At 44.0% G+C, this 141,051-nt stretch overlaps 7 protein-coding genes and 1 long non-coding RNA gene across 9 annotated transcripts in view; 3 read left to right on the top strand and 5 right to left on the bottom strand.

Moving 5' to 3' along the window:
* Positions 1 to 865, bottom strand: part of LOC130114604 (mucin-2) — a 44,612-nt gene extending 43,747 nt beyond the window's left edge. The window contains exons 1-2 of the mRNA XM_056282466.1: positions 841 to 865; positions 468 to 729 (exon numbers count right to left, since the gene is read on the bottom strand). Of these exons, the coding sequence (XP_056138441.1) occupies positions 468 to 729; positions 841 to 865 (287 nt within the window). The remainder of the gene's footprint in view (positions 1 to 467; positions 730 to 840) is intronic.
* A 19,367-nt stretch (positions 866 to 20,232) lies between these two features.
* LOC130114603 (mucin-2-like) lies at positions 20,233 to 47,696 on the bottom strand. The gene is made up of 47 exons (XM_056282465.1): positions 47,619 to 47,696; positions 47,188 to 47,443; positions 46,954 to 47,068; positions 45,714 to 45,804; positions 45,454 to 45,587; positions 45,146 to 45,362; positions 44,825 to 44,950; positions 44,246 to 44,360; positions 43,926 to 44,064; positions 43,698 to 43,811; positions 43,541 to 43,610; positions 43,219 to 43,356; positions 42,833 to 42,997; positions 42,560 to 42,654; positions 42,347 to 42,473; positions 41,955 to 42,210; positions 38,374 to 38,426; positions 38,181 to 38,284; positions 37,802 to 37,953; positions 37,560 to 37,698; positions 35,568 to 35,678; positions 35,272 to 35,451; positions 34,555 to 34,794; positions 34,279 to 34,435; positions 32,975 to 33,112; positions 32,616 to 32,760; positions 28,394 to 28,808; positions 28,081 to 28,318; positions 26,185 to 26,481; positions 25,645 to 25,805; positions 25,324 to 25,498; positions 24,971 to 25,218; positions 24,605 to 24,788; positions 24,313 to 24,514; positions 23,977 to 24,152; positions 23,778 to 23,847; positions 23,493 to 23,593; positions 23,366 to 23,397; positions 23,066 to 23,243; positions 22,833 to 22,937; positions 22,690 to 22,730; positions 22,470 to 22,595; positions 22,246 to 22,341; positions 22,016 to 22,144; positions 21,352 to 21,391; positions 21,140 to 21,263; positions 20,233 to 20,576 (listed from the first exon to the last, which is right to left on the bottom strand). The coding sequence occupies exons 1-47, from the start codon at positions 47,683 to 47,685 to the stop codon at positions 20,366 to 20,368; spliced, it is 6,993 nt and encodes a 2,330-aa protein (XP_056138440.1). The 5' UTR covers positions 47,686 to 47,696; the 3' UTR covers positions 20,233 to 20,365.
* A 12,472-nt stretch (positions 47,697 to 60,168) lies between these two features.
* On the bottom strand, positions 60,169 to 66,658 carry LOC130114111 (intestinal mucin-like protein). The gene is made up of 19 exons (XM_056281875.1): positions 66,126 to 66,658; positions 65,587 to 65,747; positions 65,266 to 65,440; positions 64,913 to 65,160; positions 64,547 to 64,730; positions 64,255 to 64,456; positions 63,919 to 64,094; positions 63,720 to 63,789; positions 63,435 to 63,535; positions 63,308 to 63,339; positions 63,008 to 63,185; positions 62,775 to 62,879; positions 62,641 to 62,681; positions 62,421 to 62,546; positions 62,197 to 62,292; positions 61,967 to 62,095; positions 61,288 to 61,327; positions 61,076 to 61,199; positions 60,169 to 60,512 (listed from the first exon to the last, which is right to left on the bottom strand). Exons 1-19 carry the CDS (start codon positions 66,571 to 66,573, stop codon positions 60,302 to 60,304), a joined length of 2,847 nt encoding a protein of 948 aa, XP_056137850.1. The 5' UTR covers positions 66,574 to 66,658; the 3' UTR covers positions 60,169 to 60,301.
* Positions 66,659 to 68,677: 2,019 nt separating this feature from the next.
* On the bottom strand, positions 68,678 to 84,455 carry muc2.1 (mucin 2.1). Its single transcript, XM_056282464.1, has 27 exons — positions 84,392 to 84,455; positions 83,932 to 84,187; positions 83,698 to 83,812; positions 82,825 to 82,915; positions 82,565 to 82,698; positions 82,257 to 82,473; positions 81,936 to 82,061; positions 81,356 to 81,470; positions 81,036 to 81,174; positions 80,808 to 80,921; positions 80,659 to 80,728; positions 80,337 to 80,474; positions 79,951 to 80,115; positions 79,678 to 79,772; positions 79,465 to 79,591; positions 79,073 to 79,328; positions 77,221 to 77,359; positions 75,767 to 75,877; positions 75,471 to 75,650; positions 74,621 to 74,860; positions 74,347 to 74,503; positions 71,811 to 71,948; positions 71,429 to 71,573; positions 70,698 to 70,784; positions 70,455 to 70,541; positions 68,934 to 69,020; positions 68,678 to 68,777 (listed from the first exon to the last, which is right to left on the bottom strand). The coding sequence occupies exons 1-27, from the start codon at positions 84,453 to 84,455 to the stop codon at positions 68,678 to 68,680; spliced, it is 3,693 nt and encodes a 1,230-aa protein (XP_056138439.1).
* Positions 77,583 to 79,087, bottom strand: LOC130114113 (uncharacterized). The gene is made up of 4 exons (XR_008810380.1): positions 79,073 to 79,087; positions 78,017 to 78,069; positions 77,826 to 77,929; positions 77,583 to 77,612 (listed from the first exon to the last, which is right to left on the bottom strand). It is a non-coding gene; the product is annotated as an uncharacterized LOC130114113 (long non-coding RNA).
* A 21,305-nt stretch (positions 84,456 to 105,760) lies between the features above and the next one.
* On the top strand, positions 105,761 to 119,732 carry saal1 (serum amyloid A-like 1). 2 transcript variants are annotated; one of them, XM_056282072.1, is made up of 13 exons: positions 105,761 to 105,804; positions 106,825 to 107,018; positions 107,361 to 107,462; positions 111,166 to 111,249; positions 111,387 to 111,466; positions 111,569 to 111,628; positions 111,711 to 111,826; positions 112,049 to 112,211; positions 115,874 to 115,956; positions 116,098 to 116,283; positions 116,600 to 116,781; positions 116,917 to 117,009; positions 119,490 to 119,732. In XM_056282072.1, exons 1-13 carry the CDS (start codon positions 105,801 to 105,803, stop codon positions 119,565 to 119,567), a joined length of 1,425 nt encoding a protein of 474 aa, XP_056138047.1. In that variant the 5' UTR covers positions 105,761 to 105,800; the 3' UTR covers positions 119,568 to 119,732. The 2 variants fall into 2 exon arrangements, with proteins under 2 accessions (XP_056138047.1, XP_056138048.1); XM_056282073.1 differs by lacking the exon at positions 105,761 to 105,804 and adding an exon at positions 106,150 to 106,204.
* Positions 119,733 to 131,350: 11,618 nt separating this feature from the next.
* On the top strand, positions 131,351 to 138,383 carry tph1a (tryptophan hydroxylase 1 (tryptophan 5-monooxygenase) a). The gene is made up of 11 exons (XM_056281283.1): positions 131,351 to 131,440; positions 134,562 to 134,696; positions 135,505 to 135,688; positions 135,797 to 135,897; positions 136,010 to 136,077; positions 136,353 to 136,549; positions 136,691 to 136,826; positions 136,924 to 137,050; positions 137,166 to 137,261; positions 137,773 to 137,906; positions 138,090 to 138,383. The coding sequence occupies exons 1-11, from the start codon at positions 131,351 to 131,353 to the stop codon at positions 138,262 to 138,264; spliced, it is 1,443 nt and encodes a 480-aa protein (XP_056137258.1). The 3' UTR covers positions 138,265 to 138,383.
* A 2,336-nt stretch (positions 138,384 to 140,719) lies between these two features.
* The window catches only part of sergef (secretion regulating guanine nucleotide exchange factor), a 24,879-nt gene continuing 24,547 nt past the window's right edge, over positions 140,720 to 141,051 (top strand). Inside the window, exon 1 of the mRNA XM_056282104.1 lies at positions 140,720 to 140,854. The gene's annotated coding sequence lies outside the window, so the exon portion shown is untranslated. The remainder of the gene's footprint in view (positions 140,855 to 141,051) is intronic.

The following is a 141,051-nucleotide window of genomic DNA, read 5'->3' as shown; positions in this document are numbered from 1 at the left end:
ATTCTTTGACGAAAGCAAAGTTTGATGTAAAAAAAATCTTATTTCAAATACAAATCATTATTTCTAACCTTGTCAATGTCTTGACTCTATCTTCTATTCATTTCACAACATATGGTGGTGAATAAGTGTGACTTTTCATAGAAAACACGAAATTGTTTGGGTGATCCCAAACTTTTGAACGGTAGTGTACATGAACGAGTACATTTACGTATATGTCAGTGAGAGGAGTCCTTTGCCAGCAAGATTTGACACTATTCAAAATGGTTATGGACTAATTCAACAGACTACTAAAATACACGATTAAATAAACACTTAAACGCCCATAGCATAGACAAGTAAAATTTTATTTGTATAGCCCTGAATCACCGTTCAATCCCAGAGGGCTTTATAATCCTATTATATTCTCCAACAGCTGAAACTGAATAGATACAAAGTACTCCACCGAGCAACTTAATTCACAAACTTACGGTTTTTCGTTGACACTGATGGAAGAGTTGAATAACTCCACCAAGGACCCGTCCAGCTTTATAGTGACCTTCTTAATGGTGGGAATCTCATCTATTTCCTCTCGCTGCAACTGGACACTGAACTCTTCATAAGTGACCTTACAGTTGGAAGTTAAAACGTAGTTACAGGTGACGGGCAGCTGGAAGTACTCTCCATCGTAGGTCTTGAAGTGGTAGTTCCCCCATGTACTGCAGGAGTGCCCATTATGAGTGGCTCGGACTTCTGTTATGTGTTGAGAATAGTAATTGTTAGAGTTCAAAATGCACGATATTTAAAATGTGCTGTGGAAAGTAGTATTTTGTTTAAATTTGTTTGTTTTTTTGTTTTTTTTACCTGGGACCACTGGACTTTTGGCCATTGCTTGCATCATGGCTTGAAAAGAAAAACAATTTAATGCTCATTACATGCACACTTTTACTTTTAAAAGCAACTTCATTTAGTTTACAAATAACAACATGTGCGGAAATCATCAATGCAGTCAGCCTCCTCTGTACCAAATTTCTTCAAAATCCCAAGACGATCTCCTTGACTGACCCGTGCAGAACGTGACCTAAGAATGCTGTCGTGTTTCCATTGGAACATCCTTAAATGTATGAAACTATATATCCCAATAATGTGCGTATACAAACCAGTATGTGCTGCGGGTAGTCCAAAGCAGAGAGTGAGCCATGGCATCACCCACCCAAACGGCATCTTGGCCCGTCTCATGTTCCCCACTTACTCTGCGCAGGACTTTTGAAAACCTGCACACCCAGTGTCTTATAATATAGTTGATTTTATGTGTACATTAAGGTGGGGTAACTTGTTGAGTTCTGGGTGTTACCCCTTTTGTGCTTTTGTGATGTGATTAAAACCATTTTAACATTTCATTTGCTGTGAGGGCTCTGTTTGCAGATAGTTTAGTTTATTATTTTAGTTGTGTCAATATGCATGTCAGTAAGCATAACAGACCTTCTGACAGTACGCGTATGATGTGAAGCCTTTGTAAATGTAAACTTACATTTGTTTGAGCATGAACATTGTCTTTTTAAGTCAGTGCCATACATGTATGCTCTATGATATAGTGCCATGTATATGGTAAGATATTTTCTTCAAGCCCTGGGCATTGCTAGAAGAAGAGGCAAGGGTGCAACTTTACACAGCACTCATATACCTATTGTTTCTACCGACCTAAAATATTTAACGACAACTCGGGGCTGTTCCAACATTTTTGTTAACTGCTGGATGAATTTTTTTTTACATGAATGATGTTGGCATGTCATGTTTCTTGTAGAACGCTTGATTCATTGACCAAGTATTTGCCAAAGACAATAATTGCCAACCGATTACATTGGTGTTACAAGTCATCAACATCACCTGGACAACAATCATGTCTAGGTGTTACCACTCTGTGGTTTTCTACCACAGTAAGAGACGTAATGCCGTGCGTCGCTGTTCTAAAGCATCGTTTCTTAGTGTATGCCATCTGCTGAAACTTGTTTTCTGTGAGAGGTTTCACATTTACTAATACACACTGGCCGAGGCAACGCAATACCTAACCTGACACTTTCAAACAAGGGGTGAGGAACTTTGGATTTAATGTAGGAGCCTGCACCTTTGACATTAAAGTACACAATTTGGGATTCTTAAAGTACACGATTGGGATCATTAAGAGGAAATCCAACATTACGGGTTTCACAAAATGTTCATATATATACTATATAATATGTATAATAACCAGGCTGGCTTAGGCTGGCTTCTTATTTTAGTGTTTTAAAATTACTTGAAAGCAGCTTGCACCGTAAATGTCACATGTCGCATGTGTAAATCTCTCCTAGGTATTGCCATCTTGTGCACTCCCATTATGGATGGACTATTCTACTTTGCTGGCTCAAAGAGTAGTGACTGCAGAACTTTAGTAACACAAGCAACACATCTTCCCAGTCCCGTAAGCTTTCATGTATAAGGCCAGAGACCTTATACGTGAGACCTTAAACAGAGGCTGATAAGCATCCAGTTATGGTATCCACAGTAAAGGTGTTCCTTGCAACAATTTCTACCCGTCATGATGACAGTAGATGGACAAATGGGTTGTCAACCACTGCTCTGCGTTCTAAATTCATGAAAGGAGTATGAGGGACCAGCGCCCTGCTAAGGCTTCATCAGTGCCTAACTGGCAATTGGACGTGGTGTTAATAGCTCTTGCCCAGCCCCTCTTCCAACCCTTTCATCACAATGTCCAATAATTCCATGGCAGGAGCAAGAAAAATTAGGAATAACCTGATGTTGAGGATTTCTTCTCTCGTGAAAACCGTACTGTGGCCAAAACAACATTAAAATACAAAAGCATGCCATATGTGTGCCATCTTAATGGATCTGTGTGCGTACCTGGACAGCATGGATTGGCAGATGTTTAAACGGGCACCAACAGTCTGGATGAGTACACAGAGGCTGTGAAGTCAAACATCAGCTTCTGTGAAGACAGCTGTATACAAACCAGGGTGTGTTAATGACAAGCCCTAGTTCACAGCCAAACTCAGATGGCTTCATTTGGAAAAGGAGGAGGCATTTACGAGCAGGGACAAGGAAGGGTTAATAGTGACAAAATACACAATTGGCAAGGCAGTGAATGTTGCCAATTGGGAGTATTCAGAGAACATGTAACAGCACTTCTCAGCCAACAATTCTGCCTCAGTCTGGAAAGGACTGAAGAAGATCACCAATTACAAACATACACCTTCCCCCACGCTGAATGACTCCGGAATTGCTAATGAGCCCTATTTTTGAAAGACGTAAGCTGTGTTTCTCCCGAACGTACCTGGAACTTTTAGTCCCAAGGAATACTTTTCAAGAAACTAAAGGGTTCCTTCAGCCCAGTGTTGTTTGTGTTTCGATAGTGGGCTAAAGACCAGCAAAGATTAGGCAAATTGGTCTGCTGACATATGAAAATATGTCCCTAGGTGTGAATGTGTGTGTGTGTGTGTGTGTGTGTTGGCCCTGTGATAGCCTGTCCAGGGTGTCCCCCTGCCTGCTCCCCAGTGACTGCTGGGATAGGCTCCAGCATCCCCGTGACCCCGAGAGCAGGATAAGCAGTTTGGATAATGGATGGATGGATGGATGGACATATGGAAAAGTGACAGTTTTCTCTGTCTAGTAAGTCTGTTTCTTCTCCTATTCAAAAATATTTGAATAATTGTGTGAACAAAGAAATATGATATGGTGTGGTATTTCTGCAGAGCTGTAAAAGCTGTTTTATAGAGAGCATTATTAAGAAGTATTTTCGATGGAGTATAGTTTGTTTTTCCTTATGATGACAGGCATGAGACAAATGAAGTGAAAATATGTAATGTAAGCAGAGCAGCGCACCACAACACAAACGACCACACAGTATGTTGTACTTATTATCCATCCATCCATCCATTATCTGAACCATTTCTCCTGCTCTCAGGGTCACGGGGATGCTGGAGCCTATTCCAGCAGTCATTGGGCGGAAGGCAGGGAGACATCCTGGACAGGCCGCCAGGCCATCACAGGGCCAACACACACAAACATGGGCAGCACGGTGGCGCAGAGGTTAGTGCGGTCGCCTCACAGCAAGAAGGTCCTGGATTCGAGCCCCGGGGTAGTCCAATTTTGGTGGGTTGTCCTCTCTGTGGAGTTTGCATGTTCTCCCCGTGTCTGTGTGGGTTTCCTCTGGGGGCTCCGGTTTCCTCCCACAGCCCAAAGACATGTAGGTCAGGTGATTTGGCCATACTAAATTGTCCCTAGGTGTGTGTGTGTTGTACTTATTAATTTGAGAAGATAGGCTCAGTATAATAATATGCATTTATCACAAAAATGCATGCCGGTATTTGTTAGGTTCCTAGTTCTTGGGGCAGTTTCTTTGGTGGAAACACAGCTAAAGTCAGTTCGGACTGTATGTCTCAACCCCCCAGCCATCAGCCCCTGTACTCCAGCAACCCCCCCCTTCAAGGGCCCATTACCATTACCAATGACTTCCCCCCCAACTCCCAGCCTGAGCACACCCCTCCCCCCAATCACACCTTCTCTCTGTTCAGAAGATTTTCAACACCTCCCTGGAGGACTGCAGGATGCCAGCCTGCCTTAAATCCTCCACCATTATCCCTATCCCTAAGACCCCAAGGATCACAGGCCTAAATGACTACAGACCCCTCGCTCTGACCTCTGTAGTGATGGAGACTTTTGAACGTCTTGTGCTGTCCCACCTCAAGTCCATCACCACCCCTTTCCTGGATCCGTTACAGTTTGCATACAGAGCCAACAGGTCCACAGGTGATGCTGTCAACATGGATTTCCACTCCATTCTCCTTCACTTGGACTCTCCTGGTACCTACGCCAGGATCCTGTTTGTGGACTTCAGCTCCCCATTGAACACAATCAGCCCTGCTCTCCTCCAGGACAGACTCTCCCAGCTCCATGTGCCCCACTTCACCTGCAGGTGGATCACTGACTTCCTCACCAGCAGGAGTCAGTACGTGAAGATAGGGAGGCATGTCTTGGACCCTCGGTTCATCTTTACCAATGCCCCCCAAGGCTGGGTCCTGTCCCCGCTGCTCTTTTCCCTCTACATTAATGGCTGCACCTCCAGACACCAATCTGTCAAGCTTCTGATGTTTGTGGACGACACCACAGTCATCAGACTCATATCTGAAGGTGACAAGTGTGCTTACAGATGGGAGGTGGACCACCTGGCTTCCTGGTGCAGCCAGAACCTGGAGCTAAACCCCCTGAAGACAGTGAAGATGGTGGTGGAATTCAGAAGAACACAATCACCCATTTTCCTCTGTTTATGCCTTTTGTAGCATCTGGTCTGGGATATTGTGAGTGTTGCACAGGGCCTTGGTTCTCACATACAGCTCTGTGGCAAATGCATCTGTGCGTTTGCCTCTCAGTGTGTCACACAGCTTGTTTGCAGATGACAGCTTCAGTCAGATTCAAGTTCAAGTACTTTATTTATTTGTCACATGCACAGAAATACAAAGTAAAACATGCAGTGAAATGAAGGGGGGTACTCCGTCTGTCATTATGTGAAAAAAGACATAGGCCTAGATAAAAGACAAAAGATCAGTGCATTCTTAAGTCAAAATAAACAAATAATAAAAAAAACCCAGCTGTCTCAAGTATGTGAAAGGTCGTATATGTTGAGAGTTCTTATGGCCTGTTGATAGAAACTTCTCTTTAGTCTCTCTGTTTTGGCCCTAAGACTACAGAGGCACCTACCAGACCCCAATAGCCTGAACAGTCCGTTGTTAGGGTGAAAGTGTCACTCATGATCTTCTTGGCTCTTGTCCTCACCCTTCTCGTGTAAGTGTCTGGCAGGATGGGGAGGGATGTTCTGCGCATCACTCTCTGCAGGTCAACTCGGTCACGGGCAGAACAGTTTCCATACCAGGCGGTGATGCAACCTGTTAGGATGCTCTCCACAGCCGAGGAATAGCATGTCTTCAGGATGGAGGCGAGACCTTGAATTTCCTCAGCCTCTGGAGGAAGTAGAGCCTCTGTCTGGACTTCTTTAGAGTATGCTGAGTGTGAAGAGTCCAGGTGAGGTCCTCAGCAATGTGTACGCCGAGGTATTTAAAGCTGGAGACCCTCTCCACAGGTTCCCCGTTGATCTTTAGTGGGTTGTATCCTTTCCCCTGTTGTCTCCTGAAGTCCACAACCATTTCTTTGGTCTTGCTGATGTTCAGGGTCAGGTTGTTGGACTGGCACCACTGTGCCAGGTCATCTACTTGGTTCAGATAGGCCTGTTCATTGTTGTTGGAAATCAGGCCTATTACCACTGTGTCGTCTGCAAATTTGATGATGGAGGTGGAACTGTCTGTGGCTTTGCAGTCATGTGTGTAGATGTTGTACAGCAGAGGGCTCAGCACACAACCCTGAGGAGCACCTGTGTTGATGATCAATGTTCTGGAGGTTAGGCCGCCCACCCTAACCACCTGGGGCCGGTCAGTGAGAAAGTTGTACACCCAATTACACAACAGGGTGTTGATTCCTAGCGACCTCATCTTCGTGACTAGATTGAAGGGGACTATAGTATTAAACGCTGAACTGTAGTCAATGAACAGCATACATGCGCAGTTCCCTCTCCCACCCATCCAGGTGGGTTAAGGTGGTGTGCAAGAGGTTGGAGATGGCATCGTCTCTGCACCTGTTGTTTTTTTAGGCAAACTAGAGGGGGTCAAATGAGCTGACGTCAGGGCCACTGGTCGCTAGTCATTCAGGCATGATGGGCTGTTGTTCTTTGGCACAGGGACAATAATGGACCGCTTGAAGCATAAGGGGATGATGGCTTGGGCCAGGGATGTGTTAAAGATGTATGTAAACACTGGAGCTAGCTGGTTAGTGCAGGACCCGGCCAGGGATCTCGTCAGGCCCTGCAGCTTTCTTGCCATTTACCCCCCTAAGGACCCTCCTTGTTATGCTCGCGCACCAGAACCTGACCCGTGTGGCGAAACCCAAGACAGACAGACAGACACGAGATAACTTCCAAAGGGAGGTTTTATTGTGGGAGGGAAATGTATGGTGAAAAAAGGCGTTCTGTTAGTGGGATGTGTGAGTAAACTATGTGTGGTGTCCCGTGGTTTGCGTGAATAACTATGTGTGTGTTTTTAGCCAATGTGTGGTGCGGTATGTAAATGACCAGGAGGTGTTGAAAAAATGTGCGTGCACCTGGCGAGAAAGTCCAGTCCGTGATCCAAGGGGGGTTGTCCGAGAAAGTCCAGGTCCGAGATCCGGGAAGTCGAGTCCGAAAGGAGGGGTCCAGATAGAGGGACAAGGGGGGAGATCGCAGGAGAGCTCCGGGGAGAAACGTGAAGGTCGCTGGGGACGAGGGAGACGCGGAAATCGCGGAGGGAGAGTCTTGGGAGGAAACAGAGACACGAAGATAAGACACTGGGGAATAAACAGAATGCAAGGACCGCTGGAGGGCTTGTCAGAACTATACCGCAGGGTTCAGTACGTCGAAGCACTGAGAGACGTTCTGGGAGGCTTCTTGTAGAAGGCTGCCTGATTGCCACAGGTGTGCCTGATGGATGATGGCAAACACCTGGTGCAGTGCAGCGCTCGTCTCCTCAGAGCGCGAGCCGAGCGCTCGGATGTTTCCGGCACGTCCGAGCTGGGGGAGTGGCTTGAACGTGCCGGGGAGGCAGCTCGGGGCGGTGTAACCACAACACTCCTCACATCACTCTCAGTGAAGGTGAACAGGGGTTTCCCGCTGTCTACTGTGGCCATTTGGCTGTTGTTGGTGCCGTTAGCCTCGTAGCGTGCGTAAAACACATTCAGTTTGTCCGCCAGGGAGGAATCCACACTCATAACTGAGCAAGGCTTGTTTTTAAAATCCGTAATGATCCGTAGTCCATTCCACACGCGAGCGGGTCACCTTCATTAAAGCCAGCTTCCACTTTGTCCTTATAGCGCCACTTAGCCTCTGACTGTCTTCCGCAGGCCGCAAGACACTGCTTTATAATCATTCATGTCACCAGTAATCAGCCCTGCATTGTAGGTGGTGGTGCGAGCTGTTAACGCCGACCGAACTGCTCTATCGACCCATGATTTCTGGTTCGGGAAGATCTTCCCTTCATTGCTCTGGCTGACGCTTCGGAGAATCTCCGCTGGTAACCCTGTTGCGGTCCCAGGAAACTGATTTATAATCATATGCGACCATATTAAAGATAGATTCGGTGGTGATGAAACTCAGATATGTAGCCTCTTTGGAGTCGTTATCAGAGCTATTGATTTCAATGGCTCTTTTGTGTTCCGATGTTTAGCAACGACAGTCGTTGGAGGTGTTAGTTTCGACTTCGTTAGTGCTCCATTCAGTGGTCATGAGTCGTTGGAGCCGTTAGTGACCGACTGTTGTTCTTGGAGGCTAAGCTTTTGAGTCTCCTGGGTAGAGATGAAAGGATGGCATTGTACGTGGGTTAAATATCTGAGTTTCATCACAAGCCAGTCAGACTAGATTGGTCTAGTCAGAAAGGCACGAACTGATGAAGCCTCTTGGATGAGAGGCGAAACGTCTTCACGGATATATAACCAAGTCCAGTTGCACTTGATTCAATTCCTTTGGATAGAGGGTCATATCATATCAGTCAGTGAGCCCACGGATTGGATCAGCAATATGGCCATAGTCAAAAGACCAGAAAAGCTGCGTATATGTCTACAGCCGCACCATCTCAACCAGGCACTCAGACACTCGCATTACCTCATGCCCACACTGGAGGATGTGCTCTATAAGCTGCCTAAAGCCAAAGTCTTCACACTGGTCGACGCAAGAGATGCTTTTCTTCAGTGTAAACTGGATGAGGCTAGCAGCCTCATGACCACCTTTTGGACCCCCTGGGGTCCGGAAGAGATGGTTGAAACTTCCGTTTGGTGTGTCAGTAGCCCCAGAGGTCTACCAGAGGAAACAGCATGAGCTGTTGGAAGGGCTTGAGGGAGTGGAGCCTATAGCTGACGACATCCTCATCATTGGTTGTGGCGACAGCGAGGAAGAGGCAAACAAGGACCATGATGACAAGCTGGTAGCCCTTCTGGACCGCTGTCGACAAGTGAAACTGCGGCTCAGTGTCAAGAAGCTTCAGTTTAGAGTGTCTGAGGTGCGGTTCCATGGCCACATCCTGTCGGCTGCAGATCTAAAAGCTTTCTTTTAATTTCCCCCCCCTTTTCCTCCCCAATTGTACTCGTCCAATTACCCCACTCCTCCGAGACCGTCCCGGTCACTGCTTCACCCCCTCTGCCGATCCGCGGAGGGCTACAGACTACCACGTGCCACCTCCGATACATGTGGAGTCGCCAGCCGCTTCTTTTCACCTGACAGTGAGGAGTTTCACCAGTAGGGGTGCAACGAAGTATCGACGTAGTCGACAAAAATCGATGACCAAATTAGTTGCCAACGAATTTAATTGTCGGCGAGTTGGGTGACGTCATCGCGCGTGTTTTTTGCGCCGACTCAGAATGCTCTGACATGATGCAGGCATTACCGCTTACTGGACAAAATTGAACAATAGAGCAATGGCAACACCTTCGCGACCAAAAACATCCGAAGTGTGGGAGCATTTCACTCTCAACTCAGCCAAAAAGGTTGTAAACCGCAACATTTGCAAAGCTGACCTTGCCTGGCATGGGAGCACATCCGTTATGCTGGAGCATCTGAAGAGGAGGCACGTTGGCTCTCTGTGCGATGAAGACTCGTCTCGGTAAGTTAGTTGGCTAGTTAACTAGCTAGTTAATGTTAAAAGCCACGTTACTTCACGTTATGAGCTGTAACGTTTTCTATTTTAAAATACATTTTCTCTTGATCAATGAATTGCTAATGGCATTGAACAAACATAGTAGCTAGCAAATAATACCCCGTGTCGAATCCCGCACCGGGCAAGAAAATAACCGGTTACATTCACAACGATCCTGTTCACATTCCAAATGTGCCCTAACCATATTTAAGGGTAAAGACTCGCGCACTCGCTTAACGATGCTCCAAAAATATAACGGCAAGCTATTCAGTCATAAGCTCGGTTAACGTTTCGACCACACATGTTGATTGTTAAAAAGGTCGGATAGCCAATTGTGGTCGGAACCAAAGCCAACATACGCAGGGAGCCCCCAGGTCCGAGTCTGAGATCCACTGACTTAACGGGTCTTGTCGGTCTCTTAAATGCTAAAAACGTGTTCCTTCCTACATGCCAGTCTTACAATGGTTCGTCTCGTTAAATTCCGTGTGTGATTTCACCGCGTGTTGTATGTTATCCAGGAACAATGAAGTCGACACCCCCAACCACCGTCGCTGCTAAACAAATGCAAACCAACAGCTCCGATGGCGACGGGGCGCGGCCATAACATCGGAGCACAGGAGAGCCACGCATATCTATGGCTCTGGCAACGACTCCTAGAGGATAAATACTGAGTCTCATCACCGGCCAGTCAGACTAGCTTGGTCTAGGCAGAAAGGCACGAACTGAGGAAGCCTCTTGGATGAGAGGCGAAACGTCTTCACGGATATATACCAAGTCCAGCTGCACTTGATTCACCTCCTTTGGATGGTTATCCTGCTAATCTACTCCCATATTTTCGTAATGTGTGTGTGTGTGGTGTTAGTGTGTGTGTGTGTTAGTTAGGTGTAGATAGCGGGACCGAAAACTAAAGCATTTATGATCCTAATTCTTTTTGGAGGTGGTAGGTATTGTCTCAGAGAGTAAGGGAAAAATCCCAGAAAATTAAAATTATGCATAATTATGCATAAATATGCAAAATGTAACCCAGCCACTGAGGATGCACAAGCCAGTGCATCCTTAGTGCCGGTCCCAAGCCCGGACAAATGGGGAGGGTTGCGTCAGGAAGGGCATCCGGCGTAAAATCTATGCCAAATCAAATATGCGGATCATAAATAAGACTTACATACCGGATCGGTCGAGGCCCGGGTTACCAACGACCGCCACCGGTACTGTTAACCAGCAGGGTGTCAGTGGAAACTATGCTACTGTTGGGCGAAGGAGAAGGAGAGGGGGAAAGCATGTCCAGAGGCAGCTAGAGAGGAGGAAGGGTAGGCATGTGGAGGTGAGAGTTGGAACTTTGAATGTTGGCACTATGACTGGTAAAGGGAGAGAGCTGGCTGACATGATGGAAAGAAGAAAGGTAGGCATACTGTGTGTGCAAGAGACCAGGTGGAAGGGGAGTAAGGCCAGGAGTATCGGAGGTGGCTTCAAACTCTTCTACCATGGTGTGAATGGGAGGAGTAATGGGGTAGGGTTCATTCTGAAGGAAGAGTATGTCAAGAGCGTGTTGGAGGTGAAGAGAGTGTCAGACAGAGTGATGAGTATGAAGCTGGAAATGGAAGGTTTATTGCTGAATGTTATCAGCGCATATGCCCCGCAAGTTGGGTGTGAGATGGATGAAAAAGAAGAATTCTGGAGTGAGTTGGACGACATGGTGGAGAGGGTACCCAAGGAGGAGAGAGTGGTGATTGGAGCAGACTTCAATGGACATGTTGGTGAAGGGAACAGAGGTGATGAGGAGGTGATGGGAAGGTATGGAGTCAAGAAGAGAAATGTGGAAGGACAGATGGTGGTGGATTTTGCGAAAAGGATGGAAATGGCTGTGGTGAATACATATTTCAAGAAGAGGGAGGAACACAGGGTGACATACAAGAGTGGAGGAAAGTGCACACAGGTGGACTATATCTTATGTAGAAGGCACTATCTAAAAGGGATTGGAGACTGCAAGGTGGTGACAGGGGAGAACGTAGCTAGGCAGCATCGGATGGTGGTCTGTAGGATGACTTTGGAGACCAAGAAGAGGAAGCGAGTGAAGACACAGCCGAAGATCAAATGGTGGAAGTTGAAGAAGGAAGACTGGTGTGTGGAGTTCAGGCAGGAGTTAAGACAGGCACTGGGTGGTTGTGAAGAGTTGCCAGATGGCTGGACAACCACTGCAGAAATAGTGAGGGAGACAGCTAGGGAGGTACTTGGTGTGTCATCAGGAGGAGACAAGGAGACTTGGTGGTGGAATGAGGAAGTACAGCAAATTATACAGAGGAAAAGGTTGGCAAAGAAGAAGTGGGATAGTAAGAGAGATGAAGAAAGTAGACAGGATTACAAGGAGATTCAGCGTAAAGCAAAGAGAGAGGTGGCAAAGGCAAAGGAAAAGGCGTATGGTGAGTTGTATGAAGGTTAGACACTAAGGAAGGAGAAAAGGACTTGTACCGATTGGCTAGACAGAGGGACCAAGCTGCAAAGGATGTGGAAAGGGCTGTGGTGAATACATATTTCAAGAAGAGGGAGGAACACAGGGTGACATACAAGAGTGGAGGAAAGTGCACACAGGTGGACTATATCTTATGTAGAAGGCGCCATCTAAAAGGGATTGGAGACTGCAAGGTGGTGACAGGGGAGAACGTAGCTAGGCAGCATCGGATGGTGGTCTGTAGGATGACTTTGGAGACCAAGAAGAGGAAGCGAGTGAAGACACAGCCGAAGATCAAATGGTGGAAGTTTAAGAAGGAAGACTGGTTTGTGGAGTTCAGGCAGGAGTTAAGACAGGCACTGGGTGGTAATGAAGAGTTGCCAGATGGCTGGACAACCACTGCAGAAATAGTGAGGGAGACAGCTAGGAAGGTACTTGGTGTGTCATCAGGACAGAGGAAGGAAGACAAGGAGACTTGGTGGTGGAATGAGGAAGTACAGCAAATTATACAGAGGAAAAAATTTGGCAAAGAAGAAGTGGGATAGTAAGAGAGATGAAGAAAGTAGACAGGAGTACAAGGAGATGCAGCGTAAAGCAAAGAGAGAGGTGGTAAAGGCAAAGGAAAAGGCGTATGGTGAGTTGTATGACAGATTAGACACTAAGGAAGGAGAAAAGGACTTGTACCGATTGGCTAGACAGAGGGACTGAGCTGCAAAGGATGTGCAGCAAGTTAGGGCAATCAAGGATAGAGATGGAAATGTGCTGACAAGCGAGGAGAGTGTGCTAAGAAGGTGGAAGGAATACTTTGAGGGGCTGATGAATGAAGAAAATGAGAGAGAGAGAGAGAGAGAGAGAGAGAAGGTTGGATGATGTAGGGATAGTGAATCAGGAAGTTCAACGGATTAGCAAGGAGGAAGTGAGGGCAGCTATGAAGAGGATGAAGAGTGGAAAGGCAGTTGGTCCTGATGACATACCTGTGGAGGCATGGAGATGTTTAGGAGAGATGGCAGTGGAGTTTCTAACTAGATTGTTTAACACAATCCTGGAAAGTGAGAGGATGCCTGAGGAGTGGAGAAGAAGCATACTGATACCGATTTTCAAGAACAAGGGCGATGTGCAGAACTGTAACAACTACAGAGGTATAAAGTTGATCAGCCACAGCATGAAGATTTGGGAAAGAGTAATAGAAGCTAGGTTAAGAGGAGAGGTGACGATCAGCGAGCAGCAGTATGGTTTCATGCCACGAAAGAGCACCACAGATGCGATGTTTGCTTTGAGAATGTTGATTGAGAAGTATAGAGAAGGCCAGAAAGAGTTGCATTGTGTCTTTGTAGATTTAGAGAAAGCTTATGACAGAGTGCCGAGAGAGGAGGTGTGTTATTGTATGAGGAAGTCAGGAGTTGCAGAGAAGTATGTAGGAGTGGTGCAGGATACGTATGAGGGAAGTGTGACAATGGTGAGGTGTGTGGTTGGAATGACAGATGGGTTCAAGGTGGAGGTGGGATTACATCAAGGATCGGCTCTGAGCCCTTTCTTGTTTGCAATGGTGATGGACAGGTTGACGGACTAGATCAGACAGGAGTCTCCATGGACGATGATGTTCGCGGATGACATTGTGATCTGTAGTGAGAGTAGGGTGCAGGTTGAGGAGAGCCTGGAGAGGTGGAGGTATGCACTGGAGAGAAGAGGAATGAAAGTCAGTAGGAGCAAGACAGAATACCTATGCGTGAATGAGAGAGAGGACAGTGGAATGGTGAGGATGCAAGGAGTGGAGGTGACAAAGGCATTTGAGTTTAAATACTTGGGGTCAACTGTCCAAAGTAACGGGGAGTGCAGTAGAGAGGTGAAGAAGAGAGTGCAGGCAGGGTGGAGTGGGTGGAGAAGTGTGTCAGGAGTGATTTGCGACAGAAGGGTACCAGCAAGGGTTAAAGGGGAGGTTTACAAGATGGTTGTGAGACCAGCTATGTTATATGGTTTGGAGACAGTGGCACTGACGAAAAGACAGGAGGCGGAGCTGGAGGTGGCAGAGTTGAAGATGCTAAGATTTTCACTGGGAATAACGAAGAAGGACAGGATTAGGAACGATTATATTAGAGGGACCGCTCAGGTTGGACGGTTTGGAGACAAAGCAAGAGAGGCAAGATTGAGATGGCTTGGACATGTGTGGAGGAGAGATGCTGAGTATATTGGGAGAAGGATGCTGAATATGGAGCTGCCAGGGAAGAGGAGAAGAGGAAGGCCAAAGAGGAGGTTTATGGATGTGGTGAGGGAAGACATGCAGGTGGCTGGTGTGACAGAGGAAGACGCAGAAGACAGGAAGAAATGGAAACGGATGATCCGCTGTGGCGACCCCTAACGGGAGCAGCCGAAAGTAGTAGTAGTAGATGCATAAATATGCAAAATTTGCATTTTTCTAAAAATGGCTAAAAACCACTTTTCTCGGCATTTCAGATGATTCTGAGCATCTTTGATTTTTTCACCTATATAAAAAAAAATTTCTGGGACTTAGAAATGTTTTGGCATTATGCAAAATATATGCATTTTTGCAAAAATGCACTTATGATCCTAATTTTTTTTGGAGGTGGTAGGTATTGTTCCAGAGAGGACCAGAAAAATAGCGGGAAATTAAAATAATTATAATAATTATGCATAATTATGCAAAATATGCATTTTCTAAAAATGGCTAAAAACCACTTTTCTTGGCATTTCAGATGATTCCGAGCATTTGGGGGGAGGGAGTTGGAGTGGGGGGGGGGTTTAGGGGCAGGGGGAAGGCGGTTAGCTGGCAGGATGAGGAGGAGGGAGATTTAGACGGGTGGATAACCAAACCGCTACATTGTAGCGGGGTTCTTCTAGTTAAATCATAAACCTAAAGACTCTTAATTCGTTTCGTGCAACTGAAAATCCTGCCGTTTATCCCAAAATCGGGATTATAGTAGCTTTATCATATCCGTGATGAGGCATGGCCAAGGTAGACATTTACGCCCTCTTGTTTATTTCTTTTAAATTTAGATGGATTGTTTGATTTATTTGATTATGGGCAAACTGCCTTAGTTTTGTTATATTGTATTGCTGCTACTTTGCTTATCCTTGGTTTTAAATTTTGACAGAAAAAATTGATATTGGAAATGAATTTTTATTTATCTTTTGTATCAGCTGGAAAGTTCCAGCGAACCCAGCCACTGAGGATGCACAAGCCAGTGCATCCTTAGTGCCGGTCCCAAGCCCGGACAAATGGGGAGGGTTGCGTCAGGAAGGGCATCCGGCGTAAAATCTTTGCCAAATCAAATATGCGGATCATAAACAAGACTTACATACCGGATCGGTCGAGGCCCGGGTTACCAACGACCGCCACCGGTACTGTTAACCAGCAGGTTGTCGGTGGAAACTATGCTACTGTTGGGCGAAGGAGAAGGAGAGGGGGAAAGCATATCCAGAGGCAGCTAGAGAGGAGGAAGGGTAGGCATGTGGAGGTGAGAGTTGGAACTTTGAATGTTGGCACTATGACTGGTAAAGGGAGAGAGCTGGCTGACATGATGGGAAGAAGAAAGGTAGGCATACTGTGTGTGCAAGAGACCAGGTGGAAGGGGAGTAAGGCCAGGAGTATCGGAGGTGGCTTCAAACTCTTCTACCATGGTGTGAATGGGAGGAGTAATGGGGTAGGGGTCATTCTGAAGGAAGAGTATGTCAAGAGTGTGTTGGAGGTGAAGAGAGTGTCAGACAGAGTGATGAGTATGAAGCTGGAAATGGAAGGTTTATTGCTGAATGTTATCAGCGCATATGCCCCGCAAGTTGGGTGTGAGATGGATGAAAAAGAAGAATTCTGGAGTGAGTTGGACGACATGGTGGAGAGGGTACCCAAGGAGGAGAGAGTGGTGATTGGAGCAGACTTCAATGGACATGTTGGTGAAGGGAACAGAGGTGATGAGGAGGTGATGGGAAGGTATGGAGTCAAGAAGAGAAATGTGGAAGGACAGATGGTGGTGGATTTTGCGAAAAGGATGGAAATGGCTGTGGTGAATACATATTTCAAGAAGAGGGAGGAACACAGGGTGACATACAAGAGTGGAGGAAAGTGCACACAGGTGGACTATATCTTATGTAGAAGGCACCATCTAAAAGGGATTGGAGACTGCAAGGTGGTGACAGGGGAGAACGTAGCTAGGCAGCATCGGATGGTGGTCTGTAGGATGACTTTGGAGACCAAGAAGGGGAAGCGAGTGAAGACACAGCCGAAGATCAAATGGTGGAAGTTGAAGAAGGAAGACTGTTGTGTGGAGTTCAGGCAGGAGTTAAGACAGGCACTGGGTGGTAATGAAGAGTTGCCAGATGGCTGGACAACCACTGCAGAAATAGTGAGGGAGACAGCTAGGGAGGTACTTGGTGTGTCATCAGGACAGAGGAAGGAAGACAAGGAGACTTGGTGGTGGAATGAGGAAATACAGCAAATTATACAGAGGAAAAGGTTGGCAAAGAAGAAGTGGGATAGTCAGAGAGATGAAGAAAGTAGACAGGAGTACAAGGAGATTCAGCGTAAAGCAAAGAGAGAGGTGGCAAAGGCAAAGGAAAAGGCGTATGGTGAGTTGTATGACAGGTTAGACACTAAGGAAGGAGAAAAGGACTTGTACCGACTGGCTAGACAGAGGGACCAAGCTGCAAAGGATGTGCAGCAAGTTAGGGTGATCAAGGATAGAGATGGAAATGTGCTGACAAGCGAGGAGAGTGTGCTGAGAAGGTGGAAGGAGTACTTTGAGGGGCTGATGAATGAAGAAAATGAGAGAGAGGGAAGGTTGGATGATGTAGGGATAGTGAATCAGGAAGTTCAGCGGATTAGCAAGGAGGAAGTGAGGGCAGCTATGAAGAGGATGAAGAGTGGAAAGGCAGTTGGTCCTTATGACATACCTGTGGAGTCATGGAGGTGTTTAGGAGAGATGGCAGTGGAGTTTTTAACTAGATTGTTTAACACAATCCTGGAAAGTGAGAGGATGCCTGAGGAGTGGAGAAGAAGCATACTGGTACCGATTTTCAAGAATAAGGGCGATGTGCAGAACTGTAACAACTACAGAGGTATAAAGTTGATCAGCCACAGCATGAAGATTTGGGAAAGAGTAATAGAAGCTAGGTTAAGAGGCGAGCTGACGATTGGCGAGCAGCAGTATGGGTTCATGCCACGAAAGAGCACCACAGATGCGATGTTTGCTTTGAGAATGTTGACTGAGAAGTATAGAGAAGGCCAGAAAGAGTTGCATTGTGTCTTTGTAGATTTAGAGAAAGCTTATGACAGAGTGCCGAGAGAGGAGGTGTGGTATTGTATGAGGAAGTCAGGAGTTGCAGAGAAGTATGTAGGAGTGGTGCAGGATACGTATGAGGACAGTGTGACAGTGGTGAGGTGTGCGGTTGGAATGACAGATGGGTTCAAGGTGGAGGTGGGATTACATCAAGGATCAGCTCTGAGCCCTTTCTTGTTTGCAATGGTGATGGACAGGTTGACAGAGGATCAGACAGGAGTCTCCATGGACGATGATGTTCGCGGATGACATTGTGATCTGTAGTGAGAGTAGGGTGCAGGTTGAGGAGAGCCTGGAGAGGTGGAGGTATGCACTGGAGAGAAGAGGAATGAAAGTCAGTAGGAGCAAGACAGAATACCTATGCGTGAATGAGAGAGAGGACAGTGGAATGGTCAGGATGCAAGGAGTGGAGGTGACAAAGGCATTTGAGTTTAAATACTTGGGGTCAACTGTCCAAAGTAACGGGGAGTGCAGTAGAGAGGTGAAGAAGAGAGTGCAGGCAGGTTGGAGTGGGTGGAGAAGAGTGTCAGGAGTGATTTGCGACAGAAGGGTACCAGCAAGAGTTAAAGGGAAAGTTTACAAGATGGTTGTGAGACCAGCTATGTTATATGGTTTGGAGACAGTGGCACTGACGAAAAGACAGGAGGCGGAGCTGGAGGTGGCAGAGTTGAAGATGCTAAGATTTTCATTGGGAGTAACGAAGAAGGACAGGATTAGGAACGATTATATTAGAGGGACCGCTCAGGTTGGACGGTTTGGAGACAAAGCAAGAGAGGCAAGATTGAGATGGCTTGGACATGTGTGGAGGAGAGAGGCTGAGTATATTGGGAGAAGGATGCTGAATTTGGAGCTGCCAGGGAAGAGGAAAAGAGGAAGGCCAAAGAGGAGGTTTATGGATGTGGTGAGGGAAGACATGCAGGTGGCTGGTGTGACAGAGGAAGACGCAGAAGACAGGAAGAAATGGAAACGGATGATCCGCTGTGGCGCCCCCTAACGGGAGCAGCCGAAAGTAGTAGTAGTGTATCAGCTGGAAAGTTCATTAAAAGATTTATTTTTGAATGAAGTATTCATCTTTATTGTCTTTATTGTTAGTTATCACATGCCTAAAACAACCTCAAACTAAATTTAAAAGCTGATAGCTAAATAAGAGCCACTGAGTAATTGTGCGATTCATAATCAGAATAGTCGATTATTCGTTTCAATAATCGATAGATTATTCGACTATCGAAATAGTCGTTAGTTGCAGCCCTATTCACCAGGGGGGACGTAGCACGTGGGAGGATCACGCTATTCCCCCCAGTCCCGAACAGGCGCCCTGACCGACCAGAGGAGGCGCTAGTGCAGCGACCAGGACACTTACCCACATCCGGCTTCCCACCCGCAGACACAGCCAGTTGTGTCTGCAGGGACGCCCGATCAAGCCGGAGGTAACACGAGGATTCGAACCGATGATCCCCGTGTTGGCAGGCAATGGAATAGACCGCCACGCACCCGGACGCCCGAGAGAGGTTAGTTAAGTGTTGTGAAAGCATATGTGAAAGCTAATGAAAGTAACAGCACTCGCTATTGACAGAAAAGTCCACCACAAGACTTGGAAATCCCCCCCCCCATAATACCCCATTCAGTAAGGAACCCACTCTGCCAAATGATCTTGCCTATCCTGCGGTGGTGAGTCAGAAATGTACCGCTACCAGCAAGATGGTCTAGTAGAGCATCCAATTCAAAATAACCGCTTAGTTCCAGAAGTGTAAGAAGAGGCGTGTGTGTGTGTGTGTGTGTGTGTGTGTGTGTGTGTGTGTGTGTGTGTGTGTGTGTGTGTGTGTGTGTGTGTCAGACCAACTTTTGCACTTATAAAACTTGGAAAAAACTTTTTTTTTTTTTGTCATCCAGATCTGTGTTTGTCATTCAGGGCTTAGGATGAGGAAGATAGCTGTCATAAATGTAAATATTTATATAGCAATACTAACAGCTTAATCACTGGACCAGGGAGTATGACTGCCCAGATCCGGGTTGTTCCTGATCATTTTTCATGCCTTGCAAATGCGTTGTGTCAGTGTGTCTTCCAGTGAACTTCCTTCTGCTCAAGTTTACAATATTAAGACAACCAAAAGTACATGTTTCTCTAAAACGTGAGAGCCACGTTTCATTATGTTAAAATCACCGCCCAGCCCTCAATTTACTCCAGGTCACAACATCTCCTGCAGGCCTTAGTACTTTACTATTGAAGTCTCTTTGGCGTTAAATGAACTATATTAGAAAATAAAACATCTCAGTGATTGGATGATATGCCTGCCAATCAAGCATAACACCAGTTGCTGTGTTGCTATGATGTCTAGTCTATGGAGATATGTATTAGTGAGACAATTTCCTGTAAAAATTGATTCATTTCACTTTGGGAACTATGTTCTGTGAAGCACATATCATCATATGTTAATGGCAATGGCAAACCTGAAAACTGCTAGTCGCTCTATTCTATTCTGTTCTATTCTTTTTATATTCTTCCTTTGATACAGTTTGTAAATGGAACAAACAGAAAGCTTTTTTTATTTACATCTGGGGACCACAGATGAAATTGTACTCTTTGTCCAAACTCTGGTAGTATTACTGCATATCATATCATATCGAATGAATGAATACATAAATAAATAAAAATGAAACTGGGTAGCTGGGTAGGCGGGTGAAACAACCCAGCTAAATAAATGAAAATGAAACTGGGTAGGTGATATGGTTGAATCAGTAAAATAAAAGACACCAGAGACGGGGAGAGAGTTGCAGTTTTTATGACGCATTGTTTTTGCTGAAAATTGCTTTTAAAAGTTCAGCATAAAAGATAGGGGAAAAGCAAAAGCAGGTTAACTTCTCTATGTATCGAGAAATGGTGGCATGTAGCGTTTCCATTAAAACAATGTGAAGCTGCGTCTCTTGCGGGCAGGACGTTCAGCAGGTTGGGTGCAGTCTGTGTGGCTGCAGCCGCACTCCTCCACGTGCATGTATGCATGAGTTACTACACTGCCATTCTGACAATGCAACTCAATGGTGCGATTGCTGTATCGTGACTCCTTGCAGCAAGAGCAAGTGTGCTGCATCATGGCTGCCATTTCGGAGTACCTGAAGGGTGCAATTGAAAAACACAGACCTCTGGGTAAATGGCAAACTACATATTAACAGTTGAAATATAAATCTCCTCCCTTTTCCTCCCCAATTGTACTTGGCCAATTACCCCACTCTTCCGAGCCGTCCCGGTTGCTGCTCCACCCCCTCTGCCGATCCGGGGAGAGCTGCAGACTACCACATGCCACCTCCGATACATGTGGAGTCGCCAGCCGCTTCTTTTTACCTGACAGTGAGGAGTTTCACCAGGGGGAGGTAGCACGTGGGAGGGTCATGCTATTCCTCCTCCCCCCCGAACAGGCACCTCGACCGACCAGAGGAGGCGCTAGTGCAGCAACCAGGACACACACCCAAGTCCTGCTTCCCATCCGCAGACACAGCCAATTGTGTCTGTAGGGACGCCCGACCAAGCTGGAGGTAACGCAGGGATTCGAACAGGTGATCTCCGTGTTGGTAGGCAACGGAATAGACCGCCACGCCACTCGGACACCCTGACATTTAAAATACTTCTTTAATAGCTCCCCTGATCATTTCAAGATGTTGGTAATGTCATCACTTACTTGCTGAATGTGTTGCACTGTCCTTCACAATACGGCACGTCTACCTCCTCATTAGACTGGCAGCCATTGTGTTTAATGAAGGTCCTCATTGACCCTATCCTACACACCTTGTCTTTCTCAACACCTTTTTAGGAAGAGATATACCATTAGCTTGTTTTCATTCTAGAGTACATCATATCCAAAATAATCAAATAAAACATTGCGGCACTCACAAATTTCACAGCAGCCATTTGCAGCAGTCTGAATTGTGCCCTAAGGAGGCAAATGCAAACCATGTTTAAACACAATTAAAAGTGGCATTTGAGTTTGAATTTTGATGCAGAGTTCCAATTTGTTGTAATGATAGTGGTGTCAGCTTGAAATGTAACTCAATAAACTTTCTAGAGCATGTTCGGTTTTCCATCCATCCATTATCCAAACTGCTTATCCTGCTCCCAGGGTTGCTGGAGCCTATCCCAGCAGTCACTGGGAAAACACCCTGGACAGGCCACCACACACACACACACACACACACACACACACACACACACACACACACACACACACACACACACACACACACACACACACACACACACACACACACACATTCATACCTAGGGACAATTTAGTATGGCCGATTCAGCTGACCTACATGTCTTTGGACTGTGAGAAGACACCGGAGCCCCCGGAAGAAACCCACGCAGACACGGGGAGAACATGCAAACTCCACACAGAGGACGACCCAGGACGACCCCCAAGGTTGGACTACCCTGGGGCTCGAACCCAGGACCTTCTTGCTGTGAGGTGACCACGCTAACCACTGCGCCATGGTGCTGCCCATGTTCAGTTGTATTTCTGTTAGATTAATATTTGTTTGCTCTAAATGATACTTACAGGCTGGCAGTTGCTCTGCTGGAACAGTGGGCAGATAATGTCTGAAATAGTTGTAATCAAACTGTCACCACTTCTGGTGCATGAGGTTTGCTTGCATTTATTCTCAGGAGGTGACCAGGTTTCTCCTGACTGGAAAGACAGACAGGTGAATATATGCGTACACACACACAATGACACATCATGATCCAGCCAATATGATAATGTTGCTCAGCTGGTAATTTCCCTCTTACCTTCAAGAGCTTCTCAGTTCCACTGACATTGAGGACACAGTGGGTCTGTACACATCTCCCACAGCATTCGTCTGAATCAGTGACATACGTATATCCCTGCATGAAAGGGAAGACCTTATTGGCTAAAGCCTGTTCACGTTTACAGTATTGTGCCAGTTAAGCAAACAGTCAAAGTGTTTCCTATGTGTTTTAATATTATAACGGAAAATAATGATTACTCTTACCGGTTTGCATTTCTGGTCACACTGCTGAATCTGACAGACTACTTTCAAAAGACCATTGTTGGGGTCCAGCTCTTTGCTGCTGCAGACGCAGTCGTGACAGTCCAACACGTTGACTAAAGCACCAGGCTAGGGAAGCACATAGCAGAAGCCTGACCATACTGATCGGCATAACCTCACATTGTGGCAATACATTGAACGTGCAAAGACACACGTTACTTACCTGGTGTTCCACGCCATCATGAACACAAACTCTTTTACGGTCTAGGAAAGTATTAGACACACATGTCATCATTTTAAGAGTTGCAAGAAAAATTTTGCCATTGTCATTTTATTGTCAATCCAAACCCTAAACCCAAAGATTACCACAGGTGAGTTGTGGGCAGCACCCTCCACCGGGGATGGCGACTGATTGCATGTATCCAACTGGACATTTTGTTTTGATGGGTGGACAAGTCCTGCTGTCACATCCTACAGAGATGAAGATGGTTTAGTGGCGTTTTTATTGAATGACTGATTTTGAAGCAACTCCACTTAAGAAATAAACTTAAAGCAAAATACTTTAAAAAAAAAAGATGTGTGTGTGATGTGGATCTCACGGCAAACAGAAGAGGTGCAACAAGGGTCTTCCGGATTAGTTTGGTTGATAGGGATGTATCCTGGTTCCGTGCAATTGGCCACGGGCAGTGCTGAGCACACCTTCGGCTTACAAGTCACAGACTTGGTGGACTCCTCGCAAACACAGTTTTGGCAGTTTTGCTCAAAGCTCTCGTTAAACTGTAAGAAAGAGTTATGCGTACGAAGCACATTTAGTTCTCTCACTTTAAACACCACAGTGATTGAACAACTAAGAGGAAGAGAAATTTAAGCATGCATGAACAGCAGAAGACTCGGCTCACCTCACGTGGGACGTGGGCCACATCGAGACATCCTGTGTGATCACAAGCGCTATATTAGAGCTGGATTACTACAATGATGCAGTCGCCTTAATGATAACTCTGAGTTGAGAAAACAAGTCGTACTCACCACATTTATTAACACATATCCCGGACGCTTTGTTGAAGAGCGTCAAGCCATCAGGACAAAAGCAGCCCTCCATAGTGACATTCATAGTGGATGTTTCAGGTCTGCAATATTAAATCAAGTTAGGGCAACTAGATTTCCCGGTCCTACTTTATTCTCTTTGCTATCCACCACTGTAATCTTTGCATCTTGTGTGTGAAAAAATTAAACATACTGGTTGTCCTATGCGTTATTTGTCATGCAAAACATAGCGTATGGCCAACACATTTTGTTTTAGTGATAACTTACTCGTCTTCACAGGTTGGCTGCTCTACTGGACCACATGGCTTGTAAATTTTGTCTGACGGGCAGTTACTTGCTGTTAATGGAAAACAGAGATCAGTTAGTTGGATCCTTGTAACTTGTGAAAAAAATATTGTAAGGAAACATTTCTGTATTCATTCACAATAGGTGCACTGCCAGCAGTAAAATGAGTAGGCTGGCTTACCACAGAGTGTGGTGTGGTTCCTCCAGTGGACGCAAACCCCTGCCTCAGCACAGAGAGCAGCATACATTTGCAAGCTCGTGCACTGCATTTCTGCATTTGCAGTATGACAGCTATCAAAAGTGCAGCCCTGATAGAACGAGTCGGGAGAGATGAGTGGATGACATTCTTTAAACACCCTGTTGAAACAAAAGCCCGGATTTGAAGGAACTGCATTTAAATTGATATTTCAAATGTATTGCCAAAAAATTTTTGCTCAGTTTTCTACACAGTGAAGTAGGATAATCTAATATTATGTGCATATAAGGTAACCACTACTGCGAATCAGGATATGCGTACCCGCTTTTAAGCAGATCACATACAGAGCTTGATTTGCATGGTCTCTTTATTTCTGGAACCACAGTTGTGAGGATGGTTGGTATCTGGCAACTGGGCTGAGGAATGATTTTTGCCAGCCAGTAGTCTGCCATTACAGCACAACTTTCAACAAGTTGGCCATCCGGTAACATACAGTCATCAGCCTGGTTGTTGTTGCACGTTCCTGACAGAGCAGTCAAAAGAACAATCAATATTTCTCTTCAAATACATGCAATAATCTGCAGTTATGTCCCACAGCGTAAAGAATTCTTACCACAATGGCCCTGTGTGTTTTTGCCAAAGTATTTAAATGGAAGGTCGACACCAAATCCGGTCAATCCAAAAGCAACTACAACTTGGAATTCAGAGATTTCCAAAACCAGCGAAAGCCCCGTGTTTACAATCTTAATGCCTTGACTTGAAAAGGGTAATTTCAGACCAGTTCCATTAAGGACAGCCTAAACATAAGAAACACAAGTAAATATTCGACAAAATGAGAAAAATAACAGGTATTGATACATAGCACATACCTCCACATCAAAACAACAGCATTGAATTGATTACTGATCTTATAAATTTTATCCTAACTTAAAATAAGGCAGTGATATGACCTGAAAATAAGCATGGAAAGGTATTTTACCTCCATTTGAACTGCTCCAATGAGATTATGATTTATGAGTGTGATAACTTGTGACCGATAGGCTACAATGATTGATCGAGGACATGACACAGCTTCAGTGACATCACAGACAACATTGTCAATATAAATTGATAAGCCGTGTTTCGGGACAATTTCCTCCATTAAGACATAGGTACAGTTTCCTTGATAAGTGTAGTAAAGGCCATCAAATGTTTTATAATGGGGGTCTCCCCAACCTTCACATTTACCTGTAAAGACACAAAACATAAGGAGTTATTGTTTTGTACTAGTTTTATTCATCAAGTAAGAGTGAATGATGACTGCCTTGTATTACCTTAGCCATAAATACTCACAGTCACAAGCGTAATAGTCGCAGCAATTGGTTTCATTGTGCACAATAACCGGTTTCTTTCCATTAGCACAAGTGATTTCCTTAAGGGGTGGACACTCATATGAAATGATTTCAATTGTGTTGTTCTCAATGCATCTGGCCAGTGTGCAGTTGCAAATGAAAAATGTCTCATTTTGCTGATGTGAAGAGGAAGAGAATAGTGAAAATCATATAAATGCAATGTCCGATTTGGAAACTTGGCAATGATGTAACATACATACATTGACATATGATGTCAAATAACACACTTCTGTGGCAAGACAGAATATATGAGGTTTCTTACCCCTTTATCCCATTCAGGACAGGTGGGAACATAGGGTGTGGGAGCGGGTGCAGGCGTTGACGAACAAGGGCTAGTCTCATTGTGAATCTCGCAAACATCAGAGCATATCATTGTGAGACATATACCTGATCCAATGTGTTTCTTGTCAAATATTACCTCCCCTGAAATGAAAATGAAAATGAAACATCTTAGGGATGGACTTATCAGTGGTAAACCTTTTGAATGAGAAACCTCATTTGTCCTTTAACACTCCATCTAAGATATATTGGCAATGACAAAACCGATTAACTATGATGATCATTATCTAGTTTTTTTTTTTTGTCCAGTGTAATAAAGCTGAAAAATGAGAAGTAAATCAGTCCTATCACCCATGAGCATATATACACATGCTAATGCATTGAATGTCATGGTCACATACATACTAGTTGCAGCTAATAATTTACCTGATTAAAAAAAAAATCAAAACAAGAAAATCCATTCAGTTCTGAAAATAATTTCTTATATGAAATTGGAAAGATAAAAAAAGTGTTTCCCTCTTACCTGGCCGATAATGTTTGCCATCAACAATACAGAAGCATTCTGTCGTTCCTGATGTGAGAGGTGTGGTAGATTGTCCAGGTGCTGATGAAGTCTCAGTAGTGGATGTGTGTGGGGACGTAATACTAGATGATGAAGTTGTTGTCGTCACAACAGTGGGATGTGATGACACTTCAGTTGATGTAGGGGATGTGACTCTTGTTGTTAATGGTGTTGATGTAGGTTGTAAAGTAGTAGTGGTGACAACAAGAGGCGCTGGACGTACTGTGGACACTGTGGGCTCTTTGGGACCAGTGACAACTGAATGAAATGTTGTTGTTAAGGATGTGGAAACCGTGGTTGGCACACTTTTTTCTGTTGTTTGCAGTATTGTTGTGGACAAAAGAATGGTTGACGTCTCCTCCTTTGTACTAGTAGAGTATGCAGTTGGTTTGCTTGTAGAAGTAGTCGTGGGACTTTCTGTTGTAGATGTTTTGTTAGGTGGTGCCGTGGTTGTAGTGAGTACAACAGGAGTGGATGTTTCCTCAGGTGTAGCAGGGGGTTCAGTTGGCTTGCTTGTAGATGTAGTCACAGGACTTTCTGTTGTAGATGTTTTGTTAGGTGGTGACGTGGTTGTAGTGAGAACAACAGGAGTGGATGTTTCTTCAGGTGTAGTACGGGGTTGAGTTGGTTTGCTTGTAGATGTAGTTGTGGGGCTTTCTGTTGTAGATGTTGTTATATTAGGTGGTGATGTGGTTGTAGTGAGAACAACATGAGTGGATGTTTCCTCAGGTGTAGTAGGGGGTTCAGTTGGCTTGCTTGTAGATGTAGTTGTGAGGGTTTCCGTTGTAGATGTTGTTATATTAGGTGGTGATGTGGTTGTAGTGAGTGCAACAGGAGTGGATGTTTCCTCCGGTGTAGTAGGGGGTTCAGTTGGCTTGCTTGTAGATGTAGTCGTGGGACTTTCTGTTGTAGATGTTTTGTTAGGTGGTGAAGTGGTTGTAGTGAGAACAACAGGAGTGGATGTTTCCTCAGGTGTAGTAGGGGGTTCAGTTGGTTTGCTTGTAGATGTAGTTGTGGGGCTTTCTGTTGTAGATGTTGTTATATTAGGTGGTGAAGTGGTTGTATTGAGAACAACGGGAGTGGATGTTTCCTCAGGTGTAGTAAAGGGTTCAGTTGGTTTGCTTGTAGATGTAGTTGTGGGACTTTCTGTTGTAAACGTTGTTATATTAGGTGGTGATGTGGTTGTAGTGAGTACAACAGGAGTGGATGTTTCCTCAGGTGTAGTAGGGGGTTCAGTTGGCTTGCTTGTAGATGTAGTTGTGGTGCTTTCTGTTGTAGATGTTGTTATATTAGGTGGTGAAGTGGTTGTAGTGAGAACAACGGGAGTGGATGTTTCCTCAGGTGTAGTAAAGGGTTCAGTTGGTTTGCTTGTAGATGTAGTTGTGGGACTTTCTGTTGTAAATGTTGTTATATTAGGTGGTGATGTGGTTGTAGTGAGTACAACAGGAGTGGATGTTTCCTCAGGTGTAGTAGGGGGTTCAGTTGGCTTGCTTGTAGATGTAGTTGTGGGGCTTTCTGTTGTAGATGTTTTGTTAGGTGGTGATGTGGTTGTAGTGAGTACAACAGGAGTGGATGTTTCCTCAGGTGTAGTAGGGGGTTCAGTTGGCTTGCTTGTAGATGTAGTTGTGGGGCTTTCTGTTGTAGATGTTGTTATATTAGGTGGTGAAGTGGTTGTAGTGAGAACAACGGGAGTGGATGTTTCCTCAGGTGTAGTAAAGGGTTCAGTTGGTTTGCTTGTAGATGTAGTTGTGGGACTTTCTGTTGTAAATGTTGTTATATTAGGTGGTGATGTGGTTGTAGTGAGTACAACAGGAGTGGATGTTTCCTCAGGTGTAGTAGGGGGTTCAGTTGGCTTGCTTGTAGATGCAGTTGTGGGGCTTTCTGTTGTAGATGTTTTGTTAGGTGGTGATGTGGTTGTAGTGAGTACAACAGGAGTGGATGTTTCCTCAGGTGTAGTAGGGGGTTCAGTTGGTTTGCTTGTAGATGTAGTTGTGGAGCTTTCTGTTGTAGATGTTGTTATATTAGGTGGTGAAGTGGTTGTAGTGAGTACAACAGGAGTGGATGTTTCCTCAGGTGTAGTAGGGGGTTCAGTTGGCTTGCTTGTAGATGTAGTTGTGGGGCTTTCTGTTGTAGATGTTTTGTTAGGCAGTGACGTGGTTGTAGTGAGAACAACAGGAGTGGATGTTTCCTCAGGTGTAGTTGGGGGTTCAGTTGGTTTGCTTGTAGATGTAGTTGTGGGGCTTTCTGTTGTAAATGTTGTTATATTAGGTGGTGATGTGGTTGTAGTGAGTAAAACAGGAGTGGATGTTTCCTCAGGTGTAGTAGGGGGTTCAGTTGGCTTGCTTGTAGATGTAGTCGTGGGACTTTCTGTTGTAGATGTTTTGTTAGGTGGTGAAGTGGTTGTAGTGAGAACAACAGGAGTGGATGTTTCCTCAGGTGTAGTAGGGGGTTCAGTTGGTTTGCTTGTAGTTGTAGTTGTGGGGCTTTCTGTTGCAGATGTTGTTATATTAGGTGGTGAAGTGGTTGTAGTGAGAACAACGGGAGTGGATGTTTCCTCAGGTGTAGTAAAGGGTTCAGTTGGCTTGCTTGTAGATGTAGTTGTGGGGCTTTCTGTTGTAGATGTTTTGTTAGGTGGTGATGTGGTTGTAGTGAGTACAACAGGAGTGGATGTTTCCTCAGGTGTAGTAGGGGGTTCAGTTGGTTTGCTTGTGGATGTAGTTGTGGGACTTTCTGTTGTAGATGTTGTTATATTAGGTGGTGAAGTGGTTGTAGTGAGTACAACAGGAGTGGAAGTTTCCTCAGGTGTAGTAGGGGGTTCAGTTGGTTTGCTTGTAGATGTAGTTGTGGGGCTTTCTGTTGTAGATGTTTTGTTAGGCGGTGACGTGGTTGTAGTGAGAACAACAGGAGTGGATGTTTCCTCAGGTGTAGTAGGGGGTTCAGTTGGTTTGCTTGTAGATGTAGTTGTGGGACTTTCTGTTGTAGATGTTGTTATATTAGGTGGTGAAGTGGTTGTAGTGAGAACAACAGGAGTGGATGTTTCCTCAGGTGTAGTAAAGGGTTCAGTTGGTTTGCTTGTAGATGTAGTTGTGGGGCTTTCTGTTGTAGATGTTGTTATATTAGGTGGTGAAGTGGTTGTAGTGAGAACAACAGGAGTGGATGTTTCCTCAGGTGTAGTAGGGGGTTCAGTTGGCTTGCTTGTAGATGTAGTCGTGGGAAATTCTGTTGTAGATGTTTTGTTAGGTGGTGACGTGGTTGTAGTGAGAACAACAGGAGTGGATGTTTCCTCAGGTGTAGTAGGGGGTTCAGTTGGTTTGCTTGTAGATGTAGTTGTGGGGCTTTCTGTTGTAGATGTTGTTATATTAGGTGGTGAAGTGGTTGTAGTGAGAACAACAGGAGTGGATGTTTCTTCAGGTGTAGTAAAGGGTTCAGTTGGTTTGCTTGTAGATGTAGTTGTGGGACTTTCTGTTGTAAATGTTGTTATATTAGGTGGTGATGTGGTTGTAGTGAGTACAACAGGAGTGGATGTTTCCTCAGGTGTAGTAGGGGGTTCAGTTGGCTTGCTTGTAGATGTAGTCGTGGGACTTTCTGTTGTAGATGTTTTGTTAGGTGGTGACGTGGTTGTAGTGAGAACAACAGGAGTGGATGTTTCCTCAGGTGTAGTAAAGGGTTCAGTTGGTTTGCTTGTAGATGTAGTTGTGGGACTTTCTGTTGTAAATGTTGTTATATTAGGTGGTGATGTGGTTGTAGTGAGTACAGCAGGAGTGGATGTTTCCTCAGGTGTAGTAGGGGGTTCAGTTGGCTTGCTTGTAGATGTAGTCGTGGGACTTTCTGTTGTAGATGTTTTGTTAGGTGGTGACGTGGTTGTAGTGAGAACAACAGGAGTGGATGTTTCTTCAGGTGTAGTAGGGGGTTCAGTTGGCTTGCTTGTAGATGTAGTCGTGGGACTTTCTGTTGTAGATGTTTTGTTAGGTGGTGACGTGGTTGTAGTGAGAACAACAGGAGTGGATGTTTCCTCAAGTGTAGTAGGAGGTTCAGTTGGTTTGCTTGTAGATGTAGTTGTGAGGCTTTCTGTTGTAGATGTTGTTGTATTAGGTGGTGAAGTAGTTGTAGTGAGAACAACAGGAGTGGATGTTTCCTCAGGTGTAGTAGGGGGTTCAGTTGGTTTGCTTGTAGATGTAGTTGTTGGACTTTCTGTTGTAGATGTTGTTATATTAGGTGGTGATGTGGTTGTAGTGAGTACAACAGGAGTGGATGTTTCCTCAGGTGTAGTAGGGGGTTCAGTTGGCTTGCTTGTAGATGTAGTTGTGGGACTTTCTGTTGTAGATGTTTTGTTAGGTGGTGACGTGGTTGTAGTGAGAACAACAGGAGTGGATGTTTCTTCAGGTGTAGTAGGGGGTTGAGTTGGTTTGCTTGTAGATGTGGTTGTGGGGCTTTCTGTTGTAGATGTTGTTATATTAGGTGGTGACGTGGTTGTAGTGAGTACAACAGGAGTGGATGTTTCTTCAGGTGTAGTAGAGGGTTCAGTTGGTTTGCTTGTAGATGTAGTCCTCGGACTTTCTGTTGTAGACGTAACATTAGGTGGTGACGTGGTTGTAGTGAGAACAACAGGAGTGGATGTTTCCTCAGGTGTAGTAAAGGGTTCAGTTGGTTTGCTTGTAGATGTAGTTGTGGGACTTTCTGTTGTAAATGTTGCTATATTAGGTGGTGAAGTGGTTGTAGTGAGTACAACAGGAGTGGATGTTTCCTCCGGTGTAGTAGGGGGTTCAGTTGGCTTGCTTGTAGATGTAGTCGTGGGACTTTCTGTTGTAGATGTTGTTATATTAGGTGGTGATGTGGTTGTAGTGAGTACAGCAGGGGTGGATGTTTCCTCCGGTGTAGTAGGGGGTTCAGTTGGCTTGCTTGTAGATGTAGTTGTGGGGCTTTCTGTTGTAGATGTTGTTATATTAGGTGGTGAAGTGGTTGTAGTGAGTACAACAGGAGTGGATGTTTCCTCAGGTGTAGTAGGGGGTTCAGTTGGCTTGCTTGCAGATGTAGTCGTGGGACGTTCTGTGGTAGACGTTTTGTTAGGTGGTGACGTGGTTGTAGTGAGAACAACAGGAGTGGATGTTTTCTCAGGTGTAGTAGGGGGTTCAGTTGGCCTACTTGTAGATGTAGTTGTGGGACTTTCTGTTGTAGATGTTGTTATATTAGGTGGTGACGTGGTTGTAGTGAGAACAACAGGAGTGGATGTTTCCTCAGGTGTAGTAGGGGGTTCAGTTGGCTTGCTTGCAGATGTAGTCGTGGGACGTTCTGTGGTAGACGTTTTGTTAGGTGGTGACGCGGTTGTAGTGCGAACAACAGGAGTGGATGTTTCCTCAGGTGTAGTAGGGGGTTCAGTTGGTTTGCTTGTAGATGTAGTCGTCGGACTTTCTATTGTAGACGTAATATTAGGTGGTGACGTGGTTGTAGTGAGAACAAGAGTGGATGTTTCTTCAGATGTAGTAGGGGGTTCAGTTGGCTTGCTTGTAGATGTAGTTGTGGGGCTTTCTGTTGTAGATGTTGTTATATTAGGTGGTGATGTCGTTGTAGTGAGAACAACAGGAGTGGATGTTTCCTTAGGTGTAGTAGGGGGTTCAGTTGGCTTGCTTGTAGATGTAGTTGTGAGACTTTCTGTTGTAGATATTGCCATCGTTGGTGTTGTCGTTGTAGTCACAATAGGGGTTGGTTTTGTTTCTGCAGTTGTGGTAGTTGATGCAGGCTTAGTTGAAGTAACAACTATTGTGGTTGATGGTTTTTCTTCAGTTGTTGAAGAAGTCGTTGAAGGAGGTTCAGTTGAAGGAGATGGAGTGGTGGGACATTCAACACAACATTCTACCTTGATCTCATAGTCAAAACATTTAAACGGGGGTCGCTTCTGATTCCCCTTCCTACATATCAAACCAAATCTTACATCACAGGTAACTACTTGATGAGTTAAATCTACATAGTCTTCAAAACTCATATTTGGATAGTCAGATGCCCTGCAAATAATGTCATTTGGAGTTTCACACACTTGTTTGCCACTGTTTTTGATGTTCTCATATGTCTCCCAGTCACTGCCGTCATTTTTAGCGTCATGGACATTAAACCATTCTGACCACTCACAGGTTGGAATACAAGGAGTTGGGGCAGTGGTAATGGTTGTGGTTGTAATTTCAGCTGTAGTAACAGATGCAGTCGGTGTGGTTGTATAAGTAGTTGTTTTTGTAAGCAATGTAGTTGCAGTTGTGGGACTGCCTGTTGTCAGTGTTGTTTTTGTTTCAGGTGTTGAAGTGGTGGTTGTCACTGTTATAGGTGATGATGTGGATAAGATTGGGGGACATGGGTAATTTGTATGTATCACTGTTGCATTGATGCAAATTGCATAGTAGCACATTCCCAAATTGTCAGTCACATTGTATATAACTTCATTCTCCTCATATCGAGTCCCATTGTAAAAGCAGCCATCACACTTCTCAACACATTCCTGGTTTTTCTCATCAAATATGGGTTTGTCGTCTGGGCATACTGGATAACAACCTATGGAAACCACAGCACATCATATTAATCATTGACATACGGTATTTAATGATTGGAGGAACTACCTAATATTTATTCAAAATCAAGAGAATGTTGAACACTAACATCAGGCAGGTGGTGTGTCTTATTTCTTAAAAATTTAGGTCAACATTTATTTCATGATGACTAAACTGGGACAGGGTGAAAAAAATACATTGCTTAGTTGGTCTTTTACCTTCCAGGTTGGGTAAAGGGTTGCTACATATTCCTTGTGGATCCAAACAGGTCTTGTAACAAGGTGTATGACAAGGGTGGTAGTGCCAAAGGCATTCAGTAGCGTTGAATGGGCCATTGAAGTAATCACAGAAGACCGCTAAATGGAGGAGATGCAAGGGTTTATTTTTAGTCGGAGTGCGCTGAAAGTTGATTTAAAATAGCCAACATTATAGGTTATACAAATTGTGATCCGGTTGACCAGTCTTTTATTTCTGTGACTAAATGTTAGATTATTCATAATGATGCGATGTTTAATATTTCTGCTTTCTTGAAACACAATAGGACTAGCATTAGCAGGGGCTGCAGCATTCAATTGCTCATTGAAACAAATTGTCAACTTCTCCGATCAGGGCGGGTTGAGTGTTGCTGTTATTATTTGAAGGCCCTCTTCTATTATCTGATTTATAAATGGGGTGGCAAGACTGTGTCCCAGAGGTGGCAGCTGCCACCCCTTGCCACCCTGTAGATCCGCCCCTGGTGGAAGGTGAATACTCGCCTCACGAATATGTTGCTCAGCCAATACAGCTGTATTCCTTCGAGCCAAAAAGGTGCGTCTCCGCTTTTATAGCGTCCCGCTATGGACACGCCCTCTTTGCTAATCTTAATTCGTGACGTGGCAAGTTACCACATTTTCGCCAACCAGAAATCAGTTATTCGACCGCCGATATCTCTCGTCTGGCCATAAATGTGAGTTTTGGGCTACCATTTGTCTCATCGATCACATCCACACTCCTTACATCAATTAACAACAGGAAAAGTCAGATTTTGATGCAAGTACCTTTTTAATCTATTAATACCATCCCGTGAAATTTAAAATACTGCAAAACTTCAGGGGATAATCCTGTTAATTTCTGACTTTAACAGACTTTTGGGGAGTAACCATTTCAAAATGTTTTCTGGTTGTCCTCTCCTAATTGGCACCATAAGGTTAAAGTTCCTTTCACAGTGTAAACTAGTAATAAGACACGTTCGTCTCAAGCTAACGGGTTCGACCCTTTAGCCGAGCGGTTAGTGATGTCGCCTTGTGGTGCAGTACACCCCGTATCGAATCCCGCACCGGGCAAGAAAATAACCGGTTACAACAGTATTTATTGATGGTCAAAACTGACAAATGAGGGTGATATTAAACAAACTAAAAAATGTACTGTGGCAATTTTAAGAGCAGACGTGGTGCATCTGTATTACTAATCAAATAACTTTCTTTTACTGTCCTCTCGCTAATTGATACGGTCTAAAGCAAAAGCAAGATTACGGTTTACTTACGACAAATTTCCGGGGTTCTCCATGCAACACATACACCGGCCTCACTACAGGCTTGAGCATAAGCTGCTACTGCCGTGCAGAAACACACACAATCTCCTCCGGTATCACAGGCACAAGAGTCTTTGACGCAGTTGTCATAAAATTTAGTGTGGTCCACCTGTATGTATAGTCATTACACACGATAAGCTAATTATTATCAAAGGCTGTTCTATACTTGTCAAGTACTATTTAAAAAAAAATCATTCATTGAAACACAAACTTAACAATGCACTTTACCTTGTTGCGGCAATTTTTAAAAGTGTCTCCTTTTATGATGCTGCATTGTAATTTGGCCCAGTTTTGTCGATTGGGTCTCGCCTCACAGGGGTCAACATTTGCTACTGCGTCTGGGCAACTACTGGAGGCTTTCCAGCTGTTCGCAAACTCCAAGACACTGCTCACGACCAGCTGACCCTGGGTGGTGAAGTCATTCTGCCCATCTCCATCAAAATCTCCACACAGGCCACAAACCTGGTCCTTTAAACAGCAAAATAAATGGAGAAAATGTGTTAATCTAAATGATCACCATAGTTCAGTTGCCAGCTCATATCACAATAAAAGAGTTACAAGGTTTTCCTGCTAATGTCCTGCTTTGCATGGATAAACACAATATTCCACATTTTCTTTGGGATCTTACATGGCCCACATATTAAAAAAAAAACACCACCATAATGTTAAAAGCTGCTTTAACGTGATAAGTAACAAAGTTAAAATTGGCATATCCTAGTTATCTTACCATGATAAATCAATATTTTTATCTACTAGTGGGAAAAAAATTATTGATACTTGCAAAAACTTTAGTTATTTTTTTAGAATACACAGTAGTATGACTCGGAGTGATGCATACCAAGACTCGAGTGAAAATAAAGAAGATTCAGAGTATTCAATAAAGCTTTACGTGACTACCATCCATGCAGAAAATAATCTACAAAGACGGTTCAATACATAACTCACATTGTGTTGGGGTTGTAGGATGATTCGGATCATTGTTTGACGGTCCCACAGCACTGTCAGGCCGATGTCGGATTCAACCACGAAAAACAAGCCAACCTTCCTTATTTTGTACTTTATCTCAGTGCCATTATGCAGGTCTTCCTCCTGGTATTTGCCCTTTGCTAGTTTGATTTCAGTTCTCTGTGAAGAGGTGAAGAGAGCGTCAGTCATGTCACGATGCAACGTCAAACTTGTCATTTGAATTATTATCAGTTTAAAAGGCACAGACGAAGAACAATACTATCACAAGGTCCTACCCCCAGTTGAATTCTGATGGAATTGGAGCAGGTAGTTCCTGTAGTTCCACATGGTATATTTTCTGTTATAATTCGGAAGAAGTTTTCGGCTGTCCTGTTGCCACATTTGTTCTTAAAGACAAAAATGGAAACTTTATAACTTGGGCAATATTTATGTTTGTTTCATATGACATTGCGAGTCAGCTTTAATGGCGTATACAAGTTTACAATTTCCTCGGAGGGGTAAGAGCTACAGCAATGCTTTTTAATTTATTTCTGATTTTTCAAAAAACATTCAAAATTCTTAAAAAAAATAATACCAGAGTTCTCCAAGTTAATATTCATAATTATCCAAAGTGTAACTGTTAACAAGCCTATGTTGAAATTGTAATTAAAAAAGAAATCCTTTTTAAAAAGTTGTTAACATTCAATCAGCTTATATTATATTTTTACTAGCTTGCAGCACTTGTCACATTTACAAAAATATATCATTATTCTACAAATATCTGATCTATTACATCTGTGAATGCAATAAAAGTATGGTGAGTACAGCGAGAAATAGGTGAGCATCATTGGTTATTACAACAATACAACAAGAATAAGAATACAACAATAATAACAACAATAAATAAATACAATAATATAATAAATAAAATAAATAAATAATGCACAATTAAAATAAATAATAATAATAAAAATAAGAATAAAAACGAATAAGAATACAGCAAGACATGACGAAAGATGTAAAGAAGAAAGATGGAATACATATGAATGAGATGGAGGACAGTGGAATGGTCAGGATGCAAGGAGTAGAGATGACGAAGGCATATGAGTTTAAATACTTGGGGTCAACTGTACTGTTATGGCCACGGGTGTGTCCGTATAGTTTTGTGTTGCCTCCTGTATCACTCTGACTCTACATTCAGGTATCCGCCAGGTGCTCCTCATCACCTAATCAACCGGTCAACGAATCCAATCTTCATCAGCTGTTCAGTCTCCCATTTAAACCCCCACATGTCTTCAGCTCACCGGCCAGCTAGTTTAGTTTGTGTGATGTAGCTACTTTGTGTTTGTAACGTCTGGCCCGATTTTGGTTTAGTTTGCATTTTGACTATTTTGAGTTATGTTTAGTTGTTTAGCTCTTTTGGGCAAGGGGATCAAGGTAAGATGCCCATGGGCAAACACCCCATCACGTAGCTTACCTCTGTTAGACACACTAGGTTAGCAGCGGTTGCCACTTTTTGTCTTTAGGTTTGGTGCTTTTCAGCACTGTCAAGGATGGGTTACTTTTGTTAATAGTTTGTTTTGGCAACTGTTCGGTTCCCTTGTCCTGTCATTGTCAATAAATATATTTATTTTATTATATTTATACGTTTGTCTCACTGTGTTGCACCCTCACCTCACTGTTACTCAGTACACTAATAGTTGCACCCTCTCCAGACCGAGGGTCGTAACAGTACAAAGTAGGAGATAGGTGAGGAAGAGAGTGCAGGCAGAGTGGAGTGTCAGGAGGGATTTTCGACAGAAGGGTACCAGCAAGAGTTAAGGGGAAGGTTTACAAGATAGTTATGAGATCAGCTATGTTATATGGTTTGGAGACAGTGGCACTGATGAAAAGACAGGAGGAGGAGCTGGAGGTGGCAGAGTTGAAGATGTTAAGATTTTCATTGGGAGTGACGAAGAAGAACAGGATTAGGAACGAGTATATTAGAGGGACTGCTCAGGTTGGACGGTTTGGAGACAAAGCAAGAGAGGCAAGATTGAGATGGCTTGGACATGTGTGGAGGAGGGTTGCTGGGTATATTGGGAGAAGGATGCTGAATATGGAGGTGCCAGGGAAGAGGAAGGCCAAAGAGGAGGTTTATGGATGTTGTGAGAGAGGACATGCAGGTGGCTGGTGTGACAGAGGAAGATGCAGAGGACAGGAAATGATGGAAACGGATGATCTGCTGTGGTGACCCCAAACGGAAACAGCCGAAAGTAGTAGTAGATAAGACATCTAATACAACATACCTGGGCAGCAATGTAGGCACATTTTCCTTGAAATCCATATGTTTGCTGATCAAACGTATCATAATGGCCACTGCCATAAATGACACAGGTTCCTGTGCATTTTTTCTCTGTGCAATCCCATTTGCCCCTTTTGCAGATACTAGATGTGTAAGATCAGGGACAAAGATATTCCATTGAAAGTGTGTAGTGTTTTAATGGAGAGCAGTTTGGACTGAATGTAAAATATAAGCTCAAAAACATACCAGGTATTGCACCGATTTGTGATATTTCTTCCTGGGGCATAGAGGACACCATCGTGGTGGCACGGACATTCATGTTCTTTCACACAGAAACCTTTGCCATCATCAAGAAGACCACTGGGACACCGACAGCCAGATTTACACTCTGTAGAGTACTGGGATGGATAGAAAGAGAACGTCAAAAACAAAAAGGGCAAAAATAACTCATAAGTACAGTTTATATAAGTTTTTAAACTGAGCATAAATTCACTACAAAAATACACCAGAATCAGTGCATAACTCATTCGGAATTTACAAACTTTCCGCCAATGATTTCAACACATAAATGACTGCTTTTAGTCATTTATGAATGAGGTTGTTGCCAGAGGAGAATTCAGCTTACGCATTCGTCACTGTCCAGATTTCTACAACTTAGACCACACTGTGCTCCCTGCAGCCCAGCTTTTGCACTGGAGCAGTTGAAGTATTCTTTGGGGTGTGGACATGCTGCAACAGAAGTAGGGACCAGATTATTGAAAGGAACAACTTTCATGTAACCCAGGGAAAAAAAAAAAATCAAAGACAAAAAAACCTACTTAATGGGTGGCTTCCCCATGAATGGCAATGAAGCTGGCCATTGGTGCACACACTAGAAAGAGACATTGCCATATATAGTAAGGGTCAATATCAAGGGATTCAAAGCAAAGAAAACAACTTCCTTACACCATCTTATATATATATATACACACACACCCCACACACACAATCCAGTGATTTAAGTAAATTCTTTAATGGACAGTACAACCCTGTTTCATGCCATAAGCAATCATCAGCTCTCAATCAGCTGTCAGCCTATCAATCAAGAGTAAACTGGCTAGAGCTGAATGTAAAGTGCAGTCTGTTTATGTGAATAAAGACATAAGTAAGCAAGTTCCAAGTTCTTTAACCGTCCATTCTGTATAGTTTAAGAAGAACAGAACAGAATGAAACATGGTTTACTTGAATCACTGGATTATTTTGCTCCTTATCCAAAATAATCTGAGTCAAGTAAAGTCTTTATGAGATAGTGCAGGCCTGTTTCATGGCAGGCCTGCACTGTCTCATAAAGACTTTTCTTGACCCACTGGGTTTTTAATATATATATATATATATATATATATATATATATATATATATATATATACACTACCGTTCAAAAGTTTGGGATCACCCAAACAATTTTGTGTTTTCCATGAAAAGTCACACTTATTCACCACCATATGTTGTGAAATGAATAGAAAATAGAGTCAAGACATTGACAAGGTTTAGAAATAATGATTTGTATTTGAAATAAGATTTTTTTTACATCAAACTTTGCTTTCGTCAGAGAATCCTCCATTTGGAGCAATTACAGCATTGCAGACCTTTGGCATTCTAGCTGTTAATTTGTTGAGGTAATCTGGAGAAATTGCACCCCACGCTTCCAGAAGCAGCTCCCACAAGTTGGATTGGTTGGATGGGCACTTCTTTGAGCAGATTGAGTTTCTGGAGCATCACATTTGTGGGGTCAATTAAACGCTCAAAATGGCCAGAAAAAGAGAACTTTCATCTGAAACTCGACAGTCTATTCTTGTTCTTAGAAATGAAGGCTATTCCATGCGAGAAATTGCTAAGAAATTGAAGATTTCCTACACCGGTGTGTACTACTCCCTTCAGAGGACAGCACAAACAGGCTCTAACCAGAGTAGAAAAAGAAGTGGGAGGCCGCGTTGCACAACTGAGCAAGAAGATAAGTACATTAGAGTCTCTAGTTTGAGAAACAGACGCCTCACAGGTCCCCAACTGGCATCTTCATTAAATAGTACCTGTTAGAGCCTGTTTGTGCTGTCCTCTGAAGGGAGTAGTACACACCGGTGTAGGAAATCTTCAATTTCTTAGCAATTTCTCGCATGGAATAGCCTTCATTTCTAAGAACAAGAATAGACTGTCGAGTTTCAGATGAAAGTTCTCTTTTTCTGGCCATTTTGAGCGTTTAATTGACCCCACAAATGTGATGCTCCAGAAACTCAATCTGCTCAAAGAAGTGCCCATCCAACCAATCCAACTTGTGGGAGCTGCTTCTGGAAGCGTGGGGTGCAATTTCTCCAGATTACCTCAACAAATTAACAGCTAGAATGCCAAAGGTCTGCAATGCTGTAATTGCTGCAAATGGAGGATTCTTTGACGAAAGCAAAGTTTGATGTAAAAAAAAATCTTATTTCAAATACAAATCATTATTTCTAACCTTGTCAATGTCTTGACTCTATTTTCTATTCATTTCACAACATATGGTGGTGAATAAGTGTGACTTTTCATGGAAAACACAAAATTGTTTGGGTGATCCCAAACTTTTGAACGGTAGTGTATATATATATAAACTGTCTTGCCGTGCACATCACATGCACAATGTCCGATGGGGAAGGGGGAGGTGCCCACCATTGAGGGTTTCATTTAAGAAATATATATATATATATATATATATATATATATATATATATAGCGTTTTTTTCCGAAACCATCAATGGTGTTGAGTGCTCGACTAATGAGGAGCGGAATATCAACACGGATACAGGAAAAAAGTTATCAATGCATAGTAGTACAGGCCTGTTTTGTGCATCTCGCAGTCATCAGCTGCTAATGTTTTTTTCCACAAAGAATCATACAGTTAAGTTGCCCAGTGTCACGCCTCTAATCTCGGTTGGACAGCGACCAATCAGATGGGGAAACATTCAAATTATTGGAGGTGTTTGGTTGTGGTGAGGGGGTCTGTGCCTTGGCCACGATGCTTGTGTTGTGGGATGAAATAACCTGTTGAACATTTGGCATGGCCAAGGCACAGACCCCCTCACCATAATCAAACACCTCCAAGTGCAAATGCCATGTTAAGACATCGTGTCCTCTAGAAGGAAAATGCCAGATAGAGGGAGTCATCTACCAGGCATCGGTGACAAGAAAAGATAACTACAATGTGGACACTTACGTGAGATTAACAGAGGGCCCTTTTAAAATTAGGTTTAATGCCCATATGAGTAGCTTCAGAAATGAGCATGCGAAAAATGCAACAGCCTTAAGCCGCCACATTTGGTCATTGGTAGACAAGAGTATCAGTTATTCCGTCTCATGGGAAATCCTTGCAAAGAGTAGTGCATGTTCAGTTAGGGGTAAAAGTAACCTGTGCTTGGCAGAAAAATATTTTATTATTTGCAGACCTGATATGTCCACCTTGAATGATAGAAACGAATTGGCCACCAGTTGTAAACACCGAAAAAAAAATCTCCTTTGTAACTATAAGTAAAACGTCTTTATTATCCCCCCCCCCCATTAGATGATACACATATGACATTTATTAAGTTTTTTTAAATATTCTTTTTTTTATTATGCTATTTTAAATACGGGTCTTCCAAATATGTTTTTTTTAACTACCTGTCCTCCCAACTGTGCCCCAACGCCACCCATATACCTAATTCACATAAGTTACCTTGTTATATTTCTAATGTATGCCATTTTAACAGTGCCCTGGCCCCTAAATGCTTTTCAAACAAAACCCCAGTCCCACTGGTTGTAATGTTTTCTACCCCTCTATTGGTTGCTGTGCATCATACGTACCTACCCCATTGGCTGTTATAATTTGAATGTTTCCCCATCTGATTGGTCGCTGTCCAACCGAGATTAGGGGCGTGACGCTGGACAACGCAACTGTCTGATTCTTTGTGGAAAAAAACGAAACAGGCCTGTACTGCTATGCATTAAAATCTTTTTTCCTGTATCCGTGTTGAGATATATATATATAATCCAGTTAGTCAAGTAATAAATTCTCTATGAGACAGCACAAGCCTGTTTCATGCTATAAGCAATCATCAGCTGTCAAATGGATTGACATATGTGTATGTGTGTGTGTGTGTGTGTGTGTGTGTGTGTGTGTGTGTGTGTGTGTGTGTGTGTGTGTGTGTGTGTGTGTGTGTGTGTGTAACATGTCTTTATATCATCAAATCAATTAACAAAATGTTTTGAATCCTGCTCAATAATCCAGGTAAGGAAATTCCAGAAAGTTGAATCAGTTCATCTGGACAGTGGGAGAAACATTTCGTCCCTCAAGTGATTAAATAACGAAGTAATTAACAAAATGTTCAATGTCATTGAGATGGCATCAGTAACTAACCAGTGCTCCTCTTTGATTCTGATTGATTTTCCTGGCTTGATGAGCATTTCATCATGATAGCAGGGACATTTTGCCATGGGAACGCAGATGCCGTTGTCGTCCATGTAGAGTCCTTCAGGGCAGGAGCAACCGTCTACAGGCAGGAAGTCTGAAGTGCAGCTCTGCTGCTCTGAACCCAGGGATCTACACGCCTGCTGACATCTCTGAAGCTTGTAAGAGAAGGTCTGAGTCGCTGGGCAACTCCTCATATATTTATCTGTTGTTGTTTTTTAAGAGCATAATGAGGAGATGTTTCGTTAATGCGTCACTGACAAGTGTGGAAAAGGCAGGGGTAAGAAAAACAAAAACGAGAATAATTTCTTTTCAACCCTACCACATCTTCAAATCCTTACCACACACATGCTGTCTCCAGCCTGTTAAGAAGACTCTCTTTGACGCACAGGCTCGTGCATAGGAGGAGAACACGGCACACAGGCAGGCTTCACTCTTCTCACAGTTACAGCTAGAATAGACGCATCTCTGCAAACAAGCAATTTTCTTTAGAGGATTACACTTCCGACAGAGACGTAATGGGATGAAGCAGCGTCACAAAAGTTGCACCGTACCTTGTAGTATACATCAGGGTCAACTGTTGCATGACACTGGGCAAAAGTGCTGTTTGGATTCCTTAGTAAGGAGCACCAGTGTTCAGCGTACCTTTCTGAGAGCAGATTAACAGGGTTATTAGTTTTTCAGTATTGCGCTGAACTGTCTAAAAACGCCAATATAATATACACCGCAGACTCTGGATTAGTAAAGTTTCAAACGTAGAACCAAAGCGACATGCTTGACAAAAGAGAAACACACTACAGGAGAAACAGCCTAAAAGTGAAGTATACCATTTTCCACACTGAGGGAACAGGGATCATCTAGTCTCTCCTCCCTGTCTTGGCAGCTGGGGTTAGACTTCCAGGAGTTACCAAAAGAAGCTGCTGTGCCCTCCACTAACCCCTGAGGGGTCTTCATGTCATCAGACTGGACCCTATTGTAGTTCCCACACAAACCTAACGCAAACAAAAAGCACAGTCAGACTTTTAGCGGTTCATTTTGTCTGTCTCTCTAACACTACGGAACAACCGAGTCGGTGAATCCTAAAATATGCGAGTACTATACAGTATCTCATCCATCTGGTATGTTTTTTTATCTGACAGCCGACGTGATAAATTTCCAAACAGACTAAAACATTTTCTCGATAGTCATCATAATCAGCCAGAGGAAAACTTACCACGCGTCTTCGTCTTGTAGCTCGGGTCTAGCGACACATAAACTTGCATGATGGGGACATGCTGGATCTGGATTTGCAATCCAAAACTGGTCTGAAGCATGATGTGAAAGGATGAAGCCTGGAAAATGTTGATGTCCCCTATGAATGAGGAGAGACACCGAACAGCAACGTGTTAAACTAGGGCTGGACATACACAAGCACGTTTTTTGATGTTTAAGTCAAAGAAAAAGTGATATATATCTGTTTGAAATTTCAAATCCATCTCTTTATTCATTGCCATATTTAATATTGGAAATCAGTAAGATATGGCCTTACATCCTACCTGTGTGATATGGCAAATTGATGAACTGCGTATTGTGCCTTACTGTCCCTTTGGCAAGAAACTCTAAAACCTAAAAAAAAGAAAGAAAAAAAAAAGTTATTTCATCACCAATGATTGTCTTTAGGACTAAAATGAGCTTTGACAGGCTTCTACTTACATTGTTTCTGTCATTTCCAAGCAGGACCTTAAGAGCCTTAAGACAGGTGTCGAACTCACGGCTCACACATGGTGCCAGCTGGGCTAGGATGGTAAACTTTGGACTTGAACCATCCTAAAATAAACATGGTGTGAGCACATTATTTAGATCCCTGTCACTGATCATGTGTTGAACTGGTATTTGATGGGAGTCATGATTAAAAAAAAGCTAATTCACCTTGCTTTCCACCTTAGCTAGGGTGTAATAACAGCTTCCATGGAAGGTGTACCCCTTCCCATCAAAGGTAGTTATGTGTGAACCCTCTTCGATTGCACATGTAGCAGGGGTTTGTATGCTTTTGCAAGACCATCTACCAGCATAGCATGTGCTGAAACAAACCAATTGATTTGAGGTCGTTTAAACAAGCAGCTAAGCATAGAAGACAATGTATGCATGCATGTGTGTATGTACATGTGTAAGTACATAAGAATGTACATAGATATGTTGAGATAGTTTATAAAAACAATCAAGAAAACCAGTATCTATCTATCTATATCTATATGACTTACCACTCTTTGCTGTCTTGTTGATAAACCTCTCCTGTGTCGTAGACTTTGTCATGTTTGCACTGACATTCAGACTGAGGAATACATCCTCTCTCTGAAATATCATCCAACACCATGTCTGCAGAAGGCACATGCAAAATAGAATTTAAAAAAAACTTAGGAGACAAGAGTTAAATTTCAGACATAAAAAAATAAACAATGACATTCTCTTTTTTTCCTTTACTACTTTATTAATCCCCGTGGGGTAATTCTTTTTCTGCATTTAACCTATCCTAGCTAGGAGCAGTGGGCAGCCACCATGCAGCATCTGGGGACCAACTCTGGTTCATCTTGCCATGCCTCAGTCAGGGGCACAGACAGGAGTATTAAACTTAACATGCATGTCTTTATGATGGTGGGGGGGAAACTGGAGCACCCGGAGAAAACCCACCGCAGACATGGGGGAGAACATGTAAACTCCACACAGAAAACAACCTGGGATGACCTCCAAGGTTGGACAACCCCCGGGTTCGAACCCAGGACCTTGTTGCTGTAACTACTGGGCCACCATAAGAGATTTTTGAGGAAGTGAACATTACTAACCAGGAGGGCAGAAGCAGCCATCCATTTTGTGGTCTTCACACAGTGAGCTGGTGTCCGAGTGTCTACATGTATCAATGCAAGGTGAACCACTTTCCTCATGCACCATGTTGAATGGGCACTCCTTAGCTGTAACAGTAAAAACAATTAATGTGGTCTTTAATGTAATCTGTATTTTTTATCACAGGTCAATTCATTTCCTTTTTCTTCTTACACAGTACTCTTTCATGCTATCTGCTGAAGCAGTTAAAACATTTCTCTGCCAGTTTATTCAACTAGATGAACACGAGCAGAGAAGATGAGGGGGGGAAAAAAAAGCCATACTGCAGAACTGAGGTGTTCTCCAGTTGGGCGGCTTCCCTCCAGCGTGGGAACACTGACGAGAGTACTCTGACAGAGTACTGCAGACACACAAATCAGCTGTTATGTTGGCACAGCCACATACGTCCTGGATACAGGCCTGGATGTAGGGCTCAGGGTTCAGCAAAGAGGTGCAGGAGCTCCAGCCCTTGGAAAGCAGCAGTTGCTCACAGGTGCCGCGCTGAAATGTTTGAGAATGGAAGACGAAAGGTATCATGCAAGAACACACCACATTATCTCCACTAGTTGCGCCAGGCAGACTTTAAACTTACAAACTCTTTGCATGTGTCCACCACTGTCATTGCATCTTGCGACTGATCGTCCTCTTCATCGGGATCCTCACAATCAACATCAGGAAGATGGACTTTATATCTGTTGCCAAACTCAATGGGGCCGATTCTGCGATCTGTATATGTATATTTACAGCATCACTTTAGAAATGACAGACAACCAAATATGGACACAAAATACACTGTATAGTATGTATTCGTAAATATAATACATAAATAGAATAATGTAGATATTAACTGACCATCACTAATGAACTCATTGTAGATTGGAACGCCATTGAAATCTCCACAGAGTCCGCAAGTTCGATTGGCATAGTCATTATCCACTTCCACCTAATGTAGATTAAGCAATGGGCACGTTACAATTTCTTTATCACAATACAGGTAAGATCCTACATGAACTTTAATGCAAATGTGGACTATGCAATATTAAATGATATAATGCAATATTGTACATTGATTATATAGTGACGTATTTGTCATTGTCATGACCTATTTTCTTTCATATCGCTGCATTTGCATGGCCATTAGACAATTGTATTATGGATGCCATGTTATGGACATGAAATTAAGAATGAAAAGATGATAGCCCCCTTTTTTGAAAACCCAAGGACGTGACTGAGAAGCCATCCATTGTCAAATAATGATTGAGAATTTCAAGGCATAAAAAAAAAATCAAAAATTATTTTCTGCTTTAACAGAAAAATGGAAAACTCTCCCAATCTTTAACAAATAACCCCACATAAAAAATTACTTATACAGTCTCAACAAATTTTCTCAATTGCTTATTAGGTTTACTAGTAATTCTGTTGGAGGTATTGGAAATGTCCGTTGTTGATGTCTCACACATGATGTCTTATATGACATCTTGTATAATGATGCCTTATACAAGATACCCCTAGTTGCACTGTCAAAATGCTAATAATTTACTCACTATTAACTGTGTGCTAGCTGTAAAGTTCTTATGCTTATAAAATAAAGCTTAAACTTGAACTTTATGCTAGCTTCAGCTAGCTGTTTATTTTGTAACTCACGTTGTCTCGCTCTAGTGCTTCTTCTACTACCTGTAATCACGTTCAATCTCACAGAGGTCCCTTGAGGTGATACTGCCACCTATGGGTGACCGTCTGCTACCACATATCACTACACTAACTATTCTACCAGTCGAAGTATACCATAAATGAATAATGATCAATCATGTCAGTTTGAATAAGCTAGCGTGATGATATCGGTTTGTATAGATGATATGAATTCAAATATTACACTAGTTATGAACAAGATCTGTAATATATTGTAGCGAATTCGGGGGACAACGCAATCACAGAAACTGCCGCGGCCGGGAAGCGAACCCGTATCGCCCGCACCGCAGGAGACATCACTAACCGCTCGACTAAAGGGTCAGACTCGCCGACTAATGGCCAGCGTGTCTACTTATCCATGCACGTTACACTATTTTAGGTCAGTAGTTCATAGAAGCTTTACCATGACTGCATCATCTCCATTCCACATGACGACAATGCCAACTTTGGCTTGGAGCTTGGTGTAAACAGCATTTTGTTCCAGAGTCACTCCTGCATTATTGTATGGCAATTTGATGCTGGGAGAGAGATCACATCAATACATTTAAACTATGAGGGACAGAGAAGCCCAGTGGCTTGTAACACATTTTATGGTCAAAAGAAATCTGTATTGAATGTCAGTACAGTTATTACTTACAGCTCCCCATTCACAGTGACGCCGCTCTTAGTCAGGCGGAATAAGAGGTCATTGATGGTGACCGCTAAATATCTGATTGTTGGGTTTCCGTCCTTCTTGCTCCTCCTCATGTGCACTGAGAACTCCTGGTAAGCCTCATTGCAGTGCGAAACCAGGTTGTATTCACAGAGACCAGGGAACTGGTAGACGTCGCCATCAAAAGACTTGAAGTGTTCTCTGCCCCAAGTGCTGCAGATGCTGTTGACATGGCTTTGAACTGTAGAGGCAAAGAGAGAAAAATGAAGGCGTTGATTGTCCTCAACAATTATACCAGAAAATATAACAGCCAGTGCATGAAACCTGCATTTCTAAGTTTGTAAATCATTCAAGTTAAGTCACTGTTTGTTTGTTTTTCAGTTATACTTAAGAACCCAAAACACTCATAAGCTTACCCTGCCTGGCTTGGACACTTGTGGCACTGATAAGTGACAAAGCCAGGTAACATAACCACCTCATCATTACTGCTGTGGGCTCTCTGACCGCTGGGCAGGTAGTGTTCAGACTGCTCTTTGACAGCCCCTTATGTATGGATTACTCAATATTTCGTTCACACCCCTTTTCAATAGAAACAGTGCATTCATTATTTGGACATGGCAAACATGTTCAGAAAGGATATCAAGTGGGGCCCACAAATCTTGCTTTTGTACCTCCTACTCCTCCTTATCTCTTGATGACAAAATGGCTCAAGTCTCCTCATGTGTAAGGGAATTGATGGCAATAAAACTGTTATTCTTACAGTCTATTTCACACTTTTTATTACTTTTTTTTGCAAACTGAAATATGAAATTTCAGCATCGAGAAATATGTTTGGGTGGGTGAAATTTCTATTTTTAAAGTATATTTTAATAGCAACCTTTTATTTTCAGTGAGTAATCTTTTCCCCCAACCATATAGCATCCTCACACAAAGTTTAAGTATGTTAACATCCATCAGTCATCCATTATCCAAACCGCTCATCCTACCCAGGGTCGGGGGGATGCTGGAGCCTATCCCAGCAGTCATTGGGCGTTATGTTATGGTATGTTATGGGATATGTTAACATGGTATACGATAATCTACTGTATATGATGCCATAACAGCGCCTTTGATGATTTAGTCAATTTATTTCCAAAAGATAGTCACTAGTTATGAAGCCTCACATAAAGACCTGTTGTGGCTGAATAGAATAGTCAAGGCAATTTTATTTCTATAGCCCAAATATCACAAATTACAAATTTGTCTGAGTGGCAACACAACATCCTGTCATTAGACTCGAGTGTGTGTCCACCGCACGTGTCTGCCTAGTACACATAGGTGGTATCATCTAACAGATAATGTAAACACCAAGGGCTACGTGACGAGGATGTGACAAACCTTTCAGTATCTACCATCTCTCTGAAATTTGATCAGGTAAATGACTAACAGTAATGAAAAACTCCACCCTTACCAGAATGTGTTCACCAAATTCCTTTGTGGTTTTCAAATGAAAGTGTAAAAACCTTGATGACATAAATGGGTTATATTGTCTCACTGTAAAGCGTGCCTCTTCAAATTAACTAATGCGCTGCAGCTTACAATGCTTTTTAAGAAGTGGAAGGTTTCATTCAATAATGAATTTCAATTAAAGGAATTAGATTTGCCGTGAATAATTTCAAGTTAGGTTCTGTTACGACGTTTCTATGAGGTCTGCCCCACTGATCCTGGGGGAACACGCCTGCATTTACGAAGACCGCTTATAATAACATTTCATTTGCTGTGAGCGCTCTGATTGCAGATAGTTAATTATTTTAGCTGTGTCAATAAGCATGTCAGTAAGCATAACTGACCTGCAGACCTTCTGACAGTACGTGTATGATGTTAAGCCTTTGTAAATGTAAACTTATATTTGTTCAAGCATGAACATTGATTGTTTAAGTCAGTGCCATACATGTATGCTCTATGATATAGTGCCATGTATATGGTAAGATATTTTCTTCAAGCCCTGGGCATTGCTAGAAGAAGAGGCAAGGGTGCAAATTTACACAGCACTCATATACCTATTGTTTCTACCGACCTAAAATATTTAACGACAACTCGGGGCTGTTCCAACATTTTTGTTAACTGCTGGATGAATTTTTTTACATGAATGATGTTGGCGTGTCATGTTTCTTGTAGAACACTTGATTCATTGACCAAATATTTGCCAAAGACAATAATTGCCAACCGATTACATTGGTGTTACAAGTCATCAGCATCACCTGGACAACAATCATGTCTAGGTGTTACCACTCTGTGGTTTTCTACCACAGTAAGAGACGTAATGCCGTGCGTCGCTGTTCTAAGGCATTGTTTCTTAGTGTATGCCATCTGCTGAAACTTGTTTTCTGTGAGAGGTTTCACATTTACTAATACACACTGGCCGAGGCAACGCAATACCTAACCTGACACTTTCAAACAAGGGGTGAGGAACTTTGGATTTAATGTAGGAGCCTGCACCTTTGACATTAAAGTACACAATTTGGGATTCTTAAAGTACACGATTGGGATCATTAAGAGGAAATCCAACATTACGGGTTTCACAAAATGTTCATATATATACTATATAATATGTATAATAACCAGGCTGGCTTAGGCTGGCTTCTTATTTTAGTGTTTTAAAATTACTTGAAAGCAGCTTGCACTGTAAATGTCACATGTCGCATGTGTAAATCTCTCCTAGGTATTGCCATCTTGTGCACTCCCATTATGGATGGACTATTCTACTTTGCTGGCTCAAAGAGTAGTGACTGCAGAACTTTAGTAACACAAGCAACACATCTTCCCAGTCCCGTAAGCTTTCATGTATAAGGCCAGAGACCTTATACGTGAGACCTTAAACAGAGGCTGATAAGCATCCAGTTATGGTATCCACAGTAAAGGTGTTCCTTGCAACAATTTCTACCCGTCATGATGACAGTAGATGGACAAATGGGTTGTCAACCACTGCTCTGCGTTCTAAATTCATGAAAGGAGTATGAGGGACCAGCGCCCTGCTAAGGCTTCATCAGTGCCTAACTGGCAATTGGACGTGGTGTTAATAGCGCTTGCCCAGCCCCTCTTCCAACCCTTTCATCACAATGTCCAATAATTCCATGGCAGGAGCAAGAAAAATTAGGAATAACCTGATGTTGAGGATTTCTTCTCTCGTGAAAACCGTACTGTGGCCAAAACAACATTAAAATACAAAAGCATGCCATATGTGTGCCATCTTAATGGATCTGTGTGCGTACCTGGACAGCATGGATTGGCAGATGTTTAAACGGGCACCAACAGTCTGGATGAGTACACAGAGGCTGTGACGTCAAACATCAGCTTCTGTGAAGACAGCTGTATACAAACCAGGGTGTGTTAATGACAAGCCCTAGTTCACAGCCAAACTCAGATGGCTTCATTTGGAAAAGGAGGAGGCATTTACGAGCAGGGACAAGGAAGGGTTAATAGTGACAAAATACACAATTGGCAAGGCAGTGAATGTTGCCAATTGGGAGTATTCAGAGAACATGTAACAGCACTTCTCAGCCAACAATTCTGCCTCAGTCTGGAAAGGACTGAAGAAGGTCACCAATTACAAACATACACCTTCCCCCACGCTGAATGACTCCAGAATTGCTAATGAGCCCTATTTTTGAAAGACGTAAGCTGTGTTTCTCCCGAACGTACCTGGAACTTTTAGTCCCAAGGAATACTTTTCAAGAAACTAAAGGGTTCCTTCAGCCCAGTGTTGTTTGTGTTTCGATAGTGGGCTAAAGACCCGCAAAGATTAGGCAAATTGGTCTGCTGACATATGAAAATATGTCCCTAGGTGTGAATGTGTGTGTGTGTGTTGGCCCTGTGATGGACTGGTGGCCTGTCCAGGGTGTCCCCCTGCCTGCTGCCCAGTGACTGCTGGGATAGGCTCCAGCATCCCCGTGACCCCGAGAGCAGGATAAGCAGTTTGGATAATGGATGGATGGATGGATGGACATATGGAAAAGTGAGTTTTCTCAGTCTGGTCAGTCTGTTTCTTCTCCTATTCAAAAATATTTGAATGATTGTGTGAACAAAGAAATATGATATGGTGTGGTATTTCTGCAGAGCTGTAAAAGCTGTTTTATAGAGAGCATTATTAAGAAGTATTTTCGATGGAGTATAGTTTGTTTTTCCTTATGATGGCAGGCATGAGACGAAGTGAAAATATGTAATGTAAGCAGAGCAGCGCACCACAACACAAATGACCACACAGTACTTTGTACTTATTATCCATCCATCCATCCATCCATCATCTGAACCATTTCTCCTGCTCTCAGGGTCACGGGGATGCTGGAGCCTATTCCAGCAGTCATTGGGCGGAAGGCGGGGAGACATCCTGGACAGGCCGCCAGGCCATCACAGGGCCAACACACACAAACATGGGCAGCACGGTGGCGCAGAGGTTAGTGCGGTCGCCTCACAGCAAGAAGGTCCTGGATTCGAGCCCTGGGGTAATCCAATCTTGGTGGATCGTCCTCTGTGTGGAGAGGATGACCCACATGTAGGTCAGGTGATTTGGCCATACTAAATTGTGTGTGTGTGTTGTACTTATTGATTTGAGAAAATAGGCTCAGTATAATATTATGCATTTATCACAAAAATGCATGCCGGTATTTGTTAGGTTCCTAGTTCTTGGGGCAGTTTCTTTGGTGGAAACACAGCTAAAGTCAGTTCGGACTGTATATCCCAACCCCCCAGCCATCAGCCCCTGTACTCCAGCAGCCCCCCCCCCTTCAAGGGCCCATTACCATTACCAATGACTTCCCCCCCAACTCCCAGCCTGAGCACACCCCTCCCCCCAATCACACCTTCTCTGTTCAGAAGATTTTCAACACCTCCCTGGAGGACTGCAGGATGCCAGCCTGCCTTAAATCCTCCACCATTATCCCTATCCCTAAGACCCCAAGGATCACAGGCCTAAATGACTACAGACCCCTCGCTCTGACCTCTGTAGTGATGGAGACTTTTGAACGTCTTGTGCTGTCCCACCTCAAGTCCATCACCACCCCTTTCCTGGATCCGTTACAGTTTGCATACAGAGCCAACAGGTCCACAGGTGATGCTGTCAACATGGATTTCCACTCCATTCTCCTTCACTTGGACTCTCCTGGTACCTACGCCAGGATCCTGTTTGTGGACTTCAGCTCCCCATTGAACACAATCAGCCCTGCTCTCCTCCAGGACAGACTCTCCCAGCTCCATGTGCCCCACTTCACCTGCAGGTGGATCACTGACTTCCTCACCAGCAGGAGTCAGTACGTGAAGATAGGGAGGCACGTCTTGGACCCTCGGTTCATCTTTACCAATGCCCCCCAAGGCTGGGTCCTGTCCCCGCTGCTCTTTTCCCTCTACATTAATGGCTGCACCTCCAGACACCAATCTGTCAAGCTTCTGATGTTTGTGGACGACACCACAGTCATCAGACTCATATCTGAAGGTGACAAGTGTGCTTACAGATGGGAGGTGGACCACCTGGCTTCCTGGTGCAGCCAGAACCTGGAGCTAAACCCCCTGAAGACAGTGAAGATGGTGGTGGAATTCAGAAGAACACAATCACCCATTTTCCTCTGTTTATGCCTTTTGTAGCATCTGGTCTGGGATATTGTGAGTGTTGCACAGGGCCTTGGTTCTCACATACAGCTCTGTGGCAAATGCATCTGTGCGTTTGCCTCTCAGTGTGTCACATAGCTTGTTTGCAGATGACAGCTTCAGTCAGATTCAAGTTCAAGTACTTTATTTATTTGTCACATGCACAGAAATACAAAGTAAAACATGCAGTGAAATGAAGGGGGGTACTCCGTCTGTCATTATGTGAAAAAAGACATAGGCCTAGCTAAAAGACAAAAGATCAGTGCATTCTTAAGTCAAAATAAACAATAAATAATAAAAAAATACCCCAGCTGTCTCAAGTATGTGAAAGGTCGTATATGTTGAGAGTTCTTATGGCCTGTTGATAGAAACTTCTCTTTAGTCTCTCTGTTTTGGCCCTAAGACTACAGAGGCACCTACCAGACCCCAATAGCCTGAACAGTCCGTTGTTAGGGTGAAAAGTGTCGCTCATGATCTTCTTGGCTCTTGTCCTCACCCTTCTCGTGTAAGTGTCTGGCAGGATGGGGAGGGATGTTCTGCGCATCACTCTCTGCAGGTCAACTCGGTCACGGGCAGAACAGTTTCCAGACCTGGTGGTGATGCAACCTGTTAGGACGCTCTCCACAGCCGAGGAATAGCATGTCTTCAGGATGGAGGCGAGACCTTGAATTTCCTCAGCCTTTGGAGGAAGTAGAGCCTCTGTCTGGACTTCTTTAGAGTATGCTGAGTGTGAAGAATCCAGGTGAGGTCCTCAGCAATGTGTACGCCGAGGTATTTAAAGCTGGAGACCCTCTCCACAGGTTCCCCGTTGATCTTTAGTGGGTTGTATCCTTTCCCCTGTTGTCTCCTGAAGTCCACAACCATTTCTTTGGTCTTGCTGATGTTCAGGATCAGGTTGTTGGACTGGCACCACTGTGCCAGGTCATCTACTTGGTTCAGATAGGCCTGCTCATTGTTGTTGGAAATCAGGCCTATTACCACTGTGTCGTCTGCAAATTTGATGATGGAGGTGGAACTGTCTGTGGCTTTGCAGTCATGTGTGTAGATGTTGTACAGCAGAGGGCTCAGCACACAACCCTGAGGAGCACCTGTGTTGATGATCAATGTTCCGGAGGTTAGGCCGCCCACCCTAACCACCTGGGGCCGGTCAGTGAGAAAGTTGTACACCCAATTACACAACAGGGTGTTGATTCCTAGCGACCTCATCTTCGTGACTAGATTGAAGGGGACTATAGTATTAAACGCTGAACTGTAGTCAATGAACAGCATACATGTGCAGTTCCCTCTCCCACCCATCCAGGTGGGTTAAGGTGGTGTGCAAGAGGTTGGAGATGGCATCGTCTCTGCACCTGTTGTTTTTTTAGGCAAACTAGAGGGGGTCAAATGAGCTGACGTCAGGGCCACTGGTCGCTAGTCATTCAGGCATGATGAGCTGTTGTTCTTTGGCACAGGGGCAATAATGGACCGCTTGAAGCATAAGGGGACGATGGCTTGGGCCAGGGATGTGTTAAAGATGTATGTAAACACTGGAGCTAGCTGGTTAGTGCAGGACCCGGCCAGGGATCTCGTCAGGCCCTGCAGCTTTCTTGCCATTTACCCCCCTAAGGACCCTCCTCACATCACTCTCAGTGAAGGTGAACAGGGGTTCCCCGCTGTCTACTGTGGCCATTTGGCTGTTGTTGGTGCCGTTAGCCTCGTAGCGTGCGTAAAACACATTCAGTTTGTCCGCTAGGGAGGAACCCACATTCATAACCGAGCAAGGCTTGTTTTTAAAATCCGTAATGACCCGTAGTCCATTCCACACGCGAGCGGGTCACCTTCATTAAAGTCAGCTTCCACTTTGTCCTTATAGCGCCACTTAGCCTCTGACTGTCTTCCGCAGGCTGCAAGACACTGCTTTATAATCATTCATGTCACCAGTAATCAGCCCTGCATTGTAGGTGGTGGTGCGAGCTGTTAAGGCCGATCGAACTGCTCTATCGACCCATGGTTTCTGGTTCGGGAAGATCTTCCCTTCATTACTCTGGCTGACGCTTCGGAGAATCTCCGCTGGTAACCCTGTTGTGGTCCCAGGAAACTGATTTCTAATCTTTAAAAGCGTATCGCGATCATATGCGATCGTATTAAAGATAGATTCGGTGGTGATGAAACTCTGATATTTAGCCTCTTTGGAGTCGTTATCAGAGCTATTGATGTCAATGGCTCTTTTGTGTTCAGATGTTTAGCAACGACAGTCGTTGGAGGTGTTAGTTTCGACTTCGTTAGTGCTCCATTCAGTGGTCATGAGTCGTTGGAGCCGTTAGTGACCGACTGTTGTTCTTGGAGGCTAAGCTTTTGAGTCTCCTGGGTAGAGATGAAAGGATGGCATTGTAAGTGGGCTAAATATCTGAGTTTCATAACAAGCCAGTCAGACTAGCTTGGTCTAGTCAGAAAGGCACGAACTGATGAAGCCTCTTGGATGAGAGGCGAAACGTCTTCACGGATATATAACCAAGTCCAGTTGCACTTGATTCAATTCCTTTGGATAGAGGGTCATATCATATCAGTCAGTGAGCCCACGGATTGGATCAGCAATATGACCATAGTCCAAAGACCAGAAAAGCTGCGTATATGTCTACAGCCGCACCATCTCAACCAGGCACTCAGACACTCGCATTACCTCATGCCCACACTGGAGGATGTGCTCTATAAGCTGCCTAAAGCCAAAGTCTTCACACTGGTCGATGCAAGAGATGCTTTTCTTCAGTGTAAACTGGATGAGGCTAGCAGCCCCATGACCACCTTTTGGACCCCCTGGGGTCCGGAAGAGATGGTTGAAACTTCCGTTTGGTGTGTCAGTAGCCCCAGAGGTCTACCAGAGGAAACAGCATGAGCTGTTGGAAGGGCTTGAGGGAGTGGAGCCTATAGCTGACGACATCCTCATCATTGGTTGTGGCGACAGCGAGGAAGAGGCAAACAAGGACCATGATGACAAGCTGGTAGCCCTTCTGGACCGCTGTCGACAAGTGAAACTACGGCTCAGTGTCAAGAAGCTTCAGTTTAGAGTGTCTGAGGTGCGGTTCCATGGCCACATCCTGTCGGCTGCAGATCTAAAAGTTTTCTTTCTGTCTTTTAATTTCCCCTCCTTTTCCTCCCCAACTGTACTCGTCCAATTACCCCACTCCTCCGAGCCGTCCCAGTCACTGCTTCACCCCCTCTGCCGATCCGCGGAGGGCTACAGACTACCACGTGCCACCTCCGATACATGTGGAGTCGCCAGCCGCTTCTTTTCACCTGACAGTGAGGAGTTTCACCAGTAGGGGTGCAACGAATAATCGACGTAGTCGACAAAAATCGATGACCAAGTTAGTTGCCAACGAATTTAATTGTCGGTGAGTTGGGTGACATCATCGCGCGTGTTTTTTGCGCCGACTCAGAATGCTCTGACATGATGCAGGCATTACCGCTTACTGGACAAAATTGAACAATAGAGCAATGGCAACACCTTCGCGACCAAAAACATCCAAAGTGTGGGAGCCAAAAAGGTTGTAAACCGCAACATTTGCAAAGCTGACCTTGCCTGGCATGGGAGCACATCCGTTATGCTGGAGCATCTGAAGAGGAGGCACGTTGGCTCTCTGTGCGATGAAGACTCGTCTCGGTAAGTTAGTTGGCTAGTTAATGTAACCGAGGGTTTGTAGATGTCGCCTATACTGTATGAAACTATAAAATAACAAATACGGAGGTTCCACTTTCACACGAGGACCACTTTATTTGGATTCTTCCCCCAACAGAACTCCACAGCAACAACACTGCGTACAGCACTTTCCGCTCTCTCTTCAGCCTTCAAAATAAGAGCTCAAGGCATATACTTTGGCAACAGCTTATAAGAGGAACTTAAAATCACGAACAGGCTAAGTCCAGAAAAATAGGTTACATTAACTAGCTAGTTAATGTTAAAAGCCACGTTACTTCACGTTATGAGCTGTAACTCTTTCTATTTTAAAATACATTTTCTCTTGATCAATGAATTGCTAATGGCATCGAACATAGTAGCTAGCAAATAATAACGTATTGTAACCGGTTATTTGCTTGCTCGGTGCGGGATTCGATACGGGGTGTACTGCGCCTCAAGGCGACGTCACTAACCGCTCGGCTAAGGAGTCAGATCTATTAGCTAAGGGCTAACGTGTCTTATTAGTAGTTTACAATACATAGTAGCTAGCAAATAAGGTATTATTCACAACGATCCTGTTCACATTCCAAAATGTGCCCTAACCATACTAAAGGGTGAAGACTCGCGCACTCGCTTAACGATGCTCCAAAAATATAACGGCAAGCAATTCAGTCATAAGCTCGGTTAACGTTTCGACCACACATGTTGATTGTTAAAAAGGTCGGATAGCCAAATGTGGTCGGAACCAAAGCCAACATACGCAGGGAGCCCCCAGGTCCGAGTCTGAGATCCACTGACTTAACGGGTCTTGTCGGTCTCTTAAATGCTAAAAACGTGTTCCTTCCTACATGCCAGTCTTACAATGGTTCGTCTCGTTAAATTCCGTGTGTGATTTCACCGCGTGTTGTATGTTATCCAGGAACAATGAAGTCGACACCCCCAACCACCGTCGCTGCTAAACAAATGCAAACCAACAGCTCCGATGGCGACGGGGCGCGGCCATAACATCGGAGCACAGGAGAGCCACGCATATCTATGGCTCTGGCAACGACTCCTAGAGGATAAATACTGAGTCTCATCACCGGCCAGTCAGACTAGCTTGGTCTAGGCAGAAAGGCACGAACTGAGGAAGCCTCTTGGATGAGAGGCGAAACGTCTTGATTCAACTCCTTTGGATGGTTATCCAGCTAATTAAATCATATACCTAAAGACTCTTAATTCGTTTCGTGCAACTGAAAATCCTGCCGTTTATCCCAAAATCGGAATTATAGTAATGTAACCGGTTTTTTTCTTGCCAGGTGCGGGATTCGATACAAGGTGTACTGCACCACAAGGCGACGTCACTAACCGCTCGGCTAAAGGTTCAGATCCATTAGCTGGGGACTAATGTGTGTTATTAGTAGTTTACAGTCGTCATCCTCTCCCGGAAGTGCGCCCTCGCGCTTTGTTATTCCCGCGCTCCGAAGAGACTTCTGAGGATCTTCCGGATCCCACCGCTGCCACCAATGTAACCGAGGGTTTGTAGATGTCGCCTATACTGTATGAAACTATAAAATAACAAATACGGAGGTTCCACTTTCACACGAGGACCATTTTATTTGGATTCTTCCCCCAACAGAACTCCACAGCAACGACGCTGCGTACAGCACTTCCGCTCTCTTCAGCCTTCAAAATAAGAGCTCAAGGCATATACTTTGGCAACGACTTATAACAGGAACTTAAAATCACTAACAGGCTAAGTCCAGAAAAATAGGTTACAGTAGCTTTATCATATCCGTGATGAGGCATGGCCCAGGTAGACATTTACGCCCTCTTGTTTATTTCTTTTAAATTTAGATGGATTGTTTGATTTATTTGATTAAGGGCAAACTGCTGTAGTTTTGTTATATTGTATTGCTGCTACTTTGCTTATCCTTGGTTTAAAATTTTGACTGAAAAAATTGATATTGGAAATGAATTTTTATTTATCTTTTGTATCAGCAGGAAAGCTCATTAAAAGATGTATTTTTGAATGAAGTATTCATCTTTATTGTCTTTATTGTTTGTTATCACATGCCTAAAACAACCTCAAACTAAATTTAAAAGCTGATAGCTAAATAAGAGCCATTGAGTAACTGTGCGATTCATACTCCGAATAGTCGATTATTCGTTTCAATAATCGATAGATTATTCGACTATCGAAATAGTCGTTAGTTGCAGCCCTATTCATCAGGGGGGGCGTAGCGCGTGGGAGGATCACGCTATTCCCCCCAGTCCCGAACAGGCGCCCTGACTGACCAGAGGAGGCGCTAGTGCAGCGACCAGGACACTTACCCACATCCGGCTTCCCACCCGCAGACACAGCCAGTTGTGTCTGCAGGGACGCCCGATCAAGCCGGAGGTAACACGAGGATTCGAACCGATGATCCCCGTGTTGGCAGGCAATGGAATAGACCGCCACGCACCCGGACGCCCGAGAGAGGTTAGTTAAGTGTTGTGAAAGCATATGTGAAAGCTAATGAAAGTAACAGCACTCGCTATTGACAGAAAAGTCCACCACAAGACTTGGAAATCCCCCCCCCCATAATACCCCATTCAGTAAGGAACCCACTCTGCCAAATGATCTTGCCTATCCTGCGGTGGTGAGTCAGAAATGTACCGCTACCAGCAAGATGGTCTAGTAGAGCATCCAATTCAAAATAACCGCTTAGTTCCAGAAGTGTAAGAAGAGGCGTGTGTGTGTGTGTGTGTGTGTGTGTGTGTTTGTGTTTGTGTGTGTGTGTGTCAGACCAACTCTTGCACTTATGAAACTTGGAAAAAACTTTTTTTTTGTCATCCAGATCTGTGTTTGTCATTCAGGGCTTAGGATGAGGAAGATAGCTGTCATAAATGTAAATATTTATATAGCAATACTAACAGCTTAATCACTGGACCAGGGAGTATGACTGCCCAGATCCGGGTTGTTCCTGATCATTTTTCATGCCTTGCAAATGCGTTGTGTCAGTGTGTCTTCCAGTGAACTTCCTTCTGCTCAAGTTTACAATATTAAGACAACCAAAAGTACATGTTTCTCTAAAATGTGAGAGCCACATTTCATTATGTTAAAATCACCGCCCAGCCCTCAATTTACTCCAGGTCACAACATCTCCTGCAGGCCTCAGTACTTTACTATTGAAGTCTCTGGCGTTAAATGAACTATATTAGAAAATAAAACATCTCAGTGATTGGATGATATGCCTGCCAATCAAGCATAACACCAGTTGCTGTGTTGCTATGGTGTCTAGTCTATGGAGATATGTATTAGTGAGACAATTTCCTGTAAAAATTGATTCATTTCACTTTGGGAACTATGTTCTGTGAAGCACATATCATCATATGTTAATGTCAATGGCAAACCTGAAAACTGCTAGTCGCTCTATTCTATTCTGTTCTATTCTTTTTATATTCTTCCTTTGATACAGTTTGTAAATGGAACAAACAGAAAGCTTTTTTTTATTTACATCTGGGGACCACAGATGAAATTGTACTCTTTGTCCAAACTCTGGTAGTATTACTGCATATCATATCATATTGAATGAACGAATACATAAATAAATAAAAATGAAACTGGGTAGCTGGGTAGGCGGGTGAAACAACCCAGCTAAATAAATGAAAATGAAACTGGGTAGGTGATATGGTTGAATCAGTAAAATAAAAGACACCAGAGACGGGGAGAGAGTTGCAGTTTTTATGACGCATTGTTTTTGCTGAAAATTGCTTTTAAAAGTTCAGCATAAAAGATAGGGGAAAAGCAAAAGCAGGTTAACTTCTCTATGTATCGAGAAATGGTGGCATGTAGCGTTTCCATTAAAACAATGTGAAGCTGCGTCTCTTGCGGGCAGGACGTTCAGCAGGTTGGGTGCAGTCTGTGTGGCTGCAGCCGCACTCCTCCACGTGCATGTATGCATGAGTTACTACACTGCCATTCTGACAATGCAACTCAATAGTGCGATTGCTGTATCGTGACTCCTTGCAGCAAGAGCAAGTGTGCTGCATCATGGCTGCCATTTCGGAGTACCTGAAGGGTGCAATTGAAAAACACAGACCTCTGGGTAAATGGCAAACTACATATTAACAGTTGAAATATAAATCTCCTCCCTTTTCCTCCCCAATTGTACTTGGCCAATTACCCCACTCTTCCGAGCCGTCCCGGTTGCTGCTCCACCCCCTCTGCCGATCCGGGGAGGGCTGCAGACTACCACATGCCACCTCCGATACATGTGGAGTCGCCAGCCGCTTCTTTTTACCTGACAGTGAGGAGTTTCACCAGGGGGAGGTAGCACGTGGGAGGGTCATGCTATTCCTCCTCCCCCCCGAACAGGCACCTCGACCGACCAGAGGAGGCGCTAGTGCAGCAACCAGGACACACACCCAAATCCAGCTTCCCATCCGCAGACACAACCAATTGTGTCTGTAGGGACGCCCGACCAAGCTGGAGGTAACGCAGGGATTCGAACAGGCGATCTCCATGTTGGTAAGCAACGGAATAGACCGCCACGCCACTCGGACACCCTGACATTTAAAATACTTCTTTAATAGCTCCCCTGATCATTTCAAGATGTTGGTAATGTCATCACTTACTTGCTGAATGTGTTGCACTGTCCTTCACAATACGGCACGTCTACCTCCTCATTAGACTGGCAGCCATTGTGTTTAATGAAGGTCCTCATTGACCCTATCCTACACACCTTGTCTTTCTCAACACCTTTTTAGGAAGAGATATACCATTAGCTTGTTTTCATTCTAGAGTACATCATATCCAAAATAATCAAATAAAACATTGCGGCACTCACAAATTTCACAGCAGCCATTTGCAGCAGTCTGAATCGTGCCCTAAGGAGGCAAATGCAAACCATGTTTAAACACAATTAAAAGTGGCATTTGAGTTTGAATGCAGAGTTCCACTTTGTTGTAATGATAGTGGTGTCAGCTTGAAATGTAACTCAATAAACTTTCTAGAGCATGTTCGGTTTTCCATCCATCCATTATCCAAACTGCTTATCCTGCTCCCAGGGTTGCTGGAGCCTATCCCAGCAGTCACTGGGCGGCAGGTGGGAAAACACCCTGGACAGGCCACCACACACACACACACACACACACACACACACACACACACACACACACACACACACACACACACACACACACACACACACACACACACACACACACACACACACACACACACACACCTAGGGACAATTTAGTATGGCCGATTCAGCTGACCTACATGTCTTTGGACTGTGAGAAGACACCGGAGCCCCCGGAAGAAACCCACGCAGACACGGGGAGAACATGCAAACTCCACACAGAGGACGACCCAGGACGACCCCCAAGGTTGGACTACCCTGGGGCTCGAACCCAGGACCTTCTTGCTGTGAGGTGACCACGCTAACCACTGCGCCATGGTGCTGCCCATGTTCAGTTGTATTTCTGTTAGATTAATATTTGTTTGCTCTAAATGATACTTACAGGCTGGCAGTTGCTCTGCTGGAACAGTGGGCAGATAATGTCTGAAATAGTTGTAATCAAACTGTCACCACTTCTGGTGCATGAGGTTTGCTTGCATTTATTCTCAGGAGGTGACCAGGTTTCTCCTGACTGGAAAGACAGACAGGTGAATATATGCGTACACACACACAATGACACATCATGATCCAGCCAATATGATAATGTTGCTCAGCTGGTAATTTCCCTCTTACCTTCAAGAGCTTCTCAGTTCCACTGACATTGAGGACACAGTGGGTCTGTACACATCTCCCACAGCATTCGTCTGAATCAGTGACATACGTATATCCCTGCATGAAAGGGAAGACCTTATTGGCTAAAGCCTGTTCACGTTTACAGTATTGTGCCAGTTAAGCAAACAGTCAAAGTGTTTCCTATGTGTTTTAATATTATAATGGAAAATAATGATTACTCTTACCGGTTTGCATTTCTGGTCACACTGCTGAATCTGACAGACTACTTTCAAAAGACCATTGTTGGGGTCCAGCTCTTTGCTGCTGCAGACGCAGTCGTGACAGTCCAACACGTTGACTAAAGCACCAGGCTAGGGAAGCACATAGCAGAAGCCTGACCATACTGATCGGCATAACCTCACATTGTGGCAATACATTGAACGTGCAAAGACACACGTTACTTACCTTGTGTTCCACGCCATCATGAACACAAACTCTTTTACGGTCTAGGAAAGTATTAGACACACATGTAAGAGTTGCAAGAAAAATTTTGCCATTGTCATTTTATTGTCAATCCAAACCCTAAACCCAAAGATTACCACAGGTGAGTTGTGGGCAGCACCCTCCACCGGGGATGGCAACTGATTGCATGTATCCAACTGGACATTTTGTTTTGATGGGTGGACAAGTCCTGCTGTCACATCCTACGGAGATGAAGATGGTTTAGTGGCGTTTTTATTGAATGACTGATTTTGAAGCAACTCCACTTAAGAAATAAACTTAAAGCAAAATGCTTTAAAAAAAAAAGATGTGTGTGTGATGTGGATCTCACGGCAAACGGAAGAGGTGCAACAAGGGTCTTCCGGATTAGTTTGGTTGATAGGGATGTATCCTGGTTCCGTGCAATTGGCCACGGGCAGTGCTGGGCACACCTTCGGCTTACAAGTCACAGACTTGGTGGACTCCTCGCAAACACAGTTTTGGCAGTTTTGCTCAAAGCTCTCGTTAAACTGTAAGAAAGAGTTATGCGTACGAAGCACATTTAGTTCTCTCACTTTAAACACCACAGTGATTGAACAACTAAGAGGAAGAGAAATTTAAGCATGCATGAACAGCAGAAGACTCGGCTCACCTCACGTGGGATGTGGGCCACATCGAGACATCCTGTGTGATCACAAGCGCTATATTAGAGCTGGATTACTACAATGATGCAGTCGCCTTAATGATAACTCTGAGTTGAGAAAACAAGTCGTACTCACCACATTTATTAACACATATCCCGGACGCTTTGTTGAAGAGCGTCAAGCCATCAGGACAAAAGCAGCCCTCCATAGTGACATTGATAGTGGATGTTTCAGGTCTGCAATAATTAATCAAGTTAGGGCAACTAGATTTCCCAGTCCTATTTTATTCTCTTTGCTATCCACCACTGTAATCTTTGTATCTTGTGCGTGACAAAATTAAACATACTGGTTGTCCTATGCATTATTTGTCATGCAAAACATAGCGTATGGCCAACACATTTGGTTTTAGTGATAACTTACTCGTCATCACAGGTTGGCTGCTCTACTGGACCACATGGCTTGTAAATTTTGTCTGACGGGCAGTTACTTGCTGTTAATGGAAAACAGAGATCAGTTAGTTGGATCCTCGTAACTTGTGAAAAAAATATTGTAAGGAAACATTTCTGTATTCATTCACAATAGGTGCACTGCCAGCAGTAAAATGAGTAGGCTGGCTTACCACAGAGTGTGGTGTGGTTCCTCCAGTGGACGCAAACCCCTGCCTCAGCACAGGCAGCAGCATAAATTTGCAAGCTTGTGCACTGCATTTCTGCATTTGCAGTATGACAGCTATCAAAAGTGCAGCCCTGATAGAACGAGTCGGGAGAGATGAGTGGATGACATTCTTTAAACACCCTGTTGAAACAAAAGCCCGGATTTGAAGGAACTGCATTTAAATTGATATTTCAAATGTATTGCCAAGTAAATTTTGCTCAGTTTTCTACACAGTGAAGTAGGATAATCTAATATTATGTGCATATAAGGTAACCACTACTGCGAATCAGGATATGCATACCCGCTTTTAAGCAGATCACATACAGAGCTTGATTTGCATGGTCTCTTTATTTCTGGAACCACAGTTGTGAGGATGGTTGGTATCTGGCAACTGGGCTGAGGAATGATTTTTGCCAGCCAGTAGTCTGCCATTACAGCACAACTTTCAACAAGTTGGCCATCCGGTAACATACAGTCATCAGCCTGGTTGTTGTTGCACGTTCCTGACAGAGCAGTCAAAAGAACAATCAATATTTCTCTTCAAATACATGCAATAATCTGCAGTTATGTCCCACAGCGTAAAGAATTCTTACCACAATGGCCCTGTGTGTTTTTGCCAAAGTATTTAAATGGAAGGTCGACACCAAATCCGGTCAATCCAAAAGCAACTACAACTTGGAATTCAGAGATTTCCAAAACCAGCGAAAGCCCCGTGTTTACAATCTTAATGCCTTGACTTGAAAAGGGTAATTTCAGACCAGTTCCATTAAGGAGAGCCTAAACATAAGAAACACAAGTAAATATTCGACAAAATGAGAAAAATAACAGGTATTGATACATAGCACATACCTCCACATCAAAACAACAGCATTGAATTGATTACTGATCTTTTAAATTCTATCCTAACTTAAAATAAGGCAGTGATATGACCTGAAAATAAGCATGGAAAGGTATTTTACCTCCATTTGAACTGCTCCAATGACATTATGATTTATGAGTGTGATAACTTGTGACCGATAGGCTACAATGATTGATCGAGGACATGACACAGCTTCAGTGACATCACAGACAACATTGTCAATATAAATTGATAAGCCGTGTTTCGGTACAATTTCCTCCATTAAGACATAGGTACAGCTTCCTTGATAAGTGTAGTAAAGGCCATCAAATGTTTTATAATGGGGGTCTCCCCAACCGTCACATTTACCTGTAAAGACACAAAACATAAGGAGTTATTGTTTTGTACTAGTTTTATTCATCAAGTAAGAGTGAATGATGACTGCCTTGTACTACCTTAGCCATAAATACTCACAGTCACAAGCGTAATAGTCGCAGCAATTGGTTTCATTGTGCACAATAACTGGTTTCTTTCCATTAGCACAAGTGATTTCCTTAAGGGGTGGACACTCATATGAAATTATTTCAATTGTGTTGTTCTCAATGCATCTGGCCAGTGTGCAGTTGCAAATGAAAAATGTCTCGTTTTGCTGATGTGAAGAGGAAGAGAATAGTGAAAATCACATAAATGCAATGTCCAATTTGGAAACTTGGCAATGATGTAACATACATACATTGACATATGATGTCAAATAACACACTTCTGTGGCAAGACAGAATATATGAGGTTTTTTACCCCTTTATCCCATTCAGGACAGGTGGGAACATAGGGTGTGGGAGCGGGTGCAGGCGTTGACGAACAAGGGCTAGTCTCATTGTGAATCTCGCAAACATCAGAGCATATCATTGTGAGACATATACCTGATCCAATGTGTTTCTTGTCAAATATTACCTCCCCTGAAATGAAAATGAAAATGAAACATCTTAGGGATGGATTTATCAGTGGTAAACCTTTTGAATAAGAAACCTCATTTGGCTTTAACACTCCAACTAAGATATATTGGAATGACAAAAATGATTAACTATGATGATCATTATCTAGTTTGTTTTTTTTTGTCCAGTGTAATAAAGCTGGAAAATTACAAGTGAAACAGTCCTATCACCCATGAGCATATATACACATGCTAATGCATTGAATGTCATGGCCACATATATACTAGTTGTAGCTAATAATTTACATGATTAAAAAAAAAATCAAAACAAGAAAATCCATTCAGTTCTGAAAATAATTTCTTATATGAAATTGGAAAGATAAAAAAAGTGTTTCCCTCTTACCTGGCCGATAATGTTTGCCATCAACAATACAGAAGCATTCTGTCGTTCCTGATGTGAGAGGTGTGGTAGATTGTCCAGGTGCTGATGAAGTCTCAGTAGTGGATGTGTGTGGGGACGTAATACTAGATGATGAAGTTGTTGTCGTCACAACAGTGGGACGTGATGACACTTCAGTTGATGTAGGGGATGTGACTCTTGTTGTTAATGGTGTTGCTGTAGGTTGTAAAGTAGTAGTGGTGTCAACAAGCGGAGCTGTAGGTACTATGGACACTGTGGGCTCTGTGGGACCAGTGACAACTGAATGAAATGTTGTTGTTAAGGATGTGGAAACCGTGGTTGGCACACTTTTTTCTGTTGTTTGCAGTATTGTTGTGGACAAAAGAATGGTTGACATCTCCTCCTTTGTACTAGTAGAGTATGCAGTTGGTTTGCTTGTAGAAGTAGTCATGAGACTTGCTGTTGCAGATGTTGTTATATTAGGTGGTGACGTGGTTGTAGTGAGAACAACAGGAGTGGATGTTTCCTCAGGTGTAGTAGGGGGTTCAGTTGGCTTGCTTGTAGATGTAGTTGTGAGACTTGCCGTTGTAGATGTTCTGTTAGGTGGTGACGTAGTTGTAGTGAGAACAACAGGAGTGGAAGTTTCTTCAGGTGTAGTGGAGGGTTCAGTTGGTTTGCTTGTAGATGTAGTTGTGGGACTTTCTGTTGTAGATGTTGTTATATTAGGTGGTGACGTGGTTGTAGTGAGAACAACAGGAGTGGATGTTTCCTCAGGTGTAGTAGGGGGTTCAGTTGGCTTGCTTGTAGATGTAGTTGTGAGACTTGCCGTTGTAGATGTTCTGGTAGGTGGTGACGTAGTTGTAGTGAGAACAACAGGAGTGGAAGTTTCTTCAGGTGTAGTGGAGGGTTCAGTTGGTTTGCTTGTAGATGTAGTTGTGGGACTTTCTGTTGTAGATGTTGTTATATTAGGTGGTGACGTGGTTGTAGTGAGAACAACAGGAGTGGATGTTTTCTCAGGTGTAGTAGGGAGTTCAGTTGGCTTGCTTGTAGATGTAGTCGTGGAGCTTTCTGTTGTAGATGTTGCCATCGTTGGTGTTGTTGTTGTAGTCACAATAGGGGTTGGTTTTGTTTCTGCAGTTGTGGTAGTTGATGCAGGCTTAGTTGAAGTAACAACTATTGTGGTTGATGGTTTTTCTTCAGTTGTTGAAGAAGTCGTTGAAGGAGGTTCAGTTGAAGGAGATGGAGTGGTGGGACATTCAACACAACATTCTACCTTGATCTCATAATCAAAACATTTAAATGGCGGCCAAGTCTGATCCTCCTTCCTACATATCAAACCAGATCTTACATCACAGGTAACAACTTGATGAGTTAAATGTAAAAAGTCTTCAAAATTCATGTTTGGATGGCCAGATGCCCTGCAAATAATGTCATTTGGAGTTTCACACACATGTTTGCCACTGTTTGTGATGTTCTCATATGTCTCCCAGTCACTGCCATCATTTTTAACATCATGGACATTAAACCATTCTGACCACTCACAAGTTGGAATACAAGGAGTTGAGGCAGTGGTAATGGTTGTGGCTGGTGCAGTAGGTGTGGTTGTATAAGTAGTTGTTGTTGTAAGCGATGTAGTTGCAGTTGTGGGACTGCCTGTTGTCGATGTTGTTTGTGTTTCAGGTGTTGTTGTGGTGGTCGTCACTATTACAGTTGGTGATGTTCCTTCAGCCGTAGATGGGGACACAGTTGGTTGAGTTGTAGACCTAGTTGTACTGCTGCCCACAGTTGGTGATGTTCCTTCAGCCGTAGATGGGGACCCAGTTGGTTGAGTTGTAGACCTAGTTGTACTGCTGCCCACAGTTGGTGATGTAGGTAGTGTAAACACCGAAGTGACCGATGTCCCTTTAGTAGGGACAGATGTTTCTTTCGTTGAGGCAAGGGGTGTGGTTGGTTTGGTTGTGGACTTAGTTGTAGTGCTGCTTGTTGTTGTAGATATAAGGGGTGGTAAAGTGGTTGATGTTTTGACAAGAGTGGTTGATGTCTCCTCCTTTGTACTAGTAGTGTATCCAGTTGGTTTACTTGTATATGTAGTTGTGGGACGTTCTGTTACAGATGTTGTTATATTAGGTGGTAATGTGGTTGTAGTGAGTACAACAGGAGTGGATGTTTCCTCAGGTGTAGTAGGGGGTTCAGTTGGCTTGCTTGTAGATGTAGTTGTGGGACTTTCTGTTGTAGATGTTCTGTTAGGTGGTGATGTAGTTGTAGTGAGAACAACAGGAGTGGAAGTTTCTTCAGGTGTAGTGGAGGGTTCAGTTGGTTTGCTTGTAGATGTAGTTGTGGGACTTTCTGTTGTAGATGTTGTTATATTAGGTGGTGACGTGGTTGTAGTGAGTACAACAGGAGTGGATGTTTCCTCAGGTGTAGTAGGGGGTTGAGTTGGTTTGCTTGTAGATGTAGTTGTGGGGCTTTCTGTTGTAGATGTTGTTATATTAGGTGGTGATGTGGTTGTAGTGAGAACAACAGGAGTGGAAGTTTCCTCAGGTGTAGTAGGGGGTTCAGTTGGCTTGCTTGTAGATGTAGTTGTGAGACTTGCCGTTGTAGATGTTCTGGTAGGTGGTGACGTAGTTGTAGTGAGAACAACAGGAGTGGAAGTTTCTTCAGGTGTAGTGGAGGGTTCAGTTGGTTTGCTTGTAGATGTAGTTGTGGGACTTTCTGTTGTAGATGTTGTTATATTAGGTGGTGACGTGGTTGTAGTGAGAACAACAGGAGTGGATGTTTTCTCAGGTGTAGTAGGGAGTTTAGTTGGCTTGCTTGTAGATGTAGTCGTGGAGCTTTCTGTTGTAGATGTTGCCATCGTTGGTGTTGTCGTTGTAGTCACAATAGGGGTTGGTTTTGTTTCTGCAGTTGTGGTAGTTGATGCAGGCTTAGTTGAAGTAACAACTATTGTGGTTGATGGTTTTTCTTCAGTTGTTGAAGAAGTCGTTGAAGGAGGTTCAGTTGAAGGAGATGGAGTGGTGGGACATTCAACACAACATTCTACCTTGATCTCATAGTCAAAACATTTAAATGGGGGTTGAATCTGATCCTCCTTCCTACATATCAAACCAAATCTTACATCACAGGTAACTACTTGATGAGTTAAATCTACATAGTCTTCAAAACTCATATTTGGATAGTCAGATGCCCTGCAAATAATGTCATTTGGAGTTTCACACACATGTTTGCCACTGTTTGTGATGTTCTCATATGTCTCCCAGTCACTGCCATCATTTTTAACATCATGGACATTAAACCATTCTGACCACTCACAAGTTGGAATACAAGGAGTTGAGGCAGTGGTAATGGTTGTGGCTGGTGCAGTAGGTGTGGTTGTATAAGTAGTTGTTGTTGTAAGCGATGTAGTTGCAGTTGTGGGACTGCCTGTTGTCGATGTTGTTTGTGTTTCAGGTGTTGGTTTGGTGGTCGTCACTATTACAGTTGGTGATGTTCCTTCAGCCGTAGATGGGGACCCAGTTGGTTGAGTTGTAGACCTAGTTGTACTGCTGCCCACAGTTGGTGATGTTCCTTCAGCCGTAGATGGGGACCCAGTTGGTTGAGTTGTAGACCTAGTTGTACTGCTGCCCACAGTTGGTGATGTAGGTAGTGTAAACACCGAAGTGACCGATGTCCCTTTAGTAGGGACAGATGTTTCTTTCGTTGAGGCAAGGGGTGTGGTTGGTTTGGTTGTGGACTTAGTTGTAGTGCTGCTTGTTGTTGTAGATATAAGGGGTGGTAAAGTGGTTGATGTTTTGACAAGAGTGGTTGATGTCTCCTCCTTTGTACTAGTAGTGTATCCAGTTGGTTTACTTGTATATGTAGTTGTGGGACTTTCTGTTGTAGATGTTGTTATATTAGGTGGTGACGTGGTTGTAGTGAGTACAACAGGAGTGGATGTTTCCTCAGGTGTAGTAGGGGGTTGAGTTGGCTTGCTTGTAGATGTAGTTGTGGGACTTTCTGTTGCAGATGTTGTTATATTAGGTGGTGACGTGGTTGTAGTGAGAACAGGAGTGGATGTTTCCTCAGGTGTAGTAGGGGGTTCAGTTGGCTTGCTTGTAGATGTAGTTGTGAGACTTGCCGTTGTAGATGTTCTGTTAGGTGGTGACGTAGTTGTAGTGAGAACAACAGGAGTGGAAGTTTCTTCAAGTGTAGTGGAGGGTTCAGTTTGTTTGCTTGTAGATGTAGTTGTGGGACTTTCTGTTGTAGATGTTGTTATATTAGGTGGTGACGTGGTTGTAGTGAGAACAACAGGAGTGGATGTTTCCTCAGGTGTAGTAGGGGGTTCAGTTGGCTTGCTTGTAGATGTAGTTGTGAGACTTGCCGTTGTAGATGTTCTGGTAGGTGGTGACGTAGTTGTAGTGAGAACAACAGGAGTGGAAGTTTCTTCAGGTGTAGTGGAGGGTTCAGTTGGTTTGCTTGTAGATGTAGTTGTGGGACTTTCTGTTGTAGATGTTGTTATATTAGGTGGTGACGTGGTTGTAGTGAGAACAACAGGAGTGGATGTTTCCTCAGATGTAGTAGGGGGTTCAGTTGGCTTGCTTGTAGATGTAGTTGTGAGACTTTCTGTTGTAGATGTTGCCATCGTTGGTGTTGTCGTTGTAGTCACAATAGGGGTTGGTTTTGTTTCTGCAGTTGTGGTAGTTAATGCAGGCTTAGTTGAAGTAACAACTATTGTGGTTGATGGTTTTTCTTCAGTTGTTGAAGAAGTCGTTGAAGGAGGTTCAGTTGAAGGAGATGGAGTGGTGGGACATTCAACACAACATTCTACCTTGATCTCATAGTCAAAACATTTAAATGGGGGTTGAATCTGATCCTCCTTCCTACATATCAAACCAAATCTTACATCACAGGTAACTACTTGATGAGTTAAATCTACATAGTCTTCAAAACTCATATTTGGATAGTCAGATGCCCTGCAAATAATGTCATTTGGAGTTTCACACACATGTTTGCCACTGTTTGTGATGTTCTCATATGTCTCCCAGTCACTGCCGTCATTTTTAGCGTCATGGACATTAAACCATTCTGACCACTCACAGGTTGGAATACAAGGAGTTGGGGCAGTGGTAATGGTTGTGGTTGTAATTTCAGCTGTAGTTGTTTTTGTAAGCAATGTAGTTGCAGTTGTGGGACTGCCTGTTGTCAATGTTGTTTGTGTTTCAGGTGTTGAAGTGGTTGTCACTGTTATAGGTGGTGATGTGGATAAGATTGGGGGACATGGGTAATTTGTATGTATCACTGTTGCATTGATGCAAATTGCATAGTAGCACATTCCCAAATTGTCAGTCACATTGTATATAACTTCATTCTCCTCATATCGAGTCCCATTGTAAAAGCAGCCATCACACTTCTCAACACATTCCTGGTTTTTCTCATCAAATATGGGTTTGTCGTCTGGGCATACTGGATAACAACCTATGGAAAACCACAGCACATCATATTAATCATTGACATACGGTATTTAATGATTGGAGGAACTACCTAACATTTATTCAAAATAAAGAGAATGTTGAACATTAACATCAGGCAGGTGGTGTGTCTTATGTCTTCCACAAAGAAAAACAGCCAAGTAAAAATTTAGGTCAACATTTATTTCATGATGACTAAACTGGGACAGCGTGAAAAAAATACATTGCTTAGTTGGTCTTTTACCTTCCAGGTTGGGTAAAGGGTTGCTACATATTCCTTGTGGATCCAAACAGGTCTTGTAACAAGGTGTATGACAAGGGTGGTAGTGCCAAAGGCATTCAGTAGCGTTGAATGGGCCATTGAAGTAATCACAGAAGACCGCTAAATGGAGGAGATGCAAGGGTTTATATTTAGTCGGAGTGCGCTGAAAGTTGATTTAAAATAGCCAACATTATAGGTTATACAAATTGTGATCCGGTTGACCAGTCTTTTATTTCTGTGACTAAATGTTAGATTATTCATAATGATGCGATGTTTAATATTTCTGCTTTCTTGAAACACAATAGGACTAGCATTAGCAGGGGCTGCAGCATTCAATTGCTCATTGAAACAAATTGTCAACTTCTCCGATCAGGGCGGGTTGAGCGTTGCTGTTATTATTTGAAGGCCCTCTTCAGGAGGTGAGAATCTCAAACACATTTCTTCTAAAAATCTTCTGTAAAAATCTCTTGTAGTCTTATATAGCGTAGCGTAATGCTCAAACTATCTCAGTGCCAGTTGAAGCTGGTGTAGAATGATTTTTGCCCCCTTAAAGAGATACTTTCATGCTGTTTCTGAGCACATTTTTGGTTTGAATTACAACCGGAAAGGTAGGTGTGGTTTTATGATTTCATAGCTATTGGCTACTGAAATTCAGGGCGGTCGTGTAGGCGTGGCTGGGTGGGCTAGACCGCTTGCCGTAGAAAAACTAGAAAGTCACTGGTGACAGCCCCCTTCCTGCTTTGTCGTCACTTTACAAAAAAACAAAAACAAAAAAAAAGGCAAGCGACGAGACCACCGACAGCAGCTTTGTGGTTGAGGATGTGGAAGACGATTCCTCTTTCTCAGTGGGAAGGTGACTACTCGCCTCACGAATACGTTGCTCAGCCGATACAGCCGTATTCCTTCGAGCCAAAAAGGTGCGTCTCCGCGTTTGCGGCGTCCCGCTACGGACGCGCCCTCTATGCTAACGTTAGTTCGTCACGCGGCAAATTACCGCATTTTCGCCAAGCAGTCACGTGATTCTGATGACGCACGCGATTCAAGGTGGAGGGCAGGAAGTGAAAAGCAGAATGGACGAGATGGCGCTAGTTTGGCCCGAACGGTGCTAGCTTTGACGATATTGTAAACTACCTTGTAGTGCAGTACACCTCGTATCGAATCCCGCACCGGGCAAGAAAATAACCGGTTACAATATTATGAGAGAAAGGTATAAACAGAAAGTAAGCTATGTTGGACATGATCCTTATGTTATGAAGAGTGATTTTTTTTTTTGACGAAGTGGTCACTGCACACGCGCGCGTTATCCGACTTCGCTCCTCCCGACTACAGACGGTGGTTCCCAAGCCATTTTTTCCGCCGTTTTCGGTCAACTACTTTAATTCCCCCCCATGAACAACAACTTTTGGTACTCAATAAAAAACTCCTTGTGGTTTCTCAGTTAATGACGGCAAAAATAGGCATTTCGAAATTTTGTGATAGTGCCTCCAATGTAGAAAATCACTTCCTGCCCTCCATCTGTAGTTCGTGACGTCATATGCAAATGTAAACTACTAATAATACACATTAGTCCCTAGCTAACGGGTCTGACCCTTTAGCTGAGCGGATAGTGATGTCGCCTTGTGGTGCAGTACACCCTGTATCGAATCCCGCACCGGGCAAGAAAATAACCAGTTACACAAACAACCTATATTTCTCGTCTGGCCATAAATGTGATTTTAGGGCTACCATTTGTCTAATCAATCACATCCACACTCCTTACATCGAGTAACAACAGGAAAAAAAGGATTTTGATGCAAGTATCTCTCTAATCTATTGATAGCGTCCCATCCATCCATTCCATCCATTTTCCGAACCGCTTATCCTGCTCTCAGGGTCGCGGGAATGCTCGAGCCCATCTCAGCAGCCATTGAGCGGCAGGCGGGGAGACACCCTGGACAGGCCACCAGACTATCACACAGGGCCGACATACATTCATACCTAGAGACCATTTAGTACAGCCGATTCTCCTGGCCTACATGTCTTTGGACTGTGGGATGAAACCGGAGCCCCCCGGAGGAAACCCACGCAGACAACATGCAAACTCCACACAGGACGAACTGAGACGACCCCCAAGGTTGGACTACCCCGGGGCTCGAATCCAGGACCTTCTTACTGTGAGGCGACCGCTCTAACCACTGCGCCACCTTGATAGCATCCCGTGAAATTTAAAATACAGCAAAACTTCAGGGGATGATCCTGCTAATTTCTGACGTTAACAGACTTTTGGGGAGTAACCATTTCATTACGTTTTCTGGTTGTCCTCTCCTGATTGGCAACATAAGGTTAAAGTTCCTTTCATAGTATTTCTCGATTGTCAAAACTGACAAATGAGGGTGATATTAAACAAACTAAAAAATGTACTGTGGTAATTTTAAGAGCAGACGTGGTGCATCTGTATTACTAATCAAATAACTTTCTTTTACTGTCCTCTCGCTAATTGATACGGTCTAAAGCAAAAGCAAGATTATGGTTTACTTACGACAAATTTCCGGGGTTCTCCATGCAACACATACACCGGCCTCACTACAGGCTTGAGCATAAGCTGCTACTGCCGTGCAGAAACACACACAATCTCCTCCGGTATCACAGGCACAAGAGTCTTTGACGCAGTTGTCATAAAATTTAGTGTGGTCCACCTGTATGTATAGTCATTACACACGATAAGCTAATTATTATCAAAGGCTGTTCTATACTTGTCAAGTACTATTAAGAAAAATCATTCATTGAAACACAAACTTAACAATGCACTTTACCTTGTTGCGGCAATTTTTAAAAGTGTCTCCTTTTATGATGCTGCATTGTAATTTGGCCCAGTTTTGTCGATTGGGTCTCGCCTCACAGGGGTCAACATTTGCCACTGCGTCTGGGCAACTACTGGAGGCTTTCCAGCTGTTCGCAAACTCCAAGACACTGCTCACGACCAGCTGACCCTGGGTGGTGAAGTCATTCTGCCCATCTCCATCAAAATCTCCACACAGGCCACAAACCTGGTCCTTTAAACAGCAAAATAAATGGAGAAAATGTGTTAATCTAAATGATCACCATAGTTCAGTTGCCAGCTCATATCACAATAAAAGAGTTACAAAGTTTTCCTGCTAATGTCCTGCTTTGCATTGATAAACACAATATTTCACTTTTTTTTTTTGGATCTTACGTGGGCTACATATTAAAAAAAAAACCACCATAATGTTAAAAGCTGTTTTAACGTGATAATTAACAAAGCTAAAATTGGCATATCCTAGTTATCTTACCATGATAAATCAATATTTTTATCTACTAGTGGGAAAAAAAATTGATACTTGCAATATCTTCAGTTATTTTTTTAGAATACACAGTAGTATGACTCGGAGTGATGCATACCAAGACTCGAGTGAAAATAAAGAAGATTCAGAGTATTCAATAAAGCTGTACATGACTACCATCCATGCAGAAAATAATTACAAAGACGGCTCAATTTATACTAATTATAAAAATTATCTTTCTCATAAGAGTAGCTGTAGCTGTGTGGTAAGCACAAAATGTTCCTCTCTTCAAATGCCGTTTAAATCTTTCCTGTAGTGATGTTCATTCATACTTCAAGTTGCATCTTAAAACATAACTCACATTGTGTTGGGGTTGTAGGACGATTCGGATCGTTGTTTGACGGTCCCACAGCACTGTCAGCCCAATGTCGGATTCAACCATGATAAACAAGCCAACTTTCCTTATTTTGTACTTTATCTCAGTGCCATTATGCAGGTCTTCCTCCTGGTATTTGTCCTTTGCTAGTTTGATTTCAGTTCTCTGTGAAGAGGTGAAGAGAGTGTCAGTCATGTCACGATGCAACGTCAAAATTGTCATTTGAATTATTATCAGTTTAAAAGGCACAGACTAAGAACAATACTATCACAAGGTCCTACCCCCAGTTGAATTCTGATGGAATTGGAGCAGGTAGTTCCTGTAGTTCCACATGGTATATTTTCTGTGATAATTCGGAAGAAGTTTTCGGCTGTCCTGTTGCCACATTTGTTCTTAAAGACAAAAATGGAAACTTTATAACTTGGGCAATATTTATGTTTGTTTCATATGACATTGCGAGTCAGCTTTAATGGCATATACAAGTTTACAATTTCATCGGAGGGGTAAGAGCTACAGTGATCCTTTTTAATTTATTTCTGATTTTTCAAAAAACATTAAAAATCCTTAAAAAAAAAAGAAAGCCAGAGTTCTCCAAGTTAATATTCATAATTATCCAAAGTGTAACTGTTAACAAGCCTATGTTGAAATTATAATTAAAAAAGGAATCCTTTTTAAAAAATTATGTTAACATTCAATCAGCTTATATTATATTTTTACTAGCTTTCAGCACTTGTCACATTTACAAAAATATATCATTATTCTACAAATATTTGATCTATTACATCTGTGAATGCAATAAAAGTATGGTGAATACAGCGAGAAATAGGTGAGCATCATTGGTTATTACAACAATTCAACAAGAATAAGAATACAACAATAATAACAACAATAATAATAATAAAATAATAATAAATAACATATAATAATAAAATAAACAATGAATAAATAATAAACAAATATAATAAATAATTATAACAACAATAAAAACAAGAATAAGAATACAACAAGACATGACGAAAGATGAAAAGAAGAAAGATCAAGGAGCAAAACGGAATACATATGCGTGAATGAGAAAGAGGACAGTAGAATGGTGAGGATGCAAGGAGTAGATGTGACGAAGGCATATGAGTTTAAATACTTGGGGTCAGTTGTACAAAGTAGGAGAGAGGTGAAGAAGAGAGTGCAGGCAGGGTGGAGTGGGTGGAGAAGTGTATCAGGAGTGATTTTCGACAGAAGGGTACCAGCAAGAGTTAAAGGGAAGATTTATAAAATGGTTGAGAGACAGCTATGTTATATGGTTTGGAGACAGTGGCACTGACGGAAAGACAAGCCGGAGCTGGAGGTGGCAGAGTTGAAGATGCTAAGATTTTTATTGGGAGTGACGAAGAAGAACAGGATTAGGAACGAGTATATTAGAGAGACTGCTCAGGTTGGATGGTTTGGAGACAAAGCAAGAGAGGCAAAATTGAGATGGTTTGGACATGTGTGGAGAGATGCTGGGTATATTGGGAGAAGGATGCTGAATATGGAGCTGCCGGGGAAGAGGAAAAGAGGAAGGCCAAAGAGGAGGTTTATGGACGTTGTGAGAGAGGACATGCAGGTGGCTGGTGTGACAGAGGAAGATTCAGAGGACAGGAAGAGATGGCAACGAATGATCTGCTGTGGCGACCCCTAATGGAAACAGCCTAAAGTAGTAGTATTAGTAGTAGTACATAAGACATTGAATACAACATACCTGGGCAGCAATGTAGGCACATTTTCCTTGAAATCCATATGTTTGCTGATCAAAAGTATCATAATGGCCACTGCCATAAATGACACAGGTTCCTGTGCATTTTCTCTCTGTGCAATCCCATTTGCCCCTTTTGCAGATACTAGATGTGTAAGATCAGGGACAAAGATATTCCATTGAAAGTGTGTAGTGTTTTAATGGAGTGCAGTTTGTAAAAAGCACAATATAATCTTAAAAACATACCAGGTATTGCACCGGTTTGTGATATTTCTTCCTGGGGCATAGAGGACACCATCGTGGTGGCACGGACATTCATGTTCTTTCACACAGAAACCTTTGCCGTCATCAAGAAGACCACTGGGACACCGACAGCCAGATTCACACTCTGTAGAGTACTGGGATGGATAGAAAGAGAACGTCAAAAGCAAAAAGGGCAAAAATAACTCATAAGTGCAGTTTATGTTTTTAAACTGAGAATATGTTCACTAAAAAGAAACCCAAAACAGTGCATTACTAATTCAGAATTTACAATTACAATTTTCAACACATAAATGACTGCTTTTAGTCATTTATGAATGAGGTTGTTGCCAGAGGAGAATTCAGCTTACGCATTCGTCACTGTCCAGATTTCTACAACTTAGACCACACTGTGCTCCCTGCAGCCCAGCTTTTGCACTGGAGCAGTTGAAGTATTCTTTGGGGTGTGGACATGCTGCAACAGAAGTAGGGACCAGATTATTGAAAGGAACAACTTTCATGTAACCCAGGAAAAAAAAAATCAAAGACAAAAAAAACCTACTTAATAGGCGGCTTCCCCATGAATGGCAATGAAGCTGGCCATTGGTGCACACACTAGAAAGAGACATTGCCATATATAGTAAGGGTCAATATCAAGGGATTCAAAGCAAAGAAAACAACTTCCTTACACCATCTTATATAGTATATAAATATATATATAATCCAGTGATTCAAGTACATTCTAAATGGACAGTACAACCCTGTTTCATGCCATAAGCAATCATCAGCTCTCAATCAGCTGTCAACCTGTCAATCAAGAGTAAACTGACTAGAGCTGAATGTAAAGTGCAGTCTGTTTATGTGAATAAAGACATAAGTAAGCAAGTTCCAAGTTCTTTAACCGTCCATTCTGTATAGTTTAAGAAGAACAGAACAGAATGAAACATGGTTTACTTGAAACACTGGATTATTTTGCTCCTAATCCAAAATAATCCAGTGAGTCAAGTAAATTCTTTATGAAACAGTACAGGCCTGTTTCATGGCAGGCCTGTAATGTCATGTAAAGACTTTTTTTGACTCACTGGGTTTATATATATATATATATATATATATATATATATATATATATATATATATATATATATAATCCAGACAGTACAAGTCTGTTTCATGCTACATGCAATCATCAACTGTCAATAGAGCTAAACCGCAAAGATCATATATATGTATATATATATACATATATATAACTGTCTCGCCATGCACATCACATGCACAACGTCCAGTGGGGGAGGGGGAGTTGCCCACCATTGAGGGTTTCATTTAAGAAGTGTGTGTGTGTGCACACACACATATGCTTCTTAAAAAAAAGTATATATATATATATATATATATATATATATATATATATATATATATATATATATATAATGTCTTTATAGCATCAAATTAATTAACAAAATGTTTTGAATCCTGCTCAATAATCCAAGTAAGGAAATCCCAGAAAGTTGAATCAGTTCATCTGGACAGTGGGAGAAACATTTCATCCTTCAAGTGATTAAATAATGAAGTAATTAACAAAATGTTCAATGTCATTGAGATGGCATCAGTAACTAACCAGTGCTCCTCTTTGATTCTGATTGATTTTCCTGGCTTGATGAGCATTTCATCATGATAGCAGGGACATTTTGCCATGGGAACGCAGATGCCGTTGTCGTCCATGTAGAGTCCTTCAGGGCAGGAGCAACCGTCTACAGGCAGGAAGTCTGAAGTGCAGCTCTGCTGCTCTGAACCCAGGGATCTACACGCCTGCTGACATCTCTGAAGCTTGTAAGAGAAGGTCTGAGTCGCTGGGCAATTCCCCGTATATTTATCTGTTGTTGTTTTTTAAGAGCATAATGAGGAGATGTTTCGTTAATGCGTCACTGACAAGTGTGGAAAAGGCAGGGGTAAGAAAAACAAAAACGAGAATAATTTCTTTTCAACCCTACCACATCTTCAAATCCTTACCACACACATGCTGTCTCCAGCCTGTTAAGAAGACTCTCTTTGACGCACAGGCTCGTGCATAGGAGGAGAACACGGCACACAGGCAGGCTTCACTCTTCTCACAGTTACAGCTAGCATAGACGCATCTCTGCAAACAAGCAATTTTCTTTAGAGGATTACACTTCCGACAGAGACGTAATGGGATGAAGCAGCGTCACAAAAGTTGCACCGTACCTTGTAGTATACATCAGGGTCAACTGTTGCATGACACTGGGCAAAAGCGCTGTTTGGATTCCTTAGTAAGGAGCACCAGTGTTCAGCGTACCTTTCTGAGAGCAGATTAACAGGGTTATTAGTTTTTCAGTATTGCGTTGAACTGTCTAAAAACGCCAATATAATATACACCTCAGACTCTGGATTAGTAAAGTTTCAAACGTAGAACCAAAGCGACATGCTTGACAAAAGAGAAACACACTAAAGGAGAAACAGCCTAAAAGTGAAGTATACCATTTTCCACACTGAGGGAACAGGGATCATCTAGTCTCTCCTCCCTGTCTTGGCAGCTGGGGTTAGACTTCCAGGAGTTACCAAAAGAAGATGGTGTGCCCTCCACTATCTCCTGAGGGGTCTTCATGTCATCAGACTGGACCCTATTGTAGTTCCCACACAAACCTAACACAAACAAAAAGCACAGTCAGACTTTTAGCGGTTCATTTTGTCTGTCTGTCCAACACTACGGAACAACCGAGTCGGTGAATCCTAAAATATGCGAGTACTATACAGTATCTAATCCATCTGGTGTGTTTTTTTATCTGACAGCCGACGTGATAAATTTCCAAACAGACTAAAACATTTTCTTGATAGTCATCATAATCAGCCAGAGGAAAACTTACCACGCGTCTTCGTCTTGTAGCTTGGGTCTAGCGTCACATAAACTTGCATGATGGGGACATGCTGGATCTGGATTTGCAATCCAAAACTTGTCTGAAGCATGATGTGAAAGGATGAAGCCTGGAAAATGTTGATGTCCCCTATGAATGAGGAGAGACACCGAACAGCAACGTGTTAAACTAGGGCTGGACATACACAAGCACGTTTTCTGATGTTTAAGTCAAAGAAAAAGTGATATATATCTGTTTGAAATTTCAAATCCATCTCTTTATTCATTGCCATATTTAATATTGAAAATCAGTAAGATATGGCCTTACATCCTACCTGTGTGATATGGCAAATTGATGAACTGCGTATTGTGCCTTACTGTCCCTTTGGCAAGAAACTCTAAAACCTAAAAAGAAAAAAAAAGTTATTTCATCACCAATGATTGTCTTTAGGACTAAAATGAGCTTTGACAGGCTTCTACTTACATTGTTTCTGTCATTTCCAAGCAGGACCTTAAGAGCCTTAAGACAGGTGTCGAACTCACGGCTCACACATGGTGCCAGCTGGGCTAGGATGGTAAACTTTGGACTTGAACCATCCTAAAATAAACATGGTGTGAGCACATTATTTAGATCCCCGTCACTGATCATGTGTTGAACTGGTATTTGATGGGAGTCATGATTAAAAAAAAGCTAATTCACCTTGCTTTCCACCTTAGCTAGGGTGTAATAACAGCTTCCATGGAAGGTGTACCCCTTCCCATCAAAGGTAGTTATGTGTGAACCCTCTTCGATTGCACATGTAGCAGGGGTTTGTATGCTTTTGCAAGACCATCTACCAGCATAGCATGTGCTGAAACAAACCAATTGATTTGAGGTCGTTTAAACAAGCAGTTAAGCATAGAAGACAATGTATGCATGCATGTGTGTATGTACATGTGTAAGTACATAAGAATGTACATAGATATGTTGAGATAGTTTATAAAAACAATCAAGAAAACCAGTATCTATCTATCTATATCTATATGACTTACCACTCTTTGCTGTCTTGTTGATAAACCTCTCCTGTGTCATAGACTTTGTCATGTTTGCACTGACATTCAGACTGAGGAATACATCCTCTCTCTGAAATATCATCCAACACCATGTCTGCAGAAGGCACATGCAAAATAGAATAAAAAAAAAAACTTAGGAGACAAGAGTTAAATTTCAGACATAAAAAAATAAACAATGACGTTCTCTTTTTTTCCTTTACTACTTTATTAATCCCCGTGGGGTAATTCTTTTTCTGCATTTAACCTATCCTAGCTAGGAGCAGTGGGCAGCCACCGTGCAGCATCTGGGGACCAACTCTGGTTCATCTCGCCATGCCTCAGTCAGGGGCACAGACAGGAGTATTAAACTTAACATGCATGTCTTTATGATGGTGGGGGGGAAACCGGAGCACTCAGAGAAAACCCACCGCAGACATGGGGGAGAACATGTAAACTCCACACAGAAGACAACCTGGGATGACCTCCAAGGTTGGACAACCCCCGGGTTTGAATCCAGGACCTTGTTGCTGTAACTACTGGGCCACCGTAAGAGATTTTTGAGGAAGTGAACATTACTAACCAGGAGGGCAGAAGCAGCCATCCATTTTGTGGTCTTCACACAGTGAGCTGGTGTCCGAGTGTCTACATGTATCAATGCAAGGTGAACCACTTTCATCATACACCATGTTGAATGGGCACTCCTTAGCTGTAACAGTAAAAACAATTAATGTGGTCTTTAATGTAATCTGTATTTTTTATCACAGGTCAATTCATTTCCTTTTTCTTCTTACACAGTACTCTTTCATGCTATCTGCTGAAGCAGTTAAAATATTTCTCTGCCAGTTTATTCAACTAGATGAACACGAGCAGATAAGATGAGGGGAAAAAAAAAAAGCCATACTGCAGAACTGAGGTGTTCTCCAGTTGGGCGGCTTCCCTCCAGCGTGGGAACACTGACGAGAGTACTCTGACAGAGTACTGCAGACACACAAATCAGCTGTTCTGTTGGCACAGCCACATACGTCCTGGATACAGGCCTGGATGTAGGGCTCAGGGTTCAGCAAAGTGGTGCAGGAGCTCCAGCCCTTGGAAAGCAGCAGTTGCTCACAGGTGCCGCGCTGAAATGTTTGAGAATGGAAGACGAAAGGTATCATGCAAGAACACACCACATTATCTCCACTAGTTGCGCCGGGCAGACTTTAAACTTACAAACTCTTTGCATGTGTCCACCACTGTCATTGCATCTTGCGACTGATCGTCCTCTTCATCGGGATCCTCACAATCAACATCAGGAAGATGGACTTTATATCTGTTGCCAAACTCAATGGGGCCGATTCTGCGATCTGTATATGTATATTTATAGCATCAATTTAAAAATGACAGACAACCAAATATGGAAACAAAATACACTGTATAGTATGTATTCGTAAATATAATACATAAATAGAATAATGTAGCTATTAACTGACCATCACTAATGAACTCATTGTAGATTGGAACGCCATTGAAATCTCCACAGAGTCCGCAAGTTCGATTGGCATAGTCATTATCCACTTCCACCTAATGTAGATTAAGCAATGGGCACGTTACAATTTCTTTATCACAATACAGGTAATATCCCACATGAACTTTAATTCAAATGTGGACTATGCAATATTAAATAATATAGTGCAATATTGTACATTGATTATATAGTGACGTATTTGTCAATGTCATGACCTATTTTCTTTCAAATCACTGCATTTGCATGGCCATTAGACAATTGTATTATGGATGCCATGTTATGGACATGAAATTAAGAATGAAAAGATGATAGCCTCCTTTCTTGAAAACCCAAGGACGTGACTGAGAAGCCATCCATTGTCAAATAATGATTGAGAATTTCAAGGCATGAAAAAAAATCCAAAATTATTTTCATAGAAAAATAGGAAACTCTACCAATCTTTAACAAATAACCCCACATAAAAATTACCTACTGTCTACAGTCTCAACAAATTTTCTCAATTGCTTATTAGGTTTACTAGTAATTCTGTTGGAGGTATTGGAAATGTCCTGTTGATGTCTCACACATGATGTCTTGTATGACATCTTGTATAATGATGCCTTATACAAGATACCCCTAGTTGCACTGTCAAAATGCAAATAATTTACTCACTATTAACTGTATGCTAACTATTCTACCAGTCGAGGTATACCATAAATGAATAATGATCAATCAATGTCAGTTTGAACAAGCTAGCGTGATTATATCGGTTTGTATAGATGATATGAATTCAAATATTACACTAGTTATGAACAAGATCTGTACTATATTTTAGGTCAGTAGTTCATAGAAGCTTTACCATGACTGCATCATCTCCATTCCACATGACGACAATGCCAACTTTGGCTTGGAGCTTGGTGTAAACAGCATTTTGTTCCAGAGTCACTCCTGCATTATTGTATGGCAATTTGATGCTGGGAGAGAGATCACATCAATACATTTAAACTATGAGGGACAGAGAAGCCCAGTGGCTTGTAACACATTTTATGGTCAAAAGAAATCTGTATTGAATGTCAGTACAGTTATTACTTACAGCTCCCCATTCACAGTGACGCCGCTCTTAGTCAGGCGGAATAAGAGGTCATTGATGGTGACCGCTAAATATCTGATTGTTGGGTTTCCGTCCTTCTTGCTCCTCCTCATGTGCACTGAGAACTCCTGGTAAGCCTCATTGCAGTGCGAAACCAAGTTGTATTCACAGAGACCAGGGAACTGGTAGACGTCGCCATCAAAAGACTTGAAGTGTTCTCTGCCCCAAGTGCTGCAGATGCTGTTGACATGGCTTTGAACTGTAGAGGCAAAGAGAGAAAAACGAAGGTCTTGATTGTCCTCAACAATTATACCAGGAAATATAACAGCCAGTACATGAAACCTGCATTTCTAAGGTTGTAAATCATTCAAGTTAAGTCACTGTTTGTTTGTTTGTTTGTTTGTTTGTTTGTTTGTTTGTTTTTTCAATTATACTTAAGAACCCAAAACACTCATAAGCTTACCCTGCCTGGCTTGGACACTTGTGGCACTGATAAGTGACAAAGCCAGGTAACATAACCACCTCATCATTACTGCTGTGGGCTCTCTGACCGCCGGGCAGGTAGTGTTCAGACTGCTCTTTGACAGCCCCTTATGTATGGATTACTCAATTTTTCATTCACACCCCTTTTCAATAGAAACAGTGCATTCATTATTTGGACATGGTAAACATGTTCAGAACGGATATCAAGTGGGGCCCATAAATCTTGCTTTTGTACCTCCTACTCCTCCTTATCTCTTGATGACAAAATGGCTCAAGTCTCCTCATGTGTAGGGGAATTGATGGCAATAAAACTGTTATTCTTACAGTCTAATTCACACTTTTTATTAGACTTTGTTTTTTTGCAAACTGAAATATGAAATTTAAGCATCGAGAAATATGTTTGAGTGGGTGAAATCTCTATTTTTAAAGTATATTTTAATAGCAACCTTTTATTTTCAGTGGGTTTTTTTTTTCCTAACCATATAGCATCCTCACACAAAGTTTAAGTATGTCAACATCCATCCAGTCATCCATTATCCAAACCGCTCATCCTACCCAGGGTCGGGGGGATGCTGGAGCCTATCCCAGCAGTCATTGGGCGTTATGTTATGGGATATGTTAACATGGTATACGATAATCTACTGTATATGATGCCATAACAGCGCCTTTGATGATTTAGTCAATGTATTTCCAAAAGATAGTCACTGGTTATGAAGCCTCACATAAAGACCTGTTGTGGCTGAATAGAATAGTCAAGGCAATTTTATTTCTATAGCCGAAATATCACAAATTACAAATTTGCCTCAGTGGCTACACAACATCCTGTCATTAGACTCGAGTGTGTGTCCACCGCACGTGTCTGCCTAGTACACATAGGTGGTATCATAATGTCAACGTCAAGGGCTACATGACGAGGATGTGACGAACCTTTCAGTATCTACCACCTGTCTGAAATTTGATCAGGTAAATGATTAACAGTAATGAAAAACTCCACCCTTACCAGAATGTGTTCACCAAATTCCTTTGTGGTTTTCAAATGAAAGTGTAAAAACCTTGATGGCATAAATGGGATATATTGTCTCGTTGTAAAGCGTGCCTCTTCAAATTAACTAATGCGCTGCAGCTTACAATGCTTTTTAAGAAGTGGAAGGTTTCATTCAATAATGAATTTCAATTAAATGAATTAGATTTGCCGTGAATAATTTCAAGTTAGGTTCTGTTACGAGGTCTCTACGAGGTCTGCCCCACTGATTCTGGGGGAACACGACTGCAGCAACATGACCTTTTTTGGGGCTGGATCTCTTGGCCCCACTGACATACAGAAAAACAGTCTCACCTTGTATTGTGTAAATCTTCTCAGTCAGTGTACTATCAGTATCTGGTTTCCTTTTAAATGTCATAGAGACATTGTACTTAAGCATTCCCTTGTAGTGTTTTGCTTTATTTAACATCAAGGTCAGGGGCGCAACGACCTACTTCTCAAGGTGGATGCAAGACGCAACTTGGCGCCCCCCCCTGTAGACCCGCAAAAAATTACACCACAAACCGTTACACAGTGTTGATCAATATAAAACAGATTTATTTAAAATTCCATTGTAATCCATTACAATAGTTCCATTGCTTTTTTTAAATATTCCATTACAGCTGTCCAATTTTATTCCATTAGCCTACATCTTATCCAAAGGAGTTGAATCAAGTGCAACTGGACTTCGTATATATCCGTAAAGACGTTTCGCCTCTCATCCAAGAGGCTTCCTCAGTTCATGCCTTTCTGACTAGACCAAGCTAGTCTGGATGAATGAGAACATTCACAGACACCTCCTACATCTTATTATTCCATATTTCCATTATGTACACGTGTGCCATTTCGCACGTGCAGCCTGTGCGTTCGATATGTGTTCGGTTAGAAGTCCATTATAATGGAGGTTCCCTGAAATCTTGTTACTGCTATGATGATTTTTTTTGTTTAGTTCATGAAGGCAATGTCGTTTTTCGTTTGTTTCAGTCATTTACACATTGGTTAGTTAGTGTTCACTTCATGAAGGCAGAGTGTAACATCGCTTTTCGCTTGTTTCAGTCATTTACACATTGTTTATTGGTTAATTCATACCCCTATTTATCTTCTCACTTCACGCACCCACTAAATTCTCACACCTCTTGCTCATGCTTGCCCATCTGTCAAGTATTTCACTGAAATGAGTGGAGCACGCAACTTTGTTATCGATTATTACAGCCAGATGCATCAATCGCTCATTGTCCATGGTAGAACAGAGGTAATTCTTTACGATTTTCAGTTTACTTAAAGACCTTTCTGCAAATGCTACAGTTACTGGCATTGTAAGGAAGACTGTCAATGTGATAGTTAAATTGGGGAAAACCAAATCGAGATTTCTTTAAAATTAAGTTCAATTTATCTAGGGCTTTTCTGCATCGATGTTCTTTACGAAGTCGGCTTGCAGGATAAAGTTCTTTAATTATATCCCTAGAAACATCGCTTGTTGAGAGGGCATATCGTGTGACAGATTCTTCCATGTCCTCCTGTGTCATGTCGTCCATCTCGATAATGAAACGATATTTCTCTGCGATTTGACCTAGATCTTGAAATCTATCACTAAGTTCATTGGTAAATTTGTTTACAATTACATAAAAGACAGACTGCTTAAACTGTATTTGTGCGTCCTGCTCTTGTGGGTAATCAGATGTATTATCTTCATCATGAAAAAGTTTGTTTTCAATTGCATTTCTGTGTGAACTCTGTATCGACTTCAAACTCGGCTGCAGTCCTGTGAGCTATTGACAGATTTTTCGAAACCCGTTTTCTCTGTACTGTATTAGGCACTCCTTCAGATGCGCAACCAAATTAACAGCCATGTCAAGCAATATTTCCGCGGATTGCATCGCAATGCTCACACGAGTGATCTCAGTCAACAGATCATGCCAGATAATCAAACAGGTGAGAAATTCCATGCACATTATTTTGTTTGACAGTGCGGGTGCTTCTGAACTGATTTTTGCATCTTTAGACTGGAGCTCAAGCTTTTCTAACGCATCACCAATACCTCCGAGCTGATAACGCAGTGCCTTAACTGAGTCCAGTTTAGCCTCCCATCTCATTTCGCTCAATGGTTTAAGTGTAATATCTACAAATTCCTTCAAAATATCCCAGCACTTGATAGATGAGGAAAAAATTGTGTAGAGTCTTTGTACAGTTCCAAAAAAACACAAACACTGTCTGTTAGAACAGGCTGCGTCACATAGCAGTAAGTTAAGGCTGTGGCTCGTGCAGGGCATAAATAATGCCTCTAGATTATTTTCCTGTATTAATGCCTGCACACCCCGGTGAATCCCTCTCATATTGGAGCCATTATCATAGCTCTGACCACGACAATTAACTAAATCAATCCCTAAGCTGTCAAGGGTGTTGACTAAAGTCTCTGCGAGTCCTTCACCACTTGTATCTTTAACAGTCTTGAATCCAACAAATGACTCCTCCAGTTTTACCTCTTTGTTTTCATTTATATTGACATGTCTGATTATTAAGGAACCCTGTTCCTGTTTGGAAATATCAGGGGTGCAGTCAAATTCAACAGCATAATATTTAGCTGCTCTTATTTGTTCACAAATCTTACTAATAACACAATCAGAAATTGACTGTAAAAACTCATTTTGTGTGCACCAACTCAAATATGACAAAGCAGCACCCTTTGATGTCGCAATTTTACAGACATGTTCAGCCAATGTAGGGTCATATCGAGCTAAAAGTTCAATCAATCAGTCCAAGGAAATTTCCATTTCTGGGGTTTCCCAGTTGAGCATTCTTGCTTCTTAATGCCAAATTTCTCTCTGCAAGAAAAAGAATGCAGTCTAACACTCTGGTCAGTATAGCTTTCCAACGTGCCTTCTCCGCTGTGATGGCATTTTGAAGTTGACTGTCGATACATTTTCCCAGTTGTAACCGAGATTCTAATTCCTTCCACGCAAGGTAAGCGTCTATATGATCGGGTCCCGTCTCATGTATTTTTTAACACTTCTGACAGATGTTGCCGGTTGCTATACCCACCAACTAAGCGACTATCGTGTGGTTTGGATCCTCCAAAATGTTTGCACGCAAAGCAGTAAACTTTGTTTAATTAGAGTGTGGGAGTGCAGGAATGAGGAGACGGAGAGATCGAGTCGAGTCAATTCCATTTACTCGCCACACAAAACGAAATCGATACTGCACAATCTCTCGTGGCAACCAGCTAACTGCTAGGCTGCTGCAAACATGGCTCCCCAGAAACCCTAAGCAGAGCCTACGTCAGCACTCTGAATGTCCGCCTTAAAGGAGCAGCAGCCCCTGGTGAATCTACCATTTGTGTATCACCACACAGGCCCCCAGAATTCACCATCACGAAAAAATGCAACACAACAGTACTCAGCGAAAGACAAACAGCCAACAGGCGAACAGTCCTCAGTGAAACAGTCAACATCTCAGGGGGTGGACCAGGCGGCCAAAACGGCTGTGCCGAATGGGTATGGGGGCAGGGGCAGGGGCAGGGGACAGAGCCAGAGCCCTGGCAGTGGCCGAGGCTGGGCCAGGGGCCTGAGAAGGGGGGCGTCCACACCGTGAGGGCAGGGCCAGTTCGACCGGCCCACCCAGGTCCAAATGGGCAGGCTTGAGACGGTCCAACGAGACCCACTCCGGCTTGCCCCCCATGTCCACCACAAAGTTCTGACGCCCTGCTTCCAGGACGCGGAAGGGCCTGTCGTACGGGGGCTGCAGGGGGGTACGGTGGCTGTCGTGGCGGATGAAGACGTACCTGGCCGACAGCAGATCCTTGGGGACGTAGGACTGAGGGAGGCAGTGGTGAGATGTAGGGATCGGAGCGAAAACATTGGCACTGTTCCGGGCCACAGCCCGATGAGAAGCTGCTGACCAGGGGGCCATAGCGTCCGGGAGAAACTCACCTGGGACACGCAGCGGCTGGCCGTAAACCAGCTCGGCAGACGAGGACTGGAGGTCTTCCTCGGGGGCAGAGCGAAGGCTGAGCGTGACCCACGAGAGGCGATCAACCCAGTTGCTGTACGTGAGGCTGGCACGAAGCAGCCTTCATAGACCGATGAAACCACTCACAAAGTCCGTTGCCGTGCGGGTTGTATGCTGTGGTGCAGTGGAGCTTCACCCCCAGCCCCTCCGCGACTGCAGTCCAGAGCTCTAATGTGAACTGTGGGCCCCTGTCAGAGGTGAGGTCAGCCGGCGTGCCAAAACGGGCCACCTAGGACCCGATGAACGTCCGGGCCACCTCAGTAGACGTGGTCGATGACAGGGGAACAGCTTACGGCCACCTGGTGGTCCTGTCCACCATGGTGAGAAGGTGAGTGAACCCGTGGGAGGGGGGCAGGGGGCCCACCAGGTCCACATTCACATGGTCAAAACGCCTCTCAGGCACCAGGAATGGTGCCAAGGGGGCTTCGGTATGACGATGTACTTCGGAACGCTGGCAGCCACGCAGGAGTCGGCCCAGGCCTTGACGTCCTTCCTGAGGCCGGGCCAGACGAACTTGGCCTCCACCAGCTTAGTGGACGCCTTCACACCCGGGTGGGAAAGGCCATGGATAACGTCAAAAATACGGCGCCGCCAGCCGGTGGACACCATGGGGTGGGGCTGGCCCGTGGAAACGTCGCAGAGGAGTGTGGTGTTGGCGCTGTCAAACACCACATCCTCCAACCGCAGCCCCGTAGCAGCCGTCCGATAGGCCTGGATGTCCGCGTCAGCGGCTTGGTCTGCAGCCATGGCAGCGTAATCGAGTCCCAAGTGAACGGACCCTGCCACGGCCCGGGAGAGGCAGTCAGCGACCAAGTTGTCCTTGCCAGCCATGTGCCGGATGTCCGTGGTAAACTCTGAGATGGCAGAGAGCTGACGCTGTTGGCGCCCGGACCATGGCTCGGAGGTCTTGGCCATGGCAAATGTCAGCGGCTTGTGGTCGACGAAGGCAGTGAAACGGCGGCCTTCCAACAGGAACCTTAGGTGTTGGGAGGCGAGGAAGAGACCCAGGAGCTCCCGGTCGAAGGTGCTGTACTTCCGCTCGTTGTCCTTAAGCTGTTTGCTAAAGAAGGCAAGGGGCTGCCAGGCACCGCCCACCCACTGCTCACACACCGCCCCGACCGCATAGTCAGAGGCGTCGGTCGTGAGTGCAATCGGGGTAGTTGGGGACGGGTCCGCCAGCAAAGCGGCATTGGCCAGCGCAGCCTTGGCATCGTCGAAAGCTTCGTCCATCCCCGGGGACCAGTCTACCTCGCCCTTGGCTTCCTTGCCCCACAGGGCCTCGTACAAGGGCCGCATGTGGTGAATGAACCTGTTATAAAAGTTCACCATGCCCAATAACTCCTGCAGGGACTTCACAGTGCGGGGGCGTGGAAAACTGGCGACGGCGTCCACTCTGGCAGGAAGCGGAACGGCTCCTTGCGGGGAGATGCGGTGGCTGAGGAAGTCGATGGACAACAGGCCAAAATTGGCACTTGGCTGGGTTGACTACGAGTCCATGCGCACTCAGCCGCTTGAACAACTGCCGGAGCTGCGTCAGGTGCTCCTCCGCGGATGCGCTGGCCACGAGAATGTCCTCCAAGTAAACAAACAAGAACAGCATATCCTGTAGCAGAGTCCATCAGCCGCTGGAACATCTGCGCTGCCCCCTTGAGACCGAAGTGCATCCTCAGGAACTCGAAGAGTCCAAATGGAGCGATGACCGCTGTCTTGGGCACGTCCCAAGGGTGGGCCAGTACCTGGTGGTAGCCACGCACCAAATCTACTTTGGAAAAGATGGTGGCCCCCGCCAGGTGGGCGGAGAAGTCCTGTACGTGCGGGAAGGGTACCGGTCAGGGGTTGTGGCGTTGTTAAGGCGACGAAAATTGCCGCAGGGGCGCCAACCGCCGTCAGCCTTAGAAACCATATGTAGGGGGGAGGCCCACGGGCTGTCCGAGCGGCGCACAATGCCGAGGCGTTCCATGGTGGCAAACTCCTCCCTGGCGATCGCGAGCTTAGCAGAGTCGAGGCGCCGAGCACGTGCGTACACCGGGGGGCCGTCGGTGGCAATATGGTGCTCCACACTGTGCTTGGCCACCGCTGACGAGAACGTAGGTGTGGTGAGGTCAGGGAACTCTGCGAGCAGTCATTGATACGTATCTCCGGCGGCGAGCATGTTTGACAGGCCGAGCGTCCCTGCGCTTCCCAGTGTGCACGGGTATGTAGCGAAAGAGACAGCATCGATCAAACGACAGTTTGTAACATCCACCAGCAGCCTGAAGGCGCACAGGAAGTCCGTGCCCAGGGTTGAACCAACACATCGTGCCGTTCGCAGCATCCATCGGGGGGGGGGGGGGGGGGGGCTTGTCCACCGGCCATGGTGTCCGCGGCCGATGCAGGCAGCAGCCCCTGGTGAATCTGCCCTCATTTATGTATCACCACAAGAGTACATTAACCAGTCGCGGTCAACTCGTTCCCCGTTCGGTAGTAAACGAGTACAGTAGGCTTTAGAAAATCGCCTCTTGCTTTTCCCTGCCCTGGGAAATGGGCCATCAGGGCATTTAACCGGTCCGTTCTCGGTCATCATTTGACGGAATGAGTCACTAACTTGACCGGGTGAAGGCCATTCTGAGGGGTCGGGAAAGGCTTCGCTAATCGCCCCGTTGTTTACATGTGGCTTGGGTGTCGGCTTGCTTCCTAGCCTGTCGGATCTGCCCCAGTCCCTCCCGATAGTCGATTGTGTGAATTAGCATCTTGCTCAAATGTATGTTAAACTGACATCTGATACTTTACATGTATCATAGCATATTTATTAACCTCCATCAGCTTCTTAGGTAACTTAAGCCTACCTGCCAGCCTCGTCTGAGTCTCCACTAGTTGTCACTCCGTCACTGCCAATGCTGGCATCATCAGCCCCCTCTCTGCATGGTTACTCGCTGGGGATATTGACAAATGACGCGAATTACCAACTCTCCAAAAACACACAATGCAACCATATCATATGTCATCATGTGACAGTCATATGTTACTATTTGAAGTAGTTAGCTAGTAACCACTGGCTTGTTCTAGCAGCAGAGCATTAAATGTAGCTTTTACAGCTAAAGCTAACGTAGGCTATAGCTAGCTAACGTTAGCTAACTTAACCTGCTATTTCCTGCTCAGTCCTGGCTGCATTCAGTTAGCCTGTTTATCGCCGCCAAATGTTAACGTTGCTTGAGCTATATCTACCTATTATTCATTTTAGTATGAAAACTTTTTCAAACTGTCAGCTGTTAGCTAGCTAATATTAACTCACTTTAGTCAGCTTGCTTACCTGGTATCGTTAACGTTATTCCCGCCTCCACTTGCTTTGTGTCTGACTGAATTCAGGTGAACTGCTCTCAGTCTGCTCACCCTCCTGCTGCTGTGATGTCGGTTTGGTTATCCAGTTTGACAGCGATGTTCTCTTTTTGTTTTGTTTTTTCCAGCATCCTGTCGAGTAGTTTTTCGGTCTTAGGCGCCCGAAAGCTTCTTTCTTCCACCCATAACGCTTGCTAATGTAAACTACTAATAAGACACGTTAGCCCCTAGCTAACGGGCCTGACCCTTTAGCCGAGCGGTTAGTGATGTCGCCTTGTGGTGCAGTACATCCGGTATCGAATCCCGCACCGGGCAAAAAAATAACCGGTTACACTAACTTACTATCTCCTAGTCCCGACTAAGTCAATGGTCCTATCTAACGTTAGCGACATCAGAGATACTTACTACTTTTTTTCTTCTTTTTTTTTGACGTGATGACGCGACAACGTAGGTAGCTTGAGGAACCGGCTACGTGCGTAACCCACCCAGGTATTTTTTTTTTAAAGACAGTACTGTACACTGTACAGTAAACAATTTCTGGTTATAGACCTATTTGTTTTTTAAGAGTTTAATATTTATAAATATTGTTACTTAGATGAGAATTTTGGATTAGAATATATAGTTACATGTTATATTTTTAATTATAATTTTTTTTGCGTACGGTCTTTTGGCGCCCCCGCTGATGCGGCGCCTGTGTGCATTGCACCCTCTGCCCCCCGCCCCCATCGTTGCACCCTGTTCAAGGTGAGTCACGGAACATCTCCCACAATGATGAAGACAAATTGTCCAAAAGCAAGTTATGTCATCCCTTACAAAATCGGGAACACTAACTTCTACTACCCATACTGCTTGTATTCAGCTTCTTTGGTGATGTTAATTTTTCTCATTAAGAGAGTGTATTGCATGATCTGTGCATTATCTGTTATGCAGAAGGCCCTCGGTGTATACTAGGCTGGTGTAAAGATATGCTGTAGACATGCACTTTACTGTTTACCCATGTCCTCTACAGGCAGTGTTTAATAGTATTGAGAGATGTGTGGATCAAAATAACGTTAACATAGATTACTGGACATTGTTAATACCACCATGACAACAGGCAAATGTCCTGCGATAACAATTTTAGCAATACTTATTTACTTTATTGAACCAACCTGACTCTGGTAAAGCTGTGGATATGCTGACATTGCAGAGCTTGTAAAGACATGCCGAATGCATTATTCAGAATGGTAATTTAGCAAACTCACTCACACCCTTAACCAGTGGGCTACACCGTTTACATCATCGATTTGCAATCTGCAGTTCCCATAATACACATTTTAATACTATGCAATGTGTATTAATTTTTGGCTAAAACAAACGTTTTTTGGGGAAAAAAACCTGTACAATATGTAAAAATGTGTGCACAAAATTGTGCACTTACACGTAGAACCCTGTGATGGACTGGTGGCCTGTCCAGCGTGTCTCCGCGCCTGCCGCCCAATGACAGCCGGGATAGGCTCCAGCATGACCCCGGTCGGGATAAGCGGCTTGGATAATGGATGGATGGATGGATGTAGACCCATAGTGGTTTACCTTAAAATATATGAAACTTCACAGCTGCATGACGTCCGACACTTTCCACCCAAGTGACAAAAAGTTGCACAATTGTTAACAGCGAGTGTTAAAATTCAATTTTAAAACACCAAACGATATTTGGATATAGTGGAAAAATTCAAATGTCCGAAGACATGTAGGTCAGGTGACTCGACCGCACTAAATTGTCCCTAGATGTGAATGTGTGGGCCCTGTGATGGCCGGGCGGCCTGTCCAGGGTGTCTCCCCGCCTGCCGTCCAATGACTGCTGGGATAGGCTCCAGCATCCCCGCGACCCTGAGCAGGATAAGCGGTTTGGATAATGGATGGATGGATGAAAAATTGAAGGCACAATTCTACTGCTACATAATGCAGTGGACAATTGAATGCCAAGATGTTATCGTTCTGTTATCTATCCTGTGGGAATATGGCGGCGCGAATTCACCTTTGCAGCGGTCAAACCCATTACCGTCCATGCGGTGTCTTTGTTCACGTCTGTCCACGTCTTCGTTTAATGGCTGGGAGAGTTTGGTCTGCCGTGTCCTGCGGGCCCAGGGACCGCGGCCCTGCCGGGAGCTGTGCCCGAGGAGGAAACGCCGGAAGGCAGGACGCGGAAGTGGGGCAGGCTAAGCTAACTGCTAGCATTTTTGTTTTCTATTGTAAACTACTAATAAGACACGTTAGTCCCCTAGCTAACGGGTCTGACCCTTTAGCCGAGCGGTTAGTGATGCCGCCTTGTGGTGCAGTACACACCGTATCGAGTCCCGCACCGGCCGAAAAAATAACCGGTTACATTGGTGGCAGCGGCGGGATCCGGAAGTGTGCAGATCCTCAGAAGTCTCTTCGGAGCGCGGGAATAACAAAGCGTGAGAGCGCGCTTCCGGGAGAGGGTGACGACTGTAAACTACCAATAAGACACGTTAGCCCCTAGCTAACGGGTCTAATCCTTTAGTCGAGCGGTTAGTGATGTCGCCTTGTGGTGCAGTACATCTCGTCTCGAATCCCGCACCGGGCAAGAAAATAACCAGTTACACTATTGTCAATGTCTTTGTACCGTTGTATATGAAAATGTGTTCAATAAAGAATGGGGGGGAAAAACTGCTAGCCCATGGAGACCGGTCGTTCTGACAGTCATCCTGGCGTTCGTTCTCTCGGACAGTAATTTTTTATTTTTATTTTTTTTGTCAGTTCATTGCAAAAGACTAAGTGCTGCTGGACGTTAATACGTGAAACGTTATAACGTGAAACGTATCACGTATAACGTGAAACGTATCACGTTGAAACGTGTACTGATCTTTTTTCTTTTTTTTTCTTTCTGGTGTGGCAGCAATACGCTGCCGTAAGTTTGATACATGTGTTCCCGTATTTCAGTTTTTCCATTTCAAAACTTTATTGCAGACTCGGGGTCCATAACAGACAAAGACAAATAGGTAAAAGACAAACCCTACACAATCCACAGAGTAAACACAATAAAATAACATAAATGGAAGAAATCAGTGCAGAGCCGGCCCAAGGCTTTATGGGGCCCTAAGCAGAATTTGATTTGCCCCCCCCCCTCGCCCACCCACCCAAAACCCACCTCCCATCACCGACAATATTATGTCCATGCTTGATCGTTACCATACCATTGTCATGACTTACTACTGTGCTGGAAAGTCTTAAAATAAACCAGCAGACAATGCATTTTCTGAACAAGTTAACTGTTTTAATTGCGTTTGAACTGCGGGAATTATTAAACCAGTAGCATTCATTTCTCAGTCTGTTAACAACATGATATCAAAATATTTAGTTTTTGTTTTTTGGTGATTACTACTGATATGATATATCACACACACAAAAATATATGTATTTATCAACCCGTCATGTTTGACATTTCAAGCGCTCCTGGGGGCCCCCTGCTGGCGCGGGGGCACTAAGCGACCACTTAGTTTGCTTATGCCTTGGGTTGGCTCTGAATCAGTGTCTTATAAGAGGGCAGCTATATACCAGTGGTCCCACTGCCGGGATTGGCAGCATATGGCACTGAGTCTTATATTGGTTAAACCCTTGATGATTACATTATTAGAGTCATTGTGCCAGCAAATAAATGTATACATGAGATTTCTTAGAAGAGCCTGAAAGGTATTGACTCCTGCAGCCACAAACATTTCACTTGCACTACACCATCTAGGTCTTTTTAGTAGTAGTCTCATTGCATCACTATAAGCTACTTGAAGCCTTTGTAAGCTTGCTTTTTTGTAGTTTGACCACAGGTGTGCAGTATAAAGTGGTGTACAATATGCTCTGGACAGACATCTTCAAACTAACTGAACACATACAAAACTTGCGTGAGAGCATATTTGCTTGTGCTTACATCATGTGGCATTGCCTATGAATATCACCATCATCTGTTGTTTGTTCAGTAATATAATGTCCAAGATATTTCACCTTATTACATACCCCAAGATAATTATCAGACAATTTAAAATCAGGACATTTTAAATAATTGACCTCTTTGGTTCTGCAGATCATCACAACACTCTTACTAGCATTGTATTTGATGTCATGCTCCACACCATACACAGAACATATATCAAGGAGCTGCTGGAGACCAGCGCTACAGGGACTAAGGATGACAAGGTCATCTGCATACATAATATGGTTCACCAAGGTGTTACCAATCATGCACCCATTGTTACAGGCTTTCAAGTGCTTGGCCAAATCATCAGTATATAAATTGTAGAGAACTGGAGACAGAATTCCCCCTTGTCTGACATCATCGCTAACCTCAAAGGGGGCTGAAACACTATTACCCCATTTTACTTGCATAGTAAGCCAGAATTCTCACAATGTATTTAGGCACCCCCTTTGACTCAATTCAACAAACACCTTTCTATGATTAACACAATCAAAAGCTTTAGAAGCATCAATAAAACACATGAGAACCAATGAGTTTTGGCCTCTGTATTTGTTAATAATTTCCTATAAGGCATCTATACATAAGTCAGTGCTATGTTTAGCTTTAAAACCAAACTGGTTATCCGTGGAGTTGATAAATTCATGCACTCTATCCAGTAGGATTCCTTCTAGGACTTTTGACAGTATGCTGGCGAGAGCTACAGGCCTGCAGTTATCTAGGCTACATACTTTACCAGCTTTGTCCTTAATGACTGACACTAACAGTACAGACAACACTGAGTCTGGTAATAAGCCATGAATTGAAATGAAATGACAAATCGTGTTCCTGATTCCTGTTTTTGAGACAGCAACACAGAATTTATTCACTACAATCAGCAATTCCTTGAATGGTACACACTTAATATCATTTTTGAAAAACAGAATTGTTTAACACCAGAGGAAATTAACCACTCGTACAAAACTTATGATTTGTCTCATCAAGCCTAACACAAATAGAAAAATACCATAGGCTGAAAGCTGGTTAAAGTCACTGCTTGTTTGTCAGAGACCACAGCAGAGTTCAAGTTGTTCTCTATGCTGCCAGACAACTACTCAGAGAGGCAGCCCCTCCAAAGGCAAACAAATTTTATGTTCATTGACAAAGGCATGTTCCATGAAGCATCGACCGCTCCCACAGGTAGCCAGCTGCATTCCGTGGGATACCCTTACCTGATCCTGTCTAATATTGGCACCAGTGCTGTGGTGACGTGACAAAGAACCCACAAGACACACAGCTCTCCTTCAGTGCTTTACTGAATGGTCGGCAATCACAGTGTACAGTAGGACAAGGGGTGATGAACAGCAATGCACTCTCACGTAACAGCTTTCTCTCTGTCTCTCTCGGTCCCAAGCCTGAACTGAGGGGGAACCGCGCGTGTGCCCATACCAATGTGCAACAGGTGACGTCACATTTAAGATGCTTAACAAATGAGATTTAAACAGCCTAACTTATACTGACTGCATTGACCTCTTTTCAATAAATAAAGAACAAGTGTACTTTGTATTGTAAACATACGGAAAAGCAAAATGAACAAATGATCGATACCTTATATCGTTTCATACCTTCCATCTCCCTCTAGTGTAACCTTCTGGACCAAACCACTTCGCTAGCATAGGGGTGCATCGTTTGCAGTGATCTTACTCAACTACAATATTACCATTATTACACTCTCCCCCTCTTTAAAGAGGAGGTGGTTCATGACACTTATTAGTACACGTTAACAACTAGAGGGATTCCACATGGCTGGCAGGAATACATATGCCAAGGCATGGGGGTTGAGTATGAAACCAATGGGTTTAAGGCATTGAGGGTGGTTCTCAAAACCTGGTAACTTGGTTGCTCTAGTGTGTCATAGGTTAACGTGTTTCTTGGCCTATGTCCCCTTTGGGACCTCCTTATTTCACACTCTTCAATTTCTTGCTGGTTTGAACCTGAGGCCTCCTTGACCTCTGGTGTATATGTGAGGCCAAAAAGACTCTGTTCTGCCTCAATGTCTCCTAGTTCGCCTTGGTAGCCGTCAGCAACCCCCATTCCAGCCTGAATACGCATGTTCTGGTTTACTGTTCCATCTAGGCAATAGCCTTCCTGCTGATTACATTCAACACATTCACTGGGTTGGTTGGGGTTTGTTTGTGTTCGCACATTGTCAGTGTTGGTACATGGGGTTGGTTGTCCTAGGCTGGAAAACTTCTTCCTCATCTGACTCATCTGAGACGTCAGCACTGTTGTCCTCTGTCATTTGTATTCCCTTTTTCACAGGCCGTTTCTGCTCCCTACTATTGTCTGGTTCAAACAGTAGATCATTCACCAGTTTGAGCATGTTCCGATGCAGCACTCTGGTGTTTTTGGCATCCCCAATCTCTCTGTGTACCCCACACTGGGCCCTCTCCAAGCTTCTCTACTACTCTATGGACCACTGGTTCCCAGTAAGCTTGCAGTTTGCCAGGTCCACCTCACTCTGATCTGTTTTTAACAAGAACTCTGTCCCCTGGTTGAAGGGCCACTGCCTTCGTCCCTTGATCATAATATCGTTTCCATTTTGCAGAGGACCTCTCACTATTCTCTGAAGCCATTTGATAAGCTTGCTGCATACTTCTACCCCTGAGCATACTCTGGGTATGACTTGTGCTCATCTTTCCGAATGTGGCCAAACAGGAGGTATATGGGCAGTCGAGGCGGCTGACCAAAGAGGAGGAAGTGTGGTGAAAACCCGGTCGCCTCATGCCGCGTACAGTTGTACGCATGCACAACATGTGGCAGGTGATCCTTCCATTGTGATTTCTGGTCCTCAGGGAGAGTTCACAGCATCTTCAGGAGAGTGCGATTCATCCACTCCATTGGGCTGCCCTGAGGATGATACGGTGTTGTACGAGAGTGCGCTACCCCAGCTAATTCCTGGAGCCTTGCAAATAGCCAGTTCTCAAGGTGATTTATCGACCTGGTATATGTCCCCTCGACCATTAAGATCTGCAGGTCTCGGTTTGTTACAAAACATGATCAGGCTTTTGCTGTTAGAGCCCCCACACTATGTAACCCTCTTCCTGTCGAACTAAGACAAATCAAGTCTCTGGCTTCTTTTATATCTCGTCTTAAAACTTTTTCATGAAAGCTTTTACAAATGTTCGATATTTGTTTTTTATTTATTTATACGGTTTCTATGTTTACTCTTACTTATTTGGTCTTACTCTTATTTTTTGCCTTGTCTGCTTTTATTTCTTTGTAAAGCACTTTGTGACATTGTTTTAGAAAAGTGCCATATAGATAAAATTATTATTACTACTACTACTACTACTACTACTACTTTCGGCTGCTCCCGTTAGGGGGCGCCACAGCGGATGATCCGTTTCCATTTCTTCCTATCCTCTGCATCTTCCTCTGTCACACCAGCCACCTGCATGTCCTCTCTCACCACATCCATAAACCTCCTCTTCGGCCGTCCTCTTTTGCTCTTCCCTGGCAGCTCCATATTCAGCATCCTTCTCCCAATATACCCAGTCTTTATTTTTATTATTATTATTATTATTATTATTAAAAGTTATTATTGGGGACAAGTGATGTGTCAAAGAGATGCTTAGGGTGGCTATCAATCAATCAATCAATCAATCAATCAATCAATCAACCAATCAATCAATCAATCAATCAATCAATCAATCAATCAATACAACCAACCAACCAACCAATCAATCAAACTTTATTTGTATAGCACTTTTCATACAAACAAATGTAACACAAAGTGCTTCACACAATAAAACAATAACCCCCCCCCCACACACACACACACACACACACACACTCACACTAAGAACTAAGAACTTAGCTGTAGGCTGTTTTAAAAAGTAAGGTTTTTAACCTGCTTTTAAATGTGTCCAGTGTGGGGGCCTCTCTCAGGTCCTCAGTCAGGGCGTTCCATCTACTTGGGGTGTAAATACAAAATGCAGCTTCCCCTGCTCTAGACCTAGAACAAGGGATGGTTAAAAGACCACTGCCATTGGACCTGAGGGTTCTTGCTGGTTTGTAAATAATTAACATGTCTTTTCTACAGTGTGGTGCAAGGCCATTTAGTGCTTTGTATAAAATTAACAGAATTTTAAAATCGATTCTAGTTTTGATGGGGAGCAAATGCAGAGATCTAAGAACAGGCGTAATGTGTTCATACTTTTTAGTTCCGATGAGAACACGTGCCGCTGCATTTTGAATTAAATTTAGTTGGTGCACAACTGATTTTGGGAGGCTGGTGAATAGTCCATTAAAGTAGTCTAGTCTACTTGTTATAAATGCACGGATTAATTTCTCACAGTCTGATTTTGATAGAAAGCCCCTCAGTTTTGAAAAAAAAAATTAAGACGGTAGAAAGTTGATTTTGTGAGATGATTAGTGTGGCTCTTAAAATTTAGATCACTGTCTATGATTACTACACCAAGATTTCTAGCTTTGCTTTTGCACTTCAGAGACAAAGAGCTGAGATGAGCTGCAATTCTCTGTCTCTGAGTCTTTGCACCAAAAGTAAGTATTTCTGTCTTGTCTTTGTTCAGTTGTAAAAAGTTATCTGACATCCATAGATTAATATCGTCAATACACTGAATTAGGGAGTGTATGGGATCTAGGTCATTAGGAGATAGGGATATGTACAGTTGTGAATCATCTGCATAATTATGGTAATTTATTTTGTGTTTCTGTATAACATGTGTGAGTGGGAGCATATAGAGATTGAATAGTAGTGGTCCAAGAATCGAACCTTGGTGTACCCTACACATTATACCCACTTTGTCTGAGGAAAAGTCTCCAATAAACACAAAGAACTGCCTGTCCTGTAGGTATGTTCTAAACCAGTTAAGAACCGGGCCAGAAAGGCCGACCCATTTTTCTAATCTCTTTAGCAAAATATCATGATCAACAGTGTCAAAGGCGGCACTAAGATCCAGGAACAAAAGAACAGACTATTTATTAGAATCTGTGTTCATATGCAGATCGTTCACAACTTTGATAAGTGCTGTTTCTGTGCTATGGTGAGATCGAAAACCTGATTGATAAATGGCTAGAAGGTTGTTAGATATTAAATAGTTATTACTACTACTACTACTACTTTCGGCTGCTCCCGTTAGGGGTCGCCACAGCGGATCATCCGTTTCCATTTCTTCCTGTCTTCTGCGTCTTCCTCTGTCACACCAGCCACCTGCATGTCTTCCCTCACCACATCCATAAACCTCCTCTTTGGCCTTCCTCTTTTCCTCTTCCCTGGCAGCTCCATATTCAGCATCCTTCTCCCAATATACTCAGCATCTCTCCTCCACACATGTCCAAGCCATCTCAATCTTGCCTCTCTTGCTTTGTCTCCAAACCGTCCAACCTGAGCGGTCCCTCTAATATAATCGTTCCTAATCCTGTCCTTCTTCGTTACTCCCAGTGAAAATCTTAGCATCTTCAACTCTGCCACCTCCAGCTCCGCCTCCTGTCTTTTCGTCAGTGCCACTGTCTCCAAACCATATAACATAGCTGGTCTCACAACCATCTTGTAAACTTTCCCTTTAACTCTTGCTGGTACCCTTCTGTCGCAAATCACTCCTGACACACTTCTCCACCCACTCCAACCTGCCTGCACTCTCTTTTTCACCTCTCTACTGCACTCCCCGTTACTTTGGACAGTTGACCCCAAGTATTTAAACTCAGATGTCTTTGTCACCTCCACTCCTTGCATCCTGACCATTCCACTGTCCTCTCTCTCATTCACGCATAGGTATTCCGTCTTGCTCCTACTGACTTTCATTCCTCTTCTCTCCAGTGCATACCTCCACCTCTCCAGGCTCTCCTCAACCTGCACCCTACTCTCACTACAGATCACAATGTCATCCGCGAACATCATCGTCCATGGAGACTCCTGCCTGATCTTGTCCGTCAACCTGTCCATCACCATTGCAAACAAGAAAGGGCTCAGAGCCGATCCTTGATGTAATCCCACCTCCACCTTGAACCCATCCGTCATTCCAACCGCACACCTCACCATTGTCACACTTCCCTCATACGTATCCTGCACCACTCCTACATACTTCTCTGCAACTCCTGACTTCCTCATACAATACCACACCTCCTCTCTCGGTACTCTGTCATAAGCTTTCTCTAAATCTACAAAGACACAATGCAACTCTTTCTGGCCTTCTCTATACTTCTCAATCAACATTCTCAAAGCAAACATCGCATCTGTGGTGCTCTTTCGTGGCATGAAACCATACTGCTGCTCGCTGATCGTCACCTCTCCTCTTAACCTAGCTTCTATTACTCTTTCCCAAATCTTCATGCTGTGGCTGATCAACTTTATACCTCTGTAGTTGTTACAGTTCTGCACATCGCCCTTGTTCTTGAAAATCGGTACCAGTATGCTTCTTCTCCACTCCTCAGGCATCCTCTCACTTTCCAGGATTGTGTTAAACAATCTAGTTAAAAACTCCACTGCCATCTCTCCTAAACATCTCCATGCCTCCACAGGTATGTCATCAGGACCAACTGCCTTTCCATTCTTCATCCTCTTCATAGCTGCCCTCACTTCCTCCTTGCTAATCCGCTGAACTTCCTGATTCACTATCCCTACATCATCCAACCTTCTCTCTCTCTCATTTTCTTCATTCATCAGCCCCTCAAAGTATTCCTTCCACCTTCTTAGCACACTCTCCTCGCTTGTCAGCACATTTCCATCTCTATCCTTGATCGCCCTAACTTGCTGCACATCCTTTGCAGCTTGGTCCCTCTGTCTAGCCAATCGGTACAAGTCCTTTTCTCCTTCCTTAGTGTCTAATCTGTCATACAACTCACCATACGCCCTTTCCTTTGCCTTTGCCACCTCTCTCTTTGCTTTACGCTGCATCTCCTTGTACTCCTGTCTACTTTCTTCATCTCTCTGACTATCCCACTTCTTCTTTGCCAACCTTTTCCTCTGTATAATTTGCTGTACTTCCTCATCCCACCACCAAGTCTCCTTGTCTTCCTTCCTCTGTCCTGATGACACACCAAGTACCTTCCTAGCTGTCTCCCTCACTATTTCTGCAGTGGTTTTCCAGCCATCTGGCAACTCTTCACTACCACCCAGTGCCTGTCTTAACTCCTGCCTGAACTCCACACAACAGTCTTCCTTCTTCAACTTCCACCATTTGATCTTCGGCTGTGTCTTCACTCGCTTCCTCTTCTTGGTCTCCAAAGTCATCCTACAGACCACCATCCGATGCTGCCTGGCTACGCTCTCCCCTGTCACCACCTTGCAGTCTCCAATCCCTTTTAGATGGTGCCTTCTACATAAGATATAGTCCACCTGTGTGCACTTCCCTCCACTCTTGTACGTCACCCTGTGTTCCTCCCTCTTCTTGAAATATGTATATATTAAATAGTTATTAACTTGAGAATAAACTATTTTTCAAGTATTTTGCTGAGGAATGGTAAGTTTGAGATGGGCCTGTAGTTGGCAATAGCTGTCACATTAAGATTGCTCTTCTTCAGAAGTGGTTTCATGACAGCTGTCTTAAGTGCTGCAGGAAATATACCTGCTTGAAGAGAGTAGTTAATAATTTCTAAAACTTCATGTGCTAAGTAATTAAAAACATTTTTAAAAAATGTGGTAGGGAGAGGATCCAAGGAGCAGGTGTAGGACCTGAGCTGCCTAACAATATTGTCTAGACTTTTAAGGTTTATGAGAGGGTCAAAGTGAAACATGGCGCCAGTGATATTTCTGGAGAACTGGAGGGTAGGTTCATTACTGGATCTTGATGCACTAATGTTCTGTGTCATGGCAATAATTTTGTTATTGAAGAATGTAGTGAATTGCTCAAATTTTTCAGTGGACAGCATCTCTGGTGGGTTTGGAGAAGGTGGATTAATAAGACGATCAATAGTAGAGAAAAACCCTTTACTATTGTTAATGTTTTCATTTATGATAGGAGGCAAATTATCTAACAAAATGTTACGTGGAGGACTGCAATTAAGTCCAACACCTAATATTTGGTCTAATATGAGAAGCAAAGGGAAAGCATCCACAGTAGGCTAACTTTCAGGGGAAAGATGGGCCTGGGAGAGTAATAGGGTTGAGACAGAAGGGAATAGGTTATATATACAAGATCGTGAATTGGTCACTGTGGTTTGAATGTAAAACTACACATTATAGGAAAACGTGCAGGAAAAGGAAAACATTAAAGGAAGATGTGATAAATGCCAGCAAGTGGAGTCAGTGCTACACGTTTTACTGCAGGCAAAAAAAAAATGACAGTTTGAGGAAAGAATGAATTCGGCAATCAACTATCCAAAATCTGTTACAAGGGGAAGTGTATGATGCTATCATAGCACATTCTTTTTAAATTTGTTTTCTGAGGGACATTTTGGTTACTTGATAACGATTAGTTGACAAGGTCTATTTCCTTTGTCTTTTCGCCACACTACAGCTCAGTAGGTGGCGCCAATACATTTTACCGGTGGTTGTTAACTCGCCATTAAAATTAACCGTTTTTTTTAAGTGTGTGTGTGTAAACTGACAGTTAACTAGTTATATTTATCGAGGGGGCTCATCATGGGTAAGTTCATTTTCAGAAAGCTTCGCGAAACCCGTCAGTTACTAACTTCGTGTCAAATTCACGCTACACACTACAGCTCACAATTCACACTACAGCTCAGTAGGTGGCGCCAATACATTTTACCGGCGGTTGTTAACCCGCCAATAAAACCAACGAAGAAGAAACCGGTGGGGGGGGGGGTTAAGCGTGTGTGTGTGTGTGTAAACTGACAGTTAACTAGTTATATTTATCGAGGGGCTCATCTTGGGTAAGTTCATTTTCAGAAAGCTTCGCGAAACCCGTCAGTTACTAACTTCGTGTCAAATTCACACTACACACTACAGCTCACAATTCACACTACAGCTCAGTAGGTGGCGCCAATACATTTTACCGGCGGTTGTTAACCCGCCAATAAAACCAACGAAGAAGAAACCGGGTTTTTTTTTTTTTTTTTTTTTTTTTACGTGTGTGTAAACTGACAGTTAACGAGTTATATTTATCGAGGGGGTTCATCATGGGTAAGTTCGTTTTCAGAAAGCTTCGCGAAAGCCGTCAGTTACTAACTTCGTGTCAAATTCACGATAAACAAGCTAACTGCAGTCTCACATACAGCTTACCTTAGGCGCGCTAGCCTTCGCTCGCTCGCCAAATTCGACTGCGCGGGCGGCTGTTCGAAAACTATAAATCGGGTTTGCGGCGAGATTAACGATTGCGTCATAACCACAGATACATTTGTGTACTGGTGTAGTCGGCAGTCTAACGAGGTTGGGTTAATTCACTCAGTTCAGCCCATCGGACTCAGTGGTTACCCGGCGCTGGCGGACATCCTCGTCCTTTCAGTGACGGCACCAGACTGCGATAAACTCGGCGCTCCTTTCCTTTAGGCTCCAGCCAAAGTTCACCGCACCGAACTGTTGGGTAACAGAACTTATGGTATTGCACCAAAACTAGTTTTCCATTGCCTGCAATGCTCCTTCAAACATGTCAGACGTCGTTTTGTGAAAACCTTTTAGCCAACATTCTCATTGTCAATCGTTTAGACCAGTGTTTCTCAACCCAGTCCTCAAGGACCCCCTATCCTGCAGATTTTCATTGTATCCCTGCATAGGTAGCTCTGCTTGTACTTACTCAACCAATCATCTCACAGCACTTAATTATGCAAGGTGTGCAAACTCTGACATTCACTGCTGAATTACTACAAACAGGTACCTATTCAGGGTTGCAAAGAAAATCTGCAGGATAGGGGTTCCTTGAGGACTGGGTTGAGAAACACTGGTTTAGACGACAAAATTGTGCGTCAATGTGACGATGTCCAAATGTCATCCTGAATACGATACCGCTAAAAGCCGATGAACAGTCATACTGCATCTCTGCCTTGCCTTAAGTGTTCTCATTTGTAAACTTGGAGATCGATATACCATCGATAACTGCAGCAATGGATAATCTCACTTAAAACTGATTTATAATGACACCACGTTTACAATGCCAGTCTATATCTCTGTTGCTGTTTTATTAGAAAATTTTAATATATCTTTTAGACCATAGTGTTGATGGTGCCGAGGAAGTGGAGGATGAGAGAGATTCGTGTCAAGGGGAGCAGTCTCCGGTAATGGACCGGAACCCGTCACCACCGCCTGACACCGATGAGGGGCAGGAAGAAGCCGTGGACACCATCGGAGAGACTGTGTACAGCAAGCATTGGCTTTTTAGCACCTTGACCCGACTTATTCAGGTTGTATAACCGGCGCAGGGTATCATAGCGACCTCTGGATTTTATTGATTCCAATAAGCCATACTGTTGCCAACAGTATCCAAAAGTTCTGAAATAGAAATGATCTTTAAAAGAATGTTATCAATACATTTATCATTGGCTAATTATTATTACAACACTCACAAAATACATTTTTTGTTATATTATGAAGCTCTAAAATATGCAATGCCAGTGGTTATACATTGAGCCCATGAACTGCGCTGCATTTTCTCCTCCCATCCACCTTTCCTATGTCACGCCACAGTTTACTGTTCTGTAAAGCAGATGTGTCATTGTTGTTAAAAAAATTGTTATGTTCTTCAGCTGGCCACAGAGCAAGAAAAAGGGGCCGCGGATGCTCAGATGGAGCTCACAGATAACGATGAGGAAGATCTGTGCATAGTCTGGGATATGGCAACGGATAAGGTATGTGTGTTTTGCGATCACCTCACACATTCCTATACCTTTTGTCTGCTTACATCCAGTTAGGGGGACAGGTAGTACTTAGTGATTAACCAACATTTTGGTTCATTTTTGGTGTTTAAAAAAACTAATTGACCAAAATCTGTTCAGTTATTAGAAAAATTAAAACTTGGTCAATGTTTGTTTTTTTTCTGAGCTTGGTGGTCAAGAAGGAAATGACACGCAATGTGTTCTATTGACTGGAGCACGGCAATATGCCATACAGCGTCTAATCTGCTGGAAATTGCAGTTTCAAAAGCGAGTTATTCAACACAGTTCAGCGCTGCAATAACAGCAGTGACCATAATCTATTACGCACAGCAGTGTTTTCCAGTTTTCTCAGAATTAACAGTAGTTGAGAGACTGCAGGAGGTAACAGACGTGTTGAGAGAGAGAGAGAGAGAGAGAGAGAGAGAGAGAGAGAGAGAGAGAGAGAGAGAGAGAGAGAGAGAGAGAGAGAGAGAGGGGAGCGAGAGATAAGATCTCAAGTGAGGAGCGCGAGAGCAGAGCCAGTGTATCATTAATAAAGGTGCGGTCTATCATCCAAATCTAAAACAAACCAGTTGCCCCACCACAGTGAAAGCCAAACATTGGGATTGGACATTTTTTTTCATCCTCATACTGACTAAGGGTGGCGCCCCCATAGCCGAATGGTTACAGCGCACGCCACATGGCCACATGGTTGCAACCATCGCTGATTCCGGTCAGTGACCCTTGTTGCATGTCATACCTGTTATTTTTGCTTGAAAAAAAAAAAATCTTCTAGAGCTTTGAATGGATACAGAGTTGTATAATGGAAGATGAACTTTTAGTTGTTGTTTTTTTGTGGATGTGTTAATGTAAAAGTTACTTATGTTAATATTGTAAAATAGCTGTGTCATTGTTAAAGTTTTGTTTTATGTAAAATAGTTGTGTAAAATTCACTCTCTACCCCGTGTTCTCTCTCTCTCTCTCTCTCTCTCTCTCTCTCTCTCTCTCTCTCTCTCCCTCTCTCCCTCTCGCATTTCCCGTCTGCCTCTTCACTGTTGCTGTCTACTACTACTACTTTCGGCTGCTCCCATTAGGGGTCGCCACAGCAGATCATCTGTTTCCATATCTTCCTGTCCTCTGCATCTTCCTCTGTCACACCAGCCACCTGCATGTCCTCCCTCACCACATCCATAAACCTCCTCTTTGGCCTTCCTCTTTTCCTCTTCCCTGGCAGCTCCATATTCAGCATCCTTCTCCCAATATACCCAGCCTCTCTCCTCCAAACATGTGCAGGCCATCTCAATCTTGCCTTTCTTGCTTTGTCTTCAAACCATCCAACCTAAGCGGTCCCTGTAATATAATCGTTCCTAATCCTGTCCTTCTTCCTCACTCCCAATGAAAATCTTAGCATCTTCAACTCTGCCACCTCCAGCTCTGCCTCCTGTCTTTTCGTCAGTGCCACTGTCTCCAAACCATATAACATATAATATCACTGTTGCTGTCTAATGAAGGGAAAAAAATTGCCCCCCCCCCAAAAAAAAAAAACTGACTGAAGGAGCTCTTAGTGATAGACTGGATATGCTGACTGCTGACTAAACTTACATTTTAAATTAATTTTCATACTGGAAAAGTTTGCTTTACACTCAAACTTTGTAAATATTAGCTGAAATGATGGTATGTGGAACTTGTATTTTTGTTTTTTTCAAGTTAAATCATGGATATTTTTTTTCAAACAGTTTTACTGGTCATAGTCAAAATCCATTTAAAAAGCTATAATGTAGAAATCAATATTTATTTCCAAAAAGAATTAAAAAGCAAAAAACAAAAAAAAAACGTGTCACTTAGCATTAGGTCGTGAAGGCTGATGCCCATTACACTGACATTGGTGCGCACATATACGTGTTTGCCTACATACTTGTATGAAGCACTAGTGTGTGCCTCAGAGGGTGGTGTTGCATTTACAAAATGAAATTACACAGGAACAGCCAAAGGAATTTGGAGACTGAAACAAGGAAGCGAGCAAAACAACAAAATAGAGCGCAAAATCCCCAGTATGTAGGCTGTCAACTTTTTCTTCTGTGTTGTCTTTGTTTTGTGTTTCGTTCTGTGTTTTGTCTATGTGTATGTTGTATCATCTCTTTTTGCCGTCTACTTCTTGGCAAAGCAGGGAAGGCTTTACGCTGGTGTAACGTCACTGGAAACCCTTCAGCACTGCTTATATGTTTAGCCCAGAAGACATGGTGATTTTGGAGATATGCATGTCTGCATTACTGCAAGTCAAGTCAAGTCAATTTTATTTGTATAGCCCAATGTCACAAATGACAAATTTGTCTCAATGGGCTTTACAGCAACACAACATCCTGTCCTTAGACCCTCTCATCGCATAAGGAACAACTCCATAAAAAAAAACCTTTAACAGGGAGAAAAAGATAAGAAGAAACCTCAGGGAGAGCAACAGAGGAGGGATCTCTCTCCCAACACGGACAACGTGCAGTGGATGTTGTGTTTACACAATTTACACAACATTGAAAGAGGATAAACAGAATTATAATGGACTTATAAAAGTCTTTGCGTGCCAGTCATCCAGAAAACCTGCGTCTCTTTGCCACTTGGCAGAGGCGTTCATGTGTACCCAGTATGTATGCAGAAGCATATCACAGCCTTAACCCCAAAGATTTACTTCACTTCTACTGACTACTGTCAAGTTAGCAAGCCTATATTTCAGATTTTAAAAAATTATGCACGTTTGAGAAAACATTCAATGTAATGTATCTATTCTGTAGTGACTGGTTTAAGATGAATCCTACTATTTTAATCTGTTAGCCATACCATCATCCATGATATGGCTGCTGCCTCAACACAATAACAGCTTCAGTTTTGTGTTATAAAAGTTACAGGAAGCATGTAGATAAAGCAAAATCTACAGCCTTTTAGAGAGGAATGAAGAGAAAGAAATAATGTTAGCTGTAATTCTTTTCTCATTTCTTAGTCTTTAAGACTGGTATTTACCTAAAACTCTTCACCTAAAACCTTCATGCCAGGTCTTTTGTCACTTCCCTGTATCTATGTGTTTGTAGCACTTTTGCAGTAGGTTAAGCATATGGAAAATAATCTGATTTACTTTGCCATGCATGTGCAGTTTTCATCCACAATATTTGCGCCTTCAGCATCAATTTGCGATAGGTAGGGGTTTGCTGTTATTACTGATTTATTTTGAGTTTTACTTTGCATTTGTAGCATTGCAGCCTACATCTTGAAGATATTTTGCTTTTTTTCCCCCAAATTCCATCAAATACCTCCTGTGGCTCAAGAGTTTGCCATAAGTTTGTTGACCAGAAAACTATTGACTGCATCCCACAATACACCATATCACAACATAATAATAATGTGCAATAATTACCACAGGTTTTTCATATTTACAATATATCTTGAAAAGATGGTCATTAGAAAAGGTATTTGTTTGCGTTCTGTGTAATTCCTCTTTACTGCTGGTCATACCGTCCGTGGTCATTTTGGGTTCTTAGATAACTTAGAAAAATTAAAATGTATTTTTGTGCAGTTTTGAGCTTGTTAGTGTGAGTATTTTTCAGTACTTTGACATTTTAGACTAAGCATAATTCAAGGTATAAGAATGAGCTTAAGATAGTTTATATATACTCTTTTTCATCTTGTCTGAATTTTCTTCATTTGTATGCAGGATGTGGCTGGTTTCCTGCAGGAATTCAAGGCTGCAGATATTCTTCTTGGAGTGATAGCCAAATCTCGCTGTCCTCGTCTCACGGTGCGTAAGCAATTTTGTATCCAAATTTGTCTTTCGTGACATCACCCATTACCCTGTTGTTGTTTGCTACATGTTTCGGCTTGGACAGTATCCATGGAAATTCATAGCTTCATCGTTTTGCTTGTTCTCTTTCCCAGGAAATCTGTGTGGGCATACTCGGGAACATTGCTTGTTTCCCGGACACTTGTGTGTCTCTCAGCCAAAATGAAGACCTAGGGTAGGTATGCATAACCACTTAATGCTTTTCACTAAATAGACCTGGTATGCTAATGCTACAGTGATTCCTACCTCAATAATGCAATGCTGTTTTTGTCCACAGTGCGGTGCTGTTGCTTCTCTTTGGAGATACTGATCCACCTACCCTTTTGGAGACGAGCAGGTGTGTGTGTGTGTATGTGTGTGTGTGTGTGTGTGTGTGTGTGTGTAAGACTATAATCGTTTTCCTTTAATGGCGTTCACAGATTACTGCTTACCTGTGTATCTCAGAAAGATGTCTGTCCCCTGTGGCTCCAACGAATACGACAGCAGAAGTCCGTTTGCCCCAGCCTCTGTTTCATTATGAGCAGCTCTACCAACAGTATTTCCCTTTTTACCCCTCATTCTGTACATGCCTGGTGGCCGATGTAGTGTATATAAGAAGCTATTTGTTAATAAAGTGCATAATGACATATCTTTATTACATATGGAGACATGTAGCCCCTGCAACGGGTCTAACCTTCTGCTTAATATATACTATTTTATTTGTTTTTAAATGGTTCATAAACAGTAAATAAAGCAAATGTGTGTGTGTTCTCTGCAGTAGACCTACTGGTTAAGGTCGGGGAGCTGATGGACAAACTGTTTGACCTGGATGAGGAACTGATGAGGAGCTGGATCACAGCTCAGCAGACTGAGGAAGAGGAGGCTTGTGAGAGATATCCAGATCTAGCCTCATCCCTGCTTGAAGCTGCCAAGCAGCTTAGGTGAGAATATGTTTGCTGTGGCCATTTATATTTATTTTTTATTGATGTTGCATTAATCCAGTTTTACAAAGTGCTTTACAACAGATAAGCAAGCAATGAACGAAAGACAGACATCACATTGGATGAAATAATTAATAAACACAAGGGCGATGCATAAAACAAATCAACTAAAATAAATATAAAATTGAAAATAGATTGAGCAAAGTAGGAAGAAAGGAGAAATGGTAAGAGTGAAAAGTGATATTTATATAAAAAAAAAAGTTTGCTCATACAGGTACATTTTAAGGAGTGATTTTTTTTTTCTTTGATTTTTTTCTCTCCTTTTCGCCCCAATTGTACCAATGGCCAATTACCTCGCTCTTCCGAGCCGTCCCGGTCGCTGCTCCACCCCCTCTGCCGATCCGGGGAGGGCTGCAGACTACCACACGCCTCCTCCGATACATATGGAGTTGCCAGCCTCTTCCTTTCACCTGACAGTGAGGAGTTTCCCCAGGGAGACGTAGCGTGTGGGAGGATCACACTATTCCCCCCAGTTTGCCCCCCCGAACAGGCGCCCCGACCGACCAGAGGAGGCTTCCCACCCGCAGACACTGCCAATTGTGTCTGTAGGGATGCCCGACCAAGCCGGTGGCTACACGGGGATTCGAACCGCTGATTCCCATGTTGGAAGGCAACGGAATAGACCACTATGCTACCCAGACGCCATTAAGGAGTGATTTTAAAAAACAAAACTGATTTTGTTAGTCTGGGCTCTTCGGACAGGGTGGTTAAAAGGTTAGGGGCCCTGAAGCAAAAGCTCTACCGTCTTTTGTTTTTTACTCTGATGTTGGAACAGCCCTGCCTGAAGATCTGAAGTTGTGTTATTTACAGAGATGTGACGATTCACTGATTTGAACCAACGCACCAGGCTTAATGTTTAAGATACCGCTACATGGATTAGGCCAGCTTGCGTTGGGCAAAATTTGGCAGAGGACCATGAAAAATTCAGTGTCACAAGACTCGCCCACCCTTTGCTCATATACAATTTATAAAAGTGTGTAACACTTACTGAACAGCAGTGAAAGATACAGGTAGCACAACTTGTTTTGAGGCTTACTCAAACGGAAGTCGCAGACTCACAGTGGTACAAATTGTCTGCCGCCCCTACATACATGTAGTACATTTTTTTCTTGTTTTTTTTTTGAAAATACAGTGTTTTCACATTGCTGTTAACATGAAGTTATCTAATGTCTGGTATGTAATTGCAGAAATGCATTGATAATAAAACAGTGGCCTGTTTGAAGGGATTATTTAGAGTTGCAATGATTGTTGTGCAACCAACAAATAGATTCCAAATAGGATGTCAACACCATCCTGCTCTGCCTCTCCCATTTCTAGATGTAGTAAATATATACTATACCTGTTAGGATTTCTTCTTGCAGACAGTCACAAAACTACGGTCATGGGGCTGGCTCTGAGTTGACGGTCTGTGCTTGCCGTCTGCGGCTCCGGTCCCACACCTGCGGATGCGCCTTGTGCCTGCATCTGGGGGTTGGTGGTGGGGGTGCACCTCGGGGGTGCGGGCCCGGCTTTTTCTTTTGGGGGCTAGTTTGTGCTCCTTGGGGGTGTGCAGGTTGTTGCTCTATGGGCTCCCCCCCCTCCCATGGACTTGCCGTTCCTCTGGAGTCGCGGTGCTTTGTGCTCTGGCTGTTCTTTTGGTCGTGGGGTGTCTGGACAACTGCAGGGCCCGTGGGCGGCTTCAGAGCCTGTCTGCTGCTCGGAGTCACTACGATGAGTCGTGGCTCTCAGATACCAGAATTTATTGGGATTAATCCTGTGCACCCATAGGTGGACACAACACATGCACATACACACTGCTAACATCTGCCTCACACTGCCTGGAGCACTCTCTGCATTACATCCTTCTTAGTTCTTTCTCCCCCTTTTTTTCCTTTTTTTGTCTTCTCCTTTATTGCTATAACTGCTATCCTAAACTGGTATCGATAAGATCGATTTAATTATGTTTGGTCGAACAAATGTCCGTGTTTGTTTCTGTGTCAATGTCTTATCAGATACATGTCATTTTTAGTTTCTGAATTTCTTTTTTTACTTGCGGTAATTGTCCCCCTCTTGGAGAAGTGATGCTGATTGGTTGTTTAGCTGATCAAATGGCACGATGGTTAGCGCTGTCGCCTCACAGCAAGAAGTGTCCTGGGTTCAAACCCTTGGGTTATCCAACCTTGGGGGTCTTCCCAGGACGTCCTCTGTGTGGAGTTTACATGGTCTCCCTGTGTCTGCGGTGGGTTTTCTCCGGGTGCTCCGGTTTCCCCCACCATCAAAAAGACATGCATGTTAGGGTTGATACTCCTGTCTGTGCCCCTGACCCAGGCATGGCAAGACGAACTGGAGTTGGTCCCTGGGCGCTGCATGGGGGCTGCCCACCGCTCCTAGCTACACAGCTAGGATGGGTTAAATGCAGAAAAAGAATTGCCCCACATGGATTAATAAAGTAGTAAAAAAAACAAAAACATGTAGAAGTGGAGGACCGGTGGCATCTATAAATGTATAATAAAAACCCTGTGCTCTTGTCATCCCACAGATCATCCAAAGGATGGAGTTATTATAAGTGGCTCTTAATAGTTAATAAAGATTGCCTTTGCAGGTGGAGAACCTGAACTCCACTTGCAGATTAACTAGGACACAATGGCATGCAAATTCTCTGTATTGTATGCCAAGCCTGCCGACAGAACAGGTTAAAAACAATTATCCTGTATTACAGTGTGTCCAGAGACATTAGAACTAGCGATGTTTTAAACAGGTATGTGAAAGCACTGAAACGACCTAGGTTTTGATGGGCCATTTTCAAGGTCTGAAAATGCATTAAGTGCTTGAAATTGGAGGTTGACTGATTTATCAGTGTGGCTGATGGCCATTTAGATCTTTTTATAAGTAGTCTGTGGTCTGTGAATGTGAGAAAATTATGCTCTCTATTTGGTTGAAAATACATGATGACGTTCTCTGACATTGTTGGAAAGGACTTTGTCAAGATTTATTGTTTGTTGTACTTTTTCAGTAGCTTCTCCACATAGAACATTTACTGGAGGAGGTAAAGGAGCACAGTCCCATGTGCAAATACAAGTCAACTCCACAATGCTCTTTGCTTATTTTGGCGACCTGACATTACTGAGAATTGATTGAGAATTCATCTACAATTGCACCTCTTTCATGATATTGAAATGTCTTTATTGTAATTACCCCGTGTTAATTGGTAGTATTTTGTGCATTTTTCTCCAACAGGTCCTACACATTCTTCAAGTAGTATTGTGTCAAGCAGTGCTAAAGATAAATGCCCTGAGATACTTACAGCCTGTTTACATAGATACCAGACTGCTAAGCCAGCATAGATATGATTTCCTTGTAAGAGCTAGGACATTTTTTATGACCTAAATGTTGATTTATTTTTATGTGGCAGCCTTTGTGTCCAAGACAAATTTCCCTTGGAACAAATAAAGTAATCTTGAATCTTGAAACATTACAGTCATGAAACTATGACTACAGTTTTCTTGAATTTGTTAGACTGGGGGCAATGAAATGTAAACCAAAGTTATGCTATTTATAAGTCATGCTAAATCTTTTGCCTAACATGACTTTTGAAATTCAGTAAAAAATATATTTTTTTACAGATCAGAGAGTTCAGATGGTTTAGAGGTATATCTACATATATTCCAACTTCTGACCACCATAGTTGAAGGAATTCAGACATTAGGTGAGACCCCTTGACCTTAATGCTTTTGGTTTATTGGCGTCACCTCTTGATGAATGATTGACCATGGTTAGCATAATATCTAAATAAGACTGAGCACAAATAAGTTTGGATCACAACAGGTGTTACATTTGTTTCCTTTAGCTGTCCCAGAGGGACCAGGCAGGGATGTCTGGGACTTCCTCTGCAACGTCGTGTGTGAGGATCTTTGCCAGCCAGACAAGCCTTCACTTGTCTTACAGGAGCAGAAGGTTCTTCTGTTTCAGGCATTGGCTGTTCTTTCAGCTCTCTACAGATGTCAGGATCAGCTGCACAACCTCACTGAAAAATGTAAGACCTCAGATAGCTCTCGAGTTGTTAGTTGCTTAAAGATAACATTTTTGTTTTGATGTGATCACCTGGCCTACAGTGCTGATCATCTGAATGTTCCCAAGCCTACTTAAACACTGCACTGTGTGTTTGGCCTGGATGGCTTAATGCCATAAATTCCTAGGTCTTCCATATTTGTATGCCCTTGGTCCATTCATGGTACCATGTATGTTAAATGACTTGCAGTGTTGTTCTTGTTCATATATGTTTTCATCAGTTACAGTGAGATGTTTTTTGTTTTGTTTTTTGTATGCGTTTGAAATATGTTTTGTGTTAGGCTTCCCACTGGTTGGAAGTATTTTTCAGGTGCTTCACTACTGTAAATGTCAAGAGGACAAGACTGAGGACTGTAATGACTCAGAGGATGCTGGGAAAGAAGAGCCTGGAGATGTACATTTGGTGGCCTTGGTGGAGACCACATCTGAGTTTCTAGCTGACATCTTCGTTCATATCACCAAGGTAACACCACAGAAAAGCTTACATTTCATGACAGGCTCTACTGGTTTATGACTGCCATATTGTAGAGCATGCTTACCTATTTCTGCAAAAAGTGCCATTGAATTTGGAGATTTGTGTTTTACTGTATCTGTGTAGGATACTGTGGCAGAGATGGTGAAGAAAGGCTTCCTGACGGAGAAGACTTGTCTCTCAGCAGTGAGCAGTTTACTTCCCCAGTATAAGTGTGCAGTAAGTGGCCTTTCTCTCAGATATTGGGTGTAAGCACCGTCAGAGGTATTCATTCTGTTTTGCAAGATGTGCAGTTGTTTACTGCAGTCAGTTGGGGGAAAGAAAATAAAATCCAAACCTTTCTTACTGAGTTAAATGAAAATGTAATGCATATGTAACACATTGAGATGAGTAGTAGTGTTCACTCCAGAGGTCATTTCCAATTCCTGTACCATTCCAAGTCTCCTATCTTTATACGTGTGTTAAAACCCTGCATAATTTCTTTTCTTTTTTTTGCAGATCATAATAAAAGTCTCCTTTTCACTATTCCATTTATTTTTTTTTGTTTGTTTACGTGACATTCATCGTGGCATACAGCGATGCTACAAGCTAGAGTAATTTACCAACCCATATCCTAAAAAAATACTTAAACGTCTCGGTTGATACAACAGAGAATGTCAGGCTACCCTGTTATGAATCTAGTGACCCTTTTTAGCATCATTTACCAGACTATCTAAACCAGCTTTTAGAGGGGTTGAGTATGTGAGTGCAAAATCAAGTGGGCTACTTCCTTCCCCAACTACTACTACTACTACTACTACTTGCGGCTGCTTCTGTTAGGGGTCGCCACAGCGGATCATCCGTTTCCATTTCTTCCTGTCCTCTGCATCTTCCTCTGTCAAACCAGCCACCTGCATGTCCTCCCTCACCACATCCATAAACATCCTCTTTTCCTCTTCCCTGGCGGCTCCATATTCACCGTCCTTCTCCCAGCATTTCTCCTCCACACATGTCCAGGCCATCGCAGTCTTGTCTCTCTTGCTTTGTCTCCAAACCGTCCAACCCGAGCAGTCCCTCTAATATACTTGTTCCTAATCCTGTCCTTCTTCGTCACTCCCAATGAAAATCTTAGCATCTTCAACTCTGCCACCTCCAGCTCCGCCTCCTGTCTTTTCATCAGTGCTACTGTCTCCAAACCATACAACATAGCTGGTCTCACAACTGTCTTGTAAATCTGGGAACTCTTCACGACCACCTAGTGCCTGTTTTAACTCCTCCCTGAACTCCACACAGCAGTCTTCCTTCTTCAACTTCCACCATTTGATCCTTGGCTCTGCCTTCACTTTCTTCCTCTTCTTGGTCACCAAAGTCATCCTACAGACCACTATCTGATGCTGCCTAGCTACGCTCTCCCCTGTCACCACCTTGCAGTCTCAAATCCCTTTGAGATCGCTCCTCCTACATAAGATGTAGTCCACCTGTGTGCACTTTCCTCCACTCTTAAATGTCACCCAGTGTTCTTCCCTCTTCTTGAAATATGTATTCACCACGGCCATTTCCATCCTTTATGCAAAATCCACCACCATCTGTCCTTCTGCATTTCTCTCCTTGACACCATACCTATCCATCACCTCCTCATCACCGCTGTTCCCTTCATCAACATGCCCATGAAGGTCCGCTCTAATCACCACTCTCCCCCCCTTGGGTACCCTCTCCACCACTTCATTCAACTCACTCCAGAATTCTTCCTTCTCTTCCATCTCACACACAACTTGCAGGCCATATGCGCTGATAACATTCATCAATACATCTTCGATTTCCAGCTTCATACTCATCACTCTGTCTGACACTCTTATCACCTCCAGCACACTCTTGACATACTCATCCTTCAGAATTACCCCTACCCCATTTCTCCTCCCATTCGCACCATGGTAGAAGAGTTTGAACCCACCTCTGATGCTCCTGGCCTTACTCCCCTTCCACCTGGTCTCTTGCACACACAGTATACCTACCTTTCTTCTCTCCATCATATCAGCCAGCTGTCTCCCTTTACCAGTCATAGTGCCAACATTCAAAGTTCTGACTCTCACCTCCACACTCCTACCCTTCCTCCTCTCTCGCTGCCTCTGGATATGCCTTTCCCCTCTCCTTCTCCTTCGCCCAACGGTAGCATAGTTTCCACCGACACCCTGCTGGCCAACAGTACCGTTGGTCGCCGTTGGTAACCTGGGCCTTGACCGATCCGGTATGGAAATCTTATTTATGATCCGCATATTTGATTTGGCAAAGATGTTACGCCTGATGCCCTTACTGACGCAACCTTCCCCATTTATCCGGGCTTGGGACCGGCACTAAGAATGCACTGACTTGTGCATCCTCAGTGGCTGGGTTCCTTCCCCAACGTATCATTGAATTAACCCACGGCACCCATATTAACCCAGGGCCCATACTAGTGTCCTGCTGGAACCATCACCTTTAAACTTAATATAGCCATCACCTCTCATCAGACTCAACATACCAATGTTAGTGCTGTGACTTCCATAGCATCTGCACTTGAAACCAGCGGTCCACAACAACTGGCAGGCTTTACTGTGTGGGTGGTTGTTTTTTTTTTTTTTTTTTACATTTTTTATCTGTGTTGGTTTTAAACAACCACCCACTTGAATCCTATGGAAAATAAACACTGTGTTTTCCACCCTACCCTTCCCTTTCCTGTGTAGCTGCAGCACCTGGAGTCCTTGTTGTCAGAGACTGATCCCCAGTTGGCAGACGTGGTAAGAAAAGGGATTCCAGTCTGAGGCCTCCAGCAGGTCTTTGTGCAGCAATCATCCATACCCACTTCATTCAGAGGGACCCATCCAGCCACTTGAATTGTTCTGAGGATGCTGTTTCTATATTTGCTTTGTTTTTGTAAATTGTTGAATGTTTCATTTTGAATAAAATTTCCCTATAAATGGACTTCTTTTTGAGGTTAATGAAGCATGTTATGCATTGGTTTTTGTTTTTTAAGTTTTATTGAAAATTTTCAGCCATCACCTGTTGAAGTTACTAAATCTTCTATGAAATGTTATTCATCAAGAACGTTCCGTGATAATTGTTTTGGAATGAAAAGCTTGTCAAGAACGTTGCTTTTCCCTGTGAATGCAAATGACATTAACTGCAGTTATACACTATATACACTGATGAGCCAAAATATTATGATCACTCACAGGTGAACCAAGTAGCGTTGATCATCTCCAAATAAGGACACATGTCAAGATCTGGGTAGATTAGATGGTAAACAAACAATCAGTTCTTGTAGTCAACGTGTTGGATGTAGGAGAAATGAGCAGGAGTAAAGACCTGAGCGAATTTGACAAGGGCCGAATTGTTATGGCCGGACGACTGGGTCAGAGCATCTCTGAAACAGCAAGGCTTGTGGGTGCTCCTGGTCAGCAGTGGTGGGTACCTACCGACTGATCGAGGAGGGACAAACCACAAACTGGTGACAGGGTGTTGGGCGACCAAGGCTCATCAATGTGTGAGGGCAATGAAGGCTATCCCATCCGGTCCGAGCCCGACAGGTGGTCTACTGTGGCACAAGTCACAGAAAATTTTAATGATGGTTAGGGGAGGAATGTGTCACAACACAGTGCATCGCACTCTGCTGCATATGGGGCTGCGTAGCCGCAGACTGGTCAGAGTGCCCATGAAGGCCCCTGTCCACCATCAAAAATGCCTACAATGGTCATGTGAGCATCAGAACTGGACCTTGGAGCAGTGGAAGAAGATCACTTGATCCGATTAGGCCCGTTTTCTTTTAGATCACGTGGATGGCCGTGTATGTGTGCGCTGTTTACCTGGGGAAGTGATGGCACCAGGATGCACTGTGGGAAGATGACAAGCCGGTGGAGGGAGTGTGATGCTCTGGGCAATGTTCTGCAGGGAAACCCTGGGTCTGGCCATTCATGTGGACATCATTTAATACATGCCATCTAAACATCATTGCAGACCAGATCCACCCCTTCATGGGAATGGTATTCCCTGATGGCAGTGGCCTCTTTCAGCAGGATAATGCACCCTGCACACATTGTCCAGGAATGGTTTGAGGAACATGACGTGTTCAAGGTGTTGCCCTGGCCTCCAAGCTCTTACAGCAATCAATTGAGCATCTGTGGGATGTGCTGGATTGTCTGATCCACGGTGGCTCCACCTTACAACTTACAGGACTTGAAGGATCTGCTGCTGATGTTTTAGTGCCAGATACCACAGGAGGACCAACAGCCTATTAGGCAGGTGGTCATCATGTATTGGTCCATCAGTGTACGTACACAAAATGCAGATAGGAAATGCCTTTGTAGCCCAAATGTACAAAGTGGTTGGTTTCCTTCCTATTCAATGTCAAGGTAAACTCTTAAAAAGTTTTGCCACCACCACAAGTCTCCTTTTCATAAATTCCCTCCAGCTTCATATTTCATTAAAAAAAAAACTTCACATAAATGCTGATAATTTTGTAAATGTAAACATGTTTGATATGAACACTGTGTATTGAGTCATCCTTTCCAAGCATATGAGTAATGGACGTGCTGATGACAACATCAAGTGTTTCAGAGAGGGTGACAGTCACTCAATAAGGACAATAAGACCAGATGAAAGGCCCGAGCCTGGCAACAGTGAACTCATTTGGTTTCCAAATGCTGCATTTCGCCCACTCATGTTAGGAGTGCAGGACAACCTGCGCATTTCCAGCCAGCTCACGAAGGCTGCGTGAATATAGCAGCTTTTTAATTAACGGCCGGATTGATATGTAGAACACTCTTTCTAATGGAAATCTAGAGTTGGGGAGCTTGTATGGTCAAAAAACTGTCTCTTAATCGTGATCTCTCTGCAGGACCCGGACCTCGCGCGCAGCCAATGACGAGAGCCGTCACTTTGACAGCCAGTCTTCTGTCCCCGCTCCGCAAAGCGTTGTGATGATGAAGACGTGGTCATACTTGCCCTTTCGAAGCTTGCTCGCAGCCAGTAACTTGGACGTTTGCACGGTGCTCTTGGTCTTGAGGGCCTCCTCCCGGCGCAGTCCTGTCACAGAGATCAGCGGGAAGCTCACACGATTCCCGCCGCCCTGCCAACTCCACTGTAGATCTGCCGAGTCTTAAAACAACGTTGATATAATCTGACTCCGCGCTCACTGCACAAGCACGCCTTGCTCTGTGCGGACGTCGGTTCTTTCGGAAGATGAGACAGATGTCGGGGTTTGTCTGACGTTGATGCCGAGCGGCAGCTCTCGCTTGTTTCCCTGTGTGCTCCCACCCACACTGCTGCAATTTATTTTAAGGGGCCTGACATTTTGCCTTGGCGATGAAATCGGCTGGCTCCATTTCTGGCTATTCGTGCGAACATGCATGTCTTATTAAAGCGCCTAAATCAGAGCCGCTATATATGTTTTAAAAACTAGTGTAACCGGGTATTTTCTTGCCCGGTGCGGGATTCGATACAGGGTGTACTGCAACACAAGGTGACGTCACTAACCGCTCGGCTAAAGGGTCAGACCCGTTAGCTAGGGGGCTAACGTGTGTTATTAGTAGTTTACAGTCGTCACCCTCCCCGGAAGCGCGCCCTCGCGCTTTGTTCTTCCCGCGCTCCGAAGAGACTTCTGAGGATCTGCACACTTCCGGATCCCACCGCTGCCACCAATAGTAACCGAGCTATTTTCTTGCCCGGTGCGGGATTCGATACGAAGTGTACTGCACCACAAGGCGACATCACTAACCGGTGGGCTAAAGGGTCAGACCCGTTAGCTAGGGGCTAACGGGTCTTATTAGTAGTTTACACTAGCGTGAAACCGGTCGTTAATTGTGTACACGCATCCTTTCGCCGTTGCACAGCATGTCCGCCGCGTTACTGTCCAGAGACTGCCCCCTTCGGTGATGCGCGTGAACGGCACTCTGTGGAACCGCTGCATCAAGTGAGAATGGCAGGCTGGGTGACGCGCGCGATTTTAAACGCGTGGCTTCCGATGAGCGTTGGCCTTCGTGTTAACCGCTAAAACGCAGAGATAACGTGTCCGTAAACTCCTTACGCGTACCTTTTCCCCTCTCGTTCACTGTTCACGTAGCGAATTAGAGAGGTCTGATGTGGATGCAAATTACATTATTTCCCAATGTGTGGACCGGGCCGTCCGCGACTTCTTTATACGAGTCATGAGATTAAGAGACTGCTGCGTGAGCATGAGTTGTAGGAATCGAGCGGCACTAATTATGTTAAGGCCATACCCCCCCGCCCCCCCCCCCAAAAACACACAAAAAACAAAAACTGAGCAGACTGCGATGCCCGGGGATTGCGTTAAACAGAGCCGACACTGGCAGAGTACCTGTTGCCTGGCGAGCAAGAAGGATAATGAAGGAATAAAGAATGTGTGTGTGTGTGTGTGTGTGTTGGTGTGTTTGTGTGTGTACATGTTTAACTATCCTAATGTGGATCAAATGTCCTCATTAGGATAGAAAACCAAAAATCACCTGCCTTGTGTGGCCATTTTAGAGGTCCCCTTAAGGAAAAGGGTCTATTTTAGGGTTAGGACTTGGTTTTAGGGTTAAGGTTAGAATTAGGGTTAGGTTAAGGCCAGGGTAAGGATTAGGGATAGGCATGTAGTTTGCGTGATTCAGGTTAGGGTTAAGGGCTAGGAAATGAATGTAGTCAATGAGGGGTCCTCATAAGGATAATGAAACAAGTGTGTGTGTGTGTGTGTGTGTGTGTGTGTGTGTGTGTGTGTGTGTGTGTGTGTGTGTGTGTGTGTGTGTGTGTGTGTGTGTGTGTGTGTGTTACATCTGGCACTGTTACGACAGTGCATCGATTTACGTTGGAGAGAAGACGGTGCCAGTCTTCAGGTTCAATATTGCACGCCACGGTACCAACCTCCTAGGCCTCGACCTATTCAACAGCCTCGGTTTCACCCTGTTGGACACCACTGGCTCAGAGATTCACACCGCAGCCTACACCGCTGTTCAGCGGTGTAGGCTGCCTCGAGCTCTTCACTCACCAGCCCCTGTTAGACCCGAAAGTGACATCTGTCATCCAGCCTCTCTGCCGCTCTCCCCTGGCTCTCCGCGATGACATCTCTGCTGAGCTACAGAGCACGCTTGACAGCGACATCATCGAGCAGGTGAACGCATCACCCTGGATCTCCAACCTGGTGGTGGCGAAGAAGAAGTCTGGGGGGCTGCGACTCTGCGTGGACTTGAGAGCGGTAAACAAGGCCATCATCCCTGACAAGTACCCCCTGCCAATGACAGAGGAGCTCACCGCCCAGTTCCATGGGTCCATGGTCTTCTCTAAACTGGACCTCCGCCAGGGCTACATCCAGGTGCCACTACACCCTGAGAGCCTCAACCTCACTGCGTTTATCACCCACAAAGGGGTCTTCCGCTACAAACCCATGGCTTTTGGCCTAAGCTCTGCCCCCTGCTGCTTCCAAAAGATCATGGCCTCCAGCTTTGCTGGAATCCCAGGTGTGGCCATCTACCTTGATGACATCGTGGTGCATGGGGCCACCATTGAGAGCCACGACAAGCGCCTCCACAGTGTGTTCAGTGCGATGGTCAAGCACCACCTCACACTCAGTGGCGAGAAGTGTGTCTTTGCTGCCCCAGCCATCGAGTTTGTGGGGTTCTGCCTCCCTGCTGACGGCATGTGTCCACTCCACTTGGCCATCCACCGGGTCCCAGAGCCAACCTCAACCACTCAGTTGGCCTCCTTTCTGGGCATGACAGCGTTCTGCCTCTGCTTCCTGTCACAGTATTCGGCCACAACTGCGCCACTGCGACAGCGACTGAAACATGGCGAGCTCTGGCTCTGGACACCTGCCTGCTCAGATGCCGTGCGCCTCCTGAAGTCCCAGCTCACCTCACCACCAGTTCTGGCGTACTTTGACCTGACCAGCCCCACCCTTGTCACATGCGATGCCTCCGCCACAGCCATTGGTGCTGTGATGTCCCAGCTGCAAGACGGGATCGAGAGGCCAATTGCCTTCGCCCCACGAGCTCTCAGCCTCACGGAACAGAGGTACTCAGTGGGGGAGCGGGAGGCCCTAGCAGGCCTCCGGGCATGTGAGCGCCGGCACATGTATCTCTACGGATGCTTATTCATGCTGAGGACGGACCACCAGGCCTTCACCACCCTGCTGGCCACATCAGGCACCGGCCACAAACCACTCCGTCTCCACCGTCGGGCCAACCACCTGCAACAGTACAACTTCCGCCTGCAGTTCATACCAGGCTGGGACAACGTGGTGGCTGACCTGCTATCATGCTCGATCTCCAGCCCACCCTCAGCCCCACCTCTGGGCCCCGAATGGAACCAGGCCAAACATGACCTCGTCCAGCTCCTCCACACACACCTTCAAGAGACGGTGTCCCTGCAGGAGCTCCAGGATGCCTCAGCTGACGACCCCACCCTCCCTACACTCTCGACCTACATCAGGCAGGGCTGGCCGGCGAGGGTACCAGACGAGCTGCTCCCCTACTTCAGGGTCAAGAATGATTCGTCGTGTTGCAATGACACCTGCATCGCTCATGGGCTCTGCACTGTGGCCCCAGGTGCCCTTCGGACACTATCCTTGCTATGGCACATGAGGGCCACTTGGGCATAGTCAGGCTCAAGCAGCGGTGTCGCGATGTCGTGTGGTGGCCAGGCATGGACAGGGAAATCAAGACCCTGGTCAAGGACTGCACTGCCTGTCTCTTCAGTGGTAAGACCAGGGCCCCAGCCCCAGCCCTGCCCATGCAGCTGTTGGACTGGCCGTTCCAACCCTGGGAGCACCTGCAACTTGACGTCTGCAGCGAGCTGCATGGGGTACCGCATCACCAGTGCTTTCTCGTTGTGGTCTACGACCTCCACTCTAAGTGGCCCAAGGTGACACCTGTGGGCTCAGTCACAGTCAAGGCGTTGATTGACATTCTCGACACCCTGTTTGTATGTTGGGGTCTGCCCAAGAGGATCACGACTGACAACGGCCCCCAAATGGTCTCCCACGAGCTGTCCTCCTATCTGGCGGGGAAGGGGATCCACCACATCCGCACAGCCTTTTACAACCCTGTTGTGAAGGGGAATAAGGGCCCACCTGGCACAAGGGTGCATGCTCACCACCAGCCTCCTCCAGATACTGCTGCATTACCGGGCCACCCAACACGCCACCACAGGAGTCTCCCCAGCTTCCCTCATGCTGGGGCGGGAGCTGCAACTACCTCTGGACAGGCTCCGCGCTACACTGGCTCAGGCCCAGTCCACCCAGTTCAAGACACATTTGCCACACACCAACGCCTGATGAAGAATCGCTTCGACAGGGCCCGACATGCCAGACCATCTGCCATCGCCGTCTCGGACTGGGTCAGGATCTGGCCACCCCACCGTGACAACAAGCTCCAGTCATTCTGGTCGGACCCTGTTCAGGTCAGCCAACAGCTTGGCCCAGCTTCATTCAGGCTTGCCGACGGCACTCACTGGCATGCTAGCCGCCTTGGTAAGGTGCAGGCCCCCCCTGGCCCGAGACCAGGTGTGCCGGCCGCACGGTTCGATGCAGGAGCAACACCAGCCCCTCCAGCCCAGCCTGACACAATGAGGCCACCGCCAGTAGTTGCTGCATCCGAGCCCTGTCCGGTCAGGGCACGCAGAAGGCGTGTGTGACTTTGAGACTGAGTACCACTCCTAGGTTATGGGAAGGGGGGGGGGATGTTACATCTGGCACTGTTACGACAGCGCATCGATTTACGTTAATTTCAGTGTTGTGTTTACGTCACATGTTTGCTTGATGGTCAGTTCGGTATGTTGATTAAATGGAGTAGGTTCAGCTCCAAAGACAGCTCCGGTTTTGTCTTGTTATTTTAACATAACGTGTGTGCGTGTGTGTGTGTGTGTGTGTGTGTGTGTGTGTGTGTGTGTGTGTGTGTGTGTGTGTGTGTGTGTGTGTGTGTGTCACATTCCCTTTCCTTTGATTCCAAAAAGACAGCCTATTCACAACCACCTGGGCGAGGGCTCGTTAAAGAGGCCTCAAGCTCGCGGGCGCAATCAAAGCCCCTTCAGCTCATTTCCTGAGATCCCTGGCTTTCTATCTCGTGTCAACAGAATCACAATAAAACTTTTCCATCCGTCCACGTTGGAGGCGGCGACGTTTTCCGTTTCCCCAAATTGTGCCGGTGACGCTGATGCTTGTTGTTTGCCTACCTGTTCACCTTTGACACACAGTTACGGTTGCCAAACTATCCAAACTATTGCGTAATTGAAATCACGAAACGGTGGAGAGAAAAGTACCCATATAACCTCGGTTAATTGCTATACATAATACATTCCCCCAGTCCTTGTCCATCACTAAGGACAACGCTCGTCTCAGGAAGCACTGGAAGGGCATCTTCACTGAAGAGGGGTGAGGAATGAAATGGCAAATCTAAAAAAAGAAACGCGCTTTAATGCCTCGGTGGCAGAATATTTACTCACGAATGGTCAAGGAAATTAAATGAATATGCAATCGAGGCCTATTCGAAAAGAGGCGTGTATTGAACAGGTTTTTCCCCCAATATCCTTTACATGCACGTATAAAAAGATCACTTTTGAATTGTATCACGTACGCATTTTGTGTGTTCTCTGTGGTTGGTGTGCGGCAGGTGTTCGGCTCGTTGCTCCGTCGTGCTCTGTCCATTGTGTACACTGTCAGGCTTGTCGGCAAAGGGGCATATGCCGTTGTTTGTTCCGCGGTGAAAGAATTGTGGCTAATTAAAGGGAGCGAGTCTCCCCTTCAGGAAGCGGAGCTAGTTAAGCAGCGGGGCCATTCACAGCTCTGATTAGTTGGTTCTTCCAGCAGGCCTCTGGCTCCGATGACTGATGGGAATTCTATTACCGGACCGCTGCTGCGAGGCCTGGGATTCTAAGTGGAAACCCAAACACCGCACGCTGGTGTACCACACCTCCAACACTTACTTGCATGGATAAAACTAATCCATTCAAGTCAAGCCAGCTCTCCTTGCCCACAGGCGATCACACCAGTAACTAAAATACCCAGATAGCAAAATTGCTGTGGCCCGGACCCGTCCCACACCCGACACTTCATCCGGCCTACATACCGCGTGGATTGATGGTACTTGGGCGGTCCACTCCTGTTTGCCAGATCTGGGCCAGAACCAAGCCATAGCAATGCTGCATGTGCCACATATTTGCCAGAGCTGGCCCATGTTTATTTTGTGATATTTGGGCCATATTCACCATTTACCACACGGGGCACTTCAGGGTCACATCCAGATTACATGCTGCCGAGAGCGCCGCATCTTTGCTAAAAAAGGCCCACATTTGATTTGCCATATTTGGGCCATATTTGCTATTATACATGTGGGCCACTTCAGGCTCACATCCATGTTGTCAGGGTCAGAAGGCCATCAGTGCTGCACCACTGCCTGAAGTGGCCCACATCCGGATGCTATCTGGGTACTATAATAGTAGAGGTAGTACCTAGCAGGTCTACAGATGATCAAATAAAGCCCCATAACTGTAATGGTAAACAATAACAACGGATGCTTGGGGGGGGGGGGACTGCAATGGTACACTAAAAGATACTGATGCACTACAGTGGGCCGCTCGCTTATACCACAGCTGATAAGAGATGAGCTGAATCTCTTGCAGCTCAATACTCAGACACGGCCTGCAAATCTGTCTGATTGAAGTGAACAGAATTGGGGCAGACACCCCACGCGGCAGATCTGAGGCTCAGATGACAAGGCCATCTATAACCTGTGTCATTTGTTAGGCTTACTTAAGCAACACTCCCACGCTTCACCACTGAGGGCTTTTATTCATACACAGAAGATTGGTGTTTACTTGGCATTGGCCATGATTTGTTTCCAGAATGATGAACATCTTTGAATGAACGACAGACATAACGAGGGACATGATATAATAAGTAACGTGGGTTTCGACACTAGTCTGAGAGCCACAAGAAAAGAAAAGCAAAGCAAAGCAAAGGCCGACCGCCTGCTCCTGTAAGCAGAATCAGTTGAGGTCTGCTCCATCTCTGTCCAGAGTGTGCATATGCTGTGGCAGTGGAGGGAAAAGATAAGTAGACACGGTACGGTTCACACCGCAGCACAATTTACTCGTACATTTATGACAAATACAGCGGTCTGAATGAATAAATCAGGCACCTTGCACACTTGAGTAGTATGTGTATTATTTCATTGTACATCACTGTAAAACTGCACCCATTTTTGTATTGCCAATAGATTTTGTTTGATTGAAAATACAAGGAGAGATATTTTGCACGAATCGTAAAGCATGAAGTGTGGATGAACTAACCTTGATAAATCTTTTGTTGGAAAAAGGTTATTTGTGAGTTATTTTTTCTGTGTTTTTCCCCCTCTCTTGAAGCTTGGCAGCGCTAACGCACAAGGAGAGAAATGCCAGCAGAAGCGGCAGTAACAATGAGCCATCTATTCTATTCTACACTCTGACCTCACTGAACTCCTCAGTAGCAAGGAGCACCTCAATGCACCTGCACCAAACACCCTTTGAATAGCCTACCGGAGATCAGCCCAAGCCACATTACCTTTAGTCACGCGAGTCAGGTGAAAATGAAAAAAAAAAGCTATGATATTAGATTGGTGACATTGCAGTACATTTGCCCAGAGAAATTATCACATCAGTAAATCGATACAAACATTTGTAAACTGAACATAGAATGAAGGCTGACATGCAACTAGCTCCATGATGCTACATCAGACACAACATGATGGAGAACCGGTCTCGAGAGGTCTAGGCATATGATTATAAACAGACCAACATGGATGTGATATGTGGTCCTGGCCAATCTCACCGTTCTTTGATAATGACAAGTCCCTGCTGTGGTTCTAGTCCTTAGCCCCCCCCCCCCCATTGTTTTTGGCTCTGTCACAAAGAAAGAGGTTAAGTTTTCAAGATAATGGCTTTTTACAAGGCATTGTCACTCCAGCGCACATTCAAATAACTGGTCCACAAAGATCGACATGCTTCTACTATGCAGTAAAACCTGGCCCCGTTATCACACTACCTACCATCCTGCACAGTGCCAGAGAAGAAATGAGCTCCCCATGTCTCTTCTCTTCCCCAGTCTCGGAGAGGAGGAAGTAGCCTTGACTGCTTCCTCAGTTGTGTAAAGCTTGTGTTTGTGTCACGCGTGGCACAGGCTGGAGACCACCTGAGAGAAACCTACTGTGCATCACCCACGTGTATTGTTGTCCTTAGAGTTGTATTGAGCCAACTGGAGTAGCCGGCCATCTTGTCAAGACAGTAAACTCATCAAGCTGGGAGAGGCCTGACCAGTCGTCTTTGTAACGGGAGGGACAGTATAAATCTAGAAGAATAAGTACGTTATTATCCGGTGAAGGTTAGGTGGCTTAGGTGCTCTTAAATCTTGTGTCTGGCTGAGATGAGCCGTCTGAGCTCCAAGTGGTTTTCCTCATCTCAGGAGACACACAGTGCTGCAGACGGGTAAACATCCTAAATACTGGCCTTGTTTGAGTCATGCGCATGAGCCAAGTGTGTGCACAAAATATCGAGGCACAAGGCAAAAACGGCAAAACATAGAGTGAGGTCTGAACACTGACGTGCTCCCAATACTCATTTTATTCGGCAAGGTTTTGATCTATCAGGTCTCCCTCAGGCTCAGTGAGTACTGGGAGCACTTCAGTGTGCAGACCTCACTCCTTTGTTTCATCACACGCATGACAGCCCATCGGCCCTTGCAGCGCAGGCGTATGGCGTCTGGAGAGGGGGAAGTGGTTTGATCCAGATCAGTGAAGAGAAGATGGGAAATGTTGGAATCCTTTTTTCAAACCTCGAACTGAACTAAGTGTCCACGTCTCAACGTTTGAAACGACACTACAAAGCAGACAGATGAGGTGTCCACGAAAAGAGGGGTTAAGTCTGCGTCCACTATTACAAATGTACACAAAGAAAATAAAGCTACCAGACTAGACTGCTAACACGGGCTTGGGAAGGTTTCAGGTGGAGGAAAATCAGGTCGGAGTTCAGCTGAGTGTATTTATGTCTCTGTGCGGATACCTCGGTATACTGGTTGACTAAAACGAACACACAAAGACATTATTAGAAATGCTTTTTTTTTTTTTTATAAAATGTGATGAATTTTTGCTCATTCGCTTTTACGTTGTTGGTTCACTGAGCAAACGGTAGTACAACTCAAAAGTTACGGTTTAACCTATAAATTTAAATTTATCTTATAATTAAAGATGCCTTAGAAAAAAAGAGCCACTCAACCGCCACGTCTCTCGAATTCAGCCTCTCTCCAAACTCTCATTAAATAAACATCCCAACTGGTTCGGATAATGAATGAGGTAGACGAAATAAAGCCCCCCCGACCCCAAATGACGTTAGCGACGGCCCTGTTTTTCCATTCGCTGTTGAGAGTGAGATTATCCCCCCCCCTCTCCCCCGCCGCCCCCCCTTCTCCAACGCGGGTTAAAAAGCGGCGCGCCTCGCGCTCGGGCAGGTCGTGCGCGCAGGCCCGCTTTACGTCAGGTCGTTAAAGGTGCGCTGCTGGCAGAGAGTCTGCGAATAAAAACACTGGCCCGCCATGTACTCCAACAAAGTGGAGGGACCGCGGAGGGGAAGGTCTTTTGACTCGATGAACATCGCCTTTGAAGAGAAGCTGCTGAACAACGAGGTAAGAGTTCCTCACACGGCGCAGTTAAAGGAGGTTCAAAGGTGGAAACAAACGTTTTTCGATTTCAGGCGTGAACATGCTGACAGTACTTCACCTGTATACCGGCGGCAGCGCAGGCTGAGGACAGGTGGCCGAGAAACTCTTGATACGTTTGAAAGTTGAATCTTCTTCTTGCCCCCCCCACCTCCCCAAATTTAAATGGTCATTTCATGTTAGGTTAACTTGACTACCGGCTATATTAACCGATTTGATCTGAGCCGTTTTACGGCGATGTAAAGCTAGTCTGCGTTTTATAGCGGCACTATAGAGCAGTGTTTCTCAACCGGGGGTCCGCGGACCCCTAGTGGTCCGTGGTGTAATTGCAAGGGGTCCGTGAAAATAAAATATCTTTAAAAAAAGATCCTATGACATTTATAGAAATGGGATTATTTTACTCAAATGTGACTGAGACCTTTATCTACCTAAACTATAAAGGGTAACAGGGCTTTTTCTCTAATTACATCTGTTTCACAAGTGTAATTTATTGTATTTTAATAAGAGATCTCGCTCCCGTTTGCATTGTTAAAAGTTACTGCATAAAAATTCTGTTGTTACATCTATCTGAAAGTTACTGAATACATATTCTGTTTTGTTACATATATCTGAAAGTTACTGAATAAGAATTCTGTTTTGTTACATATATCTGAAAGTTACTGCATAAGAATTCTGTTTTGTTAACTATATCTGAAAGTTACTGCATAAGAATTCTGTTTTGTTAACTATATCTAAGTTACAACTGAAAGCTCTTATTTTTGCCCCAAAGAGTGAATAAATGCTATAATGCAATTTAAAATGCAGTTTCTACTGTTTCTACAAATTGCAACCCCCCTCCCCCAAGATCAGGTGGAGGGGTCCTCAGGGTAGATCAAAAATACGCAGGGGGTCCAGGACCCCAAAAAGGTTGAGAACCACTTATCTAGAGAGTTGACGCGTCTCTGAACACTCGAAACTGAGCCAAACGCGGCATTTGATTGACAAAACCCTGCTCGCGCGCCTCCTTTCCGAGCCCGAGGCAGGGTGGCGGAGTAAGCGCGCGGCTGAATTTCGTCGACAATTTACTGGCGCGAAAGCTTTGCCGGGCGGCACGCGGACAAATCCCGCGGCTAGCCGGACTGGAACCCTGCGAGGAGTCTAGAGTCACATTCAGATCCGGACACCCGGGTGGGTTTATACGGAGCGATTCAGATTCGGATCCGGACACCCGGGTGGTTTTATACGGAGCGATTCAGATTCGGATCCGGACACCCGGGTGGTTTTATACGGAGCGATTCAGATTCGGATCCGGACAGCCGGGTGGGTTTTATACGTAATGCCAACACAAGGCTCACAACACAACGCCCAAACAAGCACCCGCACGTCACGTGTCATCATCTCGCAACAATCGTGACATTTAAATGTCGCAGTCCTGATAACTTTTTAATTGGGGGTGGTGGGTAGTGGGGTGAAAAAACAGTTTTAAAACAATACCAACATATTCGCCATTCGGACCGCAGATTCCGGCCCAGCTCGACGTGGACCTGGAGAGGCGCCGCGCGGGGCTCGAGGAGGCCGGTAGATTAGCCTACTTCATAAACGAGCGCGTGTCGGGTTAATTAAACGCTGGCTAATGTGGCGCGAGATTACGGCGCTGAGCGGGTAGCTAATAATAGGCTTGCTGGCGAGCCGGGGCGGGATTGCGGTGAGGCGCTCCTCCGGGACAGAGGCGGGTTCATCTCCATTAAAGCGAGCCGGCGCCTCCCGGGCCCGTCTCGGTCGGTGCTCTGATGCTGTCCGGGTCCCTGCTGACACGGCTCCGCCAGCCGCGCGCTCTCTCCACAGCGATGGAGGGGAGGAACCTGGTAGGATCACCCGTATGTTGGCTCTCACACTTCTAGTCTTGCTCAGTAGCTTCCCTTCCACAAACGGAGAAAAGAAGTTGTTTTTTTTGGGGGGGGGGGGTAGACAGAAATATAGATCATTTATTTCCAACGGTATCTGAGCAACACAGATCTGCTTTTGGTTTGGGGTTTTTTTTCGCGTGTTGTGCAGGTTTCTTAATAGGGTCGCTGTCCGATGTGCTGAAATGCAAGGCGGCAGGGCGAGCGGGGTGGGGCGGGGGGAGGGGTGTGTGGGGTGGGGGGGGGTGTTTAGCTTCTTTTGAGCCTCTAATCCCAGCCCCGCTGTAAGCGTGTACACTATACTTCTTCATTTGGTTTCTTTTAATATACTAGTTATCTATTTATTTTATCAGGATTCATATTTTGTCGAATAAAAAAAAAAGATAAAATAAATAAAAACAAAATAATTTAAAAAAAAACCTCCCTAATCCAGATTATGGGGATATTTCCGTGCCCCCTGACAGAGCCACTCCTCTCTGTTGCATCGTATGCTGTTGAAATAAGAGTGATAAATAGGCTAAATGTGTCCTGTTGTTATTAGTTACCCCTCGTTCACAACAGCAACAGAGTCCATCATGTCTGTAGGATAGGTACTAACATGTTGTTGGATGTTGCCTGAGATGTAAGCACTGGCTGAAGTATACCCTGGTTTCAAATCAGATTCAGATGTCTGTCTCTCCAGCCCATATTTTATTTTACTCTACTTTCTTATGAGGGAAAACGTTAGTACAAAAAAAGAAAGAAAGATATAAATTAAAAGATTTGTTCCCCCTCCAAACAATTGGTCTACCAAAGGTCTAGCCACGTTTTAAATGCCGGAAAGCTAATCCTATTTCTAGGTCTAATTTGGCATTTGTAAAAATTAAGATGAAAGCTTTTTAGGAATGCACCTTGCTCTTTAGTAAGCGAGAAAAGCTCCAGCATTTGCTTTGCTATGCCTTTCATTAACAACATTAATTTGCTGGGGAAGGGCAGGCCTATCATGTTTCTGACATTTGAGGGACTGTATAAAAGCCGGAATTGCCATGCATTTCTTGGTGTCTATCACAATTAGCAGTTTTTACCGTAGGAATGGATATCATGTCACACAGGATACATAGCCTGTATATAGGCCACTTAGTTTACTGATGAAAAGATCACATCTGTTATTTACTGAATCATAGTGCTAACATGTTGAAATCTGATTATCAATTAATTGCTTTCAGATAAATAAATCAACGTTCACAAAAATCGAAGAGAATACAGAGAAGAAGAACACACCAGAGAAGGGGCGAGCGGCGATCATCTTTTCCCTGAAGAATGAAGTTGGAGGCCTTGTGAAGGCGCTTAAACTTTTCCAAGTGAGGACCGAATCATTATTCTCTGCCGGTTCCTGCAGCTTCATGTCGTGTGTTCATGAAAACTTGGTAAAAAGCAGGTTCAGCACTTCCAGCCTGTGCAGTCAAACGCCAATCCAGCTCCGTTTCTATGACATTTGAATAGTTTCCACTTTACCTGGCGTTCCTTATAGACAGTGACACGAGCTCTGAATTTGCATTTTTAGCAATTGTAGTGCAAGTGATTGAGGTATGAAAATGGCCAAAATGGATTGCAGTCCATTTCATATCATATTGCTTCATCATTGTTAAAGTAAAAGTAAGTGTTTAGAAGGACATATGTTTGTAATAACAGCTTCATACCCTCCTGGCTTACACTGAAACACTAAGAGGAGGCTGATTTGAGTTCCCAGAGGCAAAACTCCTGTAGAAAAAGTTGCACATCCTCAGAGACTTTTATCTCCCATCAGTTGGGCAGCGACAAAGTTTGTGTGCCACCCCTTTAATTTCAACTGTGGGTTTTGAACTTTAGTCTGGTTTGTTTTAACCAGGTTAAATTATGTCCCCTCATGTAGTCTATTATGCAGTCTACCAGTTTTCAGTGAAATATGGCAAAAGCCCTCGAAGTGTAACTGTTAGACACCCTACTACTGATGTCATCTGCCCTGTTACTGAGCTGGAAAATAGATGTTTCTGTATATCCAGGTTAACGTGTCTGGAATGAGTTGTATTTTTACTGAAGGTTTAGTTCGGGTCAGGAAATTGAGTTTGACCTCACTTTATCATCGTGTTAAGAGATGTAATAGATGATAACTCTCAATGCTCTTTGCAGGAGAACCACGTCAACCTTGTGCACATTGAGTCCAGAAAGTCAAAACGACGCAACTCCGAATTTGAAATATTTGTGGACTGCGACAGCAACCACGAACAACTGAACGAAATCATCCAGCTGCTCCGCAAACATGTGAACATCGTGGACATGGAGCCCCGCGATAACTCCTGTCTCCCTGAGCAAGGTTAGCAAGCAGCGCTCCCAGCACTACAGCCAGGCCTTGAATAATTGTGACTAAAATATTTTGACCTGCATGGAAGTTAACAATTTCATTTCTGTTTTTTTTTTTCAGATATGGATAATGTACCTTGGTTCCCTAAGAAAATTTCAGACCTGGATAAGTGTGCCAACAGGGTGCTGATGTACGGCTCAGATTTGGATGCCGACCATCCGGTACAGAGCGCGAGCGCTTTACTCTGCCTCTTTAGTCTTCACCTTTTTCTCTTCACAAAATCTTTTTGTGGTATGTTTGTACCCTTCTCATGTCCTTACCTGTGCTTTTCAGGGCTTCAAAGACAACGTCTACCGGAAAAGACGGAAGTATTTCGCAGATCTGGCTATGAGTTTTAAACAGTAAGTGAAAGGTTCAAATTTCCGGATACCATGCAAATGTGTGTTGTTTTCATTTTACAATCAAGTCGCTGACTCGTTCAGACACGAGAGTGGAACGTTTTACATCGCTGTATTTGTAGTCATGTGTGTGCTGGCTATGCGGGCCTAGAAGCAAATCCTACCAGAAAAGGCCTCTGTACCGTCTTGTAATCCCTCCAATCTAATTAAAACTGAACTGCTGAGTTTTTTTGTTTGTTTTTTGTTTTGGCTTAATGTAATAATTCTTACTGTTTCAGTGGGGATCCTGTTCCTCGCATCGAGTTCACAGAGGAAGAAGTGAAGACTTGGGGCGTTGTGTACAGAGAGCTCAACAAGCTGTATCCTACTCATGCCTGCCGGGAATACCTGAAGAACCTTCCTCTGCTGTCCAAGCATTGTGAATGTCGGGAGGACAACATCCCCCAGCTGGAAGACGTCTCACGCTTCCTCAGGGGTAAAGGGGACATATACATGTTTTTTTGTTTTTGTTTTTTTGAATCTCAAATGTAACAAAACTGACTTTGAGCCATTTCCAATTTGTAAGAATAATTAACATGAGCCACTCGTGTAATTTCTACCCACCTTATTTTCACAGAACGCACTGGATTTACCATCAGGCCTGTAGCAGGGTATCTTTCTCCCCGAGACTTCTTAGCGGGCCTGGCCTTCCGTGTTTTCCATTGTACCCAGTACGTGCGCCATAGCTCCGACCCGTTATACACCCCAGAGCCGTGAGTATTGTCAATCTAAATCAAGGAAAGTGACCATGAAATTTAGGATTTGTGTAAAACTACAGGGGCTGACGATCTTTTGTCCCCCCTCATAAAGGGACACATGCCATGAGCTGCTGGGTCACGTGCCACTGCTAGCAGAGCCCAGCTTTGCCCAGTTCTCTCAGGAAATTGGTCTCGCATCACTTGGGGCCTCTGATGATTCAGTCCAGAAACTGGCCACAGTAAGTGATACAGATGCACACAACGCTTTGGCCACATTAACTCGAGCAAGACAACTGAGAACAGATGTGAAAACTATTTTCCCGTCGGTGAATAACACTTCATCCTGTGTTTCAGTGCTACTTCTTTACAGTGGAGTTCGGCCTATGCAAACAGGAAGGGAAACTACGAGCATATGGGGCCGGACTGCTGTCTTCCATCAGCGAACTTAAGGTAACCGCACTATAAACGGTCTCCACAATGGGGCATCTTCACATTTGTCCTCCTGATACTTTGCAGCGTTGCAGTATCACATTTGTTGGTTCATTTAAGTTAACACAAAGAGGGAATGAACGGTCCTCCAAATGTGTGCCCTCTCTTTCTCAAACCAAAGTAAATCACTTGTTTAGGTACTCAGAAATCTCATTGCGTAAGTTTGGTTATATTTGAAAATTGTTAAGCTAGGTTGGGTCCCTTCAAATATTAATGTTAAAAGTGTTTAAAGAAGATGATTTATATCTTTGATATGATTCAAATGGGTTTTACCCTTTTCACATATTCAGCCTCTTCACGTATATGAATTGACATTTTTCAATCATTCTGAATTTGTGTCAATACTGACTTTCCATGTAGCTCAGTCAAGCCATTCATGTGCTCATATCGAGGGTGTGCTAATATTTACATAGAGTATTACATACAGTACAGCACATGCATTTTCCTCATTTTGTTTGCCTCTTACCGACAGCATGCACTTTCTGGGAATGCGAGGATAATGCCATTTGACCCCAAAGTCACATGCAAGCAAGAATGCATCATCACAACATTTCAAGATGTCTACTTTGCTTCAGACAGTTTCGAGGAGGCGAAACTCAAAATGAGGTGAGTTCGATCGCTAAACGCATCCCAACAGTCTAGATGTCGAATGCTCGCAATAAGTTACCTTCTTATCACGCAACTGAGACCCTCACAGACAGATATTTGTATGAATATCCCCGTATCCCACAATGCCTTAGTTCTATGATCGCATCATTACTATTATGAGAAATTATTTTTACATTTCAGAGAGTTTGCCAAGACCATCAAGCGCCCGTTCACCGTGCGGTACAACCCTTACACACAGAGTGTGGATTTACTCAGAGACACCCCCAGCATCAACAGCGTGGTGGAGGAGCTCCGACACGAGCTTGACATTGTTGGCGATGCGCTCAGCCGGCTCAATAAGCAGCTGGGTGTCTGACTGCCTGGAGTTGTGGTTCGATTACCCGCCAACAGCACATCTCATCAGGCCTGCCATATCATCCCAAAGCGGCACTGTAAGGATGCCGCTTGTAGCTTCCCCATCGTCAATACATAGAATGTGCACCGTTTTATTGTTTTAATTGTATAGTCTGCAGTTGTACAATTTCCTATTTAGTGATTAGTGAGATGAACAAACAGAGCTGCTTTATTGGAAAAACCGCTTTGCTTTAATTGTACCGACATACGTGGCTGGATTGGCTCTACTATTCAAACAGCTAATGTACTACCATGGTACATGAATGTCCATGGTTAAATATATTTGATAAAATATCCCTTTCTCAGCAATTACAAATTCTGAAGTGCTCTATCTCCGTCTTGTTAAGGCTACTGTTGTATATCATCCAGTGAAAGTCTTTGTATTTATTACCACTATACTTATTCCCCAAATCAAATTCTCCACACTTCAGTATGTACAAAATGTAATTTGTTTGTATTTAGTGTATGTATCATTTTTGTGTATCGTTGCTGAAATTCATGAAAGTGGGTATTAATATTGTACGAATGGTTATGTAGCATTAATTTTGGCAAAATGTGTATATGTACTTTAACCTGCTTTATTTCACTCTACAGTGATATTCAAGAATATCTTCTCCTGAAGTGAAATGCAGCTGTGGTTCTTCTAACAAAACAAAACATTATTTTTCTATGGAAAATAAACTATACTATGGTTAGGTTATGTCACAAAATAAAATGCTCATTGTGTCTTTATGTGTCTAATGGGTGTCATTTGACTATGGAACATTTTTTTTTATTTATATCAATACAATGGTCAAGTCATTCATTCATTCATTCTCTAAACCGCTTATCCTTACTCAGGCTCGCGGGGATGCTGGAGCCTATCCCAGCAGCCATTGGGCGGCAGGCGGGGAGACACCCTAGACAAGCTGCCAATCCATCACAGGGCCGATACACACACACACACACACACACACACAGCCCAATATCATAAATCCCAAATTTGTGATGACAATCACAAGAACAATGCTGACGATAATGATGACGAGAAGGCAGTTATCTCATCTCTATTGTGATTTGAACGTGAACAGATTATTATTATCCTTAACTATGATTAAATCCTATATCACGCAGTAGGCCTGTCTCCCTGCCTACATCAAATCTCAACCAAACCAACCTCGCCATTCATAAAAAAAAAAACACGAAGTTGTGCTGCCCTCTTCGGGTGGACATTGTCACTCGCGCTGCGCAGAGGGTGTTCATCCTACCAAAGTGGTTTACAACGTGCCATTGCGCATGCGCGGACTGCGTTACGCACGGTAGGACATCTCGTCCAAGTGCAAATCGTCAGCACCGAGAAACCTCACCGAGAATGTGGAGGAATTTCAGGTAGTCTGGTATGGGTTGGATTAAATTTAAAAAGAAATAAAAACAAAAACGCCCCACCTCCTGCCTCGCTCACTGACACGGAATTGCTCCGCTACTCTGGAAGAAGGGGGTCTATTTGAGTTGCAAGCGCTGTTGTGTCAGTTATGCTAAAGGAAACGAAAGCAATGTAGTTGGGTGTTTTACCATGCACATCTAAAGAGTTTACCTGAATCTGAGACTCATCCCAGATAGCAAAATGGCTGTGGCCCGGACCCGGCCCACATACCAGGTGGAACGATGGCACTTGGGCGGTCCGCTCCTGTTTGCCAGATCTGGGCCAGAACCAAGCCATAGCAATGCCACATACTTGCCAAAGGTGGCCCATATCTTTTCGTGCTATATGGGCCATATTCACCATTTACCACACGGGTCCCTTCAGGATCACATCCAGATTACATGTTGCCGAGAGCACCGCATCTTTGCCAAAAAAAGGCCCACGTGTGATTCGGCATATTTGGGTCATATTTACTATTATACATGTGAGCCACTTCAGGCTCACATCCATTTTGTCAGGGCCAGAAGAAGGCCATCAACGCCGCATCATTGCCTGAAGGGGCCCACATCCGGCCTGCATCCAGATTTAGGCTGACAAGACTGTCCTGGACATGTCCTCTTGTTGAGGCCTAAAATATCTGTTCGACGTTTGCGAACTAATGAAAACTCCTAAAATATCTAAAATGTTTTGATCGTCCCTCAGACTGTGTATAAATACCGACAGCCTCGTGAAGTAGGTATTTCTCAACATGCCTGTATTCAGTCTTGAGCGAGAACTCCCGTTCATGACGAGTCCGTGCCTGTAAAACTGAACTCGGCGCTCCAGAACACGGTCGTAACTCAAACGACGAGCCGTGATAAAGCGGACTTTGTTGCGCCAGAATCTGTGACCCGTCACGTCCTGCTAATAAACATGCCTATGACGTATATTCAAAAACCGGGATCCCGAGAGTGCGTGCCACGCCTGCCTTGCGGTGAAAAAAAAAACAACCCGGTCACGTGGTGTGCGTCCTCGATAGCGACTGGAAGATCCCACAATAGCGATTTCACACAGCTCTTTATTTTGTCGCATGCCAGGCATGTTTAAATCTCAATAAGTGACCTTTCTCAGATGTGTAGCTGGTAAATCGGCAAATCCGGTATTTGACAAGGTAGGAGGCGTTATTCAACCGAAGACTCAGAATGTGACGCGTCACACACTGTACACCGCGAATGCCGATGGAAACTGTAAAATCCGCTGCGGCGACACCCCCCCCCCCCCGAGAAACAGGGCAGAAGACTAGTGGGCAGTATAGCGGAGACCCCTAACTCTGGAGAAGCCAGGGCAAACTGGGAAATTGGCATAACT

The sequence above is a fragment of the Lampris incognitus genome, chromosome 6, assembly GCF_029633865.1.
Source record: "Lampris incognitus isolate fLamInc1 chromosome 6, fLamInc1.hap2, whole genome shotgun sequence".
Taxonomy (NCBI): Eukaryota; Metazoa; Chordata; class Actinopteri; order Lampriformes; family Lampridae; genus Lampris; species Lampris incognitus.
This window is presented reverse-complemented; position numbering and strand designations above follow the sequence as displayed.

Excerpts from the sequence above, each read along its gene's own strand:
- tph1a (XM_056281283.1), top strand. The coding sequence starts at position 131,351 with ATGTACTCCAACAAAGTGGAGGGACCGCGGAGGGGAAGGTCTTTTGAC. Across the intron at positions 136,078-136,352 it reads CTGGCTATGAGTTTTAAACA|TGGGGATCCTGTTCCTCGCA; the intron begins GTAAGTGAAAGG and ends TTACTGTTTCAG. Across the intron at positions 137,051-137,165 it reads CAGTCCAGAAACTGGCCACA|TGCTACTTCTTTACAGTGGA; the intron begins GTAAGTGATACA and ends CCTGTGTTTCAG.
- LOC130114111 (XM_056281875.1), bottom strand. The coding sequence starts at position 66,573 with ATGACTACTTCTACAAGCAAACCAACTGCATACTCTACTAGTACAAAG. Across the intron at positions 64,457-64,546 it reads AAACACACAGGGCCATTGTG|GAACGTGCAACAACAACCAG; the intron begins GTAAGAATTCTT and ends CTGCTCTGTCAG. Across the intron at positions 63,186-63,307 it reads TGGCCCACATCCCACGTGAG|TTTAACGAGAGCTTTGAGCA; the intron begins GTGAGCCGAGTC and ends TCTTTCTTACAG.
- saal1 (XM_056282072.1), top strand. Across the intron at positions 111,827-112,048 it reads TATGAGCAGCTCTACCAACA|TAGACCTACTGGTTAAGGTC; the intron begins GTATTTCCCTTT and ends TGTTCTCTGCAG. Across the intron at positions 112,212-115,873 it reads GAAGCTGCCAAGCAGCTTAG|ATCAGAGAGTTCAGATGGTT; the intron begins GTGAGAATATGT and ends ATTTTTTTACAG.
- LOC130114603 (XM_056282465.1), bottom strand. The coding sequence starts at position 47,685 with ATGATGAGGTGGTTATGTTACCTGGCTTTGTCACTTATCAGTGCCACA. Across the intron at positions 37,954-38,180 it reads ATCTGGACAGTGACGAATGC|TACTCTACAGAGTGTAAATC; the intron begins GTAAGCTGAATT and ends TATCCATCCCAG. Across the intron at positions 32,761-32,974 it reads CCCTTTACCCAACCTGGAAG|GTTGTTATCCAGTATGCCCA; the intron begins GTAAAAGACCAA and ends TGGTTTCCATAG.
- muc2.1 (XM_056282464.1), bottom strand. The coding sequence starts at position 84,455 with ATGAGGTGGTTATGTTACCTGGCTTTGTCACTTATCAGTGCCACAAGT. Across the intron at positions 80,922-81,035 it reads GTTATTACACCCTAGCTAAG|GATGGTTCAAGTCCAAAGTT; the intron begins GTGGAAAGCAAG and ends TGTTTATTTTAG. Across the intron at positions 68,778-68,933 it reads CTCCACGACTACATCTACAA|AAACTTCCACTCCTGTTGTT; the intron begins GCAAGCCAACTA and ends CTACACCTGAAG.